At 40.3% G+C, this 144,179-nt stretch overlaps 1 protein-coding gene across 1 annotated transcript; it reads left to right on the top strand.

Annotated features, from left to right (window-relative positions):
• Positions 1–70,956: 70,956 nt before the first annotated feature.
• RARRES1 (retinoic acid receptor responder 1) lies at positions 70,957–132,875 on the top strand. The gene is made up of 6 exons (XM_082687487.1): positions 70,957–71,387; positions 86,223–86,285; positions 88,703–88,886; positions 92,269–92,405; positions 131,446–131,508; positions 132,047–132,875. The coding sequence occupies exons 1-6, from the start codon at positions 71,106–71,108 to the stop codon at positions 132,194–132,196; spliced, it is 879 nt and encodes a 292-aa protein (XP_082543613.1). The 5' UTR covers positions 70,957–71,105; the 3' UTR covers positions 132,197–132,875.
• The last annotated feature ends 11,304 nt before the right edge of the window (positions 132,876–144,179 follow it).

Here is a 144,179-nt window from a genome sequence, read left to right as displayed (position 1 = left end):
AGCCTGTTGGAAGAACAACAACAGAAATGGAAATGTGAGCATCTATGCCAGAAGCAGGGCAGATTTTATAATTTGGGAAGTAATAAATTCTTCTCTACTCTGAGCTTGAAATTTAAGTCAATACACACCTATGTCAAACAGATCTTGTAAAATCTTATTTATTTATTTATTTATTTGACAGAGATCACAAGTAGGCAGAGAGGCAGGCAGAGAAAGAGGGGGAAGTGGGCTCCCTGCTGCACAGAGAGCCCAATGTGGGTCTCTATCCCGGGACTCTGGGATCATGACCTGAGCTGAAGGCAGAGGCTTTAACCCTCTGAGCCACCCAGGCACCCTGCAGATCTCATAAAATCTTGAACACTCTTACTACACTCTTACTACACTTACTACAGCAGGTCCACCTGCTGTTGTCTATTCTAGAATAATTTGTGAATTCTGCAAAATAGCACATTCGGTGTGTGATTCAGTTCATACATCTAAACCTAAACACAATTTACTGTTTCAGATCCATATCTTTATCTATATATCTCTACCTATCTATCTACTGAGAGAAGTGACCTGCCACACACACAGTACATTAGTGAATATGTCAGGAGTGTGGGCCCAGGGAAGGCAAAGACAGATGTACCTGTCTTAAAATGCCTTCTTCAGCCATCTCTACCATTCCCGGTTCATCACAGATTTTAATACTAAAAATTAAAATATTTCCTGGATTAGGTCAAAAACCAGCATTGATACAGATGTCAATTGTTAAAAGTTGTTTCTGTCTGCCTAACAAATCCTAGAAAATCCTCCATATCAGTTCCTACAGATCTTACTTATTCTTTCTTTTAATACTTGCATAATACTATATCATATATATGTACTGTAGTTATTCAACCACTTTCTTATATTGGGACACTTACGAAGCTTTCAGTATTTTGCAATTACAAATCAGGTCACAATGAAGAATCTTTGCATATGTATCTTTATATTGCTGGTAGTTCGTGTTCAGGCTAATGCGCAGTTGCTGAGTCAAGGATAAGTGCATATATGGCTTTCTTAGATATTCCAAATTTCCCCTTAGAGGGATCATAACATTCTGTGTTGTGAGTGTACCTGTTTTCCCAGAGCCTTGCGGAGAGACTGTATTGTCAAGCTTTTGAATTTTTGCCTGTTTGGATTGGCATATGCAGCATAGATTTATCAAAATAACTTGAAGAAATGTATACGATTTTAAAGGCAGAAACCATTTCCTTTTGGATTGGCATATTCACCTATTGAGAGCATCTGTCTCCTGATGCTTGCTTACTCTCAGAGGTAAGCCTCTCTCACACAGCCACTAAAGCTGTTTGGCCAGTAGGTGGCACTCTAGTGCTACTTTAAAGGGTAGATTCTAGTACCGCCCTTTCCATTCACAAAGCTTAGAACAATAACTGTAAAAATCCATGGTCTGTGTTCACTAGAGTTTCTAAGGGATAAGTCTTTAAAAACAAAACAAAAACAAAACCCAAGAGTAATATGCTTAGCAGGAAAGAGCTTTCCGAAGGGCTAAAGAAAAACAATTTAGCATGTTCTGATTTAAACAGCGTGTGGTAGTTCTGATCAGGTAACAAAAATTAGCTAAATTAAGAACAGTAGACAAAGAGAACTAAACCATGATCATGTGGCTCTTTAACATATGTAAGTATTAGCAGATTTGCATTTTTGTCCTTGATGAAATGACCTACATAAGTCCACAACAACTAGAGGGCGGCCTTACCTGCACTCTATAGACACCCCTCTCCCTTATCCCAATCTCCAAACATGAAATGCAAATGTGTTAGTTTAGCTCATGCAGTCCCTTTCCTAACATTACCTTTGTAAAACTGATCTTGACATGAATTCCTAAAGTATTTTTGCGTTAAGAAAAATTGACAAGGATGATCTTAAGAACCAGAGAATCCTTACACTGACTCAAGGAAGACAGAAATCTTAGCAAACCTAGAGTATTAAACTAAAGATCTTGAATATTCATTACTTACTTCAAAAAGCAGGTAATTTTCCTTTTTCTTAAGATTTTATTTATTTGACAGACAGAGATCACAAGTAGGCAGAGAAGCGGGGGCGGGGGAGGTGGAGGCAGATGGCTACCCCCAGAGAGCCTAATGGGGGGCTCGATCCCAGGACCCTGGGATCATGACCTGAACTGACCCACTTTAACAGTGGGTTAAAGTCTGCCACCCAGGCGCCCAAAAAAAGCAAGTAATTTTCAAATCAAAAAGAAAGAAGGTTGAGTTCGCAGATTAGAGCTGTACTGTTTATCTTCAGTATCAGGCATATTCATTATTAAAATTAATTAAATTATCATATAGATTATATTTTAAAATATTTTATCAGTGCTCGCTTTGGCAGCACATATTCTAAAATATTTTATCAGCAGAGTCCTAGCAGAAAAATGAGAGCATAGGAGTAGGGTACATCAAAATAGGGTATAGCAAAAAGAGTTGTAATAAAGACCGCAGAAGATTAGTTGAGAATAGCCAAACTTCCGTTCTAGATTATAGCACAATATTCAGTAAACATTACCATGATGAAACTGACAACATGATATACACTGAGTTCTGATACCAACAGTTAAGTCACTCCTTAAAGCAACCTTTAGCCAAGAGTGGCTAAGAAATCATTTCCATTCTGAATTTCTTTCTGCACTGTGGAAATTCTGCCACACATTTTTACCTGCCGGCCCAGTCCCATTTGGGTCATACAGCCTTTGTACCAGTTGCCTGACAAGTCCTGAGTTCTTGCTTATGCTTTTGTTCCAAGGTCACCTGAAGTGCTATCTTCACAACGGAATTCCCAGGAGTGTCCTCTTCCTTCCACCATGCTTGCTCAATGTCTGTTGCTAATCATGTGTGACCACAGGACTGGCTCATCTCTTTGTGTGTATGTCTGAGGCCCTGTGGCTTCTGTGTCTCTGATTTGAGCATTCTAAGTTTTCTGGCCATAGCCTCTGTTCTCCTCACAAGCAGTTATAGAAAGAGGGGTTTTCAGATCTGCTCTGTAAATATCAAGCTTTTTTTTTTTTTTTTGGAAGATTAAACTATATGGGTAGTAGAAGATGACAGTGAGTTTATAAAAGTTACCATTTTATTACCTTCCATTTCTTGAACAAGAATTTCACTAAGTCTACCTAGCAACCTTGAATTTAGAAGTTGAACCGGTACATCACAACTGTTTGAGAGGAATAATATTTTACCTAGAACTTTTGATATTTTTCAGAAGTTGAAATTTAAAATTATCTAAGTGTTCCTGAAGAATCTATTACCTTTCTAGTCTGCCTATGCATTTCAATGAGCAAGTTGAAGCAATCTGAACATTTCATTTTTTAATCTAATAAACACTCATCTGCCAACTATTTATACATACAAAATAATATCAACTGCTTGCTGTGTTCCAGGCAGTTTTAAGCACTTTCCTGGTATTATCTGACATAATCCTCACAACAACCCTATGAGATAGGTGCTCTGAATAATCCCATCTTAAAAATAATGAATTTCTAGTAATCATCAGGGAAATGCAAACTAAAACACAATGAAAGGGAAAAAATAAAAATAAAACAGTGAAATAACATTTCACACCTGTCAGAATGCCTAAAATTAAAAATACAAGAAGTAACAAATGTTGGTGAAGATGTGGGTAAAAAGGAACCCTCATGCACTGTTGGTGAGAATGCAAACTTGTGCTGTCACCTTATTATATGATCCAGTAAATCAACTACTGGGTATTTATCCAAAGAAAATGAAAACACTAGAATTTAAGTACATTCACTTAATTTAATGTTTTAAATTAAAAAACACAATGCACTTGTATGTTTATTGCAGCATTATTTACAAGAGTCTAATTAAGTAAGCAACCCAAGTGTCCATCTACAAATAAATGGAGAAAGATGTGTTATACATGTACAATAGAATATTACTCAGCCATTAAAAAAAAATGAAATCTTGCCATTTGCAACATGGATGGACCTAGAGAGTACAATGCTAAGTGAAATAAATCAGAAAAAGAAATACCCTATGGTTTCACTTATTTGGGAATATAAAAACAAAACAAATGAACAAAAATTTTTAAAAAGAGAAAAACCAGACTCTTAAATACAGAGAAGCTGGTGGTAACCAGAGGAGACGTATGTGGAGGGATGGATGAAACAGATGAAGGAGTACACTTGAAATAGATTGAGAGTAGACTTCTCTTGATGAACACTGAGAAATATACAGAATTGTTGGAAAATTATACTGTAGGCCTGGAACTAATATAACGGTTAATTATGTTAAATTAATTTAAATAATTAGTGAATTTCTAACTATGTAAGTAGGAAAAGGTAGAATGAGGAAACCATAAGTAAGCCAGAGCAGGCAGGGTAGATCATCCCCAGTGGACCTACACAATACACAGGTAGAGTATCTCTCAGTAATGTAGTCTGATGAAGGAGCCTGTGTTCTGAGGAGAGAGAGAGCCCGAGGCTTAGACTGGGTGCCCATTCTGTGGGAGAGGAAGCTATTCACTCTACTAATTAGACTGGGCTGGTAAAGAGGTAAAACAAAAGAAACAGTAAACCCTGGCAGGCTTCCTGTGACCAGGACTTCCAGGACTTGAGAGCAGAGCGAGAATTAAGACCTTATTTCCATCTTACATGGATAAGGCAAACTCTCCTTTATGCTCTCGCTGCACTGGGCCAGACTGCAGCTTATAAAGGACTCTCCTGGGAGGAAAGGGCTCCCTAGTGGGAATAAGGTACAAGTAATTCATCCTAAGGAAGGCAGAGAGTAGCATGTGAAATGACTGGACGACAGTTCCATGTTCCTGTTTGATTTTATGCCTTGTAGAGGCTGTGGGAGAAGTGCTCCAACCACAAGTATTTATAATTTGCGTACAAGCAAGCCTGACTTCCAACTGAAGCTCTTTGCTCGCAGGCTGGCTGTGACCATCAGAGCCCACTGGGCCTGTGCACAGAGTGGCCTGAAAGTTCCAGACAATTAATACCACCTCTATAGTTGGGTGATAAATATCACATCCTTCTTGCTACTTGAGCAGATAACTCTGAAGTGCATGTTCCCCATGAGAATTTTGCCTCTCTTGTCTACTCTGGTAACTTATTTAAAAATATATCCTTTCAAGGTCCATCATTCCTACCCTTCTTCGTGTCTTCAGCGATCATCTCTTGTGTTGGGGATCTTCAAGACTCCCCTCCACCAGGTTCAGTGATTCACTAGCAGGATTCACACAACTCAGTATATAGTCATACTCATGGTTGTGATTTATTACAGCTAAGAGCAAAAAGAAAAGGCGCATGGGGTAAAGCCCAAAAGAAACCAGAAACAAGCTTCTAAAATGTCTCCTCCAGTAGATCACATAGGATGTGACTTCCCACAGCAACAAGTTGTGATGGCATGTTCAAAAAGCTGTCGCTGGGAAGGCTCAATAGAAACTCAGTGCCCAAAGTCTTTAATTAGAGTTGGTCATCTGTGTGGCATGTGCCCAAACCCCAGACTCCCAAAAGGAAAGTAGGTGCTTAGTACAAACCACATTGTTTACCTGAGGTTTAGACACAGTGAGCCATTCATACAAGGATTTTGGGAACCCTCTCAAAATCCAAGTTCCCTGAATCCAGCTAAGGGCTGATCTTGCAGGCAGTCCCCTGGATAGCACTCTTAGGACTGGTGTGTTAATGCTTTTATCCACATTAAAAATATCCCAAATAAATGTCTTTCCCTCAGATCTTTGTGTCAGGGTTCACTTAATCCAGACCAATCCTGGAGTATGCTCCTTCTCTGAGATTACTGGCTAGTTATCATGTCAGAAACTCAATATATTTGAGTTTGAAACTTACTAATGTTTCACCCTTTTTCAAAATGCTTTGGATTCATATACAATAATATTGCACACACCAAAAAGAACTGAGAATGTGGTATAGCAGCTAGATCTCTGTTCTGGGAGTTAGGAGTCTTCAGTCCTTATATACTTCAAGTAAGGATTGGCTAACATCAGTGGATTTCGGGTTGTTGCTATCAATAATCCCTTGTAAATTATTGTTTTCATTCATTTGGGCTATTTTAACAAAATGCCATAGACTGAATAGCTTAGAAATAACATCAATTTTTTTCTTAAAATTCTGGAAGCTGGGAAGTCTAAGATCAAGATACCACCAGATTCAGTATTTGGTGGGAGTCCACTTCTTGGTTCTTTACACTGTGTCCTTAATACGACAGAAGGGGCAAGGGAGTACTTTTCCCATTATTATTTCCCATTTATGGGGATCGGCCCTCATGACCTGAGCACTTCCTGAAGGCTCTACCTCCTACCATCATCATGTTAGGGATTAGATTTCAACATATGAATTTTAGGGGAAAAGCAAACATTCAATCTATAGCGATTCCCTACCACCATAAGCCCCACATTTCTTTGATTTTTTTTTCTAAAAATTTTAATCAACTTTATTGAGGTATAATTTATGTTCATTAAAATGTGCCCTTTGTCATTGTGCAAATCAATGATTCATGATAAATTTATATGACTATATAATCACCACCCCAATCTAGACACAATAGATGTCACCTCAAAAGTTCCTTCATGGTCCATTACCTTCAATCTTTTCCTCTACTCCTAGCCCAAATAGTAGATATTTATTTATCTTGTTTTTCCTTTTCCTTTTCTAGATTTTCATGTGAGAGGAATCATACAATATGTAGGGGGTTTTTTTCTACCTTCTGTCACTTGGCCTAAGTCACTTGAAATTTATCCATGTTGTTGTGAGCACCAGTAGTTCATCTTTCTGTTGCTGAGCAGTATTCCATTGAGTGAATGATCTATTTATCCATTCACCTGTTAGTGAACACTTGAGTTTCTTCCAGTTTGGGATATTATGAATAAAATTGCTAAGGACATTCATGGGGAAAAAAAACCTTTGTAAACAGGTTTTTATTTTTCTTGAGTAAATACTGATGAGTAGGATTGCTGAGTTGTGTGGTAAGTGTACGTTTAATTTTTTTTTTAATTTCTTTTTGGTGTAACAGAATTCATTGTTTATGCACTACACCCAGTGCTCCATGCAATACGTGCCCTCCGTAATATCCACAACCTGGCCCCCCCAACCGCCCACCCCCCTCCCCTTCAAAACCCTCAGATTGTTTTTCAGAGTCCATAGTCTCTCATGGTTCATCTCCCCTTCCAATTTCCCTCAACTCTCTTCTCCTCTCCATCTCCCACGCTATTTGTTATGCTCCACAAAGAAGTGAAACCATATGATAATTGACCCTCTCTGCTTGACTTAAAAACTCAGCATAATCTCTTCCAGTCCCATCCATGTTGCTACAAAAGTTGGGTATTCATCCTTTCTGATGGAGGCATAATACTCCATAGTGTATATGGACCACATCTTCCTTGTCAATTTGTCCGTTGAAGGGCATCTTTGTTCTTTCCACAGTTTGGTGACCGTGGCCATTGCTGCTATGAACATTGGGGTACAGATGGCCCTTTTTTCACTACATCTGTATCTTTGGGGTAAATACCCAGTAGTGCAATTGCAGGGTCATAGGGAAGCTCGATTTTTAATTTCTTGAGGAATCTCCACACTGTTCTCCAAAGTGGCTGTTGGTGGGAATGCAAGTTGGTACGTTTAATTTTTTAAGAACTGCAGGACTACTAGGCAAACCAGCTATGCTTTTTGCGTTCCCAACAGAAATGTATGAGAAATCCAGTTGTTGCAGATCCTCATGGACTGGATGTTGTCAGATGTTTTTCTTTTAGTTTTAGACATTCTAATGGATATCTACTAATCACTCATGGTAGTGTTACCTTATATCTCCCTCATGACTATCCATGTTGATTGGGCAACTTTTCATGTGTTTATTTGGCATCCATGTAATATAACTTCTTTGGTGAAGTGTCTGTTCAAATCTTTTCCCCATTTTTAAATAGCGAGTTGTGTTCCCAATATTGTAAGAGTTCTTTATTCATTTAAGATACATGTCTTTCATCATACTACATTTTATAAATAATGTTTCCCAATCTGTAGCTTCCATTTTTATTTTCTTAATGAAGCCCTTTTAAAATAGCTTTATTGAAATATAACTCACATATCCTACCATTCACCATTTAAAGTATGCAAGTCAGTGGATTTTAGTATATTCACAGAGTTGTGCAACCATCATTTCAATCTACTTTTAGAACATTTCAACACTCCAAAAATATACCTTGTACTCATTAGCAGTCACTCTCCATATCCCCTTAGTGACCCTTCCTTACCCACCCAGGCTCCTGTAACCACGAAACCATTTTCTGCATCTCTGGATTTGCCTATTTGGAACATTTTATACAAATGGTATCATATAATATGAATATATTGTGGTTAGCTCCTTTCATTTTGTAAAATGTTTTCGAGTTTCATCCATGTTATAGCTTGTATCAGTACTTCATTCCTTTTAGTTGCCAGACAATAGTGCATTGTGTGAACATACTACGTTTTCTTTATCCATTCATCAGTTGATGGACATTTGGATTGTTTCCATTTTTGGCTATTATGAATAAAGCCTGATACAAACTTTTTTTTTTAAGATTTCATTTATTTGAGAGAGAGTGAGTGAGTGAGCGAGCACACAAGAGAGCAGGGTGAGAGGGAGAGGGAGAAGCAGACACCCCACTGAATAGGGAGTCCACTCAGGAACTCAATCTCAGGATCCTGGGATCATGACTCAAGCTGAAGGCACATGCCTAACCAACTGAGCCACCCAGGCGCCCCCCTGCTATGAACATTCTTTGTGGACATATGTTTTGAGTTATCATTAGTAATGTCTAAGGGTTCTAACTTCTCCGCATCCTTGCCAATACTTGTTTATTATCTTGTCTTTTTTATTTTAACCATCTTAGTGGGTTTGAAGTCCTATTCCTTTGCTTTACATTTCCTAATGGCAAATGAAATTGAGCATCTTTTCATGTGTGAATTAGACTCTGTAAATCTTTAGAGAAATGTCTTCTGATTTTTTCCCATTTATTTTTTTTAATTTTTATTTATTTATTTATTTATTTATTTATTTATTGGAGAGTTGGGAGAGGTGGGGGAGGGGTAGAGGATGAGGAAGAGAAAGAGAATTTTTTTTTTTTTTTTTTTTTTTTTTTTGAGAAAGAGAATCTTAAGCAGGCTTCATGCCCAGAACAGAGCTGACAGGGACCTCTGTCTTACAACCCTGAGATCATGACCTGAGCCAAAATTAGGAGTTGGACGCTTAACTGAGCCACTCAGGAGACCCTCCTTTTCCCATTTTTAATGAGATTGTTCTAATATATATTATTATATATGAAAGTTCCTTATCTATTCTGGACATAAAACCCTTATCAGGTATATAATCTGCAAATATTTTCTCCCATCCTGTAGGTTTTACTAATATTGTTTGCAGATCAGAAGTTTCAAATTTTGATAAAATTCAATGTATAAACTTTCTCTGTTTTCACTTTAAGTTTTGTCATTATCTAAGAAACCATTACCTGATGTGAGAACACAAAGATTTACTCCTGTTTTCTTCTATGAGTTATAATTTTATTCCTTACATTTGAGTGTTTGATCTATTTTGAGTTAACTTTTGCATGTGATGCAAGAAAGGAGCATGTGGTTTTTTTTTTTTTTTTTTTTTTTGCATGTGCACATGTCATTTATCTAGTACCATTTGCTGACGCCTATTTTTCTCCCATTGAATTGTCTTGGCACCCCTCTCAGAAATCAATTGATCGTAAATGTAAAGGTTTATTTTTGGACTCTAAATTCTACTCCAGTGATATGCAGTTCTATCCTTATGCTAATACTATACTGTCTTTATAGTAAATTTTGAAATCAAGAGATGTGAGTCTTCCAGTTTGGTTCTTTTTCAAAACTGTTTTAGCTATTCTGGGTCCCTTACATTTCTTTATGAATTTTCATGTCAACTTGTCAGTTTCTCTAAAGAAAAAAAAGTCACCAGCTGGGATTTTTAATAGTGGCTTCACTGAATCTAAATCAATTTGGGGAATATTGCCATCTTAACAACATTGTCTTCTTTGGGGGTGGGAGGTAGGAGATGAATTGTGTTTTATTTACATAGCATATGCCAAATAGAAACAAAGGAAGCAACTCAGAAAGGTCCAAGGTAATCAGCCATGTATTGTCTTCTGATCCATGATTATAGGATGTCTTTCTGTTTATTTAAATTGTATTAAATTTTTTCAACAATGTTTTACACGTTTTAGTATACAAATCTTTTACTCCTGTTAAATGTATTTCTTACTAGTCTATTCTTTTTGATGATTTTGTAAATGGAACTGTTTTCTTAATTTCATTTTCAGATTGCTTGTTTCTAATGTATACAAATATAATTGAGTTTTATATATGAAAATGATCCTTTATTTGCTAGTTTTTGTGTGTTCTACTGGATTCCTTAGGATTCACTATACACAAGATCATGTCATCTGCAAATAGAGATCATTTTATCATTCTACCTCTTCCTTCCTAACCTGAATACCTTTTATTTTTCATGCCTAATTGCCCTGGCTAGAACCTCCAGTAATGTTGAATAGAAGTGGGAAGAACAGACATCCTTGTCTTGTTTTACTATTAAGTATAATGTTAGCTTTAGGATTTTTTTGGTGTATGTACTTTATCATGTTAAGAAATTTCCCTCTTTTCCTAGTTGCTGAGTATTTTTATCATGAAATGATACCAATTTTGTCAAATTTTTCTGTGTGTGTTGAGATGATCATATGTTTTTTCTTTTTATCCTATTTAGTGTATATTACATTTGTCAAATTTCCTAAGTTGAATTAAACTAACCTTGAGTTCCTGGAATAAATCCCACATGTATGTGATGTATAACCATTTGCATATGTTTATGGATTCACATTACTAGCATTTTATTGAGGATTTTTGCCTCTGAATTCATAAAAGATACTGGTCTATATTTTCCCTTCCAGTGATGTCTTTGCCTGTTTTTTTTTAATTAACATATAATGTATTATTTGCCCCAGGGGTACAGGTCTGTGAACCATTAGGCTTACACATTTCACAGTACTCACCATATCTTTGCCTGGTTTTGATATCAGGGTAATCCTGGCCTCATAGAATGAATTGGAAAATATTCTATCCTTTTTTATTTTTGAAAGTTTGTGAAGGTTGGGTATTAACTCTAAATATTTGATATTTAATGTTAATGTTTTAAATGGTTTAAATATTTTAAATGTTAAATGTTTTAAATGTTTAATTCACCAGTCAAGCCATGTGGGCCTGGGCTTTCCTTTGTGGAAGTTTTAAAATTACAAAGCTGGTATTTTAACTTGTTATAAGTCTATTCATATTTTCTCTGTTTTGTTGAGTTAGTTTAGGTAGTTTATGTCTTTTCAGGAATTTTTCCAATTTATCTCTCAAATTTGTTGGTATACAGTTTTATTTAAGTTATCCTTTTATTTTTTTTATTTTTTTTTTTAATTTTTTACAAACATATATTTTTATCCCCAGGGGTACAGGTCTGTGAATCACCAGGTTTACACACTTCACAGCACTCACCAAAGCACATACCCTCCCCAATGTCCATAATCCCACCCCATTCTCCCAAACCCCCTCCCCCCAGCAACCCTCAGTTTGTTTTGTGAGATTAAGAGTCACTTATGGTTTGTCTCCCTCCCAATCCCATCTTGTTTCATTTATTCTTCTCCTACCCACTTAAGCCTCCATGTTGCATCACCGCTTCCTCATATCAGGGAGATCATATGATAGTTGTCTTTCTCTGCTTGACTTATTTCGCTAAGCATGATACGCTCTAGTTCCATCCATGTTGTCGCAAATGGCAAGATTTCATTTCTTTTGATGGCTGCATAGTATTCCATTGTGTATATATACCACATCTTCTTGATCCATTCATCTGTTGATGGACATCTAGGTTCTTTCCATAGTTTGGCTATTGTGGACATTGCTGCTATAAACATTCGGGTGCACGTGCCCCTTTGGATCACTACGTTTGTATCTTTAGGGTAAATACCCAATAGTGCAATTGCTGGGTCATAGGGCAGTTCTATTTTCAACATTTTGAGGAACCTCCATGCTGTTTTCCAGAGTGGTTGCACCAGCTTGCATTCCCACCAATAGTGGAGGAGGGTTCCCCTTTCTCCACATCCTCGCCAGCATCTGTCATTTCCTGACTTGTTGATTTTAGCCATTCTGACTGGTGTGAGGTGATATCGCATTGTGGTTTTGATTTGTATTTCTCTGATGCCGAGTGATATGGAGCACTTTTTCATGTGTCTGTTGGCCATCTGGATGTCTTCTTTGCAGAAATGTCTGTTCATGTCCTCTGCCCATTTCTTGATTGGATTATTTGTTCTTTGGGTGTTGAGTTTGCTAAGTTCTTTATAGATTCTGGACACTAGTCCTTTATCTGATATGTCGTTTGCAAATATCTTCTCCCATTCTGTCAGTTGTCTTTTGATTTTGTTAACTGTTTCCTTTGCTGTGCAAAAGCTTTTGATCTTGATGAAATCCCAAGAGTTCATTTTTGCCTGTGCTTCCCTTGCCTTTGGCGTTGTTCCTAGGAAGATGTTGTTGCGGCTGAGGTCGAAGAGGTTGCTGCCTGTGTTCTCCTCAAGGATTTTGATGGATTCCTTTCTCACATTGAGGTCCTTCATCCATTTTGAGTCTATTTTCATGTGTGGTGTAAGGAAATGGTCCAATTTCATTTTTCTGCATGTGGCTGTCCAATTTTCCCAGCACCATTTATTGAAGAGGCCTTCTTTTTTCCATTGAACATTCTTTCCTGCTTTGTCGAAGATGAGTTGACCATAGAGTTGAGGGTCTATTTCTGGGCTCTCTATTCTGTTCCATTGATCTATGGGTCTGTTTTTGTGCCAGTACCATGCTGTCTTGATGATGACAGCTTTGTAATAGAGCTTGAAGTCCGGGTTTGTGATGCCACCAACGTTGGCTTTCTTTTTCAATATCCCTTTGGCTATTCGAGGTCTTTTCTGGTTCCATATAAATTTTAGAATTATTTGTTCCATTTCTTTGAAAAAGATGGATGGTACTTTGATAGGAATTGCATTAAATGTGTAGATTGCTTTAGGTAGCATAGACATTTTCACAATATTTATTCTTCCAATCCAGGAGCATGGAACATTTTTCCATTTCTTTGTGTCTTCCTCAATTTCTTTCATGAGTACTTTATAGTTTTCTGAGTATAGATACTGTGTCTCTTTGGTTAGGTTTATTCCTAGGTATCTTATGGTTTTGGGTGCAATTGTAAATGGGATTGACTCCTTAATTTCCGTTTCTTCTGTCTTGCTGTTGGTGTAGAGAAATGCAACTGATTTCTGTGCATTGATTTTATATCCTGACACTTTACTGAATTCCTGTATAAGTTCTAGCAGTTTTGGAGTGGAGTCTTTGGGTTTTCCACATATAGTATCATATCATCTGCGAAGAGTGATAATTTGATTTCTTTGCCAATTTGGATGCCTTTAATTTCCTTTTGTTGTCTGATTGCTGAGGCTAGGACCTCTAGTACTATGTTGAATAGCAGTGGTGATAATGGACATCCCTGCCATGTTCCTGACCTTAGCGGAAAAGCTTTCAGTTTTTCTCCATTGGGAATGATATCTGTGGTGGGTTTTTCATAGATGGCTTTGATGATATTGAGGTATGTGCCCTCTATCCCTACACTTTGAAGAGTTTTGATCAGGAAGGGATGCTATACTTTGTCAAATGATTTTTCAGCATCTATTGAGAGTATCATATGATTCTTGTTCTTTCTTTTATTGATGTGTTGTATCACATTGACTGATTTGCGGATGTTGAACCAACCTTGCAGCCCTGGAATAAATCCCACTTGGTCGTGGTGAATAATCTTTTTAATGTACTGTTGGATCCTATTGGCTAGTATTTTGTTGAGTATTTTCGCATCTGTGTTCATCAAGGATATCGGTCTATAGCTCTCTTTTTTGGTGGCATCCTTGTCTGGTTTTGGGATCAAGGTGATGCTGGCCTCATAAAATGAGTTTGGAAGTTTTCCTTCCATTTCTATTTTTTGGAACAGTTTCCGGAGAATAGGAATTAGTTCTTCTTTAAATGTTTGGTAGAATTCTACCGGGAAGCCGTCTGGCCCTGGGATTTTGTTTGTTTGGAGATTTTTAATGACTGTTTCAATCTCCTTACTGGTTATGGGTCTGTTCAGGCTATTTCTTCCTGGTTCAGTTGTGGTAGTTTATATGTTTCTAGGAATGCATCCATTTCTTCCAGATTGTCAAATTTATTGCCGTAGAGTTGCTCATAGTATGTTCTTATAATAGTTTGTATTTCTTTGGTGTTAGTTGTGATCTCTCCTCTTTCATTCATGATTTTATTTATTTGGGTCCTTTCTCTTTTCTTTTTGATAAGTCGGGCCAGGGGTTTATCAATTTTATTAATTCTTTCAAAGAACCAGCTCCTACTTTCGTTGATTTGCTCTATTGTTTTTTTGGTTTCTATTTCATTGATTTCTGCTCTGATCTTTATTATTTCTCTTCTCCTGCTGGGCTTAGGGTTTCTTTCTTGTTCTTTCTCCAGCTCCTTTAGGTGTAGGGTTAGGTTGTGTACCTGAGACCTTTCTTGTTTCTTGAGAAAGGCTTGTACTGCTATATATTTTCCTCTCAGGACTGCCTTTGTTGTGTCCCACAGATTTTGAACCGTTGTATTTTCATTATCATTTGTTTCCATGATTTTTTTCAATTCTTCTTTAATTTCCCGGTTGACCCATTCATTCTTTAGAAGGATACTGTTTAGTCTCCATGTATTTTTGGTTCTTTTCAAACTTCCTTTTGTGGTTGAGTTCTAGCTTTAGAGCATTGTGGTCTGAAAATATGCAGGGAATGATCTCAATCTTTTGATACCGGTTGAGTCCTGATTTAGGACCGAGGATATGATCTATTCTGGAGAATGTTCCATGTGCACTAGAGAAGAATGTGTATTCTGTTGCTTTGGGATGAAATGTTCTGAATATATCTGTGATGTCCATCTGGTCCAGTGTGTCGTTTAAGGCCTTTATTTCCTTGCTGATCTTTTGCTTGGATGATCTGTCCATTTCAGTGAGGGGAGTGTTAAAGTCCCCTACTATTATTGTATTATTGTTGATGTGTTTCTTTGATTTTGTTATTAATTGGTTTATATAGTTGGCTGCTCCCACGTTGGGGGCATAGATATTTAAAATTGTTAAATCTTCTTGTTGGACACACCCTTTGAGTATGATATAGTGTCCTTCCTCATCTCTTATTATAGTCTTTGGCTTAAAATCTAATTGATCTGATATAAGGATTGCCACTCCTGCTTTCTTCTGATGTCCATTAGCATGGTAAATTCTTTTCCACCCCCTCACTTTAAATCTGGAGGTGTCTTTGGGCTTAAAATTAGTTTCTTGGAGGCAACATATAGATGGGTTTTGTTTTTTTATCCATTCTGATACCCTGTGTCCTTTGACAGGGGCATGTAGCCCATTCACATTCAGGGTAACTATTGAGAGATATGAATTTAGGGCCATTGTATTGCCTGTAAGGTGACTGTTACTGTATATGGTCTCTGTTCCTTTCTGATCTACCACTTGTAGGCTCTCTCTTTGCTTAGAGGACCCCTTTCAGGATTTCCGGTAGAGCTGGTTTGGTGTTTGCAAATTCTTTCAGTTGTTGTTTGTCCTGGAAGCTTTTAATCTCTCCTTCTATTTTCAATGATAGCCTAGCTGGATATAGTATTCTTGGCTGCATGTTTTTCTCATTTAGTGCTCTGAAAATATCATGCCAGCTCTTTCTGGCCTGCCAGGTCTCTGTGGATAAGTCAGCTGCCAATCTAATATTTTTACCATTGTATGTTATAGACTTCTTTTCCCGGACTGCTTTCAGGATTTTCTCTTTGTCACTGAGACTTGTAAATTTTACTATTAGGTGACGGGGTGTGGGCCTATTCTTAATTGATTTTGAGGGGTGTTCTCTGAACCTCCTGAAATTTGATGCTCGTTCCCTTTGCCATATTGGGGAAATTCTCCCCAATAATTCTCTCTAGTATACCTTCTGCTCCTCTGTCTCTTTCTTCTTCTTCTGGAATCCCAATTATTCTAATGTTGTTTCGTCTTATGGTGTCACTTATCTCTCGAATTCTCCCCTCGTGGTCCAGTAGCTGTTTGTCCCTCTTTTGCTCAGCTTCTTTATTCTCTGTTATTTGGTCTTCTATATCACTAATTCTTTCTTCTGCCTCATTTATCCTAGCAGTGAGAGCCTCCATTTTTGATTGCACCTCATTAATAGCTTTTTTTATTTCAACTTGGTTAGATTTTAGTTCTTTTATTTCTCCAGAAAGGGCTTTTATATCTCTCGAGAGGGTTTCTCTAATATCTTCCATGCCTTTTTCGAGCCCGGCTAGAACCTTGAGAATTGTCATTCTGAACTCTAGATCTGACATATTACCAATGTCTGTATTGATTAGGTCCCTAGCCTTCGGTACTGCCTCTTGTTCTTTTTTTTGTGTTGAATTTTTCCTTCTTGTCATTTTGTCCAGATAAGAGTATATGAAGGGGCAAGTAAAATACTAAAAGGGTGGCAACAACCCCAGGAAAATATGCTTTAACCAAATTAGAAGAGATCCCAAATCGTGAGGGGGGAGAAAGGGGATAAAAAGAGGTTCAAAAAGGAAGAAAGAAAAAAAAAGAAAAGAAAAGAATTTAAAAAAAGAAAACAAATAAGAAAAATATAAAAAAGAAAAAATATATATATTAGATAAACTAGTAAAAAATCATTTAAAAAGAAAAAGGTAACAGTTAAAAAAAATTTTTTACCCGAAGGCGAGAAAAAAAAAACAAAAACTGAAAAAGAAAAAAAATAAATTAACTGCAAGACTAAAAAAAAAAAAATCACAGGGAAAAAGCCATGAGTTCCGTGCTTGGCTTTCTCCTCCTCCGGAATTCTGCTGCTCTCCTTGGTATTGAAACCGCACTCCTTGGTAGGTGAACTTGGTCTCGTCTGGATTTCTTGTTGATTCTCTGGGGGAGGGGCCTGTTGTAGTGATTCTCAAGTGTCTTTGCCCCAGGCGGAATTGCACCGCCCTTATCAGGGGCCAGGGTGAGTAATCTGCTCGGGTTTGCTTTCAGGAGCTTTTGTTCCCTGAGCGCTTTCTGTAGTGTTCCGGAGGACGGGAATACAAATGGCGGCCTCCTGGTCTCCGGCCCGGAGGAGCCGAGAGCCCAGGGCCCCACTCCTCAGTGCGCCCTCAGAGAACAGCGCCAGTTACTCCCGTCTGCCTGACCTCCAGCCGCGCTCCGAGCTCACCGAGCCTGCGCCCAGTTCAAGGTAACACTGAGCTGTGAGCTTACTGTCGGCTCTGTCTCTGTAGCCGGCTTTCCCGTTCCAATACCCGCAAACTCTGCGACACTCAGACACCCCAGATCCTTCTGTGACCCTGCGGGACCTGAGGCCACGCTGACCCCGTGTGGGCTTTGCCCCAGTTTAGCCTCTGGAGCGATGTCCCTCAGTGGAACAGACTTTTAAAAGTCCTGATTTTGAGTGCCGTTGCTCCGCCGCTTGCCGGGAGCCGGCCCCTCCCCCCGGGGTCTATCTTCCCGTCGCTTTGGATTCACTTCTCCGCCGGTCCTACCTTTCAGAAAGTGGTTGTTTTTCTGTTTCCAGAATTGTTGTTCTTCTTCTCTTCGATCTGCCGATGGATTTTCAGGTGTTTGCAATCTTTAGATAAGCTATCTAGCTGATCTCCGGCTAGCTGAAGTAGTCTCAGCCTGCTACTTCTCCGCCATCTTGACTCCTCCCTGCTTTCTTTTTTTTAATCAAGATAAAGTTGTTATTGAGAAAACAATGTTAACTTATCAACAAAAAAGTGTTTTCTTTGATTGAGTGAAGCAAACTCTATGTTTGAATAGTCTGAAAACCTATAGAGTCAAAGCATGCAAAGCCTAAGAAACTGAGTGACCTATATTGAAAAAATAATCACACCTGGGATTTGTGTTTCTTTGGACAGCAGGTAGTTGAGTCTTATGTTTGGGAGGGGGTTGTTTTGTTTCAGCATTTAAATACACACCAATATCCCTCAGCACATAATTTGCATATGAGCTCTATGGAAGATAATAGAATTGTCAATGTTAAATTTACACAATCTAATAACTGCATTTTATTTATGGAAGTGATACCCTACAGCTTTGTAATATAACTTTGTAATATAAGTCTGTAATTATGATACCTCCAGTTTTGTTTTTCTTTTTCAAGATTGCTTTGGCAATGGATAAGGAAGATGTGGCCCATATATACTATGGTGTATTATGCCTCCATCAGAAAGGACGAATACCCAACTTTTGTAGCAACATGGATGGGACCGGAAGAGATTATGCTGAGTGAAATAAGTCAAGCAGAGAGAGTCAATTATCATATGGTTTCACTTATTTGTGGAGCATAACAAAAAGCATGGAGGACATGAGGAGTTAGAAAGAAGGGGGTTGGGGTAAATTGGAAGGGGAGGTGAATTATGAGAGACTATGGACTCTGAAAAACAATCTAAGAGGTTTGAAGTGGCGGGGGGGGGGGGAGGTCGGGGTACCAGGTGGTGGGTATTATAGAGGGCACGGATTGCATGGAGCACTGGGTGTGGTGCAAAAATAATGAATACTGTTATGCTGAAAATAAATAAATTTTAAAATAAATAAATAAATAAAATTTACTGACAGTTTGTTTATGGCCAACTATATAGTCTATCCTGGGGAATATTCTATATGTACTTGAGAAGAAAGCATATTCTGCCTTTGTTGAGTGGAGTGTTTTAGAGATATCTGTTAGATCTAGTTGATTTATAGTGTTATTCAAGTCTTTTATGTCATTCTTGATTTTCTGCCTAGGTCTTCTATCCATTATTGAAAGTAGGGCATTAAAGTCTCCAACTATAGTTATTGAATTGTTTATTTCTTCTTTCATCACATGGCCTTTCCAGAAGTCTCATCATCTTGTCTTTTGAAAGTATATATACTTTTAATTTTGATAAAGGTCATTTAACCAATTTTTTTCTTTAATGTTTTCTGCATCTTATCTAAGTTATCTTTTCCTTACTAAGATCACAAAAAAACTTGCTCTTGCTCTTTGTTTTTATAAGTGTTACTATTTTAGCCTCTATATTCAGATTGATCTGGTTATTTATAGTTTACTTTTGTATATGGTTTGAGGTAACAGTCAAAGTTTTTTTTTCTTTTATACATCCAGTTTCTCCAGTATTGTTTGTTGGAAATGTAATCCTTTCCCCCACTGAATTACCCTAGTACATTTGTAAAAAAAAAAAAAAAATTAATTAAACATATACATATGGATCTATATCTGGATTCTCTATTGTATCCCACTTATCTGTATGTCTGTTCTTATGCTAAACCCATTCTGTCTTGACTAATGTAGCTCTGTTATACATCTTAAAAATTAAGAATATAAATTCTACAACTTTATTCTCCTTTTCAAAACCATTTTGGCTATTCTGATACTTTGAAATTTCATACTTTTTTATTTTAATTTTTTTATATTCTAAAAGAATTTCTTTTTCACTTTTTTTTAATTTTAAATTTTGGTAGTTAACTACAGTGCAATATTGGTTTCTGGAGTAGAATTCAGGGATTCGTTACTTACATACAACACCTAGTGCTCATCACAACAGTGCCTTTCACCCATCTAGCCATGCCCCCACGCATATCCTCATCAACCTTCATTTTGTTCTCTATCATTAACAATCACTTATGGCTTCCTTCCCTCTCTCCCTTATCCCTCTTCCCATATGTTCATCTGTTTTCTTTCTGACTTAGCATAATACACTTAGCATAATACACTGTAGCTCCATCCACGTCATTGCAAATGGCAAGATTTCATTCTTTTTGATGTCTTCTTATCCATTCATCCGTTGATATAGCGGCATTATCAACAATACCCAAACTATGGAGAAAGCACAAATGCTTATTTTAGAATCAGCTCATTAAATTATACAAAGGAGGCCTATGATGTAAGAATAACATTAACATTAAATTCAAACCAAAATTACAGATAGGAGTGATAGAAAATCATTAATCTGGAATCAATCCTTCACCCTTTCTGTATAAAGTTCTGTATAAAGATGTGACTAAAACTGCAGACTCATAGCATTGTAGTGTAATGGGGCAGTGGGGTAAGGGGAGGGAGTGCGGTTCTGAAGCCCTTGTTTGGGACTCAATTCTGTCACATACATCATTTAAAAATCCCTGAGTCTTGGTTTCTCCTGGACAGAACTAATAATTTTATCCATTCTTTTCTGGTTATATAAACTACCCCAAAATTTAGTTGTTTAAGCAATAACCAATTTATACTATAGGACGAAATACTTTATATCTTGAGAAGCCTTGTGAAAACATAAGAGGTTATTACTGTTGATGTTCCAGGCTAATTTAATTTTTTTCTAATTCTCGCCTATTAAAGTAGAAAGGAGTAAAATAATGTCTTACAATGCACTAATGGCACAGTTCTCAGCTGTTGTATTCCTGGCCAATGTCTAACTGTCAGTATCCCGTGTTCACTCTAAGATGTGAAATCACTCACCAAATAAACAAAAGGACATAAATGTCCTTCCCTCTCTCCAGATAAGGCAAACTATGGCAGGTCATTTCCCCTTGGAAAGAAAAATATGAAAAAGATGTTGAGGCGAGATGATAGAAGGGAAATAGAGATAAGAGGCAATGTAGCCCATTCATTCCTTCCCCACAAAGAACCATGGCTCCCAAGCTTTTCAGATCTTGTCAAATATTCCTACATGGCTCACGGATGATCCAGGTTCTAGCCTCTCCCTCCCATTAACTTTTACTTCATCTTAGACAAGTCAGCTTCACCTCTTTGGGCTTCAATTTCCTTATTTTTTTCCAAGTTTAATTATGGTGTGGCTTACAAATAAAAATTTTAAATATTTAAGGAATATAATGTGATATTTTACATTATGTATAAATTGTGAAATTATTACAATATCAAGGTAATTAATATATACCTGTCCCTTCACATAGTTTTCATTTTGTTTGTGTGTAGTGAGAACATGTGAGATCTACTTTTTTAGCAAATCTCAAGCATACAGTGCATTATATTGTATCTTAGGTCTTCAGAAATTATTCATCTTATAACTGAAAGTTTATACCATTTGGTCAATATCTCACATTTTCTCCCATCCCCACACCAGCCTCTGATTACAACCTTTCTACTCTGTTACTAGGAGTTCCACTTTTCTTAATTCCACATGTAAGTGACATTGTGTGATATTTATATTCCTGTATTTAGCTTATTTTACTTAGTGTAATGTCCTCCAGGCTCATCCATGTAGTTGCAAATGGCAGGATTTTCTTCTTTTTCAAGGCTGAATAATATCCCATTGTATATATTTATATATATTTACCGCATTTTCCTATCCATTCATCTCTCAACAGATACTTAGGTTGTTTCCATATCTCGACTACTGTGAACAATGCTTGAATATAAAAGAGGAAATTTAACTAAGTCTATATGATTCCTTCCAGTTCTAAAATTTTATGACCCAAAGGTAGAAGGGGTAAGTCCCTATTAGTAAAGCAGCTTGCACACCCATCCCTAATATATGCATACTTATTTAGTTTCAAAAGGTACATATGCACACAGTACTAGTATCTTACAGCAATGAACACACATATATGAAAAATTTGAAGGATGAGATTTTAAAATGAAATAATAGTTTAACTGTCTGAATAATTGGATACTTCATGCATCATCAGTATCTCTAGTCACAATATAGACTTTCTCAATAAGGATAATGAATGTGAGGGACACCTCAGTGGCTCAGTCAGTTAAGCATCTGCCTTCAGCTTAGGCCATGATCCCAGGGTCCTAGGATCGTGTCCTGCATTGGGCTCCTTGCTCAGCAGGGAGTCTGCTTCCCCCTCTTCTTGCCTTTCCCTGTGCTGTGTTCTCTCTCTGTCTCTCTCTAACAAATAAATAAATAAAATCTTTTTTTTAAAAAAGGATAATGAATGTGAATCCATTTTTCAGGTAGTATTCTTAATCTTAAAGATTTATATGTTGGTTTTGTTGCGGGGTTTTCTTTTTTCTCATGCTAGGAAAAAGAGGCATGACTGGCTATTTTCATGTTCATTGTCTCGCTATATTACTTAGCTGAGAGTCAACAAATGACACCTGTGTTCTAAGACACAATAGTCAGAGAAGTAGAGATCAGAATAATAAGTAGTACACTAAATGGGCCTATGTACTGAAAATAGTTAATATAACATGCCTAAGCTGCTGTCCTTGAGAACACCTACTTGCAAGGTTGGCTCTTAACTGGTATCTGGGAACGTAGATTTCAGGAGGGTTCCTACCCAAGATAATAAATGTGGCTCACTGTCCCAAATTGTTTATGCAAATAATGTAGTTTATGCTGAACATCTGTTCTCCTTCTGGAAGTCTGGAATTTAGGTATATGCTAGATAAAGAGTGTTATGTGATCAGCCCTCAAGAAAAATTCTGGACATTGACTCTCTAATGTACTTCCTTGGTTGGCCACATTATTAATATATTGTCACACCTCGATGTTGAGGGAATTCAGAGTGTCCTGTGCAACTAAACTGGGAGCAGAGTTTTAGAGCCTATGCCGGGTTTTCTCCAGATTTCACCCAATGTGCCTTTTCCCCTTGCTGATTGTGCTGTATATCCTTTCTCTGTAATAAATCAAAACCTTGACTCTGACACTCTTGAGTCCTGTGTATCCTCCTAGAGAATAATTGAACCTCGGATGGTCTTGGGAACCTCGTGACATGGCCTGCTAACAGTTCTTGACATAAACTTGACATACTGTAGGCCTCCATTTTTTGGGTTATTTGAAAAGAAATAGCCTTTGTCAAATTTCATGTGTGAAAACAAAAATAAGACCACATACTGTATCTTAAGAACAATAGCCAAATAAGGCAATACAAATCTATGCTATTATAATACCCATGCAAGTTTTGTTTTTCCATGACTTGAGCTTACTGTGTACACATTGGATGAACTCAATAAATGCTTGCAAACTAAGTAACATACATTCTACAAATGCAATATGAAAATGGAATATTTTCCAAATTTTTTGCAATTTTTCCAAATGTATAATTAAATCAGCTCTTAAATTAGCATTGGGGAAATTGGATGCTTTTTAATTATGCTGCCAACTATCCTTTAGATGAACTAGATGCATTTTTGTCCAGACTTGCTCTAACACTGTCTAAAAATAAACATCTCTTACTCATTAATATGGACTTAATAATAAATAATGTTCCCTTTTATGAAATTACTTTGTATTTAGACTATCTTAGATTGGCATATATTAAAGTACCTCTTAAATTAATTGAATTGGGGCACCTGGGTGGCTCAGTGGGTTAAGCCTCTGCCTTCGGCTCAGGTCATGATCTCAGGGTTCTGGGATCGAGTCCTGCATCGGGCTCTCTGCTCACTGGGGAGCAAGCTTCCCCCTCTCTCTCTCTGCCTGCCTCTCTGCCTGCCTCTCTGCCTACTTGTGATCTCTCTTTGTGCCAAATAAATAAATAAAATATTCAAAAAAATTAATTGAATGATGCCACCCTATTTGTAACCATGCTGGTGAAATAAGCATGAGACAATCGACATAAGATTAAACAGAACTCACAGGAATTACGTTGAATTTTGTTTTAAAAAGCCAATACCAAAAGATTACAAAGGTATGTTTCCATTTATACAGCATTCTTGAAATAACAAAATTATAGAGATGAAGAAAAGATTAGTGCTTGTCAGAGTTGGGACCTGGGGGAAGGAGTTGGGTGTAAAAGATAAACAGAATATGATTATTAATCAGGAATGTAGAAAGATGAAATCCTATGTGTCACTTATTTTTAAAATATTTATCATTACACATTTGATCTTTTTCATTTCCAACCATATATAGTTTTCACCTTGGTGATGACCTTGCTGGGTGGGAAACATAATATCTTTAATACATGAGTTAAATCTAAGATGATGTTCAAATGGACTGCAGGTAACTGTTTATGTCAATAATAAATACAGTAGATTACTTTTAAAACCCATACTTTGGACTTTTTATTACAGATGCAATTGCTGACTTACCATAAATCAATGTGCTTAAAGTGCCATATGATATCAAATGTTTAGCTTAACAGCATAAAATTGAACCAAAACTGTAAAACATGTTTTATAGGTGCTATAAAATCCGGAGGCTGGAGGTCCCGCTTTTTTGCATTACTCTGATCCATCAAGTCCACTGAAAATTCCAGATAGCCAGTACACTTGGGAATTGCAAATTGGCTTTCAGAGTTTTACTCACTTTGGTTCTTATGACCTCCAGAGACTGCATGTTCTGTTTCCTAATAAGAGAGAAGCATAGGCTAGGATAGGACCCACAGACTTTAAACATTATATCCTTTAAGGTACTCTTCTGTTAGTCCATCTTGCTGATTCTGGCCTCATCCTCATCCCTCCACCCAAGCCCCTTGTGGCACCTCTTTAGCACCAGAAAAGAGGCTAATTTATACAGGGAGAAGATATTCGTTGCTTATCTCAAAATGTTTGTTTCTTTTTAAAAAAAAAATTGTTTCTGCCAGTAGTGGACATTCATTCATTCAGCAAATTGAGTTATTCCTCCACTTTATGCATTGTTCTGTGGTTAAGCAATGGAGAAGAGGTAGAGTCAGTGAGGAAGTGAAGATGGAGAAATGTGAATGGATGTGAGGAACTTTAAAGGTACGGGGCAGTCAGACTTGGTGGTGAAAGTGGGTGAGAAAGAGAGAGAAGTTAGAGATGATGTCCATGTTCTTGGCTTGGCCACTGGGTAGATGGTGGTGCTGTTACCTGAGAGAAGAGTACAGAAAAGGAACCCGGGGCTGTGAAGAAGGGAGGATATATTGGATTTGAGATACTCATAGATAATCTGGTGACAATTTCCAATAGCAATTGGCTATATGATACAGATTAAAAAGCATCACCTGTTGTAAACACCATCGATGGTGTGTTCTGTTGTTGTAAATCCAGTCCCTTCCATTATAAAACTGCGTATCTCATGGATCCCTTCAAAGAATTATCTGATTCATCCCTCCATCTTTATTTATCCATCCAGCCTTTAATTTTTAAGCTTAAACCATCTATTGCTCACCTTTTAGAACTTGGAAGGTCTGCTACTTTTCCTCTTCAATCTATGGACTCCATAACTGAAGGTTAATACCATAGTATGTTATCAGAGATTGAGAACAATCAGTAAATAAGTCTATGACAGGTTAGTAAAGGGGCAAAGTAGAAAAATATAAAAAGTATTAATCCAAAAAATGAAAAGAAAAATTTAAAATGTGACACAAAGTAGGTGGGTTAATTAGAAAAGAGTAAGAGTTTCTATAAACTCAAATAAGTCAATAATTAATGTAAATTGGCTAATCCAAGTAAAAAACTAAAACTGCAATACTGACTAAAAAACAATAGATACTCTTTTTATTGAAGTACAGTTGACACATGAATGTTACATTAGTTTCAGGTATTCAACATAATGATTTGACACTTCTATACGTTATGCTATGCTCAGTGCAAGTGTAGCTCCCCTCTGTTAGCATAAAACATGATTACAGTATCACTGACTGTTTCCTATGCTGTACCTTTCATCCCCATGACTTATTCATTCTATAACTGGAAGCTTGTACCTCTCACTACCCTTTACCCATTTTGCCCACCCCCGCAACTCCCTCTCTCTGGAAGACACCAGTTTGTTTTCTGTATTTATGGGTCTGTTTCTGCTTTGTTTGTTCATTTGTTTTGTTTTTTAGATTCCACATACATCTGAAATCATATGATATTTGTTTTTCTCTGTTTGACTTATTTCACTTAGCATAATAATACTTCTAGGTCCATTTATGTTTTTGCAAATGACAAGATCTCATTCTTTTTGATGTCTGAGTAATATGATTATACGTACTATATGTATATGATTATATATATAATATGTATATATGTACATATAATATGTATATAATATGTATGTGTATATATATATATGTATATATATATATATGTACACATCCCTCTTTTTTTATCCTTTCATCTATCAGTGGACACTTAGGTTGCTTCCATATCTTGACTATTATAAATAATGCTGCAGTGAACATAAGGGTGCATATATCTTCTTGAATTAAAGTTCTCTTTTTCTTTGGGTGAATACCCAGTAGTGGAATTCCTGGATCATACGGTTTTTCTCTTTTTAGTTTTGGGGGGAACCTCCATTCCCTTCTCCACAGTAGCTGTATTTATTTACATTGCCACCATCAAAGCGCCAGAGTTTCTTTTTCTTCACATCCTCACCGACTCTTGTTACATCTTGTCTTTGATTCTAGCCAGTCTGACAGGTGTCAGGTGATATCTCATGTGGTTTTGATGTGCATTTTCCTGATGATGAGTGATGCGGAGCATCTTTTCTTTTGTCTGTTTGCCATCTGCATAATGTCTTCTTTGGAAGAATGTCCATTCAGGTGTTCTGCCCATTTTAAATTGGACTATTTGGGTTTTCCATATAAAGAATCATGTCATCTGCGAAGAGAGAGAGTTTGACTTCTTCGTTGCCAATTTGGATACCTTTTATTTCTCTTTGTTGTCTGATTGCTGTTGCTAGGACTTCCCTATGACCCTGCAATTGCACTCCTGGGTATTTACCCCCAAAGATACAGATGTCGTGAAAAGAAGGGCCATCTGTACCCCAATGTTTATAGCAGGAATGGTCACAGTTGCCAAACTGTGGAAAGAACCAAGATGCCCTTCAGTGGACGAATGGATAAGGAAAATGTGGTCCATATACATTATTATGCCTCCATCAGAAAGGATGAATACCCAACTTTGGTAGCAACATGGACGGGACTGGAAGAGATTATGCTGAGTGAAATAAGTCAAGCAGAAAGAGTCAATTATCATACAGTTTCACTTATTTGTGGAGCATAACAAATAGCATGGAGGATATGGGGAGTTAGAGAGGAGAAGGGAGTTGGGGGAAATTGGAAGGGGAGGTGAGCCATGAGAGACTATGGACTCTGAAAAACAATCTGAGGGGTTTGAAGTGGCGGGTGGCTGGGAGGTTGGGGTACCAGGTGGTGGGTATTATAGAGGGCATGCATTGCATGGAGCACTGGGTGTGGTGAAAAAATAATGAATACTGTTATGCTGAAAAAAAAATTGGACTATTTGGGTTTGGTTTTGTGTGTGTGTTTTGTTTGTGTGTGTGTGTGTGTGTGTGTGTTGAGTTGTGGAAGTTCTTTATATATTTTGGATGTTAACCCCTTTATTGGATATCTCATTTACAAATATCTTCTCCCAGTCAGTAGGCTGGCTTTTTGCTTTGTAGATGGTTTCCTTCTCTAGGCAAAAGCTCAGTTTGACTTAGTCACATTTGTTTATTTTAGCTTTTCTTTCCCTTACCTGAGGAGACATGGCTAGAAAAATGTCCCTAAGGCCAATGTCAGAGAGATTACTATGTTTTGTTCTAGAAATTTTATGGTTTCTGGTATCACATTTAGGTTCTTTTTTACTTATTTATTTATTAAATTTCTTTTCAGTGTTCCATAATTCATTGTTTATGCACCACACTCAGTGCTCCATGCAATACATGCCCTCCATATACCCACCATCAGGCTCACCCAACTTCCCACCCACCCCGCCCCTTCAGAACCCTCAGATTGTTTTTCAGAGTCCATAGTCTCTCATAGTTCACATTTAGGTTCTTAAACCATTTTATCTGCACTTATTTTAGTGTGTGGTGTAAGTTGTGGTCCAGTTTCATTCTTCTGCATGTAGCTGTCCAATTTTGTCAACATCACTAATTGAAGAGATTGTCTTTCCCCTGTTGTATATTCTTGCCTCCTTTGTCATAGATTAACTCACCACGTAAATGTGGGTTTATGTCTGGACTGGCTGTTCTGTTCCTGCATCTATGTGTCTCTGTGTCAGTACCATAACTGCTTTGATTACTGCAGCTTTGTAGTGTATCTTGAAATCTGGGGTTGTGATACCTCCAGTTTTCTTCTTCTTTCTTAAGATCACTTTAACTCTTTGGAGTATTTTGTGATTCCATACAAATTTTAGAATTTTTTTCTAATTCTTGTGGAAAATGCTGTTGATATTTTGACAGAGATTGAATTGAATCTGTAGATTGCTTTGGATCTGGTTGCTCTTTTAAACCATGACTTTTTTTTTTCTGTGCCCCAGGGTGACCAGGGCTAGTATGGGCTGGGGACTTAGGGGTTGCTGAGGTGAAAGACTGGCTATGGCACCTGGACCCTGCTCGCTTCTGCACTGTCAAGGTGGAAAGGGAACATAAACTGTGGTGCTCACCAGCTCCCCTGAACCTGAAAGAGTTCCAGAATCTTCCCTGTCATTTGCCAAGATTCTAGGGATGGTTGCTTTATATTCTAGTTGCAGCATTTTTTTCTGTGCTTCAAAGCAGATGAATTTACTCATGGTCCCTAGGTACTGTCCTTCCTCACTGCAGTTCATGGCATCAGGCATGGGGGTTTCCTTCATTGCTGTCTCCATCTCTCTTGCCATTCTCTATGTGGTCTCTATCTTTGGTTGTGCACAAGCTGTTAGGTCAGTGCCTAGTTCTTTTTCAGGAGGAATAGCTCTATAAATAGAGCATGTGTCCATGGAGGTGTTAAGTTTAGGGCCTTCCTAAGTCACCATGTGGGACCCTCCCACTCAACCATAGAGACATTTTAAATATAAAAACAAAGAAATATTGAAACTGAGAGATTGGAAAAAGAGTCACTATGTAAACATTCACCCCAAGGAGCTAGTATAGCTATCCTAATATCAGACAGAGTAAATTGTGAGGCAAAAAGCATCACCCAAGAGAAAGAGGGACCCTTTATGATGATCAGGGAGTCAGTCCAATAGAAAAATAGCACAATCTCAAATTCTTGCACATCCAATAACTTAGCTTCAAAATACAAAAAGTTAAAAAAAAAAAAGACATATCTGAAATTGATGGAGGGAAATCATTGATCAAGTTCAAAACTGATCTGGAGAGTAAGTTACTACTAATTACACATTTCCCCAACTTTAACCTTCAAAGGATTTGCACCATCATTTTGGGGTATCTCCTCTCCCACTGCTTCCCTGACTTGGGGTTTTGGCTCTGGAGTTCACCCACTTCCTTTCACCCACGGGGGAAAAAAGCCTCCCCTTACTTTTCTGTAATCCCTGGGACCGCCCTTAGGGACTAGTTACTCCTGTCTCCCTAGAATTCTTTGTACTTCAGCTATCTCTGTAGGATGCTGTATAATGTGCCTCTAGTGGTTCAGGAAGTAAACTCAGTCTCTCTTGCTGAGGGTAGGACTGGGGGGATGGGTGAAACAATGGGCAGACTGTCATTAACAAACCTAGAAACTACTATCTTGAGATACTAATTTGTAGAGTTCCCCCCCCCCCACTTCCTTATACAATAAGCAAGTAGTCCCATGGAAGAGTAAAATTAATAGAGAGGGATTAACAGAGCTGAGAACAGTTCATGCTGAGCTTTGGGACTCTGAAATAGCTTTTGGGAATCAAAAAGTGAGGTTTGAGTCAGGAAGCTCTTGAAGAAACATGGAGCAAGGAGAGAGACTAGAGGAATTGCCAGACAACCACATCCCAGTGCCACATTACCACTTCTTCCCCCAGGAGGCCCTCAGCAGACTACGTACCCCTGGAGGCATTTGCCAAGCCCCTTCCATACTCTCCTAGATTGTCATCCTTTCTACTTCAGTGTTTTAGGGTTCTCATGGGCCGCATATATATGTTAGGAATACTTTCAGCTGCAAGCAACAAAAAAATAAAATTAGCAGTACCTTAAACATTAGAGGTTTATTTTTACATGTAATAAAAAGGCTAGGGGTGGGCAGTTGTTCTGTAAAAATACAGATTTCCCCAAGAATCCTGAGAACAGGATTCAATTAGTTCTGGAGTGATCTCCAGGGATATATAATTCTAGACTCTTCCCAACTGATCCTAATTTGCAACCAAATGTGGGAGTCACTCTTTCCTAGTTAACTGCACCTGCTGTGCTACCCCCTTTTCTCAGTTTTCAGAGTCCTTTAGCTTCCAAAGGAGTCAGCAGCACTACCAGTGAACACTTGATTCATTTATTCATTCAAATGGTTAACAAACAGTAATTGTTCACTTTTTATATGACAGACACCAGTTCTATGAGAGGTTGTGAACTGGGCTTAGAAACATGAATATTTATTAACATTCTCAAAGTAGGTAGAATTTCTACAGAATCTATTTTAAGAACTTTTCTTTTCTCGTTGAGGAAAGATGGGGTAATTATCCAAGATAACATGATGTATTAAACACCTTTTTTGTCTCCATTTCCTCTCAAAACCTCTTCCCACAATATAAAGATTTTGTTGAAGGCAACAAGAATGGAAAGAGAGATGTGAACACATCTCCCTTGGCAATTGAAAAACAGATAACTGGTGATGAGTAACTCAGAGACTGTGTGGGGGGTGCAGAGAGGATGCAGGAAGCTAACAGATTGGCCCCATAGAGCTTCTGAAAGGCACAGGATTGGAGGTACAAGGAACTGTTCCAGAGCTGGGGTGTTGGTTAAAAGCCTGTACTAAATGCAGGGAGATCCCTAGATCCCTCCCCGACCTACCCCATGAGGCATGTCCATCGTCCAACAGAAAACATACTGGAGAAGGAGACCGAGAGCCAGTCAGCATTCTGAATGAATGGTGAGAACCACTAGTAACTTTTCCCCCAATGCTTCTGAAAATCCTGGTGGCCTAGCTTAGACACCTGAGGCAGCAGCCTAGGGGAACTGAGTTCTTCAAAGAAAAATTTATAGACAATGATTACTGGGAATCCTAATCAAACATAGAAATTCAGAGAAAACTGAGACAGCACAAAGAGCAGAATAAGTTGTCAGGAAAATCGTATCTTCAGGGAGGTAATAAAAGATAATTCTGTCAACAAAAAAGGAACAGATGGGCTCATAGGAAAAAATGAATTCTCAGTTTTAAAAAAAATAAAAGCAGAAAAAAAATTTCAGTAGAATCCAAGCATGCTTTAAGTGAAACTACCTGCGGGTGTATTCCACCAAAAAGAGGGACTAAATCAGGAAGAAAGAAGACATGGGATTCAAGAAAAAGGAATCCAATTCAAAGAAGTTGGATAACACATCAGAGCAGGAAGCCAGTGGGCTCCAGAGGGAATATGTTAAAAATTTAAAAATCAACAGAATACTTGACATACTTTAGTTATTCCTTTAAAGATTTATTTACTTATTTTAGAGGAGGGGGATGAGGGGCAGGGAGAGAGAATCTTCAAGCAGACTCCCCACTGAGCACAGAGCCTGATGCAGGGCTTAATCCAATGACCCTAAGATCATGACCTAAACCAAAACCAAGACTTGGACCCTTAACCAACTGAGCCATCAAGGCGCCCCAAATTTGAACTATTAAGAGAAGGTTAACAGTTTTGGCAAAGAGTTGAAGGAACATTAGGGATAGGTATAAATCAAAACTTAAGATAATTTTGTATTCAGGGAGGGAAAAAAGTTGCATAACAAAGGAAACATTATTAGTGCATGTTGCACGACTTAACTGGGGAAGATATTTACAATAATCAAAACAGTGTTAACTTTGAATACGGATTTAACCAAATATTATGATATATTTATGTTGGAAGAATGAGGAGAACAAGGGTGCTGAATCTTTGTCTTTTATAGGAGGAAGTCAAGAGTTTAACTCTGAAAAGTCAATAGGGAAGCATATTATTTAGATGCATGGAAGAAAGATCCAGAAGAAAGCAGCTTAGCCAGTTGAAAGTGACACTTCCATGTCTCTGATGAGTAGGGCCATGTGGGAAATGGTAGTCTGTCAGACCACAGGGAATTTTTCCAGTCAACAAATCCCAGACTTTTGTGATTCTTTCCCCCTAGTTCACTGGGTTCAGCCAGAGTCCTCCCTTGAGGTTTGCCAAGTGTAAGCTCTGAGGAACACACAAACACACACAATGAACTTTATCTGAACTTTGTTCATCCTTTTTTTCTGAGCCAAAATTGTCATAACAAATAGGGAAAGGGCCAGAACCCACACAGATAAGTGGGGTGTTAGTGCAGCAGGTCTGTTTTCTGAGCCTCTTGCATCTGTGTTTCCTATCAACATGAACTCTGAGTGGCTTCACTAGGCATCCCAAATACCAGGCACTCAGTACACGTTTGAATGAACGAATGAGTGAACGAATGGACAACAAATGAACCCATTATTTTTCATACATTATGAATGCCTACAAGCCAGGACCAACACTATCTTCCCTCTAATGCTTTTTTCTGATTCACTCAGATTTAATGGCCTATTGTGTGTGTTGTTATATGAAGTAGTCACCTCTAATGTACAAGGAACCTCCTGCCTTCAAAGATTACAGTCTGTTTGGGGAGACAAAATGTGAATAAACAAGTTTAAGCATATAGCCACGGATAGCTGAGCAGAGGGTGCAAAGAAGCTACTATGGGATTTGAGCTCATATGGGATATGGCTCTGGCTCAGGGAGGCGTGACTTTCCCAGTACTGGCTGCAAAATCCCTAGGGTGGTTTCCAAGCATTTTGCTCACAGCGGAGCTGGGAAATGGGAAGATGGGAAGAAAGTGTCATACCAAGTAACACTCTTGTTGACAAAAGTCAGCAAAGCACAGATTTGGTTGATATCCCACAAGCATTCTCATATTTGCTTTAGTACTTTCCCTCTAAAGAAGAAAAATAACAGTTCCTCTGGTGATGAAATCTCACCAGTCTTTCCCTCCCATCATGAGAGAGGTACCACTGTTTGCCTGCTCTGCTCCCTCCATGACTGCAGATGTCAACTGATTTCCCCCATTTGGGTATTTCTTCCCACTGGAACAATGATCAAAGACTTTTTTTTAAAAGATTTTATTTATTTATTTGACATAGATGGGGAGAGCACAAGCAGGGGGGAACAGCAGGCAGAGGGAGAAGGACTCCCCACTGAGCAGGGAGAGTGATGTGGGACTTGATCTCAGGACCTTAGGATCATGACCTGAGCCAAGGCAGATGCTTTGCTGACTGAGCCACCCAAGTGCCCCCAAATGATCAAACCATTATACAGGAGTAGCTAAGAGAACTTTCACTGCTTTGGGCTTCTTTTGGCGTTTTCTAGTTCTGGAACTCTTTGTCTCAACTCCTATGTTCTCCTGTGGCACCACATTCATGGCCAGCCGCACCAATTCACGTGAGAGTAGCCCCTTCCATTTTCTAGGAGGAATATCCTGATAGAGCAGAACTCTTTCTCTTACTCTGCACTTCAGATTTAGAGGTTCAGACCTCAAAACACAAAGGCTTTATTTCTTTAGCTCTGGCTGCTTTACTTTTATTTACTTGTATAGAATATCCAGAGATGCAGTATTCTTTCAGTTTTGTAAATAGTTCTTTTTAGCAAAATGCACACCTTTGGCATTTAAATGTCCCTGCCTTTGGGAAATAAGGTAATTACAAGAGGAGTTGAACCTTTAAAAGTTCCTTAAGCTCTATAGGATGGTTCCTTCTGTGTGTGTAGAGTGCTGAGTTCTAACTATGTGCATCCAGAACAGAGCCTGGCATAGAGAAGTCTCTGGATAAATGTTTTTAGGTGAATGAAAAATCAGAACCTTTCATCTGATGGCCATAAGGTCATCCCACCATACTATGAGAGTGTTAGACAGTTCTATTTTGTGTTCTCTTCAAATCTACGTGGCCATCCTGCAAACCCACATAGATTCTACCTATTTTGTTTGAGGCTGCTCTGGGAACCAGCTTATGATGATTAATCTAGTGCCTATATATCTCAAGTGTAAGGGAAAGGGACTCTGTCCTGGCTCTTTCCAAATAATCTTTTTCATAAGGCCAGCTCTAGGATGACAGGGCTGTAGCTACCACTTTGCATGAACTATACAGGCCATTAGCATGGTTTATCACATAGAAAAATCTCTGTGTAGGAGAAAGCGGCTGGAGGTTTCACCTTAGAATTCACGGGAAGAAGGTCCCAAAAACCTGCCCCAGTCATGCTCCATTTAAGGACTCTGCTGTGGGGGCTAAGCACCTACAGTGGGAAATGACAGACATGATCTGTGCTTTTAAGGAACTTGCAATCTCATAGAAGAGGCCAGAAGTTAGAGTCTGTGAGGCACCTGAGGTGCACTTGTCTCAGACAACCGCAGAGAGTGTCCTCCAAGAACTAAAACCAGGCCAAAGCAGGTGGACAACAAGAGTGTTCCAGCAGGGGAACAGCAGGTGTTAAGGCTCATAGGTGAGAAATGCTGTAATGTATTGGCCTAAGCCTGGAATAGAGAAAGCAACAGGAAGAAGCAGCTGCAGATGAAAAGGGTGAGGGAAACAGTGAGCAGATCACACAGGAATCATGTTAGGAGATTTGAGCTTTATCTTGAGAGTAATGGGAAGTCATTGAAGTATTTCAAGCTGATTAGAAACATAACTATATTTGCTATTTAGAAATATCAGATAGTGATTTAAACCAGCAGAGCAGAAGTAGAGATAAAGAAAAGCAACAGAATTTAACAGTCTTTAAGGAGACAATATATGGGGGGGGGGGGCTGGATAAATTGGATGAGAAGCAGGGGAAGTCAGGATGAAGCTGCAGGCTCCCAGAATTAACAGCTGGGTGAATAGAGATGCCATTCCCTGACCTAGAGCTCACAGAGGAAGAACAGATTTGGAGAATGTAGGAAGATGATTGATTCAGTTTGAACCGGTTGAATTTGAGTTACATGTAGGAAAGCCAAGTATAGATAAATAGATAAATGTCTATTAGATGGTTATGTATTTGTGTGTAGAGTTCATCAGAGAATGTGGGCTGAAGACAGCATCAGCACAAAGATGGCAACAAAAACCATGGAAGTGGATGAGAGTGTGTAAAAGGAGAAGAGAAAACAAGAACAAAACCCTGAGGAGCACTAATATTTAAAGGCAAGATTTAAAAAAGAGAGAGGATGGGGTGCCTGGGTGGCTCAGTGGGTTAAAGCCTCTGCCTTCGGCTCGGGTCGTGGTCCCAGGATCCTGGGATCGAGCCCCACGTTGGGCTCTCTGCTCGGTGGGGAGCCTGCTTTCACCTCTCTCTCTCTCTGTCTGTCTCTCTGCCTACTTGTGATATCTCTGTCAAATAAATAAATAAAATCTTTTTTAAAAAGAGAGAGAGAGAGGAATCTATAGCATAGATTGAGAGGAAAGAGCCAGAGAGTTGGGAGAAAACCCAGGAATGTGGAGTCACAGAAACAAGAGAGCTAGAGTTATAGGTGTGGGTGGACAGCATTGTCCAGTGATGCTGAGAGATTAAGCAGCATAAAGGTGGAAAAGTATGTGTTGGATTTAGCAGCAAAGCTGTTGTTTTGAGTTGAATTCTGTCCCCCAAAATTCATATGTTGTTTAACCCCTAGTACCTCAGAGTGTGACTGTGTTTGGAAATAGGATCTTTAAAGAGATAATTAAGTTAAAAATGAGGTCATATGGGTGGGGTTTAATCCAATATGACTGGTGTCCTTTTAAAAAGATATTAGGTCACAGACACACACAGAAGGAAGACTATGTGAAGACAAAGGGAGAAGGCAGCCATCTTCAAGCAAAGGAGAGGTCTCAGAAGAAACCCACCCCTCCCAACACTTTGATCTTGGACTGCCAACTTGCACAACTATGAGAAACTAAATTTCAGTTGTGTAAGCCACCCAGTCTATGGTATGTTGTGGTGGCAGCCCTTGCAAACAAACATAGCAGTCGTGGTGACTTTGATGAGAGGTGCTGCTTTGAGAATAGCATGATGGGATTTGAGGCAACAGGAATCAAGGAGTGAGCAAGAGAAAATGTCCAGTAATTATAGAAAATATTTAAAAACTCTGTGAAGGGAAAGAGCAGGCATGGGTGATACCTGAGGAGGCTGTAGGTTAATGGAGGGGAATTGACTAGTTAGTTGCTGGATTAGTTAGTTGATTTTAAAGTGATACAACTAGTCATTTGTGCTTTGGTGAGTGCTGTGAAGTGTGTAAACCTGGTGATTTACAGACCTGTACCCCTGGGGATAAAAATATATGTTTATAAAAAATAAAAAATTTAAAAAAAAAGAAAATATACACGATATGATTCAATCTTAAAAAAAAAAAAAATAGGTCTCCAACTGAAAAATCAGAGCACATTTCAAGAAGGTCAGTATACGATTCCAAGGCCAGAATTTAACTAAGACCAAGCCAACACATCCATTCTGGTCAGGTCCCTAGAGCAGCACTCTCGGATTAAGTAGCCACTGGATGCATGTACTTATTAAAATTGAAAATAATTAAAATTGAATAAAATTTACAATTCAGTACCTCAGTCATACTTGCCCCCTTTCAGTTGTTCAATGGCGGCAAATGGATAGTGGCTGCCATATTAGGCAGTATAGATATCATTGGACATTTCCATCATCATAGAAAAGTCAATTGCCAATGCTGCCCCAGAGTTATTTAAATTGTTATTAAGTGAAGGGCTGATGCAAGCTCCATTGTTGTCACATGGTACAGTTTTTTTTTTTTAAGATTTTATTTATTTATTTGACAGGGATCACAAGTAGGCAGAGTCACAGGCAGAGAGGAGGAAGCAGGCCCCCTGCCGAGCAGAGAGCCCGATGTGGGGCTCGATCCCAGGACCCTGAGATCATGACCTGAGCCGAAGGCAGAGGATTAACCCACTGAGCCACCCAGGCGCCCCACATGGTACAGTTTAAATGAATGGGGGAAGGTCAGCAAGAGATTGAATATCGTTCCCAAGTCATGTGTCCTTCAAGAAAGATGTACTTCGGCTAGACACAGATGGACACAGCCATCCTTATGCTCCAGAACAGAGAACCCCTGTGGCTCTTTTTTGCTGTGGACTTTGAGATTGAGAGCAGGTAGTAGAACCTGACTGAGGGTATGGCTGGAGAATTTTGTGGTCAGATAGCCTGGTAGTGGAGATAACCTCCTACCAGCTGACTGGAGTTCCCTCTGCTGGGAGCCAGGAAGGAAATTGAGCCATGAAAGTCCCATGAAACTGCTTCACTGAGTAGCTTGTTGCCAGGAACCAAAAAATACCCTAAAAGGTCATCCAAGGTACAAGCCTACTTGGGTCTCCTCACTAAGTCTCTTTATGTTACACCAGGATTAATTTCCCTGGAATTCCCAAGCCCTGTAACTGTCACTAGAAAGGGTGAACTAGTTTAATTTTCTTTAAGCATTCTACTGGTACCTGTTGTTGTTAAAATTGATTTATTTGTTCCTTTTCTTTTTTTAATTAATTTTTTTTATTTTTTTATAAACATATAATGTTTTTTCATCCCCAGGGGTACAGGTCTGTGAATCACCAGGTTTACACACTTCACAGCACTCACCATAGCACATACCCTCCCCAATGTCTATAACCCCACCCCCTCTCCCGGCCCCCTCCCCCCAGCAACCCTCAGTTTGTTTTGTGAGATAAAGAGTCACTTATGGTTTGTCTCCCTCCTGATCCCATCTTCTTTCATTTATTCATTTCCTACCCCCCAAATCCCCCACATTGCAGCTCCACTTCCTCATATCAGGGAGGTCGTATGATAGTTGTCTTTCTCTGATTGACTTATTTCACTAAGCATGATACGCTCTAGTTCCATCCATGTTGTCGCAAATGGCAAGATTTCATTTCTTTTGATGGCTGCATAGTATTCCATTGTGTATATATACCACATCTTCTTGATCCATTCATCTGTGGATGGACGTCTAGGTTCTTTCCATAGTTTGGCTATTGTGGACATTGCTGCTATAAACATTCGGGTGCATGTGCCCCTTCGGATCACTACATTTGTATCTTTAGGGTAAATACCCAGTAGTGCAACTGCTGGCTTGTAGGGCAGCTCTATTTTCAACTTTATGAGGAACCTCCATGCTGTTTTCCAGAGTGGTTGCACCAGCTTGCATTCCCACCAACAGGGTAGGAGGGTTCCCCTTTCTCCACATCCTTGCCAGCATCTGTCATTTCCAGACTTGTTAATTTTAGCCTTTCTGACTGTTGTGAGGTGGTATCTCATTGTGGTTTTGATTTGTATTTCCCTGATGCCAAGTGATGTGGAGCACTTTTTCATGTGTCTGTTGGCCATCTGGATGTCTTCTTTGCAGAAATGTCTGTTCATGTCCTCTGCCCATTTCTTGATTGGATTATTTGTTCTTTGGGTGTTGAGTTTGCTAAGCTTCTTTATAGATTTTGAATACTAGCCCTTTATCTGATATGTCATTTGCAAATATCTTCTCCCATTCTGTCAGTTGTCTTTTGGTTTTTTTAGCTGTTTCCTTTGCTGTGCAAAACTTTTGATCTTGTGGAAATCCCAATAGTTCATTTTTGCCCTTGCTTCCCTTGCCTTTGGCAATGTTCCGAGGAAGAAGTTGCTGCGGCTGAGGTCAAAGAGGTTGCTGCCTGTGTTCTCCTCAAGGATTTTGATGGATTCCTTTCTCACATTGAGGTCCTTCATCCATTTTGAGTCTATTTTCATGTGTGGTGTAAAGAAATAGTCCAATTTCATTTTTCTGCATGTGGCTGTCCAATTTTCCCAACACCATTATTGAAGAGGCTGTCTTTTTTCCATTGGACATTCTTTCCTGCTTTGTCAAAGATTAGTTGACCTTAGATTTGAGGGTCTATTTCTGGGCTCTCTATTATGTTCCATTGATCTATGTGTCTGTTTTTGTGCCAGTACCATACTGTTTTGATGATGACAGCTTTGTAATAGAGCTTGAAGTCCGGAATTGTGATGCCACCAACATTGGCTTTCTTTTTCAATATTCCTTTGGCTATTCAAGGTCTTTTCTGGTTCCATGTAAATTTTAGGATTATTTGTTCCATTTCTTTGAAAAAATGGATGGGATTTTGATAGGGATTGCATTAAATGTGTAGATTGCTTTAGGTAGCATAGACATTTTCACAATATTTATTCTTCCAATCCAGGAGTATGGAACATTTTTCCATTTCCTTGTGTCTTCCTCAATTTCTTTCATGAGTACTTTATAGTTTTCTGAGTATAGATTCTTTGCCTCTTTGGTTAGGTTTATTCCTAAATATCTTATGGTTTGGGGAGCAATTGTAAATGGGATTGACTCCTTAATTTCTTTTTCTTCTGTCATGTTGTTGGTGTAGAGAAATGCAACTGATTTCTGTGCATTGATTTTATATCCTCACATTTTACTGAATTCCTGTACAAGTTCTAGCAGTTTTGGGGTGGAGCCTTTTGGGTTTTCCACATATAGTATCATATCATCTGCAAAAAGTGATAGTTTGACTTCTCCTTTGCCCATTTGGATGCCTTTAATTTCTTCTTGTTGTCTGATTACTGAGGCTAGGACTTCTAGTACTATGTTGAATAGCAGTGGTGATAATGGACATCCCTGCCGTGTTCCTGACCTTAGTGGAAAAGCTTTCAGTTTTTCTCCATTGAGAAGGATATTTGCAGGGGATTATTCATAGATGGCTTTGATGATATTGAGGTATGTGCTCTCTATCCCTACACTTCGAAGAGTTTTGATCAGGAAGGGATGCTATACTTTGTCAAATGATTTTTCAGCATCTATTGAAAGTATAATGTAGTTCTTATTCTTTCTTTTATTAATGTATTGTATCACATTGATTGATTGATTGATTGATTGATTTGCGGATGTTGAACCAAACTTGCAGCCCTGAATAATCCCACTTGGTCGTGGTGAATACTCTTTTTAATGTACTGTTGGATCCTATTGGCTAATATTTTGGTGAGAATTTTTGCATCTGTGTTCATCAAGGATATTGGTCTCTAATTCTCTTTTTTGATGGAATCCTTGTCTGGTTTTGGGATCAAGGGGATGCTGGACTCCTAAAATGAGTTTGGAAGTTTTCCTTCCATTTCTATTTTTTGGAACAGTTTCAGGAGAATAAGAATTAGTTCTCCTTTAAATGTTTGGTAGAATTCCCCAGGAAGCCATCTGGCCCTGGGCTTTGTTTTTTTGGAGATTTTTGATGACTGTTTCAATCTCCTTACTGGTTAAGGGTTGTTCAGGTTTTCTATTTCTTCCTGGTTCAGTTGTGGTAGTTTATGTGTCTCCAGGAATGCATCCATTTCTTCCAGATTGTCAAATTTGTTGCCATCGAGTTGTTCATAATGTGTTCTTATAATTGTTTGTATTTCTTTAGTGTTGGTTGTGATCTCTCCTCTTTCATTCATGATTTTATTTATTTGGGTCCTTTCTCTTTTCTTTTTGATAAGTCTGGCCAGGGGTTTATCAATCTTATTAATTCTTTCAAAAAACCAGCTCCTAGTTTCATTGATTTGTTCTATTGGTTTTTTGGTTTCTATTTCATTCATTTTTGCTCTGATCTTTATGATTTCTCTTTTCCTACTAGCTTTCTTTGTTGTTCTTTCTCTAGGTCCTTTAGGTGTAGGGTTAGGTTGTGTATTTGAGACCTTTCTTATTTCTTGAGAAAGGCTTGTACCACTATATATTTTCCTCGCAGGACTGCCTTTGCTGTGTCCCACAGATTTTGAACCGTTGTGCTTTCATTATCATTTATTTCCATAAATTTTTTCAATTATTCTTTAATTTCCTGGTTGACCCATTCATTCTTCAGAAGGATGCTGTTTAGCCTCCGTGTATTTGGGTTCTTTCCAACTTTCCTCTTGTGATTGAGTTCTAGCTTCAGAGCATTGTGGTCTGAAAATATGCAGGGAATGATCACAATCTTTTGATACTGGTTGAGACCTGATTTGTGACCCAGGATGTGATCTATTCTGCAGAATGTTCCATGTGCACTAGAGAAGAATGTGTATTCTGTTGCTTTGGGATGAAATGTTCTGAATATATCTGGGATGTCCACCTGGTCCTGTGTGTCATCTAAGGCCTTTGTTTCCTTGTTGATCTTTTGCTTGGATGATCTATCCATTTCAGTGAGGGGAGTGTTAAAGTTCCCTACTATTATTGTATTATTATCGATGTATTTCATTTATTTTTTTATCGATTGGTTTATATAGTTGTTTGCTCCCATGTTAGGGGCATAGATATTTAAAATGGTTAGATCTTCTTGTTGTACAGACCCTTTGAGTATGATATAGTGTCCTTCCTCATCTCTTGTTATAGTCTTTGGCTAAAGTCTAATTGATCTGATATAAGGATTGCCACTCCAGCTTTCTTCTGATGTCCATTAGCATGGTAAATTGTTTTCCATTCCCTCACTTTAAATCTGGAGGTGTCTTCGGGCTTAAAATGAGTTTCTTGGAGGCATCATATTGATGGGTTTTGCTTTTTTATCCATTCTGATACCCTGTGTCTTTTGATTGGGGCATTTAGCCCATTCACATTCAGGGTAACTATTGAGAGATATGAGTTTAGTGCCATCGTATTGCCTGTGAGGTAACTGTTACTGTATATTGTCTCTGTTTCTTTCTGATATACCACTTGTAGGCTCTCTAACCTACTGAGCCACCCAGGCGCCCTCACTTGTAGGCTCTCTCTTTGCTTAGAGGACCCCTTTCAATATTTCCTGTAGAGCTGGTTTGGTGTTTGCAAATTCTTTCAGTTTTTGTTTGTCCTGGAAGCTTTTAATCTCTCCTTCTATTTTCAATGATAGCCTTGATGGATATAGTATTCTTGGCTGCATGTTTTTCTCATTTAGTGCTCTGAATATATCATGCCAGCTCTTTCTGGCCTGCCAGGTCTCTGTGGATAAGTCTGCTGCCAATATAATATTTTTACCATTGTGTGTTACAGACTTCTTTTGCTGGGCTGCTTTCAGGATTTTCTTTTTGTCACTAAGACTTGTGAATTTTACTATTAGGTGACACGGTGTGGACCTATTCTTATTGATTTTGAGGGGGGTTCTCTGCACCTCCTAGATTTTGATGCTTGTTCCCTTTGCCATATTAGGGAAATTCTCTACAATAATTCTCTCCAATATACATTCTGCTCCACTCTCTCTTTCTTCTTCTTCTGGAATCCCAATTATTCTCATGTTGTTTCGTCTTATGGTGTCACTTATCTCTCGAACTCTCCCCTCATGGTCCAGTATTTGTTTGTCTCTCTTTTGCTCAGCTTCCTTATTCTCCGTGTTTTGTCTTCTATATCACTAATTATTTCTTCTGCCTCATTTGTCCTGGCAGTAAGAGCCTCCATTTTTTATTGCACCTCATTAATAGCTTTTTTGATTTCAGCTTGGTTAGATTTTAGTTCTTTTATTTCTCCAGAAAGGACTTTTATCTCTCCCGGGAGGGTTTCTCTAATATCTTCCATGCCTTTTTTGAGTCTGGCTAGAACCTTGAGAATCGTCATTCTGAACTCTGGATCTGACATATTACCAATGTCTGTATTGATTAGGTCCCTAGCCTTTGGTATTGCCTCTTGTTATTTTCTTTGTGGTGAGTTTTTCTGCCTTGTCATTTTGTCCAGATAAGAATATATGAAGGAACAAATAAAGTACTAAAGGGTGGCAAAGACCCCAGGAAAATGCACTTTAGCCAAATCAGAAGAGACCCCAAATCATGGTGGGGAGAAAGGGGATAAAAAGAATTTCAGAAAAAAAGAAAAATAAAACATTTTTTAAAAAATATAAAAAAGAAAAATATATATATATTAGACTGGTGACTAGAACAGGGTCACCCACTTAATTTTGGGAGTATTTTGGTCCCTTAGATGAAACTCCCTCCCAAAATCTTAATGAAAGAAAAACACATAAGGGTAAACACAATGAAGGGATGGAATATGCCTATAAAGATGAAAAAAAATTTTTTTTAATTTCTAAAAAAGGAGTTGATAAAGTAAGTTGGTTGGGAGAATAAAGAAAAAGAAAGTGGAGAGATTTTGCTCAGGCTGGAGACTAGAACAAGCCTGGAGCTAGATTTAGGGCATATTTTGATCTATTAGAAGAAGTTGTACCCCATATTTTTTAGAAGAAAAAACCCTATGTGTATACAAAAAATAAAGTTAGATACAATGAAGGATAAAATATGACTATAATAATAAGGTGCAGAAAAGGTTATTATTTTTTTATGAAAGGTATTGTTAAGATAAACTAGTTAAAAAATGTTAAAAGAGGAAAGGTTAAAAGTTAAAAAAAAATTGGAAGAAGAAAAAAAATTAAATTAAAAAAAATTAATTAACTGCAAGACTAAGGAATCATGGGGAGAAAGCCATGAATTCCATGCTTTGCTTTCTCCTTCTCTGGGATTCTGCTGTTCTCCCTGGTACGTAAACTTGGTCTTGGTTGGATTTCTTGTAGATCTTCTGGGGGAGGGGCCTGTTGTAATGATTCTCAAGTGTCTTTGCCCCAGGCGGAATTGCACTGCCCTTACCAGGGTCCCGGCTAAGTAATTGCTTGGGTTCGCTTTTGAGAGCTTTTGTTCCCTGAACGCTTTCCATAGAGTTCCGGAGGATGGGAATGAAAATGGCGGCCTCCTAGTCTCTGGCCTGGAGGAGCCGAAAGCTTGGGGCCCCACTTCTCAGTGCGCTTTCAGAGACAAGCGCTCAATCACTCCCGTGTCCCTGGCCTCTGGCTGCACTCTGAAATCATCCAGCCTGCGACCGCTTCAAGGTAACCGCGAACTGAGAGTTCACATCAGCTCTGTCTTTGTAGCCAGCTTCCCCACTCTAATACCTGTGAGCTCTGTGACACTCAGACACCCCCAATCCTTCTGTGACCCCATGGGACCTGGGGCCACACTGACCCCGTGTGGGTTTCACCCCAGTTTAGCCTCTGGAGCAATGTCCCTCAGTGGAGCAGACTTTTAGAAGTCCTGATTTTGTGCTCCGTTGATCCTTTGCCATCTTGACCTATTGAAGCTTCCTTTTCATTTTTAAAACATAGCCATGTCTATATTTTTTTGGTTGAAATACACATAACATAAATTTTACCATCTCAACCATTTTTTTAAATTTATATTTAAGTTTATTTTATTTTTTAAAGATTGTATTTATTTATTTGACAGAGAGAGCACAAGCAGGGGGAGCAGGAGAGGAAGAAGCACGTTCCCCATTGAGCAAGGAACCCAATGCAGGATTTGATCCCAGAACTCTGGGATCATGACCTGAGCCAAAGGCAGATGCTTAACCCCCTGAGCTACCCAGGAGCCTTTAAATTGATTTTAGAGAAAGAGGGGGGAGGCAAATCAGAGGGAGGGAGAGAATCCTCAAGTGGACTCCCCCCCCCCCCCCGATGAGGGCCTCAATCCCAGGACCCAGACATCATGACCTGAGCCAAAATCAAGAAAGAGCCACTTAATTGACTGAGCCACCCAGGTGTTACACTCCATTTTTAAGTGTACAGCTCAGTGGTATTAAATTTCACATTGTTGTGCAGCTATCACCATCCTCCATCCCCATAACTCTTTTCATCTTGTGAAACTGAAACTTGGGGTGCCTAGGTGACTCAGTGGGTTAAAGCGTCTGCCCTCAGTTCAGGTCATGATCCCAGGGTCCGGGGATCGAGCCCCACATCCGGGCTCCCTGCTCAGCAGGGAGCCTGCTTCCTCCTCTCTCTCTCTCTACCTGCCTCTCTGCCTGCTTGTGATTTCTGTCTGTCAAATAAATGAATAAAATCTTGGAGGAAAAAAAACTGAAACTCTATATTCATTAAACAATAACTCCCTGTTTCTCCTTCCCCTAGTCCCTGCCAACCACCATTATACTTTCTAGCTCTATGATTTTGACACTCTTAAGTACGTTATATAAGTGAAATCCTGCAATATTTGTCTTTTTGTACTGGCTTATTTTACTTATGGGTTCGTCCATGTTGTAGCATATTTCAGAATTTCCTTCCATTTCAAGACTGAACAGTATTTCGCTGCATGTATACACCATAGTTTGCTTATCCATTCATCCATGGGTGGACACTTTGGTTGTTTCTCTGTTTTAGCTATTAGAAATAATGCTGCTATGAGCATGGGTGCACAAATATCTCTCAGTCCTCTGCTTTTGATTATTTGGGGTCTATATGCCAAGTGAAATTACTGAGTTATATGGCAATTTTATCTTTTTAAGGTTCTTGAGGAACCTCTCTACTGTTTTCCACAGCTGCTTATCATTTTACATTCCCACCAAAGGAGTTCCAATTTCTCCACATCCTTTCCAGACCTTTTTTTTTTTCTTTCTTATCTTATCTTTTCTTTTTTTAAATAGTAGCCATCATAATGAGTGTGTTTTTTGCATATTCTAGTTTAAATGTGTCTACCCAAAACTGACTACAGAGCTGACCAGACCAAGGTCTGTTACCTCAGCTCATGCTATCAGTAGGGCTTGCAGCAGCACATCATACTAAACGGGCTTATTAAACCGTCTGGCTCTTTTCCAGCTGAACATCGGTCTACGTGGACACTTGGACTAGATCTACACTACGAGCTCCCCTGGGTCTCCAGCTTGCAGATGGCAACTCTATTAATGATTCCTCATAAAACTCATTACCTATTCTCACTGTCCTGACCTCAAGCTGCTCAACATTTTCATCTAATTAGTTTTCTCTCCAAGAATGGGTCTTACCTCTGTATGGATCATCACCTTAAAGAGGACACCCCCCGAGCTCCTACAAAGGCCCCCTGGGGAGAGCAGAGCAACCTACCAGTGATCTGCTGGGGATGTAGAGCATGGGTAAGTGAAAGGACATTCCAAACAGATTGCCTTTGTGCTATAAAGGGCAGGTCAGAAAGAAGGACCCTAATGTGTTGCCCTTACCTTAGAGCTCCGTAGTCCATTGTTTGTTCCTCCCTACACATCAAAATTTGACATCTTTTGTTTTTTTCAAGAGAACCAACGCACAATTTTATTTACTTTTTGGTAAATTTAAATCCTTGAGAGGTACAACATTGCAAGGATTCTCTGTGCAGTGGCCTTCGCAGGAAGACTGCTTCATGGTTTGGCAAGAACCATGCCACTATTTCTATGGCATGAGTAGTCTTTCTCCAGATCCTTTTCTTTTTTTTTTTTTATTTATTTTCAGCATAACAGTATTCATTATTTTTTCACCACACCCAGTGCTCCATGCAATCCATGCCCTCTATAATACCCACCACCTGGTACCCCGACCTCCCACCCCCCGCCCCTTTAAAACCCTCAGATTGTTTTTCAGAGTCCATAGTCTCTCATGGTTCACCTCCCCTTCCAATTTCCCCCAACTCCCTTCTCCCCTCTATCTCACCATGTCCTCCATGCTGTTTGTTATGCTCCACAAATAAGTGAAACCATATGATAATTGATTGTCTCTGCTTGACTTATTTCACTCAGCATAATCTCTTCCAGTCCCGTCCATGTTGCTACAAAAGTTGGGTATTCGTTTTTTCTGATGGAGGCATAATACTCCATAGTGTATATGTACCACATCTTCCTTATCCATTCGTCCATTGAAGGGCATCTTGGTTCTTTCCACAGTTTGGCAACCATGGCCATTGCTGCTATAAACATTGGGGTACAGATGGCCCTTCTTTTCACTACATCTGTATCTTTGGGGTAAATACCCAGTAGTGCAATGGCAGGGTCATAGGGAAGTTCTATTCTTAATTTCTTGAGGAATCTCCACACTGTTCTCCAAAGAGGCTATACCAACTTGCATTCCCACCAACAGTGTAAGAGGGTTCCCCTTTCTCCACATCCACTCCAACATATGTTTGTTTCCTGTCTTGCTAATTTTGGCCATTCTAACTGGTGTAAGGTGGTATCTCAATGTGGTTTTAATTCGAATCTCCCTGATGGCTAGGGATGATGAACATTTTTTCATGTGTCTGATAGCCATTTGTATGTCTTCATTGGAGAAGTCTCTGTTCATATCTTCTACTCATTTTTTTAAAGATTTTTATTTATTTACTTGACAGAGATCACAAGTAGGCATAGAGGCAGGCAGAGAGAGAGAGAGAGAAGGAAGCAAGCTCCCTGCTGAGCAGAGCGCCCGATGCTGGACTTGATCCCAGGACCCTGAGATCATGACCTGAGCTGAAGGCAGCGGCTTAACCCACTGAGACACCCAGGCACCCTGTCTTCTACTCATTTTTTGATATGATTGTCTGTTTTGTGTGTGTTGAGTTTGAGGAGTTCTTTATAGATCCTGGATATCAACCTTTTGCCTGTACTGTCATTTGCAAATATCTTCTCCCATTCCGTGGGTTGCCTCTTTGTTTTTTTGACTATTTTCTTTGCTGTGCAGAAGCTTTTGGTTTTGATGAAGTCCCAAAAGTTTATTTTCGCTTTTGTTTCCTTTGCCTTTGGAGACATATCTTAAAAGAAGTTGCTGTGGCTGATATCAAAGAGATTACTGCCTATGTTCTCCTCTAGGATTCTGATGGATTCCTGTCTCACATTGAGGTCTTTTATCCATTTTGAGTTTATGTTTGTGTATGGTGTAAGAGAATGGTCGAGTTTCATTCTTCTACATATAGCTGCCCAGTTTTCCCAGCACCATTTATTGAAGAGACTGTCTTTTTTCCACTGTATATTTTTTCCTGTTTTGTCGAAGATTATTTGACCATAGAGTTTCAGGTCCATATCTGGGCTCTCTACTCTGTTCCACTGGTCTATGTGTCTGTTTTTATGCCAGTACCATGTCTTGGTGATCACAGCTTTGTAGTAAAGCTTGAAATCAGGTAACGTGATGCCCCCTGTTTTATTTTTGTTTTTCAACATTTCCTTAGTGATTTGGGGTCTCTTCTCATTCCATACAAATTTTTGGATTATTTGCTCCAGCTCTTTGAAGAATACCGGTGGAATTTTGATTGGAATGGCATTAAAAGTATAGATTGCTCTAGGCAGTATAGACATTTTAACAATGTTTATTCTTCCGATCCAGATCCTTCTGGTTCTGTTTGGTTTGCCAGCAGGCGTCACTGTGTTTTGCTTTATGCTCATAAGCACATCTCTCACCCAAGTAGAATTTAGTTTAATGTTAGGCATAAGCAAACACCTTCAATTTTAAAGAGAGTTGTGTGCTCTCTCTTGTTCTGGCGACACTGCCAGGAAAAATAGTCCTGGACCACAAGCTCCCTGACATAGTTACCACTTTACAAGTCCTATTCCCAGTGGGCTTTCACAGGCTCCAGGATAATGGACAGAGTAGATTTGATCTCTTCTGATAGCATAAGAATCTCTCACTAATTAGAGAAGAACAAAGTACTTTTTCAATACAGTTTGTCCCTAAATAAACTGTGTTAATTGCCGAATCTAAGATATAGTGTAGCCCTAAATCTTACTCAGTATCTTAAAAAAATAAAATAAAATAAAACTAACTTTAATTTGTAGAAGGTTGATATTGCATTGTTTTGTTGTTACTATTTATCTTGTGGTAAAAATTAACATTACAAAAAAGCAATAGTTCCATTAGTAATCACCAGAGAAAAATAACTTCATTCTCCAGATTATGGTTTGAAAGAGCACATCATTTCACACTGACATTGCCTCAAAATTCATAATTAATCCTGAAATTATGTAAGTAAAAATTCTGTGGGTCAGTAAAGAAAAAAAGAGAAATGATTTTCCTAAAGTATTAAGATTGCTCAAGGCATGGCCATAAGCCATGCCCCCTTGAGTTTTGTGGGATCGTTTTCTTAGGCAAAGTGGACTTAGGATTGGCAAGAACTCAAACAGGACAAAGAGTACACAGGGTACAGCAGGACATGGGAGTTATGATTTAGGAGGGCTCCTGCCCCTTGAGTCAGTAATAACAATATTTAGCACTCCTGGGGTGCTTTTGAACCCTTGGAAGCCCCTCAAAGTCCTACCATGGGCCCCGGGCACTGGGTGCCTGAGAAAGGTTATTGTTACAATTATGATGTAACCTGATGTCCTTCACTAATGGACACACTGGGGGGATGAAGAAACCAATACTGAGCGCCACATGTTACAGTCACACCCTCCTCACTGACACCTTACTGTGCCGGTTTCCCTATGAGCACAGCAAGGAAGTTAGAGTGACTCCTTGCCCACCGAGTCTGATTATGTCATACCTCTGCTTAAACATTCAGACCTCCTGTCAACCTTAGAACAAAGACAAAATCCTAATATGGTCTTCAGGATTTGGCATCGACTCCTGCCCACTTCACCATCATCTTCCACTTTTTGCTCCTGCACACTGGTCTTCTGCAAGCTCCTCAAGCTATCCGTGAGAGCACTTTGATGCCACAGAGCTCTGTCCAGGCTCTTCCCTGCCTCCCACCCCACCCACACTTTGCCTTGGCTCTTGGCTCACGCTAGTACTTGAGATCTCAACTTAAAAGTCTGTTCCTCAATAAACTTCCTGCTCCAAACTACTTTACCTCTTCCAGACCAAGTACCTTTTCCTCAAGAATGTATCACATATATGATTATACACTCATGCATGTGATTATGTGATTAACGTCTTTATCCTCCACTTAAGCTGTCATCTCCATAAGGGCAAGGCCCATGTATGTTTTGCTTACCATGTTTTTTCCTAATGCCTGGCAGAGGTACATCATAGACTCTTAATAAATGTTTGGTGCTTGAACAAATGGCAGAGTGCTGCCCCATCCCTTATAAATGTAATATTTGGGTTCACTCTCCACCATTCCAGCACAAGGTATAATCAGCATACAAACTTTAATCCCAAATACGGTAAAGGTTTATTCACACCCTATTCTCTGGAATTTAAGAGCATATTGATTACTTCAGTTTGTGCCTCTCCATCTTTCAGAAGAAAGAAAATCATCACAGACTCATAGTTAAATGGGACTCACTTGTTTTAACTGGATGTTTTAAACATGAAACAAACGTTGAGAAGTCTAGTCAAGATAACTGAGCTTCCTAATTTCTTTCTACTATTAGAGATTCTCTTCTTGCCCCAGAAGTCTAGTGGAATACCACTTGAATATTTATCACCTTAATAGATAAAGAAATGTCTCCTTGCTTTTCATGTGTTACATCCCTTTGACTGATTGGGAAATGAAGATCAAACACGTGTAGCTCTGGTGCGTTCCTCGTTCTTCAGAGCTCTCTATGTAGCGATGGATACCAAGCCCTCTTTTCCCTGAAATAAACCATTCCCACTTCTAGCTTAATTTCTTTATTTAAAGTGGTTTTTCTTCTCAACTTTTGTAGACTCTCAAGGAAAAGACAACGTTGTTTGAAATGAATAACAAGAATAAACCAGCTCTGCCAGGAATTATATATATTTTAAGACTGTGATAACTGATGGGACAGGTGCCAGGACTTCTGTATCCTCTGGGCACCAGAATAACCAGCATGAATGGGAAACCCATAATGTAAATCCTGCACAGTGCCTGGCCAAGGCTGTAATCCACTGTGGCTCTTGGGAAGTAGTGTTTCACTTGACCCACTCAACGCTGCCTCTAGGCCAAGGCCCCTATTTACAGATCACAATCACAGTTTGAGGGGGCCTGGTTCCCCTGACTTCTGTGGACTTTCTCCTCTCCTGGCCACTACCCCTTTTTATTCTCTGACCCAAAGCCTTTGTCTCTTCCCTTCCCTCAGTTTATCTGTGGCTGGTTTATTATTGGGAAGACTCTGAATTACCCTACCAGTGCCGAACCCCAACTGTTAGCAACTGACATCATCATGTCAGTCCTCAAGGGCTGGGGATGCTCATTCTTCATCAAATCCAATAGTGTAATCTTCCCTCCATGGAGAGAAGAAAGATGTTGCCTCTCATCCCTGGAGAATGTTGCCCTCACACCCAGAATGGACCAAAGAGCTCTTTACCATCCAGAAAGAAAAAGACAATAAAATTCGAGTATTTGGGGTTTTTAAAAAAGATTTTATTTATATATTTGACAGAGAGAGACAGTGAGAGAGAGAGAGAGAACACAAGCAGGGGGAGTGGGAGATGGAGAAGCAGGCCTCCCACTGAGCAGGGAGCCTGATGCAGGGATCATGACCTGAGCTGAAGGCAGCTGCTTAACAACTGAGTCACCCAGGCACCCCTTGAGTATTTGTTTAAAGAGAAAGCTTATATCCTGCTCTTAAGTCATAATTCATTAAATACTCGTAAATATCTCTAACATCCCCACACACAAAAAGAGGCAATCACATTCATTATATTTAAGAAATCTCCATAGAAAGAACACTTGTTATTTTTATTTTATTTAATGCTCAATGTATTAAAGCCTACAAGTTTAATAAACAAAACTTTGAAAATCAAATTTTCTCATACATTTGGGCATTGATTATTTATTTAAATTACCTAAAATTATTTAAGCTATAATGAAATTCTAGCATAACTAATTTCTGAAGAGTTCAGACACAAATGATGACAACCAAACACTTAAAACTATTTTAAAATATCAACCCAACTTATTTCCTAAGTATTTCTATACTTCTTATGCCTTTTCAACTTCAACTTTGTACAAAATGCAGTATTGCTCATTTCAGTTCCTTCCAAGTACTATACAATATTCCAGGCCAAAAAAAGAAAAATAATAATAATGGCAATATCACTTGGTATCCAGCTGGGAAGACCAAACCCACTCATGATATTTCAGACATCAGAAATTTAACACAGAGATTGGCAGCAGCAGCAGGAGCACACCATCACTCTCAAGACCCTGGGAGAACAAGAAGAAAGTGGTGTTACCAAGGTGCACAACATGGTATGTGCAAAGCTCCCAAGCACCCCTGCTGCCACCACTGCCTTTCAGGAACTTTGAAGTCCACTCCCACCAACACACAGAGCCCCCCCCCATCCCATCAATGTTAGAGCTGAATCCAATGGTACTCTTTACCCTCTCTCCTCACCATCAGTAACAAGCACACATCCATATCCAGTATTGCTAAGGAAATGCAGCCAAGAAGAGAAACAGAAAGCTCACATGTGATTACTGTTCTCCTACTTATTACTATCAACACAAAATTAAACATGCATGATTATCTTCACTCTTCTACTATAACTGCCTTTTGTTCACTCTATATTAACTTTTCTCTTTTACATGTCTAACTTTACAAATTCAACAATTCTAATGAACTGTAATCACCATTTTCTCTGTGATATCCATACTGCCAAAGGCAGAGAGGAACCCCTCTAAGATCAACCTCTGTGTTCTTTCAGCACAGCTCCTCAAGTCTTGGAAATCATTCTTGTTTTGCTCCAGACCAGTCCTGAGGATTTGGCAGGCCAAAACATGGAATCAACTACCCCCAGTCTTGGATCCTCAGGGAGACCAATTCTGGGCAGAGGAGTCGTGCAAAAGAATGTGGGGAAAAGTACCCCTACTACTATTCTCCAGCATTAGCAGAAGTGACTTAAAGACTTGTAATCACAATAATGCTCCAGTTGAGCATATCCTACTATTAAAACCTACTTTTCTTAGAGTATGAGATTTCATTCACCATTAAAACTTATTTTATTCTTTTCTACTCTTTGTTTTTGCAAAGCAGCTGAGGTTGCAAAAACATATGTAATGTGTCCAGGATGACAAAATAAGTTAGCAGCACATGCCATTTCAAACCTGGTCTAATCCCAAAGCTCATATTCTCTCCACTACACAGTACTTTATGAAACAGAAGCTACAGTTCTGGTCATTTGTTAATTTACTCTGTGAATCAGTCCTCCCTTTTAGCTTAGGACTTGCCTTTCCTTCTCCATCTTCTGTCATGTGGTTATAGGGTGATTTAAGTATGTCTTGTCCATTCTGGACATGTTGGTAATGACCAAGGGAAGAAAAACTCCTGTAATTGCATCAGAGTGAGGAATAATTATTTTAAGAATTATTTTTATACCTTCAAGAACTATCCTTTCAAGGCAATCAAATTACCTTCTATTTCAAGGTCAAGGTCAGCATAAAGAGTAAAGCACAACAAAAGGAATTCTCTGAACAGTGCAAGCCAGCAGAGCTACAGTAAGTGAGAATTGAAATCTTGCTGAGCTCTAAATTTTAAAATAAAAGGTTTGGTGCTGGGGAAATGGGCTGGGAAAATTGGACAGCCACATATAGAAGAAACTGGGCCATTTTCTTACCCCACACAAAGATAAACTCAAAATGGATGAAAGACCTAAATGTGAGACAGGAATCCATCAAAATCCTAGAGGATAACACAGGCAGCTACGTCTTCGACGTCAGCCTCAGCAACTTCTTGCTAGACACATCTCCAAAGGCAAGGGAAACTAAGGCAAAAATGAACTGTTAGGACTTCATCAAGATATAAAGCTTTTGCAGAGCAAAGGAAAACAGTCAACAAAACTAAAAGGCAACCTACAGAATGGGAGAAGATATTTGCAAATGACATTACAGATAAAGGGCTAGCATCCAAGATCTATAAAGAACTTCTCAAAATCAACACCCTAAAAACAAATAATCCTGTTAAGAAATGAGCAAAAGACATGAACAGACATTTTTCCAAAGAAGACATACAAATGGCCAATGGACATATGAAAAAATGTTCCACAACACATAGCATCAGGGAAATACAAATCAAAACCACAATGAGATACCACCTCACACTAGTCAGAATAACTATAAGACAGGAAACAACAAATGTTGGCAAGAATGCAGAGAAAGGGGAACCCTCTTACACTGTTGGTGAGAATGCAAGCTGGTACAGCCACTCTCGAAAATAGTAAGGAAGTTCCTCAAGAAGTTAAAAATACAGCTACCCTATGACCCAGCAATTGCACTACTAGGTATTTTCCCCAAAGATACAAATGTAGAGATCTGAAGGAGCACATGTACCTCAAAGTTCATAGCAGCAATGTCCACAATAGCCAAACTGTGGAAGAAGCCAGCTAGTATCTTTATAATCATTATTAAGAACTCTAGTTCTAAAATCTCCATTATATCCACGTTGTTTAGGTCTCTGGCAGTCAGTACTGCCTCTTGTTCTCTTTTTTGAGGTGAGTTTTTCTGTCTTCTCATTCTTTCAGGAAGTGGTTGCTTTTCTATTTGTAGAATTGCAGCAACTCTTTTCTTAGATCTCTGGTTGAGTTCACAAGTGTTCAAAGTGATTTTATAGCTATCTAGCTGAATTCCTAAGACCAGACAAAATTAAGGTCTCCTATTCTTCCACCACATTAGACTCTTCTGGCTAGGATTTTTTTTAATTTCGTGAAAGAACAATATGAATGATATGACATTAAATAATTAGATGTAATGGACAATTTTCTGGAAAAATATAAAAACCTAACAACTCAAGGAGAATAAAAAACCTGAAAAGATTTGTACGCATTTAAAGAAAAAAAAAAGTTGAGAGACTATGGACTATGAAAAACAATCTGAGGGTTTTGAATGGGAGGAGGGTGGGAGGTCAGGGTACCAGGTGGTGGGTATTATAGAGGGCACGGATTGCATGGGAGCATTGGGTGTGGTGCAAAAATAATGAATACTGTTATGCTGAAAATAAAAAATAAATTTACAAAAAAAGTTGAGTCAGTAATTTTTTAAAAAATCAGGGATTCCTGGGTGGCTCAGTTGGTGAAGTGTCTGCCTTTGGCTCAGGTCATGATCCTGGGGTCCTGGGATCAAGTCCTGCATCAGGCTCCTTGCTCAGTTGGGAGCCTGCTTCTCCCTCTGCCTGCTGCTCCCCCTGCTTGTACACGCACGTGCTGTTGCTCTCTCTCTCTCTCTCTCTCACACACACACACACAAATAAATAAATAAAATCTTAAAAAATAAAAATTTGGGGCGCCTGGGTGGCTCAGTGGGTTAAGCCGCTGCCTTCAGCTCAGGTCATGATCTCAGGGTCCTGGGGTAGAGTCCCGCATCGGGCTCTCTGCTCAGCAGGGAGCCTGCTTCCTCCTCTCTCTGCCTACTTGTGATCTCTCTCTGTAAAATAAATAAATAAAATCTTTAAAAAAAATTAAAAAAATAAAATAAAAATTTTAAAAACCCATGAAAACAACAATCCTTCAAAATAGCTATGTTGGATGTTAGTTTGGTGGTTACTTACAAAGCTATAAACATACTAATATGATCCATCAGTCATGCTCCTTGGTATTCACCCAAAGGAGCTGAAAACCCTTAGCTACACAAAAATATATTCATGGATGTTTATAGTAGCTTTATTTATTATTACCTAAACTTGGAAGCAATTATTAAAACTTGATAGGCAAATGGATAAATAAAATGGTGCATCCAGACATGAAAAGACATGGAAAAAAGTTAAATGCATATTATTAATGAAAGAAGCCAATCTGAAAGGGCTACATACTGTATAATTCCAAACATATGACATTCTGGAAAGGGCAAAACCAAGGAGACAGTAAAAATATCAATGATTGCCAGGGGCTAGGGATAGGAAGTGTTGAAGAGGCAGATCACAGAGGATTTTTAGAGCAGTGAAACTATTCTGTGTGAGACTAAAATGGTACATACTTGTCATCATACATTTGGCACGACCCATAAAGAAATGTAGGACCTCACAAGTGAATCCTAATGTAAATTAGGGACTTTGGGTGATAACGATGTGTTCATGTAGGTTCATCACTTACAACCAATGTACCATTCTGATGTGGGATGTTGATAGTTGGTGAGTGGGTGCTGGGGGTTTGCAGATAGAGACAAGGAGTATAAGGGAACTTTCCCTTCTTTCTGCTCAGGATCGAAGCTAAATCTTTCCGCTTTAGGTCTGCAGTCGACCTAAAACTGTTCTTTTAAAAATAATGGTCTATTTAAAATTTAAAAAGGGGCACCTGTGTAGCTCAGTGGGTTAAGCCTCTACCTTCAGCTCAGGTCATGATCTCAGGGTCCTAGGATCAAGCCCCACATTGGACTCTCTGCTCAGCAGAGAGCCTGCTTCCCCCTCTCTCTGCCTCCCTCTCTGCCTACTTGTGATCTCTCTCTCTCTATGTCAAATAAATAAAATCTTAAAAAAAAATTTTAAAGCAACAGTATTTGATGGTTTCACAATTGTTTTATCAAACTTTTGAAGAGAGGTAACAAAAATTTAAATAAAACATTAACAAACTAAATCCAGCAATGTATTGAAACTCAAACACACACACACACACACACACACACACACGCATGCGGCTTATTCCCAGGATGAAGCAAAGGTTTAACTAGAGAAAATCTATCAATACAGAACACAGACTAATAAAGAAAAAATAATTTAAAAAGAGAAAACATATAATTATTTGAATAGATCTGGAGAAACTCATTTGACAACTTTGAAGTCCATTAATGATCAAAAAAACTTTTAGCAAAGTAGGATTAGAAGGGAAACTCATGACCCTACAAAAGATGCCCTCCAAAAAATTACAGCAAACATTATACTTAAGAATGAAATATTAGAAGCATTTACTCACAATCAAGAAAAATTCAAGGATTTTCCAATATTATCACTTCTATTTCGTTCAAGGTTTTAATCAGCACAAGAAGACCAGAGGTGAATATAAAATGTATAAGGAATGGAAAAAAGAAACAGCCTTTCCATTAACTGTAGACAATATATTGTTAATGTATGTATTTGTCTTCTGTTTCTAGTTAAGAAATTACCACAAATTTAGCAGCTTCAAACAGCACACATTTATCATCTTACAGTTCTATCAGTCAGAACTCTTGTTTTCTGCTCAGGATGGAAGGAGGCAGAAACCAAAGTGGGGCTCTGATGCTGTTCTCTGCTGGACCGTAGGGTCCTTTTTCAAGATCACATGGTTGTTGGCAGGAGTCAGTTCCTTGTGATTGTAGGACTGAGGTTTCTCTTTCCTTGACAGCTATCATCTGAGAGCTGCTCTCAACCCCCTGAAGCTGGCCACATTCTCTTTCCACATGCTTCCTACTGTGACAGAATACTTATTCAAAGCCACCAGGAGAAACTCTCCTTTCTGTGGACTATGACTGAGTCTTATGTGATATATCGTAATAATGGGAGTGACTATCAGATCACCTTTTTCAAACAAAATAACCCAACCAAGGGAGTGACCATTCTATCAATTCTCAGGTCCTGCCCACACTCAGGGGAGTGTGGGGATTAGATGGGGTTATGTACATCAGATAATAAAAGTCTTGGGGGAGTTCTTAGAGTTTTGCCTACCACAACATGGTACAACTAAGAGATTTTTTTTTAACTATTACAAAAAATGTGACAGTTTAACAGGTTGCTAAATACAGACAAAAAGCCAAAGTATTTAGACAGAACCAATTAATAAAAATGTAATAGAAAACAAGATTTCAGTATTAATACAAAATAAAACCACCAGCACCTAACTAGAAAAAAACATCAAACAAAAACAGTGCAAGGTCTAGGGAAGACGCTCAAACTATAATGAAGGACATGGAAGGAAACCCGAGCACATGGTCCTGTTTACCACAGTCGCCTTTCTTAAGATCTTTAAAAAGTCAGTTTTCTCCAAATTAATAAAAGCAGAGCAATTTAAACAAAACCCCAGCAGTCTTTCTTCATGGAACCTGTCAAGTTCATCCTCAAAGGAATAGGAATAGAGAAGTAGAGCTAAGAAAAAACTGAGGAGGGAGAGGGAGACTCATGTTTCTGGATAATGTGACTTAATATGAAGCTAGAAACTCTGAAATAATGAGTGCCATCGCTTCTTGGCCTTTTGGCTAAGATCAAGTGTGAAATAATGAGTGCCAAGTATTGACCCAGACAAGTAGAGCAAGGAGCACTTTAAAGACACTTTAAAGACTTTATTTATTTGACGCAGAGAGAGAGATCACAAGTAGGCCGAGCAGAAGGCGTCTGGGCGGGAGGGGGAGGCAGACTCCCTGTTGAGCAGAGAGCCTGATGTGGGGCTCAATCCCAGGACCCTGAGATCATGATCTGAGCTGAAGGCAGATGCTTAACCCACTGAGCCACCCAGGTGCCCTAGAAAATTTTGATTACATTAAAATGTAAAACATGGGATGCCTGGGTGGCTCAGTGGGTCAATCATCTGCCTTCATCTCAGGTCATGATCCCAAGGTTCTGGGACCAAGTCCTGCATTGTTCTCCCTGCTCAGCAAAAAACCTGCTTCTCCTCTCTCTGCCTGCTGCTCCCTCGGCTCGTGCATGCTTGCTCTCTCTCTCTCTCTCTCTCTCTCTTTCTAAGGAATAAGTAAATGAAATCTTTTTTTCCTAAATATTTTATTTATTTATCTGATTATACTGAGTGAGCAGTCTGACAGGGAGCTCAATCCCAGAACCTGGGATCATGACCTGAGCTGAAGGCAGATTCTTAACCAGCTGAGCCACCAAGGCACCCAATAAATAAAATCTTTTTTAAAAATGTAAAACATATGTAGAACAAAAGTCAGTAGACATAAAGTGAAAAAAAAAAAAAAACAATGCACAGACTGAGAGAAGATATTTTCTGGGCTTATAATTGACTATATCAACATGGTCCCCAACTCTCTTGCTTCCATTGGGTTTATCAGTGAAGAGCCCAATAGACTAGAGGCAGGCAAATATTATGAAGCCCGAGCACCTGTTCTCCAAGGATCCATGGATGTCCCCATAACAGTCTGTGGCTCTCAACCAAAGACCACAACTCCGAAGAGCCCTCTTCACATAGCCTCACTGTCCCCAGGTTACTTCTCTATCCTATCAGCATCGGAGTACAATGCCCCCATATTAGGAGTCCTCATGGTTTCCCTGAGTCCTGTCCACACTTTTATTATACTCACTTCTAATTGCTCAACTTAAGTTTGCCATCTGATCTCTTCCTGGACACTGGCCTACCTAGTACAAATTCTTCTTTTAACCTATTAGGCAAGTTACTTAACCTGTCTAACTCCAATTACTTCATCTATAAATGGTTCTACTATGGGAATTAATTTAAATGATCTACATAAGCTCCTCAGTGCAGTTTTCAGCATGATGAACAGTCAGTAAATCGTTACTATTATTATCATGATGGTGATGGTTATTACTGTTGTTTCTAATCTTTCTTTTCTGCTACCTAGTGATCTGAGTATCTCATAACCATAGCTGGGCAAAAACACCAAAGTTGAGCCTACACAGGATAGCTAAAACATAATTTGCTATTAGGCTTAGAGAACTTCTCAAGATTTTTCTAAATTCACTGTTGTACTAAGAAGTGGGACACACTCTTTATCAAGTGGAATTACCAAGAGTTGTCTTCTGTCCACCCACGAGGAATGGGCCAGTCCAGTTCATCTCCTGCCTTCATTATCTGCAGACCAGTTGGCACCAATCGCTCACATTCCACAGACACCTGCAGGTGTGTCAGCGACAGAAGTCAGTGACGCTCTTGCCATTGTAGGTCTCCATAAACAGCAGCCAGCCCAAATCAGTGGTGGAGGCAGGCCAGCACCCACTCATGCACCTGTGTGCACCTGTCCCAGCTAGAGACCTCATGAGTCAGTTCTGCCAATCAATTACCATGAAGGTCCTTACGTACCTAATGACATTCATGACCAACCAGGGAGATGGTCTCCATTTCAATTCAATTTGATGTACATATTTGAAAAATACTGCAAGTTAGAACACAGAACACATTATTTAATTGGTATGACATATTGAACTATTTAAAGAAAATTATACAATGGAAATGTGGGAAAACAGTATTGTTAACACTTGGTTACTTCTCATGGAGGGGGATAGGGAATTTTAAACTGTAGGTATTTGTAAATCATGTATATCTGTCTCATTTTATTTTTATAGGATATTTCTTCTCCCCCCACCATTATATTTGCATAGGGTCTAAGGTCTATTAGAGTGTTAGAGCTATAGGACATGTGAGGGATAAGGAAGAAGACCTTTCTAGGGTGATGGACACGATCTGTATTCTGATCAGGATGTATTCTGATTCCGTCTTTATGACGGAATAAAGTCTTGAAGTTTGATAAATAGTTGAAGGTGAGAGGAGGTGACTGAGGGACCTCAGAGTGGCAAAGGGAGTCAACTGAAGATTAGGCCTTTGCTGGGAGTATACCGCCAACATAATTACAGGGTCAATGCCTCAATTATCTGTGCTCATTCAGAGTGGAGCTAACCTGATGACACCCTGGGCTTTCTGGGAAAGGCTTTAACCCCTACAGGATCCCAATTTTTCATGAGCATGTGCTCAAAGCCTCTAGGGTTTACCCCTGAGGGCCCAAACAGAATTCGATGCATTCCTACGTAGCTGGAGAGGAAAACTATAAATTATGGACTGACAGATCCTCAAGGTTCTTAAACACTTTAATCAACAATTTGGATGAGGACACAGAAGATGCATTTACCTAATGTTCAGAAGCCACACAGAGGGGTGGGATCACCAGTAAGTTGGGCCACAAGCTCACAATTCACATCACCTACACAGGAACACTGACTGGGCCCAAGCCAAAAAGTTAAAATAGAATAAATTAAAAAGTAAACTGCCCTTAGCTCCAGAAACAAATTGCCAAATCCAGGGTGGGAGTGGGGAACCGACTTGACAGTGATTTTCACGGATTACATGTGCAGTTCTATGCCAATGATGTGGTGCAGTTGGTGAAAAATTGAACACACATCGACAGATCCACTAAATTCAACGTTGATTATCTCTTTGGTTACAGATGATGCATTTTAAGAGTGACATTGACAAAGTGGAGTGTCTGCCAGAGAGGGGGTCATGTAGAATAGATACCTCGTTCTACCACAAACATTTTAGGAAATGCATTGCTTAGGCTGAAAAAGAGTAAAGAGGTAGAAGGTAGGTGACCAGCCATCTTGGTTTGCCTGGGACTGAGAGGAGTTTTCAGACACAAAACTTTCAGGTTCAAAACAAGTACAGACTCTGCTCAGCTGCAAAAGGCCACCTTCTCACTGCATCCTCACCTTGTGGAGAGAAGGAGCATGCTCTTGTCCATCTTCTGCTTATAAAAATACCCTTCTGTCATGGAGAATGGTGTCACCCTCATAATCTCATCTAAACCTGATTATCTCTCCAAGGCTCCACCTCCAAATATCATCACATTGGGGGTTAAGCCTTCAACATATAATTGGGGGTTAGAGGAGGGACAGAAACATCAGTTCATAAGAGAGAGATACAATCTGTGGGAGTCAGGATCATGAACCTTGACACCCAACTCCAGACACTGAAGGCAGAGAAGTCTTGGATCCAGAGCTGGAGAGGTCAAGAGTCATATGGGGGGCGGGGAGCTCAGAGACGCCCAGGCCAGAATCCCAGCTCCATCACTTGACGACTGTGTGATTTGGGCTCATTACTAAAACCTTCTGAGCCTCAGATTCATCGTCAGGAAAATGACCTATCTAGAGCATGGCATTGTACCCACCAAGAGGAAGTCCTCAGGAAAAGGTGGTTAACACTTGTCTTCATCAGCGTAGCGTCATCAGTACCGGGAGCACTCTCTTGTACTCCCCCAACAGCTCTCTTCTTTCCCAGACCTCATGCTCCCTGGGGCAGGCAGAGCCCTCACAAGTACCAACCTGACAGAGAAAGGCTCTGTCTAGTCAGAGGTTTGTTTTCTCACATAAGAGAGTCTGGAGTCCTGCAGCTGCTCAGGGATGCCGCTGAAGAGGCACCTCCTTCTCTCTCCTGCTCCAGCTTCCTTGGTGCATAGCTTCTGTGGTGGCAGAGAGGCTGCTGTGCCTCCAAGCCTACCATCTGTATTCCAGAAAGAAAAAAAAGAAGGGAGTGAAAAGCAAAGGTCTATAGGAACACCCCGGCTAAGCCAAACCCCCCTTTAAAAAAAATTTTTTTTAATTTATATTCAATCAACATACAATGTGTTATTGGTTTCAGGGGTAGAGTTCAGTGATTCATCAGTCTTATATAATACCTGTAAAACCCCGTGCTCATTACATCACAGGTCCTCCTTAATCCTCATCACCCAGTTACTCCATCCCCTCCACTCCCACCCCCCCCAAAAAACCCTCAGTTTGTTTCCTGTGATTAAGAGTCTTTATGGTCTATCTCCCTCTTGGATTTCATCTTGTTTTGTTTTTTCCTCTCTTCCCCTATGATCTCTGTTTTGTTTCCTAAATTCCACATACAAATGAGATCATATGATAATTGTCTTTCTCTGATAAGCCAAACCCCTTTTAAAAGCCATTCCCAGAAGCCATGTGTGAAAACTCCTTGGATGTCATTGGCCAGAGTCGGGCCACACAGCTACCCCAGCTGCAGGCCACAGGTGCCATATTTAGTGGACACACTGCCACCCTGAACAACACTGGGGTTCAGTTAGTAAGGAAGAAAAGAAGAATGGATATTGGTTTGGCAGAGAGCAGTTTTACCCCCCCACACACACCCACCACAAGCTACCTCCTTTGGGAGGTACATTCATTCATTACCTTCCCACCTCACTTCTCCTTGGGAAACGAAAAACCAGCAGACCTAATGGCATAGCCTGAGTGTGCAACCCCAAACAGGGGGGCACAAGGCCATCAAGAAGAGAGTGAGTGCGGGCCATCATGCTGTGTCCTGACAAGGAGCTCTGTTACTCCCAAAGCATTGGTGGTCACAGTTAAAACCAGGCCCTAGAGATTTTCCTTTAATAAAATAGCACAGTTGGCATGAAAAAAGGATTGGGTAAGTCTTTTTTTTTTTTTCGTCAAAACTCAGGCAGCATTGGCATAGCTATTAGAAAGAATGTTCTACCAGGACCCTCTGTTCTAAAAACAAAAACAAAATGACTGAAGAGTGCGCCAAGAAGAAGCAGGCTTGTGCAGAGTGGATAAAATTACATGGGTTGTGTTGCAATTAAGAAATACAAAAGAAAATATCAAAGAGCTAGACCTGGTTAGATAATTCACAATTCTGAGTCTCTTGCTCACTGTCTGCCCATGTCTAGAAGGTGCCAATTGGTATATGTACATTAACTGAGTTGCCTTCTGGCATCCCCCATGCAGGCACCCAGAGACGAGATGTATATGAAGGTGGTTCTCTATTATGCCAACTGCAGCTTCCTGAACCACTGGTGTTTGACATCTGATCCCTGGGCTGGTACCAGCAGCTTCCACATATCCTGGGAACTGGTCAGAAATGCAAAACCTCAGGCCCATCCCAGACCTTCCATGACTCTGACACATACACATGTTTGAGAACCACTAGCCTGAGCCGTTGTCCAATGGCAGGGACATATTCAATAAGAGCAGTCAGTCTGTGGTTTTCCAACACATTTTGTAAGAGACTTATTAAAACCAGTAAAGCGTTAAATCAGGACTCTGAACTATCTAATCAATTCAGAGAGTTTAGGGTAGAGATGAATGGGGGAAATCATCCATAGGCCTGTAATTAAATTTGTATTTCTTAATTTTTTTTATTCTAATCACAGCATCTCTTTATATCTGTCTCGAAAGTTGTAGGAAAAAAAGATTTATTTACAAAAATTGCTCTCATTAGAGTTTTGGCACCAGGTAGGGATAAAGATGTACTGAAAAGTTTTGCATATTCCTGTCATTGTTATAGTCTTATTTAATGAAACAGTCTCCAGTTTTATAACACGGTCTCTATTATGGCCTGAATCATGTTCCCTTAAATTCATATTGAAGTCCTAACCCCTAGTACTTCTGACTGTATTTGGAGGTAGGACCTTTAAGGAGGTAATGAGATAAAATGAAGTCATTAGTGTAGGCCCTAGTCCAATATGACCAGTGTCCCTATAAAAAGAGGTGGTTAGGACACAGACACACATGGAGAGATGATCATGTGGAGCCACAGAGAAGGCGACCATCAGCAAACCAAGGAGAGAGCCCTCATATGAAACCAAGCCCTCAATGCCTTAATCTCCGACTTTTAGCCTCCAGAACTGTGAGACAATGGACTTCTGTTGCTTAATCCACCCAGTCTGTAGTAGTTTGTTCTGGAAACCCTAGCTGACGAACATGACATACAAAAAGACTTATGACTAAGCGGGGCCTTGCCTGATAATTACTGTTATGGTAGACATTTGTTGCTGTTCCAAATATTTCCAGCTTGCCATCTCCTAGGGAACATAATGTCATTGTACCTCCCCACCCCCTCAGAACTTAGACATGGCCACATGACATGCCTTGGCCAGTGAAATGTGATGGGAACTTTAATAGCCTGAGCACAAGTCCCCCCAGCTCCTTCTTCCCCTCAGGCACAGCAAGGACCCATGCTCCCGAGGAGGCTGTTCCTTCAGCCTGCTCCCTGGAACGAGGGACACAGGCACAGCCCCCAGCCAAACCTCAATGGACTCATAGTGAAAGCAGCACTGTTTTAAGTCCTGAGATGTAAGCCTTGTTCATTACTGCAGCATATCCTAGCCTATCCTGACTGCTACATCAGTTTACTCGCAATCTAAAACACGAGTCATCTCATTAACCAAATCCCAAACATCCGACTACCTCATTTAATCTGGATAACAGGTGTAAAAATTAAACTATGGATCTTTTTTTGGTTTGGATTTTTTTAATAAATTTATTTTTTATTTATTTTCAGCATAACAGTATTCATTATTTTTGCACCACACCCAGTGCTCCATGCAATCCGTGCCCTCTATAATACCCACCACCTGGTACCCCGACCTCCCACCCCCTGCCCCTTCAAAACCCTCAGATTGTTTTTCAGAGTCCATAGTCTCTCAGGGTTCACCTCCCCTTCCAATTTCCCTCAACTCCCTTCTCCTAACTCCCCATGTCCTCCATGCTATTTGTTATGCTTCACAAATAAGTGAAACCATATGATAATTGTCTCTCTCTGCTTGACTTACTTCACTCAGCATAATCTCTTCCAGTCCCATTCATGTTGCTACAAAAGTTGGGTATTCATCCTTTCTGATGGAGGCATAATACTCCATAGTGTATATGGACCACATCTTCCTTTATCCATTCGTCCGTTGATTTTTTAAAATCCAAAAATAGCTGAGAAATACATAAATAAAATGTAAATTAAATTTTAAAAAGTACTGAAAAAATAACAAGATAAAATATCAAGTAAGTCCATCTAGGATACCTGTATGCTGGTGAGAGCGAATGGACTTCTTGAAGAAGGTGGGACAATATCACTGAGACTAGTCCCAAGAAAGGACAATCCAGCAAGCCTCTCTGCCTTGGGTAGGCACAGCTAAAGGAGACTATAACCACTGTGTTACAAACTGGCTCTTCTTTCTGATTATCATCTAATTATCACCCCAAACCCAACACCTTATGCAGAGGAGACTGAAGCCAGTTAGGACAGCTGAACTGGGCTAGAACTCTTTCCTCCTGCCTTTCAGACCAGAGCCCTTTGCACTCTTCTGTACTTGTTAGTCTTTTAAGAATCAAAAGGTAGAATTTCATATTAGCCCACCCTAGTACCTCCTTATTCTAAAGTCTGACCATATTTCTGTTATTTACCAGTGAAGAGAAAATCATTTTTGCACGAGCATTTCTTTCCAAAAAATAATGTTCATATAACTAACTCACCTTGTGCATTATCCATTCTTTTCAGCCTAGGTGTGTGGGAACTTCTGGGGAACCTCTAAGAACATAATGCCTCTTTCTGGACTCAAGTCTCCCACTTTTTTCCTTTCCTTCAGGTAGCCTCTGGCACCATGCCAGCCAGTCTCACTGCTGCCTGTGCTTGGCCCTCCATACAATTCATTCATTCAGGCCACCCTTCAGGCCTGGGACGGTCCCCTACCTTGATGTTCTCACAACTTGGTGATTCTTCTAAACCCACTACAAATGCAGTTTTTCTTGAATAACTGCCCAACCTGAAAATCCACCCATGGCATCATCACAAGAAACTCAACCAACTCTGTAGGTATATAAGTTGTCTAGGTGGTTGCATCATCTATTTATCAGGAAGGTGATTTACTTATCAGTACTTTGTTCTATTAGATGCATGCCTTGTCATGTCTGTGGAAAGAATGGTGAGAAAGAAAAAAAAATACAATGTGGGTTTTATAACATTGTCTTATTATCTAGCCCTCTGTATGTGGGCACATACATTCTTTTTTTTTAAGGATTTTATTTATTTATTTGACAGAGAGAGATCACAAGTAGGCAGAGAGGCAGGCAGAGAGAGAGAGGAGGAAGCAGGCTCCCTGCCAAGCAGAGAGCCCAATGTGGGACTCGATCCCAGGACCCTGAGATCATGACCTGAGCCAAAGGCAGAGGCTTAATCCACTGAGCCACCCAGGCGCCCAGCACATACATTCTTTTGCAGTATGAGGAACTGATTTTAGTTTGCCCTGATAACATACTCTTTGAAGTTTGATTCGTGAACACTAGTGTTCATAACTGGAGTTTCATAAATCAGTCATTCCAGGGAGTTCATGGTATATAAATATTAACAATTACTAGGGATTTTTCTTTGAAGAACATAAAATTCTAAGTATTACTGCCAGGGGGAAAAACTTTAAAAATTTTACTTCACTCTGAATAAACATAGCATCTTTTCAAATAAGAAAGAATAAACCTTACAATTTCAAGCTTTACTTGAATATTCTTTGCTTGGAAAATTAAAGCAACCTGTAATTTACTTTACATCACACTTTGTAAATCAAGTAGAATGTTAATTCATTCTTGGAATGGCAAATATCCTGTCTTAAATGATTGATGGAAGAACAAAATGCCATGCCAGATTTCTCAGGAAATGTATAATTGATCTATAAAGATGTTGCTTTCCTAACGAGCATGACATGCCAAAAATAAGGGTTTAGTTTGGAAAATTGCAAAATCCAATACATTGGGTACTGACCATGTTCATTACATTTTAAAAACATCTGTTGGCAATTATGTGTCAAAACGGACTTCTCAAATCTTTGCAAGAGAAGAAATTTTTGTCAAAGCCACACCATCTAAATTACCTTCAGTTTTAACTGTGAACACATGGTGGATTTTAAAAGAACCGTTTCATGCTCACAGGTAAGTGGACAGAGGATTGGGTAACAGTTTTATTCATCTGTTCAAATGTAGCAATGACTCCGAATCGAGAGTAGTCAAGCAAATAGGTTGTACCCACTCACTATGTACCATAGCTAACTACCAGTGTTGTGATCACCAAAAATTTGAATATAGGAATATAGGAATCGTTTTTTAAAAATTTATTTGTCAGAGAGAGAGAGAGAGAGCACAAGCAGGGTGAGCAGCAGGCAGAGGGAGAAGCAGGCTCCCTGCTGAGCAAGAAGCCTGATGCAGGACTTGATCCCAGGACCTGAAGGCAGACACTCAACCGACTGAGCCACCCAGATGTCCCTATAGGAATCTTGATACTTCTTATCGTCTTTAGAAGCCACCAGTTCTGGTCAGCCCAAATGCTACCCATAAAGGGTCCAAAAGCCCAAGTTGACTTCCTTCTGGGGACCTCAAGTCCAACCAGGCTTACTGTGGTACAAAGAGAGATGCCCACACATCAGAACCAAAGCTATATTAATTCCCATGTCCCCGAGAATAACCCAAATAAAATGAAGCTTTCATTACTGGTAACAGAAACAGCCCACTTACTGTCCTCTAAAAAATCTTTTAATTTAGCACTGAAGATTGAGGGGCTCCTTCAGTATTCTTCTCTTGAAATAAAATAATCCCAACTCTTCTATTAAGTTGTATTTTCACACTCTCCTTTAGCTTTGTTTTTGTGATCTAAACCCCTCCATCTCGAGTCTCTCCTTGTGGAATATACCAAACAGTGCTTGGAGAAAGCTTGGGCACACCTGACTGTGGAGCCCTTTCTTGACCCTTGCTAGTAAGGCAACCTTGGGCAGGTCTTGGAATCTCTCTCTGGCCTCCAGTTTACTCCTCTAGATTGTGGAGACTGAATGAGATAATTCTGTTACAGAAAGCATGTAGCGTCGTATCTTAAACACGGCTCCCCAAAATATTATTTTCCCTCTTTCCCCAAATCACTGTTGAACTGAAAAGTCAGTTGTCTATAATTGTGCTGTCTAACATGGCACAGCCATATCCTCAGCCACAAGTGGCTATGTATATTCAAATCAATTAAGATTAAACATAATTAAAAATTCAGTTCTTCAGTTGCACTAACCACATTTCAAACAGTCAGTAGCTACATGTAGCTAGTTCATTAGATCATGCAAATATAGAAACATTTCATTAAAAAATTGTATTGGGTAGTGCTGGTTACCTTATCCACTTGATTTTGAGGCTTTCCAAACACATCCGTGTCAGTCTCTAAGCTATGTTTTGTGAAATCTTTTCTTGGTGACAGGAATAAATGTAACTACTCTATTTTCTTTTTTTTTTTTCAATTTTATTTTTTCAGTGTTCCAAGATTCATTGTTTATGCACCACACCCAGTGCTCCATGCAATACGTGCCCACCTTAATACCCACCACCAGCCTCACCCATCCCCCGTCCCCTTCTATTTTCTATCCCATCTCTTTTTAGAAAGAACCTGTCTCCAGTTCTGCATCTCAAAGGATTCATTCTCACTGGTTCAATCTAGAAAGATTCCCTTCTTAACCTCACAAATTAAGAAAACTATCATAGGCCCATCACAGCAGAGACCCATATTCTAGAGCCCTGAGCTCTGCAGGTGCCCCCTTGCTCTTTGCCTTGCTGTTGAGAGTCTGGCGGGGTATAGGTGTGATGGTCCAAGCCCTGGGTCTTGTTACCATCTCTGGGGACTTGCTGCAGACAGTGTGAGCATCAGGTAGCTTATGGGTCCAAAGTTGAGGAAAATGAATTCCTCCATGAGTCCTAGGCACCTTCAAGGAATAGATCAGGAAGCCAAATGTTCTAGGAAAACAGCTCCCTCCAACAAACAGGGTTTCTGATCTTTCCATGACCAGCAAAGTGCCTTCCTTCAGAGGCTTTAGGACAAACGTTACAGTCCTGAAGACAAAGCATGGAAAATATGTAGGTCTCCAGGGCTTAACTGAAACAAAAGCTCAAGTCACCTCAGGGCATGCAAGATGCAGACCCAAGGAACTAGGTGAACAGTACTTTGTCCACAGGTGCTCCTGGTTCCAAGTCTCCAAGAGAAAGGATCATCTCAGTCACACCTGAGATTTGGTTAATCGAGTTTCAGTAGTCAAGTGCTGATTATCTACATTCTTCTCTCAATGCCACCTACCTTCACTTTCACATGCCAAGAAGAATAGAAAAGAGGATATAGATTCACATTTTCTGACTTGCTAATAGCTCTGCTAAAAGGGTGGGTTAAGAAGGATTAAGAAGGTTAAGCTTTTATTTGATGGCCCAACATATTGTAGTCCCTGGCATTCCCTTTCATCATTCGTGAAAAGAAATCCAAGCTGACTGCATTAGTTTCAAGATTATATCTGATTTTTCAGATTAATAGCTATAATAATAATAGCAATCACTCACATAGCCATTACCGCACGCTTTGCCTATGTATAGCTATTAGCAGAAGCAAACCATTAGGAGGCATCACCAAAGTGCAGAGCAGTCCAGTAACACTGGTGAAGCTGCTCGCCAGACCCTGCAGTCTGGCTCCAAGTCCACACCCCTCGCTGCTGTTACCACCAGCAAGAGCTGAGAGCAAGGAATCAAAGACTTGCAGTTCCAGTAATCTCCTCCCACTCCAGCTCCTTCTTCAGAGGCAACCGCTGTTCCCAGTTTCTGATTGTCCTTCCAGATGGTCTGTGCAAGCATCAGCATGTACAAAGGGGTTGTGGTCTTACATCCTGTGGTCTCACTAGTGTATAAATAGTTGTTTTTACCAGTTTTCTAATAATTGATATCATCTGTGCTTTCCAAGCCCCATGGGTGGGTGGGGCTTGCACTGGCATGATCAGGTGTGAGAAGAGGGGAGAAACCCAAGTTATCAATAAAGAATACTTAGGCCTTTACAAAATATTCCATCCACCCCAGTGATTCCATCATCCCTGGGTGGAGGTTCAAGTCTCTAAGGGATTCCTTCCTCTCCTGCAGGGTCTTTTTCCCCCTATCCCTCCTCCTGGCCCTGCTTTTCTTAAAGAGCCCGAGAGAGTAGCTTACAGTTGACCGACTTGGCAGCAGTCATTTCTCTAGGCTCCCAGCCTGGCCTGACCCTTAAGGCTGGCTAGATTGCACAGCCCTAGCTGGGAGTGGATGTGGAAGATGTCCCTTCACCAGCTGGTTCAGCCCAGAGCTGGTGGGATCTGCCAATATGGTCTTCTCCAGGTAGGGAGCCGCTGAGGTATTCCCAGACTGTCCCCCAGTGCTGGGGCAAGCAGACTAACACACACACACACACACACACACACACGGGGCAGACTTTTATCTCCGGTTCCTGCTTCAGCAATGCATTAGGAATTTTTCCACTGGTGTAACAAAATCACGCCCAAGTTGGCTTAAACAATAAATGTGGGTTATTGGTTCTTGTAACTGTAAAATCTTGAGATAGGGCAGGTTTCCGGGGGGTCCTGAGCCAGGAGATAATATCCCCAAGGTCTTTCCGTGCCTCATTTCTACCTTCCACGAGCTGGCTTCATCCTGATGCCTACTTTCCGGAGGGTGGCATAAGGGAACCAGCAGCTTCGGGGCCACAGGCTTCCTCTCAAAGACGCGGCAGGTGGAGGCGAGAGCAAGCTCTCTAGAGGAGCAAGGCAGTTTCTCTCCAAGACCTCACCAACAACTCGCGATTCCCTCACCGGAATAGTCCGGAGCCTACACCTGAACCAACCTCCCCCGCAATGATCAAGGGGTGAAGGGCCTTGCTGACCACTACAACCTCCTCTCCAGACTCAGCAATCCAACGACCTGTCCCACTCCCAACTTCATTGTGCCACAGGGGACACCCCCCCCCCCCATCAATGTTGGCTGCGTCCTGCCCCCTTATCCGCGGTCCCCAATTTCATAGTCTGGGAAACCGAAGTTCCAAGCCTTGGAGAACCGAAGCAGGTTCGCTCTAAAACCCAAAGGATTTCGAAATCGAAGCAACGGCAGAGAGCAGCCGGGTCCCCGACTGCGCTGGGGGCGCGGCGCAGGGTGGTGGCGGGCAAGCTGCGCTCCCTCGCAGGAGAGTCTCCGCTGCCCTCCCCCGCTCCCGACCCCGGTCCCTCTGCCAGCGCAGCCTGGGCCAGACGCTCCGGCCCCGCGCCGCAAAGGCGCCGCCGCGTCGGGGCTTCGAGCCCGCGCAGCTGGGGCCCAGGCAGAGTGGGGCGGGGCGGAGGGGCCCCGGGGTCGGAGGAAGCGCTGAGAGGGCGCGGCCGAGCGAGGACCCAGGCTCCGGGCAGCGGGCCGCCCCGGGGGCGGAGGGGAGGAGCCCGTCGCGGCCTTATTTCCTCGAGCGCCGGCACAGCCCGCTGGGAACCCGCTCGGTCGAACGCCGCACCTGCAGCCCGCGTCCATGCCGCCCCGCCGGCAACCGCCGCCCGCGTCTGGGCCCTGGGGCTCGCGCCCCGCCGTCCTGCTGCTCGCGCCGCTGCTGCTGCTGCTCGCCCTGCAAGGGGTAGCGGCGGCACCCGCGGGGGCCGAGGGACCAGAGGACTCCCCCGGGCTCCAGGACGCGGAGTTCCCGAGCGGACTCCTGCAGCAGGCGGCGCGCGCGGCGCTGCACTTCTTCAACTTCCGTGCGGGCTCGCCCAGCGCCCTGCGAGTGCTGGCCGCCGTGCTGGAGGGCCGCGCCACGGTGAGTGCCCGGGTGACACGGCGGCTCAGCGCGTGGGCAGGACACCTGTGTGCGCGCGCGCCCGTCCGCCCCGCGGAGTACGACGCTGGGGGAGATGGGGCGAGGGCCTCGGCGGCTCCGGAGTGGTCAAGCGGTGCAGCGGCCCCTGGTTGCGCAGAGTCCACAGGGAGCCGGCTGGCTCGTTCGCCGTTTCTGAGGCCGTAGATTTTTCACAGGGCAGCTCCCATTGCTGGGAAAGAGGTGCGTGGGGAAACTGAGGAGCGGGCCCCAACGGCGAGGCTTGATCTTGTCTGGGAGTATCCAGAGGTGCTTGCCAAAGGGGTGGTCACTGCGAGACCCACCTGGCTCCAGCAGAGATCCTGGGCGGGATTTTTAAAATCTGTGCCAGTTCCCCTGCAGACCGGGGACGCACTGTCTCTTAACAGCAGGCGACGCTGCTAGGGCTTCCGAGTGGTGTGGTTGGAATTGGTGCGTTGGCAGGGGGCGGGCAGGAACCTTCCTAATGCTGGCTTCTGGTTTAATGGGAGTGAACCAGAGCTGCTTTCCATGTGAATGGAATGAGTGAGAATTTGGCTGCTCCTGGTTTGATTTCCAGGCACTGGCTGTTGGACCCTTACTTCTTTGTGTCTGTGGAGCTACTTTGCTTTCTTCATCAAATAGAAGTTTGCAGAGTTACAGAACTCCACTCAGTCTGTCCCCAAAGTAGCGACGCTCTTTCCAGTAATCCCCAAATACCCCACAAAGCCTGCAGACTCGGTCTCATAAAATCTAGAATTGAGTGTGGAGTGTAAATACATAGAGTTTTAAATAGAGGCAGTAGGATTTTTGTTCTAGACTTGGTGTCAGATACAGGGGTGGGGAAGGCCTTTTGGAAGCAGTGTCTCTTGCTCAAAGACTTAATCCTGTACCTCAGGTGGTTAAATTTATTGATGGATGAAATAAAATTTTTTCTTAGAAAAAGGCATCCTACTCTTCTCCCCTGTTTTAACAATCCTTGCTTTCTCATGGAGAAAAGAAGTTCAGTGTTACTAGTTCATCAGAGAAGTGAAGAAACAGAGCTTGAGAACTTTCTATCAAAGTAGGAGAGTAATTGCCTCCTAGAGCCCAAAGAGAGAGTGCATGAAGATTTGCTCCCTCATTATTCCCTACAGAAAAGTCAGTTTTCAAGTACTGGGAATTCTTTTCTTCCTTTCAAGGCCATAAAAAACTAAATAATAATACTTTGCTTTTTTTTTTATGTGTTTAGTCATCCCCTTGAAAGAAAATTAAGTACTTGGTGTCTTTCACGAGATAACTAAACTCTCTCGAAACCCAAGTGCATTCAGTAAAAATTCTCCGTCTCTTCCACAAGGAGCTCAGTCAGTGTTTTTCATCTGTAATAGTATAGTGTTCCTGAACTCTAAAGTAATTCTCCTTTGACCAAAAAAGGAGTGGGGGGTGCTCGCTTCAGCAGCACATATACAAAAAAGGGGTAGGGCAATAAGTCAATAAATTAGAGGCAGATATGCATGGGTGGGCAGGGATGGGGAGGAGAGTGGTAATTAATACGTAGAAGAATTCAGGGTATTGACTCTAAGAAAAGATAACTTCCTTTTGTCATTTGGTTTACCTTTACATTTCTTCTGAAAATGGTTATAAATGTTTTTAAATCAAGGAGCCAGGAAAGAGAGCTCACTGACTTTCAGGGTCAAGAATCTCTTAAGAGTGAAGGGGTTTCAGTTTTTCTGCAGGTATTCAGTGAACTTTTTTTCTCCATTCCTCTACCATCTTCAAACATCACCACTAAATGAGGACCCACCTTCAGGGATGATCAAGGCGGAAATAATCCATGTTCTGCCAAACACCTAGGTGTTTTTAAGAATTCCGTAAGAGGATGGAAGTACCAATTGTAAAATATAAAAATGTGAGTTACCATTATACTATCTGAGGGGTGATCCATTTATCCATGAGTTATTTCTTGAGCACTTACTATGTGCCTGGCACTGGGCTGGATATTATGGCCCCAGTTCAGATTGGGGTGGGGTTGATGGGAAAGCCTCTTTGAGATTCATTCAGTTTTGAAGAATTCTCTTGGCCACCTGAGTGAGGAGCACAGATATCACCTGTGTGAACCTTGCAATGTAGTGGCTTAAGGAATTTCTGCTCTACTTCCAAGAACAGTCATAGATTGACAAGAAGTGAAAAATGGTACATCCCCCAAATGGGTCTGCATTCTTTATTAAATTGGTGCATTTCCAGAGTGAGTGATCAGTTGCTACACAATGTTTGTCACTCATCCAGGACTGCCCCTAGGGTGAACAGGGGCCTGGGTGTGTGTGTGTGAAAAGTAGCGCTCCTAGGGAGCCCTCTTCACCCTAAGGGTCTGTGCAACCCTTTGTAAGGTGAGAGGCTGAAGCCAAGTCAGGGGTTTTCAAAGTAATGGCCCACTAGTGGGTTAGGAAATCAAGCTGGTCGGTTGCAGACGCTTTGTGGTTTGTTCGTTTATTTTTAACAAAATTTGTTGGAATACAAACTATTAGAATGCTTTGCAAATGTAAGAGTAAATTGTACCTAAAATGCATTTCAAATATATATTTATGAACTAGTTCGCTATGAAGAATGCAGTTCTTGCTGTGGGTTTTAGCCAAAAAGATTTTGAAAACCTACGAACCAAGTGATATTTAAGACCTCTTCCAGCCCTGAGGGATTTGATTTCTTGGTGTGCAAGAATCTCTCGTTTTAGAAACCCTATCGCCCTCTTGTGGTGAAATCCAGTAATAGCTGTGATGGTCAACGTAGCTAAGTTTTGAAAAGAAATCAGTGATACAGCTGCAGAAAGAGCCAAGTGTTTTGCTTTGTTTTGTTCTGTTCTGTTTACTAAATTATAGAGAGATTGCAGACCACAGTTTGTGTTCCCTCACTTTCCTATCTGGTGCCGTCTTTCTTCTGGCTTTGCCCCCCACATAGCATGTGGCACAGCCTCATGACCCACAGTGCGGGGTGGTGAGAGGTGCTGGGTGACGCTGATATCCAGGGTCTCCTAGACTAGCTCCTTCCTCCCTTAAGAGGCTGCTCCTTACACTGAGATGGGTCTTAGCAAGTCCTGAGACCACTGCCCCTAGGAGATGAGAGGCCAGCCCTTACCTTGGCATTTAGAGATCCGTGTGTGCACGTACTTCATGAGGAAAGCAGCCCACTCAGCAATCCGCTGCTGTTTGGGGATTGGTCACTTCAGGTGAATGTCCGCTTCACTCCTTGGCTTCTGTGTCTGGGGAAGGGAGGTTATGCCCATACCTCACAATGCTTCAATTTAAATTAAAAGCAATAAATGTAAATGTATCACCTATTTGGGGTATAGGGCCAAGGCCATTTCATTGTCACCCCTTGCAGTTTTTCTAGAGTAAACTCAGCCTTTATGGATCATCTCATTCCTCTTTTGGTTTACTTACAGTGCAGGGAGCACTTGCAAAGAATACAAAGTACAATCCTCTACTTTTACCCTTTTATCTTCCTGCTCAGCCTTGACTCATCCACACCCAATTCAATAGCAAGAGTTTTAGAGACTTAATCAGATTCTTCTACAAATTTAACTTGGATTTTGTGGACATTATATTTATTTTATTTTAATTTATTTTATTTTATTTTTTGCTCCCAGTCTTCACAGTTTATGTGACAGTTTGCATGCAGTTAGGGAATAGGTACCCCTGGCAGGAGCGGGTTTGGGAGCAGAACAATGTCAGGCCTCAGGCCACCGTCGGGGCAGACAGGCTGGGCTACTGCGGGCACCCACCCATGTGTCTGACAGCTGAACAGAGCCTGTCCACTGAGCCACAGGCTTTTAGGAAAGCACTTACTCTGCTAAGGAAAACCTTCTTCCTCTATCGCTGCCCAATCTTTACTTTCACTCAAGGAAGCCTCCTAGCTGCTTTTATAATCATCACAGAGCAGGGGTGGGATTTGCACGATGAACATGGTGTCTCTCTGTGTGCCCTCCCATAACCCTGGGGATGGAACCTAACCCTAGAGCCCAAAACAGACACTCTCTCCTTGCCTCCCAGGCATTGCTCGTGCTGTAAAGGCACAGGTGCACCCAAGGTCTGTGCCCAGCCTTCCACCCCCGCACCCGTCTGGTCCGCAAAACCCTAACTGCAGAGTCTGGGCCTAGCACGGGATGGGAAAATTCCACCTGTCCCTGACGATAAGCTTAGGCCTTGGCCTCCTTGGCACTTAACACCACTCACCCAAGCCAGCTGCACCCAGATGAGCTAGGAAGTAGGAATGCTTCTGACCTCCTTGTAATAAATTGTTTTGAACCACAAACCTTTTTTTTTTTTTTTTTTTAAACGAGCCCACAACACTTTTCCACTTGTCTTGCCACGTGTGGTGTCCTAGCCAGGGTTGTGTGTGATCACAGATTATGAGCAGTGGCCCCGACTAAAGCTCACTGGTGGAGGAGGGTTGTGAATCTAACCGCCAGGACTCTGGCTTAGTTGCACACTCTTCCTGGAACAGCCTAGGTGGTTCTGTTAGAGATGGACTATTAATACTCAGCCCTGGCATGGAATCAGTGAGGCTGGATGTTAAATGCACACAATAGCTCCCAGTCCAACCTGCCCTTTGATCTCTGTCTCTGGACAATGAGTCACTCGAGAGATTTCTCCTTACATATGCAGCCTTGGCACTTATTTGCCTTTGAGATGGTGCCCCCGTTGGAGAGGTTTTTCAGAGCTTGTCCCACAGGAGTGGCTGGGGATGGTAGCCGTAGCAAGTCTCCACCCGAGGTTACATCTTGAGGTTGGTCAGCACGTCTCTACCCAGTAAAGTCAAGTTGTCAAAGGGGGTCTTGTACCATAGCTGTGTGTGGGATGGACATAAAACCACGGTGGTCCCCAAAGACCTTCCTGCTCGGAGCACAACAGTAAGAATCGCTACCATCTGTAATTAGTTCCACTGCTGTACACAACAAGTTGCCACAAACTTTATAGATTAAAAGACCCTAGAGGTTTATTCTCTTACAAGTCCAGAAGTCAGTAGTCCAAAGGAATCTAAATCAGGGTTTGAAAGGGCTGCCTTTCTTCCAGAGGCTCGAGGGGGGGAATCTGTTTCTCGCCTTCAGGTTTCTGCTTTGGTATCCATCTTCCATGTTCAAAGCCAAGAGCACAACATCTGGATGCAACACTACTATATCCTCCTTAAAAGGACTCTTGTAAACACATTGGTTAAGGCCACTGGGATAATCCAGGCTCTCTGCCAAGTTTGAGGCCCCTCAGTCCTCACGTTGGTGAAGTTCCCTTTGCCATATTAAGTAACGTATTTATAGATCTCAGGGATTAGGACGTGGGCATCGCTGAGGGCTGTTACTCAGCCTACCTCACCCAGTTTCTGGGCTGGCTCTGGGCTCATGCAAGTACTCCCCACAATGCCCAACACGTGACTGGACCCACGAAATAGCACCTCTCACTCACGCTTCTTGTCTGGCCCATCTCCACCACCTTGGTAATGTCCTTGCCTCCAGACACGTCTGTCCTCAACACGCTGTCTTGGTACCTGATTGGGGACTGCCTTGTGCTCGCTCCTCAACAGGACCATGTCTGTTTCTATCCTGCGGAAGACCTCAGACCTCCTTGTTCCTCCATTCCTCTGACATCGGGCCCTGTGAGGAAGAAATACTAAATATTAATGTTTGTTCAGTGAAAATAAAGGTACCTGGAAGGGTGCTGGGGCCATGGGGCATCTGGAACCCAAGCTGGGCCTGGCCCAGCCCTTCTAGAGGGATGAGAGAGACTCAGCTAGGTTACTTACCTAGTAACTAGGTTACTTACCTAGTAACCCTCTCATAACCAGTCTTGTCCAATGAGCCCCACCCTGAGCTAGAGAGGAAGCGGAGGGTAACACGGCCTCTGGCCATTTCCGTCTTAATTTCTTTCCAACGGTCAAGAACTTGGAATCAGAGTTGGCTATACACTCTGTGTCTTTCTGTCTACTGGTACTTAACCTAATAAAGCAGAGTGTCCACGTGCAAAGGTCTCTTTGGACCGCATGGGATGGAGCCTGAGAAGGTCACGAACTTTCATTCAGTAGACTGTTTACTTTATCTGGCATTGCCCAAGAGAAGAAAATGTAGTATGATAATTCCCAGGTATAATGGAACACACTGGAGCTCTGTCCAGAACATAAGAACAGCACAGCAATTTTCATCCACAAATGATTCATTTACTTCTCTGCCACTGAGCCTGACTCATAAAGTCAACCTTCCAGAATGAAAATGTTTGATTTTACTGAAATGGCAGGACATTTATGTTTTCTTACTAAATGTGAAGGCTGGAGGGGACATTTAAAAGCTGAGTCTGTCAGGCCAGCGGGGCCCAGTGTGTGTGGGAAGGGAGATGAGAATCACCCCGGAACTCGATGCCCGCGGGAGTTGTCCCCGCCACCCACCCCCTCAACCTGAAAGCATGAAGCTGGAAGTTGTCACCACGAGTTCTCAGGCAAGATGAAGGGACTGTGCTGAGCAACCATCCACGAAGACAGGAAAAGCAAGGACCGTGTTTCCCCCTGAGCACAGGGTTTTCTTTCTGTAGATTAGCTTTTGGCAAAATCGTGTCTTTGGAAACTCTCAAAGTCACAGCATTTCCATGGTCTCCCTGTGGCAGCCGACAGCAAGCCTTCTTGGGGACGCCATTTCTGCTCTTTCATCGGCTCCAGGTTTTTGAGTGAGTGTAAAGGAGATGTTAGGTTTCTAAAATGAAATAAACATCTATTCTCTATCCCTCATTAAGGTCCTCAGGTTTATTTCCAATATTCACACCGATATTTCCGTGACTTGACTTTAAACAAACACTGTATTGTATCTAATGTAAGTATAGTCCAGACATTTGCTGGGAGAAGAATCTTTGATCCGTTGACATGAAAACAAACCTTTATGTTTTATAGTAAATGGGTTTGTACTAAAAGTAAGCCATGACTTTGCAGAGTTTTAACTTCTTTTTTAAAATTACATTTAATTTTTAGAAGATTTTATTCATTTATTTTAGAGTGTGCATGAGCAGGGGCAGAGGGAGAGAGAGAGAGACAGAGTGAGAGAATCCTCAAGCAGACTCCCCACTGAGCCTAGAGCCCGAATCGGGGCTTGATTCCATGACCCTGAGATCACGATATGAGGTGAAATCAAGAGTTGATTGCTCAACTGACTGAGCACCCAGGCGCCCCCGTTTTAACTTCTTTATAACTTCTATATAAAATGTCTTCTTTAACTTCTATATAAAATGTCTTTACCTGGCAAAGTAGTTCCCCATGTAATAGGAAGCAAGGAGTGAATTTTCGTCAGCATTTTCTGTATTTGAACGGTTTTGGTCCAGAGTGCTGCCTTCAGGTGCCCCGGCTTGCGCAAGAGCCTGTCCTGTGCTGTCATGGAGTTTACTGGTTGGGCTCCCTGAAGCAGAGGGTACCTTAACCTTCTGAGGCCCCATGACCTAATGGCCAGGGACACCATTTCAACCAGACTTTGAGCTACATTCCTCCATTTCGTCCTCAAGAAAGACTTGGGCCCTCAGAATTGTTGTGTCCTCCGTCTCTCGGTCATCTATATGCTGGTGACTGTCACGGTCACTGGAGCTACTTGTCACCTCTGCCCCTCCCTCAGAACTTCAACGGTTCCACTCAGCACCTCGAGAGAAGGTCTCAAATGGTAATCCCCAGACCAGCGGCAGCAGAGCCACCTGGCACACCTTAAAATGCTGATCCCCTGGGCCGTCCCCTGGTGCTGACCCCACACTCCGGAGGGGCGCCCCATCACACTGGGTTTTAGCTGGCTCTCCAGGAGATACTGTTGCCGCTTAAGTTGGAGAGTCACCACTCTAGAATAAAGTCTCTGTAAGAGGCCTTCTCTAATCTGGCCCCAATCCACCATCTTAACCTTCACTCCAAGTATATCCGTCCATTAACTTGCCGACTTCCCAGCCTGGCTGCTCACCTCCATGCTGGGGCTCACACTCCCTCCCTTGTGCCAGGCTCCTTGCCCTTTCTCTCGACTTCTCCCAGTCCCAGGTCTCCCCAGAGATTTCCTCACCTGCGCCGGCTCCTATTCCCCTATATACCTTACCTGAAATGGCGCATCCTGGGCTTCTTATAAAAGCTCAGATCATCTTCACTTACGCACTGGTTGGGGGTTGTTGTGTCCTCAGAGAAGATGCACTGAAGTCCTAACCCATGCACCTGTGCACCTGACCTTCCCTGGAAATACAGTCTCTGTGGGTATAATCAGATTAAGATGAGGCCATGCTGAATTAGGGCACCGAATCCAAGGACGGATGTCCTTAGAGGAAGACCACATGAGAGAAAGATACTGTTTAGAGACAGAGCCGAGGGGTGCCTGGGTGGCTCAGTGGGTTAGGCCTCTGCCTTTGGCTCAGGTCAGGATCTCTGCTTTCTGGGATCGAGCCCCGCATTGGGCTTTCTTTTCTGCTCAGTAGGGAGCCTGCTTCCCCGCCTCTCTCTGCCTGCTTTTCTGCCTGCTAAGTGATCTCTCTCTCTGCCAAATAAATAAAATCCTAAAAATAAATAAATATATAAATACAGAGCTGAGACTGAAATGCTGCAGCTGTGAGCTGAGGAGAAGTCAAGGACTTCTGGCTGCCACCGGGAACCAGGGAGAGGCAAGGAGGGATTCTGCCCAGACCCCAGAGGGGGCACAGCCCTGACAACACCTTGATTTTGAGCTGTGGCCTTCAAAGCTTTGAGAGTATCCATTTCTGTGGAGGCAGCCAATTTGTGGTACTTTGCTATGGCTGCCCTAGGAAAATGACACACATGCCCGGCCCTGTCCTTCCAGAAGGTTCTGGTGGTCTTGTCTGTAGGAACCATGGTTGTAAACACCGTCTGTCTCCCTCCCTTTCCTCTAGCCCCTCAGGCACACATTCAAGAGCTTTCTTTCCACCCTCTCTTAGAGGTTGCTGGCCCGGTTCAGCTTCTGTGCCATGTGGGGGCAGAGCAGCGGTCAGAAGCTGGACGTTATTGCTTACTAGCTCTTGACTGTGGGTGGTTGACTCCATTTCTTCATCCTTAAAATGGAGAAATGACTGTATCTACCCGAAATGGCTCTTGGGATGTGTGAACACACAGGTGGTGTAGAACCCCAAGGAGCATGTAGTGAGAGCCTGTTATATGCAACCTGCCTTTATCATTTTTTCTTTCCCCATGGCTAGCAGGATGCCCTACGTACAAGCATGCAGTCAGTGCTCGAGACCGATTGGCTAAGGATTTGAGGAGCATGTCTCTTACCCTCTCCCCCAGAATGTAGTCTACCGAGTCCAGTCCTCCTTCGTACACTTTCCTTTGAACACTTTCTCAAACAGGACTTTAAGATTTTTGTTTTTTAATTTTGCACAGAGAGAGAGAGATCACAAATAGGCAGAGAGGCAGCAGAGAGAGAGGGGAAAGCTGGCTCCCTGCTGAGCAGAGAGCCCAGTGTGGGACTCGATCCCAGGACCCTGAGATCATGACCTGAGCCAAAGGCAGAGTCCTTAACCCACTGAGCCACCCAGGCGCCCCTCAAACAGGACTTTAAAAGCAGTCTGTTTGCCTCCCTACTGCAAGGGAAGCCCAAAATCTAAGTGCTGCTCCTTCCCCTAAGAGCAAGTTGTGAGGCTCGGCATGTGAAAAGTGCACATGGGAGGGGGCTGTCTTTCCTCGTGGCCAGTGGGGGCAAAACCAAGAAACCTGGAAAACAAGACAGATTAGATTATAATCCACATCATTAGTGGTCCCTGATTGTAAAGCAGTTTTTTCTAGGCTACAGCCCATAAATCCTCTTTTATACATAATTAAAAAGAAATCTGTAGCAAAGAACTGCTAATTCATCCCTTCAGGTTATGCATTCACACAGTCATTTGCTTTGTTCGTGGACTTTCCCTTTATACAAAGGGCCAATATTCTGGAAAATATTAGAACAGCAGGTAGTGTCTCTTGCTGTGTTTGAAGAAACAGGTAAGACTCCTAAATCTGTCTCCCACTTGGACAGTTTAGCAGTGGGGGAGGGGATGGTGGGGGGGAAGGAAGGGCATAAGCACCATGACCAGCTATATTCCAGGAACGCTCCTTCCCTCAGGGAAGCCGGAACTGTTGTCATCTTTCCCAGAAGTAAACTCTTTAAAAAAAAAAAAATACCTATTTAGCTTTTTTTTCTTTATAATAGCTATGAATGGACAGATTAGCTTTGCCCCGTGCAGCTGAGGCAAGCCAAGAGCCAGCTGTGGAGGGAGGATCACCCGATGGGGAGAGTTGGGCTCCTTCCGATGGGGTGAGGACATCCATGCTCAGCTACTTCGGACTTAGCATTTTTAAATGACTTTCTATCTTTTTTAAAGGCCTGTTCATGGGCTCTCCGTCTTGGGTCCAAAGCTGAGGGAGAACCACACCTCATTTCGGGAGCCGTTTTTGTCTTTGGTCCACGGAGGCTCCTTCTACAATTTGTTCTTGTATCCCCGTTCCCCCACCTTCCATGGGCCACCATCAAAAAAGTCAGATGTGAATTCATCTGTTTGTCTGTATTCTTACAAAAGATATTGTTGGGTTTGTGTGTAAATTTTTATTTAGACAATTTTTTGTAACTGGTTTTATGCTGTACATACGTTTCTGTTTTCACTCTCAGAATTTCGGATCCATGTACATTGCTGTATGTCAGCTAGTTTGCTCCCTGTGGCCCCGAAATGGCACTCTGTGGCCGGTACCCCCATTTTACTGCCCACCCTCCGGGGATGGACACCAGAGTGCCTCCAGCTCCCCCTTACACATATGGTGCCTCGAGGAACCTCCTGCTGTGAGACCCCAGGAACCAGCGTCCCAGTTCCTGTGGGCTGTGAACCAGAGGTGGGTTAGCTAGCTTGCAGGGCATGTGTAAGCATGATGTGGCCAGGCCAGCCAGACTGTCCCCGAGCCAGTCTACATCAGACTTCTCTCGGTCAGCCCCCACACCCGTCCCTCAGGTAGCCCTAGCCACTTTCTAATGTATTGCCAGTGATGTTACGGAGATACCTCAAGGCTTGTTTAATTTGCATTTCTCTGATTACTCATGAGTTTGAACTGGCCTCCAGAGCTCTGTTAGCATAGTTAGGACATGTGGGGTGCTCAGAGCAGTCCCCTGCACAGACCCACTAGGGTAGCTGTTGTTCTCTAAATACAAGCATTGTTGAAATGATGGTTGGTGTACTAATGTCCTAATATAAAGCTTACATTCTAGTGGTTATTTCTGCTCTTGAATTACATTCAGTGTTTGCCTTCTACTGTGGCCCTCCTATCTGCCCACCGTGTATTTCTCTCCATTTCCACCATCCCCACCTTGGTTCATCCACGACCCTCTGCTCTCCTCCTGTAGTCTCTGTGCCCCGTGCTCACTCTGGACACCTCCTTGCTCCAGCTCCAGCTCGCCACACTCCAGGACAAGGATCTTTTAAAATCTCTTCTGTCTCTCCTGGCTTCCTGTTTCTCTGCCGATAAAATCCTCACCATAGCCTGTGGGGTGGCCCCTCCTCATCCTGGCTCCCTGCCCTCTGGCCCCAGTGGCAGCTCCTCGGGGAACTTCCGCCCCACCGTTGCTTCCCCCGTGGGATGACTGGCCTGGACTGCTTCCTCTGCCCTAGTCAATTCCCTCTTAATCTTCACAGTTCCATGTAGAGGTCACTTCCCCAATCCTGAGACTAGATCAGTCCTCCAGGTATCCTTTCATAGCTCTTAAGTCATCTATAATCACATGGTCAGTTCCAAAGGGATCTCTTTGAAGTCCTTCTCCTGCTACACCCCCGCACCGCCGCACTGCGCTGAGGGCCCAGGGTACCACTGCGTTGTCGCCCCATGTTCTAGCACCTAGCACTGCACTCCGAGCTCCTGCGGTGGGTGTCCAACAGAGGCCTCTTTACTGCAGAACAGTTGTAATCAAAGAGAGCCAGAGGGCAACACAGCCCTGCAACGGCCAGGGGGCACGAGACACTCACTCTGTCCCCGATGGAGCCCAGGCTGGCTAGAGACACTCACTCTGTCCCCGATGGAGCCCAGGCTGGCTACCGGGCTTATCTCCGGAGGAGCAGCAAAGTGGCCCCCCAGGAGCTGTGACTCACGCCAGGAAGGAGGAAGAGGCCCTTGTGGGAGATAAAAGCTCTGCTCTTGGTAACTGATAAAGTGCAACCAAAAATACAAAAATCTTATTTTGGACCAAATGTAGATGCTTTTAAGAGTGCCTGATTAAAATAAGGAAATCAAATCAGCAAGGCAGATAACTCTTCAGAAGGCCAGACTCCATTCTGACTCAGCTCACAGCCTTTGTTAATCGAGTTCTGTTTGTTTCCCTACACAGAGTACTGTACTGATACCTCCTTTTTCCTCTGTGTGTTTTCAAAAAACTGTTTTCAAATACTATCTTAAGTAGGTCATTTAAAATATGCACAGTTTTATCAAGGATGAGGAAGACTTTTGTTAATCCTTTCCTGTGGCAAATAATCACCACCCCCCATGCATTACTGATAACGAAGTTTGATGGTCCCTGAGCCTCCAATTGAAGGCCCACTTGGTGGGGGTGGGGGAGCTGGAAGTGGGTGTAAGTGAAGGTCCCGCATGTAGCAGGTGAAGAGGGCCCAGGGCTGGCACGATCAGCGTTTCAAGGTTTAGAACCTGCTGGCAAGCGGAGGGGCTGCCTTCTCCGAGTTCTAGTTCGTGGTGGGTCCCACCGTGGTGTGAGAGTCAAGGGCAGCAAGCCCACCATTCCTCACGTTCCTTTAACTTGGGAAGTGAAGACCCCAAAGTAGAGAAGTCTTGGAGAGAGGGGCCATGGACCGCCTTATCCTGTGACTTCCATACAGATCTCAGACCCATCCACCACTCACCAGGAGCTTCAGGTGCAAGTAAACCAAACAAAGCAACCTTGAGTCCATGTTACCATTCTTCCCTAGCCTGGAACTTGAGCCAAACTCTAATTTCCAGCATGGTTTTTTCTCGCCCTCAGGTCTCTAGATTTTCCTAATGATAAAAATAGTGAAGTATATTGATCTTTTACCCTGTCCCTGTCTAAGCCCTTTTAATGCCCTATCTTATTCTTGACAACACCCTAAGTACTGTAGTTATGTTTGCTGGGAACTTCCTCCCTGAGTTCAGGATGAAGTTCAAAGTCCTCTTCATTTGGGGGGGGGGGGAGGCTTTCCAGGACCTTGTGCCCGTCTCCCCATACAGCCTTTTTTCTGGCTTCATTGCCTCCCCTGGAATGGCATTCCCTACTATTCCCACACCCTTGGCCAGCCAGTACCTGCTCCTCAAAGAACCAGTTCAGGCCTCCCTACGCTTAGCGCCCTGCACACACACAGCTTTCCGCCACACTCATGAGCACGCTATGTCTCCAGTGACTTGCCTGTTGCCACAGTAGCAGTGGGTTTCTGGTAAGGCTGGACTGCATGTTCTGTTTCTCTTCATCCCATACCTCACGCTGTGCTTGGCAGGGTAGGTGGCAAACACGGAATGAGGAAGAAGTCAGACTTGTGTGTGTGAATTCTGTACATTGAAGTCTGTGTTTCAACTTACACCAGAACTTTTTCTTTTTTTTTTTCTTTTCTTTTATTTTTTTTTTTAATTATTTATTTATTTGACAGTCACAAGTAGGCAGAGAGGCAGGCAGAGAGAGAGGAGGAAGCAGGCTCCCTGCTGAGCAGAGAGCCCAATGGGGGGCTCTATCCCAGGACCCTGGGATCATGACCTGAGCCTAAGGCAGAGGCTTTAAGCCAATGAGCCACCCAGGTGCCCCCAGAACTTTTTCAAAATTGAAAATGAGTCCGAAGCAGATTGCCCCTGCGCTCTGCTCTGGGGGCTTCCCCACCCCTAACACAGTGACATCTGTATGTTCACATGTTTCAATAGTCTTTATGTAAATAATTGCCAGAGCATCCTATGCCTCCGTTCTCTAGCTTTCCAGGATTATTTAGGGATCTAAAATAGGAATGGATGATATCTGGCATATTTAAAATAACTATCCTGTTTGATGGTTGTGTTTCCGGGCTGAGATTCAAAGGAAATCGGTATTTCCAGCGTCTTACTTGATGGCAAATGGGATGAAGTCCTTCTAAACAGTTAAAATTGCCTCAGTGATATGACTTTGTCAAGTCTAAAACCGTGCCTCGGAGTCGATGACAAGTTGAAAAGGCTGCATGTGCATTTCCGGAGTTCAGAAATATACCCGCTGATGAAGCCACCTGGGAGGGAGAGGCATACGGTCTTCAGTGTCTGTACTCCATCCTATCCCAGACCTCCAGCCTCAGGGGAAGGTCCCCTCTGCCTGCAGGGTCTGGGGTTGCGTTGGAGCTGAGGCATCCTCCTGGGGCACCTTAGTGAAAGTAGCCACTTCTGCCCACACCCCCTTCTTCATTTACCACCATCTAAAAACCCATTATCCATAATGGGGTGCACCATTGTGCCATCTTCCCTGTTGACCATAGCCGCAAGGAGCATGAGGGCTCCCCCTGGCTGGCATCTGAATGCATGAATGCATATCCCTCCCTCTGCCGCACCCCACCCCCACCCCCGTGTTAGGGCAGAGAGAGGCACTCCCTCCCAGCCTGACCTTTACACATCCTGTCTCACAAAGCCAACCAGCCCCCACTATACAACCATTTTCCCTCCTCAACCCCCTTTTGTGAGTAGATGTCACACTAGCAAGCAGAGTATCATGACTGGAGCAAAATTTGAACTCTTTTCCCCTTGTAAAACATGATTTTATTCTGGTATAAATGCTAGGGCTACTGTTTGCATGCCCTGCTATCCCAGGGCATGCAATTGATTCTTCAATAGCTTCTACTAGGCTAAGATTCCATTCCTCTGTTTCAGGTTAATCCAAAGAAGGGATGTCAGGTGGACCTGGTGTTTACCACAGATCACTATAACCCAGAGGTAAGCTGCCACATTGTTGAAGAATCCAGTTAGCAGCTCCTGTGGATTTATTTTTTTAAAAAGGTGAAAGTCTGAATGTATAGTGACCTGGAGGTTAGCTTCTGGTTTGGGTTTTTTTTTTAATGCTTTGTTTTGTGTTCTCAAGAATTAAAGAGCAGAGCTAACAGGAACCCACGATCAAACGCCTTCAACTCCATGGCCTTATGCAAGACTGCATTTAAAACAGTCCCAGAGCCACCATCCCCTCCTTCCTTTGCCCCTGGGAGGGAATTTCACAGTTCCTTTGGTACCCCCTTCTCACACCTCTAAATGCTTAGAATGACTCACTCCCAAATGTCAACCTGTTCCTCTCCCTGTCAGCTCTTGACATTTTCTTAGCAGGCCAGCTTCGCATGAGGCCAATTCCACGAGCTCCCATACAGAAGTATTCTCTAAAACACAGAGCAATGTATGCCGCAGGCATTATTAATGTCTCTAGAATCCTGACCAAGTCAGGCCATGGTTTGCCAAGTTTCCTTTACCTGATCTTAAGAAGAGAGTAAACAGAAGACTCATACCCAAATTAGAAACAGATGAGCGGCCATGTGCTGGGCTGAGCTGGGAGTCAGCAGTGGGAACTTGGGTGGACAGACCAGCCCAGATGCTGTCTGCATGGTGCTGATTCAAAGCAGGCAGCATCCCATTCAAGTGTCTCAGGGGGCAGAGCTTCCAAAGGGAAGGCATGACCCCAGGCCCCCAGCCCACAGGGAGGCTTCTGGAAGAATGCCTACCAGTACATAGAAATAAATTCTAACCACATAGCTGTGTATTCTGACTTTGCTGCTCTGCTTAAGAGCTAAACATCTTCTTAAAGCATGAGGAAGACCGCTTTGATTTCTAGGTTTGCAAACTGTAAGTGTTAGATTAAAGGTAAAGGGAAAACAGATTTTGTTGACCAACAATGTTTCTGGGAAGAGCGCAGCTAGCTAGTTGAAATGCTCCGTTTCAGGGGATGAGGAGAGTGCTTTGCTTTGATTCTGTGGAGCTGTTTCGGGGTGGGAGGGGAGGAAAAGGAAGGAAAATGAAAGGAGACAATACCCGGTTTCTTTTTTCTTTCCTGGAAACAGCTTAGACATCAAAAGAGATTATGTGCCAGCTCTCTCTTCTGCCTTTGATAAGCCTCTTCCGGGATGCCCCCTTCACCTTTCTTCCATGTTGTGGCCGATAATTAGGATTTTAAGGCACTACTGAAATCTCCTCTCATTCCAAGTAGCACTCACGGAAGGCTCTCCCATTGTAAAGCATAGTTCAGTTTTTTTGAGTTAGTGCTAGAAATGGACTTACTAAGCAGATCTAATTTTCATTAAAATTTGTCTCCTTGTGAGCTTTTTTTATTTAAAGTTTCTTTTTGGTTGTTGTCATCCAGTTTCAATGACTGTAAAAGTGAAAAGAACTGAACTGCTCAACCCACCACTCTGTAACAGGAGTTCTTAACGAGGGGCCCATGGATGGGTTTGGGTGGGGCCATGACTAGTGGCCCATGAACTTCCTCAAATTCTAGGCTTAGTGATGATGGTCTGAGCATATGTGCATTTTTCTGGGAATATATTCTGGGTTTTTTTGTTGTTGGGGTAAGGAGTTTGTGACTGATGAGGATGAAGAAGCACTGTCCTGTGGTTGAGTCATACATTTAATGTTTATTTGAAGCATCTAACTGTCCACCTCCAAGTGTCTCTGGACTGGAAGAAAAGTGAGGGGATGATCCCAGAGTACTCAGTATGTCTGTGTTTAAATATAAATGCAAACAGACACCCCTTGGATTGGTCCAATTTGGGTGCCATTTGTCTCCATTCCTTCCAAATTAGATCTTGGAGTAGAGAGATGGAGTTAGTATAGAGCCAGGGTTTTGGCATCAGATAGACATGAACTCAACTCCTGGCTTAGCATTTACTAGCTGGGAGACCTTGGAGTAAGTTCCTCCTTGGACTTCAGTATCTTCATCTGTAAAGTTGGCATCAGAGAGCCAAATTCATAAGGCAGTATGAGGATGTTGTCACTTTTTTAAATGGGGATCAATTTTATCTTTTGGTTCAAGTTAGCAAGCTTGAGGTCCAGCTAAGCATTATGTTGGTGCACAGTAGAAAAACTACCTACTGTCCTTGAAGTTGGAACCAAGCAGTACTCAAGAGGCACCAACAATCTTTCTTTCAGATAGGCCCAGCATTATTGTATAAGGGCATTGTCGGAAAGCAGGAGTTTAAATGACAGCAAAGAGGAAGGACCATTGTGTTCAGAAATCACTTTCCACAAAGCCAAGACCACTGCATCTATATTGATGCCAATACGAGGACCTTCTCGATCCTGTGTGTAGCTGTGTATTGGGGTCAGTGGGCAGTGATAAGTAGCCATTCTGTTTAATCCCAAAATCTTTATTTCAGGTTGGTGAGGAGCATTTGGGAAAATGTTCTGCTCGAGTATTTTTCAGGAACCAGAAACCCAGACCAGCTATTAATGTGACTTGTACACGGCTCATTGAGAAGAACAAAAGACAAGAAGAGGATTACCTGCTTTATAAGCACATGAAGCAACTTAAAACCCCCCTGGATGTCACCAGCATACCTGGTATGAACCAGTGTCTGGAATTTCTGTATTAGGGAATGTATGTAATGACTAAATCCTAAATAGTATGATCATGTACATTTTTATCCCCAAAGTGGCACTTTAATTCATCTATAGAATGTGGTACACCTCTTTATTTAAAAAAAAAAAAAAAAGAAAGAAAAAACTCAGAATTATCATTTTCCTGTTGTTCATCTCCAGGACAATATGGTAACTCCATCAAGAGCTCTTGGTGCCCTTTTAATCTCCCCACTGTGCATCCCAGACAAGGGTCAGGGTGAGAGCTCAACCTTCAAAGAAGAGGTAGAGTTGCTACAAGAGAGGCACATAGCATGGAAGTTTTCAGGGCTGAACCCAGAGTGAGGCGACATTTCTAAAGATTTTTCAGTGTTGGCCTTGGAAACGTACGTGATGAGGCACCATCGCCAGACCCCCACGATGCCCACCGCAGACGTCCACGCAGAGCTGGGCGAGCCAGCTGTCTCGGGGCCTTGCTGGGAGGCTGCAGCAGAATCAAGTTTGTCTCACTTAGGTCAAGAGCTAATGGGCAGTGGTGCCGTCTTTAATAAGAAATGAGCCCGGCCCTCCGAAGTGACTCAGCTGAAGTGAAGCAGAACTCCTGCTTTCTGACCTCAGCACTATTGAGTGCATGTGTGGGCAGTAGCTGAGACTCAGCACTTACTGGCAAATCCAATTTGCAAAACCACAAAAGTCATCTCTGGACTTGTGTTCGGGTATTAAGCTTGACATCTGACCAGTGTAGCACTCTGCATCCCGTGCTCTCTCCCAGCTCCCTCATTCGCCCAGAGACGGTAATGGACCCACGTCCACATGGCAGGACCTGTGGTCTCCACTCCTGAGCACATCTGTGCCCCCCTCCATTTGTCAAGACTAAGTGTTCTTAAAAACCTGCATGTAGAATACTGCTCCTTGCCTTTCTAAAATTCAGAAACTTGGGTGTTTCCCATAGTCATTTTCTAACAACTCAGCTTGAATCCTGTCCCAGAGAATTATGAGAGACGATTCAAAATCTTGAAATTTCCTTACGTTTAGTACTGTCTGAAATAAATGAGCTCATGACTGATGCTTACAATCTACATTTATTTAGGGATTTCCTCCCTTTTGCATTAGCTGGGGAAATAAGATTTTATATAGTCTCCTTAAAGCACAAATTTTAGAAACTGTAATAGGACCTTTTCTTCAAATATTTGCTACAGGATCACTACATTTTGGATACTTTTTAATCATGAAGTAAACTGAATTTTGTTCAATTAATATGTCCTACATGCCCACAAGGATCATTCTGTAACAATCTAACTTGTGTGGCCTAAAGCTCCAAAAACTTACTTTAATAGAGGGCACCTTTTTGTTAACAATTTACAAGTTCAGTGGAGGCATAGAATGGTACTATTTATAGCCTATCTCTGTATACAAAATTATTAAAACTGTAAGGGTTTGGTTTTAGACAAGAGTGAGTCAGAACTGTGGCGCAGTCCTCAGATTGGCCAGTTCGGATCTCAGCAGCCTCTGTTCCGTACGCAGTCAGTCTGGGGTGCTAGGCTTCTGGAGGGCAGTATTCTCTACAACTGATGGGTGAGACCATCTAATCCGTTTCAGGATATCCTCACTCCACACTATTTTTCCCCTAAAGAGGTGGTCGTTTAGTTTTTGTGACAAGTACAACTTTCACTTTTCTAATGAATTTACAAACTTCCTTTAGTTGAGCCCAAGTATGGTACAGAGGAAAATCCTGAAGACCTGAGAACAACCAGCCCAGGGTCCGGCCACCTAAATGAGTCTGCAGCAGGGTTGTCAGCCATCCTTGTTATTCCCAGCGTTCAGTGTAACTAACTTGCCTACTAGCAATGGCTTTGTTGAGCCCACAGGAGCACTCTGAGATGAGTCCTGTGATGGGTGGCTGGATGAAGGAAGCTTTCACTCTCTCTCGCTCCCACCCCCGCATGCACCACAGGAGTCGGAGGCTCAGCTCAAACCTCTTCTCGGTGAAGCTTTCCCCAGATTCCTCCCACCCAAAGAAACCTCTCCCTTCCCTATGCTCTGTCAGCATTTTGATCTTCCTCCTCTTGAGGCAGGTATCAGCTGTGTTTCTGCAGTATCAGCGAGCGGAGGGTAGGGACCCATCTTTGGGTCTCTCACAGCACCCACACAATCCATGAATGCTCCTTGAATTGACTGGCATTATAAACCAGCCAAGTCAAGTTCTACCTGTACAGAGAAGAATTTATGCTAAAGATTATTCTTCCAAGAAGGATTAGTTTCCCGATAAGTTTGTTATTTGTTATTCCTCACATATTATATTATTTAAAAAAAATTTTTATTTTTTGTTTTCAGCATAACAATATTCATTATTTTTGCACCACACCCGGTGCTCCATGCCCTCTATAATACCCACCACCTGCCTCCCCCACCCCCCGCCACTTCAAACACCTCAGATTGTTTTTCAGAGTCCTTAGTCTCTCATGGTTCACCTCCCCTTCCAATTTCCCCCAACTCCCTTCTCCTCTCTAACCCCCCTTGTCCTCCATGCTATTTGTTATGCTCCACAAATAAGTGAACCATATGATGATTGACTCTCTCTGCTTGACTGATTTCACTCAGCATAGTCTCATATTATTACTGAGCCTTTATTTAAACTGAGAATAGCTCCACCAAATTGCATAAAAGGATGGTCTATGAACAGTTATCTTATAAATTAATTACATGCTGAAATTTGAGTTCCTAAAAGTCACAAAAGGTGGTTTATTAATCATTGTATCCCCACCTCTAGCAGCATCTGATATAAAGTAGGTTTTTATAAATAAGTGTTGTAATGAAAAGATAGCAGTTCCAAAAACAGTACCACAGAGGAAAACCCACTTGATTTCTTCATGTGGTCAAAATCAGTGACAGAGATACTTACTGGCAATTCACTGGTTAGCTTTAAAGCCGATGATTAGTGAAGGACAAACATATTGAGCAATCGGCAAAAAACATTGCATGGACTTGTAAACCCAGTCCAGAAGGTAATGTGGAGAAGATACTTGATAAACTTTTCAATCTAATTTTAAAATGCTTCTCAACTAATAAGACTTTAACTTTGAATATCATTCTAGCTCTTACTTTGCATTAATATGGTACAACAAATAGCCCTTCATTTTTTTAGAGTAGCTTTACCCAGTAGGTTGTACGTACTGAAGCAGGGGAATCTCTGTATGATGTAGAAATAGATAAGAACAATCATGTGTCCAGCACAAGGTCTTGCTGTAAGAGAGGTCTGATGTGGCTGAGTTTACACTCCTATTCATTCCTAAACATGTGAAATTGTGTCTCCAAAATGCCATAACGAAAAGGTGCTTTTTTTTTTTCCTTTTTTCTTCCCTCTCAGATAGTCACGGACATATTGATCCCTCTCTGAGACCCATTTGGGATTTGGCTTTTCTTGGCAGCTCTTACGTGATGTGGGAAAAGACAACCCAGTCTTTACACTACTACATGGCACAGATCAGCAGTGTTAACCAATGGGTAAGGAAAAAAAAACCCTGAAAATTAATTTTATGTCATAAGAGATACAAGCAGAGCAGATTTCTAAGACTAAGTTATTCTGAATGTCTAGTTTTACGGAAACAGTTTTACTTGCTGTCATTTACTTGAATGTCATTCATTCAGTAAATATGTCCATGCCTGCAATGGACCAGGTATAGTTTTAAAGAGTGTGGATTTAGCAGTGAACAAAAAAACACGGTATAGCTGCCCTCACTGAAATTAATTTTGGTGAGGGAAGAGAAAGATAGTGAACTAATAAACAGTTATTATGTATCAAAGGGTGCTATTAAGCACAATGGGAAAAATCAAGGAGAAGGGAATACAAGGGAGTGATAGAATTGCTACTTATATCTTCTCGAGTAAGCCCCCTCTCATTTGAGCGGGGGTAACAGTGAAGCAGAGGCCTAGAGGCAGTGAGTGAGCCATGCCTCCATAAAGGAAGAGGATTTCAGGCAGGAGGAACTGAGGGCAGCAATGTGGCTGATGGGCTGGAGAAGTAGCCGTGGGGCTACTGTGACTGCAACAGAGTCAGCAAGGGAGTGTGCCAGGAGATGAAATCAAATGGAGACGACCAGTTCCTGTAAGGCCTCCTGGGCCAGTAGAAGAACCTTGTCTTTTACTCATTAGAGCATTTTTAGCCTAGGAGTGACATGATCTGACTTACAATACCATCATTCTGGCTGCTGTGTTGAGAACAGACCAGAGAGAGTCAGCAGTGGAAGCAGGGAGACCACCGAAGTGTTGGCAATAATCTAGGCAAAGCCTGGGATGACTGGGACCAGTGGCCGCAGTTGAGGTCCTGAGAAGTGTTTGCGTTCTTCATGTAGTTTGAAGTTAGGCCATCAGTTTGTTATATGGGCAGGATGGAGATCTAGCTAAGGAGAAAAGTCAAGGATGAGTCTTGGGATTTTGGCCTGAGTAACTGGAAGGATAGAGTTTTCATTCACTGATTGGGGAAGACTGCAGGGGGAACAGATCTGGGAAGAAATGAGCTTGATCCTGGGCATATAGACTAAATTCTAAATTACCATATAGATGGTATTTAAAGGTACAAGAGTGGATGACATCACAGAGAATGCGTAGATAGAGAAAAGTTCTATATGGAGTCCTGTGACACTTGTAACATCAGAGGTTTCAGATAAGAGGAAAGATGTTTCAGGGATGAAGCTTGACTCTATCCAGTGCTGCCAGAGAATCCCGCCTAAAGAGACCTGAGATTGACTATTTGACTTAGGCGGTTGGAAGTCACTGGAGAGCTCATCAAGAGCTAGTTCACTGGCACAGTGTGGGTAAAGACCTAAGTGAAGTATGTTGGGAATGACTGGGAGAAGGGAAGTGGACACTCCATGTCTCTCAAGGAACTGAGCTCTAAAGGGGACTAACAAGAAAGCAACAGGCTGTAGCTGCAGGATGGATAAGCACAAGGTTGAAAGAGAGTTTGTTTTCTGTTGTATTTTTAGGTTGGAAAGTTTAACGGCATATTTATACGTTGGTAAGAAAAATCCAGTAGCAAGGGGCAAAGGTGGACTTGTAGGAAAGGAAAGGAAGAACTGCTGGAGCTCATATCTTTGAGTAGGCAAGAGGATAAGATCTGTCCAAGAGATGCTCTTAGAACATGGAGAGTTCACCTGGGGGGAGGGCGGAGGTGCAGTATCACAGTTGCTGATAGAAGGCTGGCTATCGTGGTGGGAGGCGTGGAAGTTCTCACTGCTTCTGTGTTCTCAGTGAAGACTGAGACAAACTCATCTTGTGGGAGCGAGGATAAGAGTGGAGGTGTTGGAATTGTGGGGGGGGACTTGGCGTTCTGCAGCCCTACGGGCTCCCGGAAGGAGCTGTGCTCATGAATATAGAGGGGGGCCAGTCATGCTGAGCTGTCAGCCTGGATAGAGTCAGGTGGGCTTAGCCCAAGCTCGAGTTATTGTCAGGAAAATAGGACATAGAGAGTGTGACATTTCCAGTCAACCAGGTCAGTTGCTTTTAAGAGAGGCAAGATGAACTACCCTTAAGGACAAATTTCTAAAATCCATTTTCTTCATGGATCGGTGAAACAGTGGATTCACCCATGGATGGATCATTAGTGAATATCTTCTGAGTACAAAGATTTGCCCATCATCAAGTAAGCACTTTTAAAAAAAATTATTTCTTTAAGAACGTTATATTAGTTGTTATATTAGTTTCAGAGGCACAACATAGCGATCGGACACTTCTGTACGTTAGTCAGTGCTCACTGGAAAACTGCCATTACCATCCATCACAGTGTTACTGACTGTATGCCATGTGCTGTACATTTCATCTCCATGGTTTTTTTATTTTATAACTGGAAGTTTGTACCTCTTGATTCCCTTCACCTGATACACCCATTTCCCCTATTCCTTGCCTTTGATAAACATCAGCTATCTGGCTTTATAATAATTTTATAATTGTTAAAGTATAAGTAATTTACTTATAATTATATAAGTAATATGTTGCTTATATAATTATTAAATAATTTATATTAAAAATAGAAAATATTTTTCTAGCTTTTTGTAGCTGAATAATATAGCATACTATATATGCTATAATATTTTATAGATCTGGGAAGAAATAGCTATATATGCTATAATATTTTATAGCATATATGGATATGCCACTCCATACCATATCTTCCTTATCCATTCATCTACTGATAGACACTTACATTGCTTGCATATCTTGGTTAATTGTTAAAAGATGCTGCAGTGAACAAAAGGTGTGGATATCTTTTCCAGTTAGTATTGTCATTTTCTTTGGGTGAATACCAAATAATGGGAATCCTGGGTTCTGTGGTATTTCTATTTTGAATTTTTTGAAGAACCTCCATGCTGTTTTCCACAGTGGTTACACCAGTTGACATTCCCACCAGCAGTGTGTGAGGGTTCCCTTTTCTCCACATCCTTGCTAGCCCATGGTATTTCCTGTCTTTTTTATTTTAGCCATTCTGAGTGCTCTAAGATAATATTTCATTGTGGTTTTGATTTGCTCTTCCCTGATTATTAGTGTTGTTGAGTGTTTTTTTGGCCACCTGTTATGTCTTCTTTGAAGAAATGTCTATTTGGGTCCTCTGCTCAATTTTAATCAGATTGTGTGTGTGTGTGTGTGTGAGAGAGAGAGAATGTGTGTGTTTTGGGTTGACTGAGTCCTTTATATATTTTTGGATATTAACTCCTTATCTGAGAAATCATTCTTAAATATCTTTTCCCATTCATAGGTTGACTTTATGTCCTGTTGATGTTTTCCTTTGCTGTGTAAAATGTTTTTATACTGGTGTAGTACCAATAGTTTGTTTTTGCCTTTGTTTCCCTTGCCTCAGGCGACATATCCATAAATATGTTGCTAAAAGCAGTGTGCAAAACATACCGTCTATGGGGATTTTTAAGAGTTTTATGGTTTCAGGTCTCACTTTAGGTGTTCAACCTATTCTGAATTTTTGTGTGTGGTTTAAGAAAGTGGTCCAGTTCCTTTCTTGTATGTCACTGTCCCATTTTCCCAACACCATTTGTTGAAAAGACTGCCTTTCCCCATTGCATATTCTTGACTCCTTTGTCATACATTAATTGACCATATAGGTGTGGTTTTATTTCTGGGCTATTTTGTTGCATTGATTTTTGTGTCTGTATTTCTGTGTCAGTATCATACTGTTTTGATTACTTTGGCTTTGTAGTAGTATATCTTGAGATCTGGAATTGTGATACTTCCAGTTTTGTTTTTGTCAAGATTGCTTTGGCTATTTGAGGTCTTTTGTCATTCCATACAAATTTAGGATGTATATTCTAGTTCTGAGAAAAAATACTGTTGGTATTTTGATAGAGCTTGTATTAAATCTGTAGATTGCTTTGGGCAGTATGGACAGTTTAATAATATTCTTCTAATTCATGAGCATCGTATACCTTTCCATTTGTGTTGTCTTTAGTTTCTTTCATCAGTGTCTTATAGATTTCAGTATATGGATCTTTCACGTCCTTGGTTAAATATATTCATAGGAATTTTATTCTTTTTGACACAATTGTCAGTTATGTTTTTTTTTTAAATTTCTCTTTCTGCTACTTCATTACAAGTGTATAGAAATGTAACAGATTTATGTCTGTTAATTTTGTATTCTGGAAGTTTACTGTTTATTCTAATCATTTAGAATTCTAATCATTTAGAATTAGTTTATTCTAATTATTTTTTGGTGGAGTCTTTAGGGTTTTCTCTATATCGTATCATGCCATCTACAAATAGAAAGTTTCACTTCTTCCTTACAAATTTGGATGATTTTATTTCTTATCTGATTGCTACAAGTAAGGCTTCCAGTACTATGTGAATAAAAGTGGTGAGAGTGGACATCCTTGTCTTTGTCTTGATCTTACAGGAAACACTTCTGTTTTTCACCATTAAGTATGATGTTAGCTGTGGATTTTTCTGAGGGATATTTCCTTTAAACCCACTTTGTTGAGAGTTTTTATCATGAATGGATGTTCATGAAGGATGTATCATGTAGAATGCTTTTTCTATATCTACAGGGATGATCATGTGGTTTTTATCCTTTCCCTTGTTGATATGATGTATCACGTTGGTTGATTTGCAAATGTTGAACTACTGTTGCATCCCTGGAATAAATCCCACTTGATTGTGTTGAATGATCCTTTTAATATATAGCTGATATGGTTTGCTAATATCTGGTTAAATATTTTTACAATATTCACAAGAATATTGTATATTCACAAGAAATATTAGCCTTTGGTTTTCTTTTTTTCTAGTGTCTTTATCTGGTTTTGGTATCAGAATAATGCCGGCCTGATTCTGACTTTTATAAGGAATTTTTATTACTGCTGATTCAATTTTATTACTAGTTATCGGTCTATTCAAATTTTCTGTTTCTTCCTGGTTCAGTTTTGGAGAATTGTATGTTTCTAAAATTTTATCTGTTTTTTCTAGGTTGTATAATGTTTGATACATACTTTTTCATAATATTCTTTTCTAATCCTTTGTGTTTTTGTGGTGTTCGTGGTTTTTTTGCTTCATTTCTGGTTTTATTTATTTGAATCCTCTTTTTTATTGATGACTCTATCTAAAGAGTTACAAGTTTTGTTTATCTTTTCAAAGAACCAGACCTTGGTTTTATTGATCTTTTCTGTTGTTTCTTTGGTCACTATTTCATTTCTTTCTGCTCTAATCTTCTTATATTAGCTTTGGCTTTGTTCTTCTTTTTCTAGCTCCCATAGGGGTAATCCTGTTGTTTGTGATTTTTCTTTTTTTTTTTTTATCATTGTTTTAAAAATTATTTTCTATATGAATTTCTTTTTTTAATTTTTTTTTCATCAAAAATGATGGTCTGGGAATGCCTGGGAGGCTCAGTCAGTGAAACATCTATCTTCGGCTCAGGTTATGGTCCCAGGGTCTGGGGATTGAGTCCCCCATCAGGCTCCCTACTCAGCAGGGAGCCTGCTTTTCCCTCTGCCTGCCACTGCCCTTGCTTGTGCTCTTTCTTGCTGACAAATAAATAAATAAAATCTTTTTTTAAAAAAAAGGATCATCAGTTATTTTATTGACAGTAGTAAATTGACTAATAAAACTTAAAACTTTTTATTTTTTTTTCAAAAATTTAGTCTTTTATTTTTGGTGATGGTGACTGGTGAGAAGGCAATAGTGAAGATAAATTGTTAACAAAACTTTTTAAATAACAAAACTTTAAAAACAAAGCAAGACATTCCCTTATACAGTCATTTTCTTAATTCCTTTATGTCATTTAGTAACTCTAAACAAATTTCTTTATTAACCCCCAGAATAAATCATTTCTTTCGGGAAAGTTTATTCAAGAGATACCAATTGAATTTATCTCAGATATTTGTTTATGCAGCTATTCTTTCTAGTTAGCTTACTGCGAAAGTTCTTTTTACTTTTTAAATTATAATTTTAGTATAGTTAACAGTGTAATATGAGTTTCAGGTATAAAATGTAGTGATTCAGCAATTCTATACATTAGTCAGTGCTTATCATGATAAGTGCACTCTTAATCCCCATCACCTATTTCACCCATCCCTGTACCCACCTCCCCTCTGGTAACTGTCACTTGGTTCTCTAGAGTTAAGAGCCTTGTTTTATTTTTTGCTCCTTTGTTTTTTGTCTCTCAAATTCTACAAGTGAGTGAAATCATATGGTATTTGTCTTTCTCTGACTGACTTATTTCACTTCGCGTTATACCCCCCCCCCCGGTCTAACCATGTTGTTACAAATGGTGATTTCATTTATTTGTGTGGCTGAATAATATTCCACTGTGTATATATACCATTCATCTATCTATGGACAGTTGTATTGCTTCTATAATTTGGCTATTGTAAATAATGCTTCAGTTAACATAATGGTGCATATATCTTTTCGAATTAGTGTTTTTGTATTCCTCCAGTAAATCCCCAGTAGTGGAATTACTGGATCATATGGTAATTCTATTTTTAATTTTTTGAGGAACCTCCATACTGTTTTCCATAGTGGCTGCACCAGTTTGCATTCCCACAAATAGTGCACAAGGGTTCCTCTTCTCCACATGCTTGCCAACACTTGTTGCTTCTTGAGGTTTTGATTTTAACCATTCTGAGAGATGTTGGGTGATATTTCATTGTGGTTTTGATTAGCATTTCCCTGTTAATTACCAACGGTGAACAACTTTTCATGTGTCTGTGGGCCATCTGGATGTCTTTTTTGGAGAAATATCTGTTTATGTTTCTGCCCATTTTTAATGGGATTATTTGGGAGTTTTTTGTGTTGAGTTGTAGAAGTTCTTTATATATATATTTTTAAAGATTTTATTTATTTATTTGACAGACAGAGATCTCAAGTAGTCAGAGAAGCAGGCAGAGAGAGGAGGAAGCAGGCTCCCTGCTGAGCAGAGATCCTGATGTGGAACTCGATCCCAGGACCCTGGGATCGTGACCTGAGCTGAAGGCAGAGGCTTTAACCCCCTGAGCCACCCAGGCACCTCTATATATTTTTGATACAACCCTCTATTTGATACGTCATTTGAAAATACCTTCTCCCATTCATTAGCTTAGCTTTTAGTTTTATTGATTCCCTTACTGTGCAGAGGCTCTTTATTTGAAGTAGTCCCAGTAGTTTATTGTTGCTTTTGTTTCTGTTGCCTCAAGAGACACACCTGTAAATATGTTGCTATGACCAACATCAGAGAAATTACTACCTATGTTCTCTTCTAGGATTTTTACAGTTTCAGGTCTCACATTTATATTTTTAATCCACTTTTAGTTTACTTTTGTGTATAATGTGATAAAATGGTCCAGTTTCTTTCTTATATATAGCTGTCCAGTTTTCCCAACACAATTTATTGAAGAAACTGCCTTTTTTCTATTGTATATTCTTTCTCCTTTTATAAAAGATTAATTGACCATATAATTATGGGTATATTTCTGGGCTCTGTGTTCCATCGATCTGGATGTCTATTTTTGTGTCAATACCGTACTATTTTGATTACTACAGCTTTGTAGTATATCTTGAAATCTGGGAGTGTGATCTCTCCAGTTTTGTTCTTTCTCCCCCCCCCCCCCACCAATATTGCTTTGGCTCTCCAGGGTCTTTTTTGTTGCTGTTGTTCCATATGAATTTTAGGACTATTTGTTCTAGTTTTGTGAAAAATGCTGTTGGTATTTTGATAAGGCTTGCATTGAGTGTGTAGGTTGCTGTGTGTAGTAAAGACATTTTAACAGTATTGTTTCTTCCAATCTGTGAGCATGGAATATTTTTACTTTTGTATCTGTCATCCTCAATTTCATTCACTTATTCTTTATAGTTTTCAGAGAGTAGTACTTTTACCTTTCTTAATTAACTTTATTCTTAGGTATTTTATACTTTTTGGTACAATTATAAATGGGATTGTTTTCTTAATTTATCTTTCTGCTACTTCATTATTAGTGTATAGAAATGCAACAAATTTCTGTACATTGATTTTGTATCCTGTGACCTTATGGAATTAATTTATCAGTTCTGGTAGTTTTCTTGGTGGAGTCTTTAAGGTTTTATATATATATATATATATATATATATATATATATATATATGTGTGTGTGTGTGTGTGTGTGTGTGTGTGTGTGTGTGTGTGTATAGAAATCCAAATTGGTAAAGAAGAAGTACAACTTCACTATGTGCAGATGACATGATATTCTATATATATATTCTATAATAATAATATTCTATATATATAAAATATCATGTCATCTGCACATAGTGAAGTTGTACTTCTTTACCAATTTGGATAGCTTTTTCTTGTCTGATTGCTGCAGCTAGGGCTTCCAGTACTATGTTGAAGAAAGTGGTTATAGTGGGCATCTGTCTTGTTCCTGTCTACAGGAGGAAAGTTCTCAGGTTTTCACCATTGAGTAAGATGTTAACTGTGAAGTTTTCATTTATGGCCTTTATTACATTGCAGTGTATTCCCTGTAAACCTACTTTGTTTTTCTGTACCTATTGAAATGATCATATAGTGTTTGTCCTTTCTGTTGTTGACATAATGAATCAGTTTGATTGACTTGCAAATATTGAATGGCCTTTGCGTCCCAGGAATAAATCCCACTTGATCATGATGAATGCTTTTTAAAAGGTATTATTGTGGTTCTCTTTCTTTGTAGTGTCTTTATCTAGTTGTGGTATCAAGGTAATGCTTGTAAAACGAATTTGTAAGCTTTCTTTCCTCTTCTGTGTTTTGGACTAGTTGGAGAAGAATAGGTGTAAACTCTTCTAAAGATTTGGTAGAATTGACCTGTGAAGCCTTCTGGTCCTGAACTTTTGTTTGTTGGGAGTTTTTTGACCACTGATTGGATTTCATTGCTGGTGATCAGTCTGTTCAAATTTTCTTTTTTTTCCTGATTCAGTTTTGGGAGGTTCTGCTTCTAGGAATTGATTTCTTTTAGATTGTCCAATTTGTTGGCATATAATTTTTCATAATATTCTTTTATAATCCTTTGTATTTTTGTGGTGTCAGTTGTTACTCCTTTTTCAGTTCTCATTTTGTTTGAGTTCTCTCTCAATCTCTCTCTCTCTCTCAATGAGTCTGACTAAAGACTTATTAATTTTGTTGATCTTTTAAAAGAACAGCTCTGGTTTCATTGGTATGTTCTATTGTTTTTTTAGTTTCTACTTTGCTTATTTCTGCTCTAATCTTTATATTTCTTTCCTTCTACTGTTTTGGGGTTTTGTTCTTTTTCTTGCTCTTTAGATGTAAGGTTAGGTTGTTCATTTGAGATTTTTATTGCTTCTTGAGGTGGGCCTGTATAGCAATAGACTCCCTCTTAGAACAGTTTTTGCTACATCCCTAAAATGTTTTCATTTTCATTTGTCTCCATGTATTTTTTTATTTCCTCTTTGGTTTCTTGGTTGACCCATTCATTGTTTAGGAACATGTTCTTTAACCTCCATGTATTAGTGCTCTTTCCAGATTTTTCTTATTGTTGATTTCCAGTTTCATAGCATTGTGGTCAGAAGAGATGTATGGTATGGCCTTGATCTTTTTGAATTTGTTGAGACTTGTTTTGTAGCCTACTATGGGACCTATTCTAGAGAATGTTTCATGTGTACTTAAAAAGAATGTGTATTCTGCTGCGTTTTTTAATTTAATATTTTCAGTGTTCCAAGATTCGTTGTTTATGCACTACACCCAGTGCTCCATGCAATATGTGCCCTCCTTAATACCGACCACCATCCCTGTCTCCTCCAAAACCCTCAGTTTGTTTCTCAGAGTCCACATCTCTCATGTGTTGTGTCCTCCTCCAATTTTCCCCACTTCACTTTTCCTTTCCTTCTCTTAATATCCTCCAATTTATTCCTTATGCTCCACAAGTAAGTGATACTGTATGATAATCAACTCTCTCTGCTTGACTTATTTCATTCAGCATAATCTCCTCCAGTCCCATCCATGTTGATACAAAAGTTGGGTATTCATCTTTTCTGATGGAGGCATAATATTCCATTGTATATTTGGTCCATATCTTCTTTATCCATTCGTCTGTTGGGGGGCATGTTGGCTCTTTCCACAGTTTGGTGATTGTGGCCATTGCTGCTATGAACGTTGGGGTACAGATGCCCTTTTTTTCCCTACATCTGTATCTTTGGGGTAAATACCAAGTAGTGCAATTGCAGAGTCATAGTGTAGCTCTATTTTTAATTTCTTAAGGAATTTCCACACTGTTTTCCAAAGTGGCTACACTAACTTGCGTTCCCACCAACATTGTAAGAGGGTTCCCCTTTCTCCACATCCTCTCCAACACTTGTTGTTTACTGTTTTGGTAATTTTGGCCATTCTAACTGGTGTAAGGTGGTATCTCAATGTGTATCTCAATTGAATCTCCCTGATGGCTAATGATGATGTACATTTTTTCATATGTCTGTTAGCCATTTGTATGTATTTGGAGAAGTGTCTATTCATGTCTTCTGCCCATTTTTTGACATGATTATCTGGGTTTTTTTGAGTGCTGAGTTTGAGGAGTTCTTAATAGATCTTAGATATCAGCCCTTTGTCTGTAGTGTCATTTGTGAATATCCTCTCCCATTCTGTGAGTTGCCTCTTTGTTTTGTTGACTGTTTCCTTTGCTGTGCAGAAGCTTTTTATCTTGACAAAGTCCCATAAGTTCATTTTCACTTTATTCTACTGTTTTTGATGAAATACTCTGAATGTATGTGTTAGATCCATATGGTCCAATGAATCATTCAAAGCCACTGTTTCCTTGCTGGTTATTTGTCTAGATAACCTATCCATTTATGTAAGTTAGGTGTTAAAGTACCCTACTGTTACTGTATTACTATCTATTACTTCCTTTATGTTCGTTATTGGCTGGTTTATGTATTTTGGTGCATAAATATTTACAATTTTTATAACTTCCTATTGGACTGTTCCTTCAATGATTAAATACTGTCCTTGGTGGTCTTTGTTAGTCTTTGCTTTCAAATCTACTTTGTCTGATATAAGTATTGCTATCCTGCTTTCTTTTCCTCTCCATCTGCATGATAAATACTTTTTTATATCTTCACTTTCAGTCTACATGTGTCTAGGACTGAAACTAGTCCCTTGTAGGCAGCATAGAGATGGATCTTGCTTTTTTTTTGTTAGAAGATTTATTATTTATTTGACAGGGGGGGACGAAAGAGAGAGAGAGAGAGAGAGAGAGAGAAAACAGCAGGGGAAATAGGGGAGGGAGAAGCAGGCTTCCTGCCAAGCAGGGAGCCGGATGTGTGCTTTTATTGGAAGATCTTGGGATCAAGACCCAAGCCGAAGGCTGGTGCCTAATGAGTGAGCCACATAGGTGCCCTGGGTCTTGCTTTTTTATTCATCCCATCACCCTATGTCTTTTGATTAGAGCATTTGCTCCATTTACATTTATAGTACCATTGATTATTGAGGTATGTACTTATTGTTTTGTTACTTGCTCTGTGGTTTTTATATTTTGTCTCTGTTCCTTTTTTTTCTCTTGGTCTCTTCTCTCATTGCTCTTTGGTGATGTACTTGGATTCCTTTCTCATTTTTTGCATACCTCTTACTGATTATTGATTTGTGGTTACCATTTTTATATAGAATATCTTATTCATATAGCAGAGTATATTAAGTTGATGGTCACTTAAGTTTGAACCCATTCTTTTCTCCTCTTCTCCCCACATTTTAGGTATATGGTGTCCCATTTTACATTCTTTTATTTTGTGAATCCTTGATTGATTTTTATAGATCTACTTAATTTTACCACTTTTGTATTTCCTACTTTTCTTATTCCTACTTATGGTCTTTCCTTTCTACATGAAGTGTCCCTTTCAACATTTTCTATAGGGCTGGTTTAATGGTGATGGATTTCTTTGATTTTCATTTGTCTGGGAAACTCTTTATCTCTCCTTCATTTCTGAATGAAAACTTGCTGGATAGAGTATATATAGTTTTTAAAAGATTTATTTATTTGAGAGAGGGAGAGGGTGAGTACACACAGTGGGAAGAGGCAGAGGAAGAGAGAATCCCAAGCAGACTCTGTGCTGAGTGTGGAGCCAGAGGTGGGTCTCGATTTCACTACCCTGAGATCATGAACTGAGCCAAAACCAAGACTCAGGTGCTCAACCAATTATACCACTTAGGCGCCCATGGATAGAATAGTTTTGGCTGCAGGTTTCTTTTCTTCAGCATTTGGAATATATCATGCCACTCTGTTTTGGCCTACAGAGTTTCTCCTGAAAACTCAGTTGATACCCTTATGGAGTTTCCTTTGTATATAACTTTTTTTTCTTTAATTGATGCTTTTTAAATTCTCATTATTGCCATCTTAATTACTATGTGGCTTGGCATGGACCTCCTTGGGTTATTATTGGAGGCTCTGTGTGACTCCTAGATCAGGATTTCTTTTTCCTTCCACAGATTAGAGAAGTTTTCAGCTATTATTTCTTGAAATACATTTTCTGCTCCCTTTTCTCTCTTCTTCTAGGATCTCTATAAAGCAAATTGTACTATGCTGGATGGTGTCGCTAAGTTCCCTAAGTCTATTTTCATTTTTTTTTCCCCCTCTCTCCTTTTAGGCTTGATTGCTTTCCATTTTCCATCCTCCGGGGCTGATCCATTCTTCTGCCTCCTCTCGTCTACTATTTATTCCATCTTGTGTATTCTCAGTATCAGTTATTGAGTTCTTCATCTGTGATTCTTTTTTATGTTTCCTATCTTTTTGTTGAAGGTCTTACTGAGGTCCTCCACTCTTTTCTCAAGTCCAGTGAGTATCTATATGACCATTACTTTAAATTCTCTATGAGACATATTACTTATCCCCATTTCATTTAGCTCTTTTGATGTTATTTTGTACTGTTCTTTTATTTGGGACCTATTCCTCTTTATTTTGTCTACTCTCTGTGTCTGTTTTTACGTTAGGAAGGTCAGCTACATCCTGCCAATCAGTGACATCATGTAACAGCTCTCTCTGCCTTTTGTGGGCAGGTTTTGTCCCTGTGTTGTTAGTGGGCTTGAGTTGAGGCTGACCAGGCATTTGCCAAAGATGCAGCAGCACTGAACTGCAGGGAAGTCCCTGTATTGTCCCCTGAAGCTTTCATTGGTGGGTGAGGTCTGCAGTCAGACCATATGTCTGTCCCCAGCCTGCTGGTGGGGCTGCAGTTGGACTGGTATGTGTGGTTATCTTCCCCCTCAGGGCAGGAGCCACTTTGGAGTGGTGCTGGTCCCTGTAAGGGCTGCTTGCACACTGCCAGACCTGTGGCACCGATTTGGATGGGCTCTGGCCAAGGGTGCATTGGATGGTGCCTTGGATGGGCTAGGTCTGCAAGAAAACACGGGTGCAGGGTATTCAGAGCCAGCAAGGTCTGTGTGTTTCCATGGGAGGGGTCTTACAGCCACCTGTAAAAGCCCCTACTGAGCCTGGCCTTGTTGGAGACACGGAAATATGTGGTGGTGGGGTGTGCTATTACCAAACTAGATGGAGAGTGTTGGCACTATGCTGGTTCCCACAGGTGTCTGTGTATCTTGGCTAGGAGGCAGGGGAGGGATATGGTGCCTGCTAGCTCTTTTATTCTTGGAGAAGTCTCCCGTGATCCCTGCCCCTCCGGGACATGGTTCTGAGATTAGTAAATACTTCTTCCCATAAACCCCAGGCATTTTTCAAACTGTTGTTTCCATGCTGTATCTCAGTGGGGCTGTTGTGGTATCTCTTTAAGGGTGGGGACTCCACCCTCCTGGATCTCCCAGATATGAGCCTGTTTTAAAGTTCCAGGCGTTAAGCCCTACTTATTTTTAGGCCCCTCTGGTTTTCAAAGCCAAATGTTATGGGAATCTATCTTCCTTGTGAGGGTCCCCCATGCCTGGGGGGCCTGCTCTTCACTCCTCCATGTCCTCTGCATACCTCCCCATGGATGTCCCATGAGTCTGTTTGACTCCCCACTTCATCTCTACTTTTTGCACCCTCTTCAGTTAGCCTGTTCTCTACATTTAGCTGTGGAAAGCCTCTACTGCCAGTCTTTGGGCCTGGCTTATTTACACTAATGTGGCTGTTATTTAGTTATATCCGTGGGGTGAGATGAGCTAAGGATCCTTCTGCTCTGCCATCTTTTCCAGAAGTTCCAAGATTTTTTCTTATTTTTCTTATGTTTTTCCTAGGTCCCAAAGATTTTGGACTATTGTGTTTTCGTTTTCATTTGTCTCCATATATTTTTTAATTTCCTTTTGATTTCTTTATTGACTCTGGTATTTTAGTAGCATGTTGTTTAGCCTCTCTATGTTTGTGGGTTTTTTTCCAGTTTTTTTTTCTTATAATTGATTTCTAATTTCATACCTTTTGGTTAGAAAAGATAATTAATATGATTTCAGTCTTCTTAAACTTATTGACACTTGTTTTATGGCCCAATATATGTTCTGATCTGGACAATAATTCCATGTTCACCTGAAAAGAATGTGTTTTCTGCTCTTTTTGGATGGAATGCTCTGTACATATCTTTTAGATCCATCTGGTCTAATGTGTTGTTTGAAGCCTCTCTTTCCTTGTTGGTTTTCTGTTTTTATGAAATATTCTTTGATATAGGTGAGCTGTTAAAGTACTCTACTACTATTTTATTGCTATCCATTTCTCCCTTTATGTCTGTTAATATTTGCTTTATGTATTTAGTTACTCCTGTGTTGGGTCCAGAGATGTTTACAATTTTTATCTATTCTTATGGGGTCAATCTCTCTATCATTTTGTAGTGCCCTTCTTTGTCTTACTATAGGCTTTTTTTTTTTTTAAGATTTTATTTGACAGAGAGAGATCACAAGTAGGCAGAGAGGCAGGCAGAGAGAGAGGAGGAAGCAGGCTCCCCGCCAAGCAGAGAGCCCGATGTGGGGCTTTATCCCAAGACCCTGGGATCATGACCTGAGCCGAAGGCAGAGGCTTTAACCCACTGATCCACCCAGGCGCCCTACAGACATTGTTTTAAAGTCTTTTTTGTCTGGCATAAGTATTGCTGTTGTTATTTCATTTTTTTTTCTTTGTTTCCATTTGAATTGGAAATGTTTTTCCAGGCCTTCACATTCAGTTTGTGTGTGTCTTTCGTTCCAAAGTGAGTCATTTTTAGGATATATATGGTCTTTTGTTTTTTTTAACCCATTCACTCCACCAGAGTCTTGAGTGAACCATTTAGACCATTTACATTTAAGGTAATTAGTAAGAAGTATGTACTTATTGTTAATTGTTATTTTTGTTTTGTTTTTCTAGTTCCTCTCTGTTGCTTTATTCTGTGCTTGTTCTCTTACTTTCTGGTTTGATGGCTTTCTTTAGTATTTGCTTGGAGTCCCTTCTGTTTATTTTTTGTGTATCCATGATAGGTTATTATTGGGTTCATATATAATATCCTATGTTTCTCAGTCTATATTAAATTGATGGTCACTTAAGTTCAAACACATTCTAAAAACATTAATTTTTTTCTCCCCTCTCCACATTTTATATACTTAAGGTCATATTTTACATATTTCTGTGTATCCCTCAACTAACTTTTGCAGATACAATGGATTTTATTTTATGTTTTAACCTCCATACTGACTTTTTAAGTAATCTACTACCTTTACTCTGTCTATTTCTACCTGTAACTTTTTTTCCTTTCATAATTTTTTACCTCTAGTTAGGGTATTTTCTTTCTCTTTAACTTTTTTTTTTTTTTTTTTTAAGGATAGTTTAGTGGTCATGAACTTTGGCTTTTGCTTGGGAAATTCCCTTTCTCCTAGTCTGAACAATAACATTGCTGGGTAGAGTATTCTTGATAGCAGCTTTTTTTTTTTTTTCTTTTAGCACTTTGAATATATCATGCCACTGCCTTCTGGCCCACAAAGTTTGTGTTGGAAAAATCAGCAGAGAGCCTTATGAGGTTTCCCTTGTAACTGTTTTCTTTCCTCTTGTTGTTTTTAAAATTATCTCTTTATCACTACTTTTTGCTACTGTAATTGTGTGTCTTGGTGGGGGTCTCCTTAGATTCATCTTATTAAGTGTTCTCCCTGCTTCCTCTACCTAGATGTAGTTCCTTCTCTAGGGTTAGAAAATTTTCAGCTATTATTTCTTCAAATAAATTTTTTGCCTTTTTCATCCTGTCTTCTCCTTCTGGGATCCCTGTAATGCAAGTGGTAAGCTCAGTTTGTCGCTTAGTTCCTTTGATCTATTCTCATTCTTCACTGTTAGTTTTCCTTTTGTTGTTTTGCTTGTTTGCTTTCCATTAGCCTGTCCTCCAGAATGCTGATCCATTCTTCTATATTCTCTAATCTGCTGCTGATTCCTGCTAGTCTATTTTTTGTCATTGAATTCTTCATCCCTGACTGGTTCTTTTTTAATATATTCTCTTTGTTGAAGTTTTCACTGAATTCATCCAGTCTTTTTTCAAGAACAGTGAGTATCTTATGACCATTACTTTAAATTCTTTTACAGGCATATTACTTACCTCTGTTTTATTTAGCTTTTTTCCCTTGATTGTGTTGTTCTTTCCTTTGGGACATAGTTTTCTGTTCCCTCATTGTCTCTGCTTGTTTCTGTGTAGAAGGTTGGTGAGCTATATCTCCTAGCTTTGAAAGTTGTGTTCTTGTGTAGAAGGTGTTTGGTGCCCTGTAGTGCAGTTCCCTCTGGTCACCAGAATCAGGCAATCCAGGAGTGTCCCCTATGAGGGCTGTGTGTCACGGCTGAGCTCCATTTGCCTTCAGTCCAATCAGCTACAATGTTCTACCTTGCCTGCTATGGACAGAGTTTGGTTCCAGTACTGTTGAGAGGCTTCTCGGAGGCCGTCACAGGCATATTGATGAATTGGGCCAGCAGTCAGACTAGGTGTCTGCAATCTGCTTCTCTGTTGCACCTGCAGGTGCACCCAGCATGGCAAGATTTGATCCCTGGACAGGTAACAAAAAGGATTGGCTGCGGGAACTTTAGGCTTACAGTTGTGTGGGGTTTTCTCATCACCCCTCCAAGGCAGGAGTCACTTTGGAGTGGTACCAGTCCCTGCGCAGAGTTGCTTGCAGGGTTTGTTAGGGCAGCCACCTGCATGAGCAGGTGGGTTGGATGGGGCAGAGCTTTTAATATAGCAAGAAAGATGGGGAGTGCAGCACTGCCTCCCACAAATGTCCAACTGTCTAGACTGGAGGAGGAGTGGAGAAATGGCACCCACTACACTTTTGTTTCTGAGGAAATCTCCTGAAGATCCCTATTTCTCCGGGACATGTTCTTGGATTAGTAAATAAATGTTTTTTACATATGCCCTTAGAACTTTTCAAACTGCAGATTCTGTGTTATGTCTCAGGCCCACTATTACTGTATTTCCATCCTTGTATCTTAGTATTTGTCAGTTTCTCCCTTTCTCTGTTAGTATTTGTTTAATGTATTTAACTGGTCCTGTGTTGGTTGCATGGGTATTTATAATTGTTTTCTCCTCTTATAAGATTGATCCCTTTATCATTATGTCATGCCCTTCTTTGTCTCTTGCTATACAGCCTTGTTTTAAAATCTATTTTGTCTAATAAAAGAATTATTATTCTGGCTTTTTTGTTACTTCCATTTGTATGGAATATCTTTATTTGATCCCTTCACTCTTGGTCTATATGTGTCTGTAGATCTGAAATGAGTCTCTTGTAGGCATCATATTGATGGGTCTTGTTGTTGTTTCTATCCATTTATTCACCCTATGTCTTTTGCTTGGAGTGATTAGACCATTTACATTTAAAGCTACTATTGATTGGCATGTACTCACTGCAATTTTGTTAATTGCTTACTCATTATTTTATATTTGTTCTCTGTTCCTTCCTCTTATCCTCTTCCTTTGCGTGACTTTCTTCACTGTTATGCTTTGCTTTCCTTTTTCTTTCTTCATGTATGGTTATCATGTAGCTCATATATAATATTCTGAATATATAACAATCTAGTTATAGTTAGTTAGTTATCTTTATAGTTAGCTGATGGTCACTTAAGTTCTCACACAGTCTGAAAGTACTATATGTTTACTCCCTCCCCCACACTTTATGTATATATTGCCATAATTTACATCTTTTTATTTTACGAGTCCCTTAACAAATTTTTTTATGTAATTGATTTTACTACTTTTCTTTTAATCTTCATACTATTATTACATGTGATTGGTCTTCTAACTTTATTCTAAGTTTGCTTTTGATCATGAAATATTTCCTTTCATATTTTACTTATGACATTTTCTCTTTTTTTCTTCTTTTCTTTTTTTTACGTGTGACCTTTTCTTTTCCACTTAAGGAAGTCCCTTTAGCATTTCTTTTAAGGCCAGTTTAATGGTGGAAAACTCCTTTAACTTTTGTTTGGAAAACTATTTATTTCTCCTTTAATTCTGATTGATGACCTTACCAGATAGAGTATTTTTGGTTGTATGTATTTTTTTCTGGTACTTTAAATATATCATCCCACTCCCTTCTGGCTGCAAATTATCTGCTGAAGCCTTATGGAATTTTCTTTGAACATAAGTAGTTCCTTTTCTCCTGCTGCTTCTAAGATTCTCTGTCTTTATTTTTTTTATAAGATTTTATTTATTTATTTGACACAGAAAGAGAGATCACAAGTAGACAGAGAGGTAGGCAGAGAGAGAGGGGGGAAGCAGGCTCCCTGCAAGACCAGAGAGCCTGATTCGGGGCTCAATCCCAGGACCCTGGGATCCTGATCTGAGCCGAAGGCAGAGGCTTAACCCACTGAGCCACCCAGGCGTGCCCCCCCCCCCCCCGCCTCCATTCTCTCTCTTTAATCTTTGATATTTTAATTGTTTTGGTGTACCTCCTTGGCTTTATCCTGTTTGGGTCTTTGTGCTTCCTGGAACTAGGTGTCTGTTTCCTTCCCCAGATTAGCGAAGTTTTCACCTGTTATTTCTTCAGATAAGTTTTCTGCCCCATTCTCTCCTTTTTCTGGAATCTTTATAATGCTAATGTTAGTATGCTTGATGTTGTCCCAGAAATCCTTTAACCTATCCTGATTTTATTTTCATTCTTTCTTTTTTTTAGCATCTTAATTTTATTTTTCTCATGTTCCAAGATTATTGTTTATGCACCACACCCAGTGCTCCAGGCAATATGTGCACTCTTTAATACCCACCACCAGGCTCACCCATCCCCCGACCTACCTACCCTCCATAACCCTCAGTTTGTTTCTCAGAGTTCACAGTCTCTCATCTTTTGCCTTCCCCTCCAATTTCCTCCAATTAACTTTTCCTTTCCTTCTCCTAATGTCCTCCATGTTATTCCTTATCTCCACAAGTAAGCAAAACCATATAATCATTGACTTTCTCTGCTTGACTTATTTCACTCAGTATAATCTCCTCCAGTCCCATCCATGTTGATAAAATAGTTGGGTATTCATCCTTTCCGATTGCCTGCCTCATATTCCATTGTATATATGGACCACATCTTCTTTATCCATTCATCTGTTGAAGGGGATCTCGGCTCTTTCCACAGTTTGGCAAATGTGGCCATTGCTGCTATGAATATTGGGGTACAGATGGTCCTTCTTCTCACTACATCTGTACCTTTGGGGTAAATACCCAGTAATGCAATCACAGAGTCATAGGGTAGCTCTATTTTTAATTTCTTAAGGAATCACCACACTGTTTTCCAAAGTGGCTACACCAACTTGCATTCCCACCAACAGTGTAAGAGGGTTCCCCTTTCTCCACATCCTCTTCAACACTTGTTGTTTCCTGTCCTGTTGATTTGGGCCATTCGGACTGGTGTAAGGAGGTATCTCAGTGTGGTTTTGATTTGAATTTCCCTGATGGCTAGTGATGATGAACATTTTTTCATATGTCTGTTAGCCATTTTTATGTCTTCTTTGGAGAAGTGTCTGTTAATGTCTTCTGCACATTTTTTGACATGATTATCTGTGTTTTGGGTGTTGAGTTTGAGGAGTTCTTTATAGATCTTAGATATCAACCCTTTGTCTGTAATGTCATTTGCAAATATCTTCTCCCATTCTGTGGGTTGCCTCTTTGTTTTGTTGACTGTTTCCTCTGCTATGCAGAAGCTTTTGATCTTGATGAAGTCCCAAAAGTTCATTTTCACTTTTGTTTCCTTTTTCTTTGGAGATATGTCTTGAAAGAAGTTGCTGTGGCGGATATTGAAGAGTTTACTGCCTATCTTCTCCACTAGGATTTTGATAGATTCCTGCCTCATGTTGAGGTCTTTTATCCATTTCAATTTTATCTTTGTGTATGGTATAAGAGAATGGTCGAGTTTCATTCTTCTATACATAGTGTCCAATTTTCCCAGCACCATTTATTGAAGAGATTGTTTTATTTCCCACTGGATATTTTCTTCTGTTTTGTCGAAGATTATTTGACCATAGAGTAGAAGACCCATATCTGGACTCTCTACTCTGTTCCATTCGTCTATGTGTCTGTTTTTGTGCCAGTACCATGCTGTCTTGATGATCACAGCTTTGTAGTAAAACTTGAAATCAGGCAACGTGATACCCCCAGCTTTTTCTTTCTCAAAATTTCCTTAGTGATTCAGGGTCTCTTCTGGTTCCATAGAATTTTAGGATTGTTTGTTGCAGCACTTTGAAGAATGCCAGAGGAATTTTGATTAGGATGGCATTGAAAGTATAGATTGCTCTGGGGAGTATAGATGTTTTAATAATGTTTATTATTCCAATCCATGAGCATGGAATGCTTTTCCATCTTTCTGTGTCTTCTTCAATTTCTTTCATGAGTGTTCTATAGTTCTCCAAGTACAGATCCTTTACCTCTTTGGTTAAGTTTATGCCAAAGTATTTTTTTTTTAATTTTTTTATTTTTTATAAACATATATTTTTATCCCCAGGGGTACAGGTCTGTGAATCACCAGGTTTACACACTTCACAGCACTCACCAAAGCACATACCCTCCCCAATGTCCATAATCCCACCCTCTTCTCCCAAACCCCCTCCCCCCAGCAACCCTCAGTTTGTTTTGTGAGATTAAGAGTCACTTATGGTTTGTCTCCCTCCCAATCCCATCTTGTTTCTTTTATTCTTCTCCTACCCACTTAAGCCTCCATGTTGGATCACCACTTCCTCATATCAGGGAGATCATATGATAGTTGTCTTTCTCTGCTTGACTTATTTCGCTAAGCATGATTCGCTCTAGTTCCATCCATGTTGTCGCAAATGGCAAGATTTCATTTCTTTTGATGGCTGCATAGTATTCCATTGTGTATATATACCACATCTTCTTGATCCATTCATCTGTTGATGGACATCTAGGTTCTTTCCATAGTTTGGCTATTGTGGACATTGCTGCTATAAACATTCGGGTGCACGTGCCCCTTTGGATCACTACGTTTGTATCTTTAGGGTAAATACCCAATAGTGCAATTGCTGGGTCATAGGGCAGTTCTATTTTCAACATTTTGAGGAACCTCCATGCTGTTTTCCAGAGTGGCTGCACCAGCTTGCATTCCCACCAACAATGTAGGAGGGTTCCCTTTCTCCACATCCTCGCCAGCATCTGTCATTTCCTGACTTATTGATTTTAGCCATTCTGACTGGTGTGAGGTGATATCTCATTGTGGTTTTGATTTGTATTTCCCTGATGCCGAGTGATATGGAGCACTTTTTCATGTGTCTGTTGGCCATCTGGATGTCTTCTTTGCAGAAATGTCTGTTCATGTCCTCTGCCCATTTCTTGATTGGATTATTTGTTCTTTGGGTGTTGAGTTTGCTAAGTTCTTTATAGATTCTGGACACTAGTCCTTTATCTGATATGTCGTTTGCAAATATCTTCTCCCATTCTGTCAGTTGTCTTTTGATTTTGTTAACTGTTTCCTTTGCTGTGCAAAAGCTTTTGATCTTGATGAAATCCCAATAGTTCATTTTTTCCCTTGCTTCCCTTGCCTTTTGCCTTTTCCTAGGAAGATGTTGCTGCGGCAGAGGTCGAAGAGGTTGCTGCCTGTGTTCTCCTCAAGGATTTTGATGGATTCCTTTCGCACATTGAGGTCCTTCATCCATTTTGAGTCTATTTTTGTGTGTGGTGTAAGGAAATGGTCCAATTTCATTTTTCTGCATGTGGCTGTCCAATTTTCCCAACACCATTTATTGAAGAGGCTGTCTTTTTTCCATTGGACATTCTTTCCTGCTTTGTCGAAGATGAGTTGACCATAGATTTGAGGGTCTATTTCTGGGCTCTCTATTCTGTTCCATTGATCTATGTGTCTGTTTTTGTGCCAGTACCATGCTGTCTTGATGATGACAGCTTTGTAATAGAGCTTGAAGTCCGGAATTGTGATGCCACAAACTTTGGCTTTCTTTTTCAATATCCCTTTGGCTATTCGAGGTCTTTTCTGGTTCCATATAAATTTTAGCATTATTTGTTCCATTTCTTTGAAAAAGATGGATGGTACTTTGATAGGAATTGCATTAAATGTGTAGATTGCTTTAGGTAGCATAGACATTTTCACAATATTTATTCTTCCAATCCAGGAGCATGGAACATTTTTCCATTTCTTTGTGTCTTCCTCAATTTCTTTCATGAGTACTTTATAGTTTTCTGAGTATAGATTCTGTGTCTCTTTGGTTAGGTTTATTCCTAGGTATCTTGTGGTTTTGGATGCAATTGTAAATGGGATTGACTCCTTAATATCTCTTTCTTCTGTCTTGCTGTTGGTGTAGAGAAATGCAACTGATTTCTGTGCATTGATTTTATATCCTGACACTTTACTGAATTCCTGTATAAGTTCTAGCAGTTTTGGAGTGGAGTCTTTTGGGTTTTCCACATATAGTATCATATCATCTGCGAAGAGTGATAATTTGACTTCTTCTTTGCCGATTTGGATGCCTTTAATTTCCTTTTGTTGTCGATTGCTGAGGCTAGGACCTCTAGTACTATGTTGAATAGCAGTGGTGATAATGGACATCCCTGCCGTGTTCCTGACCTTAGTGGAAAAGCTTTCAGTTTTTCTCCATTGAGAAGGATATTTGCGGTGGGTTTTTCATAGATGGCTTTGATGATATTGAGGTATGTGCCCTCTATCCCTACACTTTGAAGAGTTTTGATCAGGAAGGGATGCTGTACTTTGTCAAATGCTTTTTCAGCATCTATTCAGAGTATCATATGGTTCTTGTTCTTTCTTTTATTGATGTGTTGTATCACATTGACTGATTTGCGGATGTTGAACCAACCTTGCAGCCCTGGAATAAATCCCACTTGGTCGTGGTGAATAATCTTTTTAATGTACTGTTGAATCCTATTGGCTAGTATTTTGTTGAGTATTTTCGCATCTGTGTTCATCAAGGATATCGGTCTATAGCTCTCTTTTTTGGTGGGATCCTTGTCTGGTTTTGGGATCAAGGTGATGCTGGCCTCATAAAATGAGTTTGGAAGTTTTCCTTCCATTTCTATTTTTTGGAACAGTTTCCGGAGAATAGGAATTAGTTCTTCTTTAAATGTTTGGTAGAATTCCCCCGGGAAGCCGTCTGGCCCTGGGCTTTTGTTTGTTTGGAGATTTTTAATGACTGTTTCAATCTCCTTACTGGTTATGGGTCTGTTCAGGCTTTCTATTTCTTCCTGGTTCAATTGTGGTAGTTTATATGTTTCTAGGAATGCATCCATTTCTTCCAGATTGCCAAATTTATTGCCGTAGAGTTGCTCATAGTATGTTCTTATAATAGTTTGTATTTCTTTGGTGTTAGTTGTGATCTCTCCTCTTTCATTCATGATTTTATTTATTTGGGTCCTTTCTCTTTTCTTTTTGATAAGTCTGGCCAGGGGTTTATCAATTTTATTAATTCTTTCAAAGAACCAGCTCCTAGTTTTGTTGATTTGTTCTATTGTTTTTTTGGTTTCTATTTCATTGATTTCTGCTCTGATCTTTATTATTTCTCTTCTCCTGCTGGGCTTAGGGTTTCTTTCTTGTTCTTTCTGCAGCTCCTTTAGGTGTAGGGTTAGGTTGTGTACCTGAGACCTTTCTTGTTTCTTGAGAAAGGCTTGTACCGCTATATATTTTCCTCTCAGGACTGCCTTTGTTGTGTCCCACAGATTTTGAACCGTTGTATTTTCATTATCATTTGTTTCCATGATTTTTTTCAATTCTTCTTTAATTTCCCGGTTGACCCATTCATTCTTTAGAAGGATACTGTTTAATCTCCATGTATTTGGGTTCTTTCCAAACTTCCTTTTGTGGTTGAGTTCTAGCTTTAGAGCATTGTGGTCTGAAAATATGCAGGGAATGATCCCAATCTTTTGATACCGGTTGAGTCCTGATTTAGGACCGAGGATGTGATCTATTCTGGAGAATGTTCCATGTGCACTAGAGAAGAATGTGTATTCTGTTGCTTTGGGATGAAATGTTCTGAATATATCTGTGATGTCCATCTGGTCCAGTGTGTCGTTTAAGGCCTTTATTTCCTTGCTGATCTTTTGCTTGGATGACCTGTCCATTTCAGTGAGGGGAGTGTTAAAGTCCCCTACTATTATTGTATTATTGTTGATGTGTTTCTTTGATTTTGTTATTAATTGGTTTATATAGTTGGCTGCTCCCACGTTGGGGGCATAGATATTTAAAATTGTTAAGTCTTCTTGTTGGACAGACCCTTTGAGTATATATAGTGTCCTTCCTCATCTCTTATTATAGTCTTTGGCTTAAAATCTAATTGATCTGATATAAGGATTGCCACTCCTGCTTTCTTCTGATGTCCATTAGCATGGTAAATTCTTTTCCACCCCCTCACTTTAAATCTGGAGGTGTCTTCGGGCTTAAAATGAGTTTCTTGGAGGCAACATATAGATGGGTTTTGTTTTTTTATCCATTCTGATACCCTGTGTCTTTTGACAGGGGCATTTAGCCCATTCACATTCAGGGTAACTATTGGAATTTAGGGCCATTGTATTGCCTGTAAGGTGACTGTTACTGTATATGGTCTCTGTTCCTTTCTGATCTACCACTTGTAGGCTCTCTCTTTGCTTAGAGGACCCCTTTCAATATTTCCTGTAGAGCTGGTTTGGTATTTGCAAATTCTTTCAGTTGTTGTTTGTCCTGGAAGCTTTTAATCTCTCCTTCTATTTTCAATGATAGCCTAGCTGGATATAGTATTCTGGGCTGCATGTTTTTCTCGTTTAGTGCTCTAAAAATATCATGCCAGCTCTTTCTGGCCTGCCAGGTCTCTGTGGATAAGTCAGCTGCCAATCTAATATTTTTACCATTGTATGTTACAGACTTCTTTTCCCGGGCTGCTTTCAGGATTTTCTCTTTGTCACTGAGACTTGTAAATTTTACTATTAGGTGACGGGGTGTGGGCCTATTCTTATTGATTTTGAGGGGCATTCTCTGAACCTCCTGAATTTTGATGCTCGTTCCCTTTGCCATATTGGGGAAATTCTCCCCAATAATTCTCTCCAGTATACCTTCTGCTCCCCTCTCTCTTTCTTCTTCTTCTGGAATCCCAATTATTCTAATGTTGTTTCGTCTTATGGTGTCACTTATCTGTCGAATTCTCCCCTCGTGGTCCAGTAGCTGTTTGTCCCTCTTTTGCTCAGCTTCTTTATTCTCTGTCATTTGGTCTTCTATATCACTAATTCTTTCTTCTGCCTCATTTATCCTAGCAGTTAGAGCCTCCATTTTTGATTGCACCTCATTAATAGCTTTTTTGATTTCAACTTGGTTAGATTTTAGTTCTTTTATTTCTCCAGAAAGGGCTTTTATATCTCTCGAGAGGGTTTCTCTAATATCTTCCATGCCTTTTTCGAGCCTATGCCAAAGTATTTTATGGGGTTTTTTTTTGTGTATAGTTAATGGAATCTATCCCCTAATTTCCCTTTTTATATTTTCATTGGAAGTGTATAAGAAAGCAACTGATTTCTGTGCATTGATTTAATATCCTGCAACATTACTGAGTTGCTGTATGAATTCTAATAGTTTGGGTGTGGAGTCTTCTGGGTTTTCCATAAAAAGTATCATGTCATCTGTGAGGATAGAGAGTTTGACTTCTTTGCCAATTTGAATACCTTTTATTTCTAATTGTTATCTGATTGCTTTTGCTATTTCCATTCTTTCTTTTTTATCTTTGTTGTTTCTTTTGCTTAGTTGCTTTCCACTTCTGTGTCTTCCAGATCACCAATCCATTCTTCTGCATCTGCTAATCTTTTTTTTTTAATTTACTTTTTTTTTTAAAGATTTTATTTATTTATTTGACAGAGAGAAATCACAAGTAGGCAGAGAGGCAGGCAGAGAGAGAGAGAGGAGGAAGCAGGCTCCCTGCTGAGCAGAGAGTCCAATGCAGGACTCGATCCCAGGACCCTGAGATCATGACCCGAGCCGAAGGCAGCGGCTTAACCACTGAGCCACCCAGGCGCCCTGCATCTGCTAATCTAATGTTGCTTCTCTCTAGTGTATTTTTCATTTCAGATATTATATTCTTTAATGATTGGTTCTATTTTTTTAAAGATTTTATTTATTTGATAGACAGAGCTTACAAGTAGGCAGGCAGAGAGAGGGGAGGAAGCAGGTTCTCCACTGAGCAGAGAGCCCAATGTGGGGCTCAATCCCAGGACCCTGGGATCATGACCTGAGCCGAAGGCAGAAGCCTTAACCCACTGAGCCACCCAGGAGTCCCATGATTGGTTCTATTTTTATATTTTTTACTTGTTGACAATCTCACTAAGTTCATCCACTCTTCTCTTCAGTCTGGCGAGCATCTTTATGATCACTACTTTGAACTCTTTATCAGATAGAATGCCTATCTCCATTTCATTTAGTCCTTTTTCTGAGGTTTTATCTTGTTCTTTCATTTGGAGTATATGCCTTTGTCTTCCCATTTTGCTTGACTTTCTGTGTTAGCCTCTGTGAATTCGAACTTACTTCTCCTAAACTTGAAGGAATAGTTTTATATATGGTCACCCCCCTTATAGACTGTGTACCTGGTGACTTTGGCTGGCCAGCTAGAACGGTGGCTGGTGGGCATGACGCACTTTGTGCTTAGGCTGTCCTGGTGGGATGGCTAGGAGAGAGGACAGTACCTTTCTGCACTGAAGGCATCCTGGTGGGAGAGCTGTAGCTGAAGTTGGTACAAGCCAGGGGTGGTCCCAGGGTACTCAGCATAGGGCACTCAGGCAGGGCAGTTGAAGTTTGGTAGGTGTGGGCCAGGGTGTCCCAGGGTGCTACATGCAGGGAGTTCTCTGGCTGGGTGGCTAGAGCCAAGATGGGGCACATGTCAGGGTATCCTATGGGTATTCCACGCAAGGAGTGTCCTGGTAAGTCATCTGAAGCCAAAGCAGGTACAGGCATGGCATGTTTTGCATCTCTGTCACCTTGGTGATATAGCTGGAGCTGTAGTGGGTGCTGTCCCGGGGTGTCTGTGAGTGTGTGCTATACTGGGGCCACCACAATGGGGTGGCTGGAGCTCAGGCTGTTGAGGGGACCCTTTTGGGAGGTACAGCTGGGGCTGGTGTGGCTAGGAGCCCTGGGGTCAGTAAGGCAGCCACTCAGCCGTCAATTCGGCCAAGGTTCCTGTACCCTGCTCCTATCCTCACGGTCAAGGTAGAAGTGTGGGGATGTATACATTGGTGTGTGCCAGCCCCTCTGACCCTGGAGAGCAGTCCTGCAGCTCCTCTAGGGCTGTCTCCTTTATACTCTAGGTTTTTTTTTTTTTTTTTTTTTTAATCAATGGCTTTTTTTCTGTCTACTAGGCAGCTGGGATGGAATGGTGCAGCCAGTTAGGGTGCTAGATGGTACTCCCATCTGCACTAGCTGCTCTCTCACCAACCTCTCCAACCCCAGAGAATGTTCCATGGGTTCTCTGGTGTTTAGAAGACACTCAGGGGCTAATTTCTTTAAATTCCAGTTGCCTTTTAAACCATGGTTTTTTCCCTGTGACCCAGGGCATGTGAATTTGTTCCCACTCCCTTAGTACCATCCCTCCTCACTACTTGGCAGCCTTGAGGTTCCCAAGGTTACTGTTTCTCCATCTTTCCTGCCATTCTTTATGTGACCCCTTTATTCTTTGCTGTTCTGAAGCTGTTCAGTCAGCTCTCAAAGTTCGTGAAGAGGAACTCTTCTCTATGTAGGTGTTGACTCAGTGCATCTTGGGGAGAGGAGTTCAGGGTCTCCCCATATTGCCATAATGGACCTTCATATCATGTCAAGTAAGCATTATTAATGCCAGTAAGATTGGTGTGTTGTTCAAAAGCCACTTGTAAAACAGGTGAGAGATACAGTTTTTTATTAATTATCAAAAATGAACACATTTCTTTCTCTTTATAGAATGCTTTTAATAGAAACTACCATTTAATTGATTATTGCTATATTTCAAGTCAGGATGCTACATAAAAGTTCCTCTATCTCTTTCTGGCTCTTTCTTTTATCTACCAAGATGATTATATCCACAAAAGACTTTTACCTTAACTGGAAGTTTAGGTGAAACTTGGTTTACAGTGTAGGAAATGATGTTAAGATAATTTAGAACTAATTGTAATGAATGTGAGAGAAAAACACAAAAAGAATACAGCAATACATATACAACAGAGGAAAAAAATTGATTTTTTCCCAAACACTTTAATTATTTTATTGGTTTATTTTTCATATTATCCAAGTATAGTTGACATACCATGTTGCATTAGTTTCAGGTAAACAGTATGGTGATTCCACGAGTCTGTACATTAGTGCTCATCGTAGTAAGTACAGTCACCACTTCACATTATTTAATATTATTGACTGTATTGCCTGTGCTCTACTTTCCATTTCTGTGACTTACTTATTTTATAACGAAGTTTGAACTTTTTTTTTTAAGGTCTTTTTAACTGTATTAAAACATAGTCATGGGGCGCCTGGGTGGCTCAGTGTTAGGTTAAAGCCTCTGCCTTCAGCTCAGATCATTATCCCAGGGTTGTGGGATCGAGGCCCCCCCCCCCCCGTCGGACTCTCTGCCCAGCAGGGAGCCTGCTTCCTCCTCTCTCTCTGCCTGCCTCTCTGCCTATTTGTGATCTCTCTCTGTCAAATAAATAAATAAAATCTTAAAAAAAAAAACCATAGTCATGGTGAAAATTTCTATTCACATTTATGGAATACATTTAACAGTATTACTGATAGTTATATTTATAGTGGTGAACATCATGTCTAGCTCTTAAATTATACAATATGACTTTGACTATGTGGCTTGAAAAAAGTTTAAAATATAGAAATGTTTTTGTGAAGGGTCTTGAAATGTAAAAAAAAAAAAAAAAAAAAAAAAAAAAGTCTAAGTATTACCATGGGCATTTCTTTTCTTTTCTTTTCTTTTTCTTGGTAATTTTTTTTTATTATGTTAGTCTTAAGGAGGACATACATTGCACGGAAGTCTGTACGTTTTTTTAAAACACTTTTTGGGTTGTTGTTTTTTTTTTAAGATTTTATTTATTTATTTATTTGACAGAGAGACACCACAAGCATGGGGAGCAGAAGCAGAGGGAGAGGGAGAAGCAGGCTCCACGATGAACAAGGAGCCTGATGTGGGATTTGATCCTAGCACCCTGTGATCATGACCTGAGCCAAAGGCAGATGCTTAACTGTCTGAGCCACCGGTGCCTCAGAATTTTGACTTCTTAATTCTCTTCACCTATTTCCCCACCCCCCCACCTCCCTCCCCTCTAGCAATGAGCAGTATGTTCTCTGTTTTTATGAATCTTTTTTGTTGTTTGTCTTTTACATTCCGTATATGAGTGAAATCATATGGTATGTGTCCTTCTTTGCCTGACTTACTTGCAGTAGTACTCTTCTAGATTCATCCATGTTGTTACAAATGGCAATTGCATTCTTTTTTATGGCTGAGTAAAACTCCCTGGTATATGTATATATACCATATCTTTATTATCCATTCACCTATAGATGGATACTTAGTTTGAATCCATATCTTTGCTATTGTAAATAATACTGTAATGAATATAGGGGTACATTTATCTTTTCAAATTAATGTTTTCATATTCTTTTTTTTAAAGATTTTATTTATTTATTTGACAGAGAGATATTACAAGCAGATGGAAAGGCAGGCAGAGAGAGAGAGAGGAGGAAGCAGGCTCCCTGCTGAGCAGAGAGCCCGATGCGGGACTTGATCCCAGGACCCTGAGATCATGACCTGAGCTGAAGACAGCGGCTTAACCCACTGAGCCACCCAGGCGCCAAATTAATGTTTTCATATTCTTTGGGTAAATACCTAGTAGTGGAATTATTGGATCTTATGGTATTTCTATTTTTAATTTTTGCGGAATTTCCGTACTGTTTTCCACAGTGGTTGTACCAGCTTACATTCCCACCAACAGTGGGCAAGTGTTCCCTTTTCTCTACATATTCGCCAACATTTGTTGGCATTTTAGTATTAGCCATTCTGATAGGTGCGAGGTTATATCTCATTGTGGTTTTGATTTGCATTACCCTGATGATTAGTGATATTGACCATCTTTTCATGTGTTTATTGGCCATCTGTAGGTCTTATTTGCAATACATCTATTCATGTCTTCTGCCCATTTTTTTAATTGGAATGTTGGAGGTTTCTTTGGTTTTGTTGTTTTTATTGTTGTTTTGGTGTTGCATGAGTCCTTTATATATTTTAGATATTAACCCCCATTGAATAAATCATTTAGAAATACCTTCTCCCATTCAGTAAGTTGCCTTTTCATTTTGTTGATGGTTATGTTTTCTTTATGGTTTCACATCTCACATTTTTGGCTCTTTGATCCATTTTGAGTTTATTTTTATTTATGGTATTTAAAAAGTCCCGGTTTCATTTTTCTGCATGTAGCTCTTCAGTTTTCCCATCATCATTTTTTTGAGAAGAATGCCTTTTCCCCATTGTGTATTCATCCTTTGTTGTAGATTAACCATATAAGCATGGGTTTATTCCTGGGCTCCTTATCCTGTTCCACCGATGTAGGTGTCTATATTTGTGCTAGTATCGTACTGTTTTCATTACTATGGCTTTGCAGTATATCTTGAAATCTGGAAGTGGGATACTTCCAGCTTTGTTTATTCTCACAACTGCTTTAGCTATTTGGGGTCCTTTGTGGTTCCAAACAAAATTTAAGATTATTTGTTCTACATCTGTGAAAAATACTGTTGGTATTTTGAATAGTGATTGCATAAATTGGTAGGTTACTTTTCGTAGTAGGGACATTTTAATAATACTCATTCTTCCAATATTCATGAGGATGGTATGCCTTTCCATTCATGTTGTCTCTAACTTCTTTATCAATGTCTTGTAGATTTAAGAGTATACATCTTTAACCTACTTGTTTAAATCAATTCCTAGGTACTTTATTCCTTTAGTGCAATTGTCAATGGAATTGTTTTAATTTTGCTTTCTGCTAATTCATTAGTATAGAGAAATGCAACAGATTTCTATATATTAATTTTGTATCCTACAAATTCACTGAGGTTGTAATTATAAGTTCTAATAGTTTTTTGGTGGAGTCTTTGGGGTTTTTTACAGAGTATCATGTCATCTGAAAATATTGAAAGTTTTATTTCCTCTTTACCAAGTTGGATGCCTTTTATTCTTTTTTCTTTTCTCATTGCTGTAGCAACGGCTTCATATGACTTTTGTTGAATTAAAGTGGTGAAACTTCACATCCTCATCTTGTTCCTGATCTTAAAGAAAAACTTGTCCTTTTTTCGATATTCAGTGTGACATTAGCTGTGGATTTTTCATATGCCTTTATTATGTTGAGGTATGTTCCCTCTAACTCTACTTTGTTGAGTTTTTGTCATGACCAGATGTTGAATTTGCTAAATATCTTCTCTGCGTCTATTGAAATGATTGTATGGTTTTTATCCTTCTTCTTGGTAATGTATCATGTTGGTTGATTTGCAAATATTGAATCATCCTTGCATTCCTGGAATAAATCTAACTTGATTGTGATGAATGATCCTTTTAATGTATTGTTGAACTCAGCTGGCTAATATTTTGTTGAGTATTTTTATATCTATATTCATCAGGAATATTGGCCTATAGTTCTTATTTTTTATAGTGTCTTTTGTGGTTTTGGCATCAGGAGGATTCTGGACTCAGATGAACTTGCTAGTTTTCATTCCCTTTCTATTTTTTTTCTAATAGTTTGAGAAAAATTCTTATTAATTCTTCTTTCAATGTTTGGTACAATTGATCCATGAAGACTTCTGGTCCTGGACTTTTGCTCGTGAGATTTTTTTTTTTTAACTTATTCAATTTTGTTACCAGTAATCAGTCTCTTCTGATTTTTCTGACTCAGTTTTGGAATTTTTTTTTTTTTTAAGGAATTTACGGTTTCTTTTAGGTTGTCCAACTCATTGGCATCTCATTTTTCTTAGTATTCTCTTAGTATACCTTCAATTTTCTGTGGTGTTATATTATTTCTCCTCTTTCATTTCTAATTCTGAGTCTTCTCTCCTTGTTAATGAGTCTGGCTAATGGTTTATGAGTTTTACCTTTTCAAAGGTCCTGGTCTTGGTATCACTGATCTTTTCTTTTCTTTTTGGTCTCATTTCTATCTAATCTTTTTATTCTTATAATGACAGCAAGCTTTGTCTGTTCTGTATACACAGAATATTTCATCCAAAAACAGAAGAATACACATTTTTCAAGCATACATGAAACATTTTCCAGGATAGACCCCATTTTAGGCCACAGAACAAGTCTCAACAAATTTAAGTCCCATCTGGTCTAGTATGTCTAATATGTTGATCAAAACATTTGTTTCCTTAATTGATTTTCTGTCTGAATGATTCACTGATGTAAATGGGGTGTTCCCTACAATTATAGTGTTTCTCCCTTTATGTCTGCTAATATTAGATTCGTGTATTTACATGCTCTTATATTAGTTGCATGGATGTTCACAATGTCCTATACTCTTGTGGACTTGATTTCAGATTATGCAATGCCCTTGTCTCTTGCTACAGTTTTGTTTTAAAGTCTATTTTGTCTTAAGTTTTGCTGCCCTGATGTTTTTATTACTTCCATTTGCATCCAATGTCTTTTTCCATTCCTTCAGTTTCAGTCTGCTTGTGTCTTTAGGTGTGAAGTGAGACTCTTGTAGGCAGCATGTAGATGGGTCTTGTTTTTTTAAACATTCAGTCACCCTCTGTCCTCTGACTGAAGCCTTTAGAGCATTTATATTTAAAGTAATTGTTGATAGGCAGAGGCTTGTTGCTATTTTGTTAATTATTTTCTGGTTATTTTTGTAGTTCTCTGAGTTCTTTTCTTCTCTTGCTCCCTTCCCCTATGGCTTATGAGTTCCTTAGTGTTATTTTTGAATTGCTTTATCTTTAAATCTTGTGTATCTATTTTAGGTTTTTGATTTATGGTTGTCATGGTATTCATGTATAATATCCTATGTGTATAGCAATCTATATTAAGTTGATGGTCACTTAAGTTTGAACATATACGAAAGGCACTAAATTTTTACTCTTATTTTGCATATTTTTGAGGATCTCTTGACTAGCTCTTGTAGATAACATTGAATTTACTGCTTTTACATTTTAGCTTCCAGATTGGCTTTACTACTGACTAATCTATTACCTTTACTATTTGTCTGTTTTTACCAGTGAATAATCCCCTTTAACATTTTTTGTAAGGCTGGCTAGTGGTAATGAAATCCTTTGATTTTTGTTTGTCTGGAAAACTCTTTATCTCTCCTTCAGTTCTGAATGATGACGTTGTCAAGTATTCTTGGTTATAGGCTTTTTTCCTTTCAGCACTTGGATGCATCATACCATCTTCTAGTTTGTGAAGTTTCTGCTGAAATATTAGCTGGCAGCCTAATGGGTTTTCCTTGTATGTAACTATTTTTCTTCTCTTGCTGCATTAAAAATTATCTTTATCATTATTTTGTCATCATAATTATTATGTGTCTTGGTGTGGACATTCTTTGTTCATCTTGTTTGGGGCTATCTGTGATTTCTGAATTTGGATGTCTGTTTCCTCAGATTAGGGAGGTTTTCAGCTATTTTTATAAGTTTTCTACCCCCTTTTCCCTGTCTTATCCTTCTGGGATCCCTGTGGTGCTAATGTTATTATGCCTGATGTAGTCACAGAGTTCCCTTAACCTACTCTCATTTTTTTTGTTCTTTTCTTTCTTTGCTGTTCAGCTTCCTATTACCCTGTCTTCCAGATCACTGATCTGTTCTTCCGCTGCCTCTAGTCTGCCGTTTCCCTTTAGTGTATTTTTCATTTCAGGTATTGACTTCTTCATCTCTGACTGGTTCTTTTTTATATTTTTTGTCACTTTTGTTGAAGTTCTGAGTTCATCAGCTTTTTCTCAAGTACAGTGAATTTCTGTACAGTCATTATTTTTATTTTATTTTATTTTTTTGTGATTTTGTCTTATTCTTACATTTGATATATTCCTCTGTCTCCTCATTCTGTTTATGTCTTCTGGTCTTGAAATTAGTGGCCTTGTGTAGAAGCAGCCCTGTGGTGTCCCGTACACAGCCCCCCAACCCGAGTCTTCAGAACTGGGTGCTCCAGGGATGTCCTCTCTGTGGGCTGCATGTACCCTCCTGTTTTTGTTTTGTTTTATTTTTATTCTTTTTTTTTTAGCATAACAGTATTCATTATTTTTGCACCACACCCAGCGCTCCATGCAATCCATGCCCTCTATAATACCCACCACCAGGTACCCCCACCCTGCCACTTCAAACCCCTCAGATTGTTTTTCAGAGTCCATAGTCTCTCATGGTTCACCTCCCCTTCCAATTTCCCCCAACTCCCTTCTCCTCTCTAACTCCCCTTGTCCTCCATGCTATTTGTTATGCTCTACAAATAAGTGAAACCATGTGATAATTGACTCTCTCTGCTTGACTTATTTCACTCAGCATAATCTCTTCCAGTCCCATCCATGTTGCTACAAAAGTTGGGTATTCGTCCTTTCTGATGGAGGCATAATACTCCATAGTGTATATGGACCACATCTTCCTTATCCATTTGTCCATTGAAGGGCATCTTGGTTCTTTCCACAGTTTGGCGACCATGGCCATTGCTGCTATAAACATTGGGGTACAGATGGCCCTTCTTTTCACAACATCTGTATCTTTGGGGTAAATACCCAGTAGTGCAATGGCAGGGTCATAGGGAAGTTCTATTCTTAATTTCTTGAGGAATCTCCACACTGTTCTCCAAAGAGGCTATACCAACTTGCATTCCCATCAACAGTGTAAAAGGGGTCTCCTTTCTCCACATCCCCTCCAACACATGTTGTTTTCTGTATTGTTAATTTTGGCCATTCTAACTGGTGTAAGGTGATATCTCAATGTGGCTTTAATTTGAATCTCCCTGATGACTAGTGATGATGAACATTTTTTCATGTGTCTGATAGCCATTTGTATGTCTTCATTGGAGAAGTGTCTGTTCATATCTTCTGCCCATTTTTTTATATGATTGTCTGTTTTGTGTGTGTTGAGTTTCAGGAGTTCTTTATAGATCCTGGATATCAACCTTTTGTCTGTACTGTCATTTGCAAATATCTTCTCCCATTCCGTGGGTTGCCTCTCTCTTTTCTTGACTGTTTCCTTTGCTGTGCAGAAGCTTTTGATTTTGATGAAGTCCCAGAAGTTTATTTTGGCTTTTGTTTCCTTTGGCTTTGGAGACATATCTTGAAAGAAGTTGCTGTGGCTGATACCCTCCTGTTTTTGATGAACAGTGATTTGCTGTGGCTTTGCCACTAGGGGCTGGCCCTCAGTGCACCTGTTGCAGACACACAGGGCAGGGTTTGTTCTCCATGCTGTTGAGGGTCCTGTCTAGAGCAGCTGTGGGATCACTGGTGGGCAGGGCTGGCCCTCAGCATGGCTGGATGCAGTTCACCCCTGCAAAAACTGTGGGCACCCGCAAAGTACAGGGCCTGCACAGCCAGTGAAGAGGCCTAGCCCAAGAACTGTGGGCTGCTGGTTTGTAGGGTTATCTCTGCCTCCTGTAGCCAGAGCAGGAGTCGCACCAGACCTTTCCAGTGTCGCCTGCTGGGTTTGGTGGGTCTGTAGGGGACACAGGGTCCTAGCAAGGTAGATGGAAAGTATTAGATCTTGCTCCATAAGCATCTGTCTATCAAGGCTGGGGAGAGCAAGAAAATGGCATCCACCACTTTTGTTCCTGGAGAAATCTCCTGTAGATCCCTGTCACTTTGGCACATGTCCTAAAATTAGTCACTAAATCCCCTTCATATATATCCTAGGTGTTTTGCCACTGTGCTGTGCTGCCTTCTGCGTTGTCTTGGGCCTTATTATTTAGCGTCCTGCCTCTTGAAGGCCTTCACTTCCTGTAGCCCTCCCTCTCTCCCAGAGCTAAGCCCCACAGACCTCATATCTAAATATGATGGGGTCTCATCTTTCCAGGGTGGATTCCTAGGGCCAGGAGTTCTGGTATGGAATCTGATCCTCTCACTGTTCTGTGGTTGTGATATTCCTCCCATGTGTGGTTGGTCATGTCAGGGGTCTGGTTCCCCACCATATCTCCACCTCTTTCTGTTGTGGCCTTCTCTCTATAACCAGCTGTGGGAGATCTCTGCCAGTCTTTGGGTTGTTTCCAGAGTTAGCTGCAATCCATGCCATTCTTGCTTCAGTGTGTCCATGGAATGAGATGAACTTGGGATCTTCCTGTTGCGCCTTCTTCCTACTCCTTAGGATCTCTCTTTTTTTTTTTTATTTTAATTTTATTTATTTATTTGTCAGAGACAGAAGGAGAGAGAGTGAGCGAGCACAGGCAGACAGGCAGGCAGAGAGGCAGGCAGAAGCAGAGGGAGAAGCAGGCTCCCCGCTGAGCAAGGAACCCGATGCGGGACTCGATCCCAGGACCCTGGGATCATGACCCGAGCCGAAGGCAGCCGCTTAACCAACTGAGCCACGCAGGCGTCCCTCCTTAGGATCTCTTAACATCCGTGCTTTTCATTTGCAATTGTACATGACCCATTGACAAACCAACAACCACCAGTACACAGTATGGTCCAAATCCAGCAGTTCCATTCCTGTCTTGTTCTAGCCAGTCTTTGATGCCTCTCATCTGTCCATTAATATCACTCACTTAGCCTGCAAGTGGGAAAATTGGTATAAAAGTAATTGTAGAATTAAGAAAACAAAAATGCAGAGGGAGTATGGTCACGTAGTAGAAGCTTTAGCTTTTATTTTTATCCTGTAAGATTTGGGTTTTAGATAAATAATAATTGAATATGCATCTGGCTTGCTAGGTCACCCAAGGCAAATCACTTCCATCTCTTAGGGCCTATTAAATGAGGATTAACAAACTTACTAAAGTCATTGAAATTAACATAACTGAAGCAACTGGTAAATTTGGTTTCAAAGTTCATACACATTTAGACTCTCCTTAAAGAAAAGTTTGCCCTTATCCACACAGATTTCCAGATTCTGCTATTGTGTAGCCACTAAGGACTGCATGATCTCTCAGCAAAAGAAGCAACCCAGCAACAAGCAAAACAAGAAACTATATTTAAAAAGTCACAAAGATCAGATCTATATACTGTTCTAGAAGACTAGATACAGGATGGTGGGGCTAGGTGTTCTGTGGCTCACCGTGGCTCAGGGAAGTAGAGAAATTATAGTTTTTCCAGAAGCTTTTTGGGTGGAATTGCTTTCTTTACACTTGGGGTTAAAGTCCCCCTTTAATGCAATAGTGTAAGGACGGGCAGGCTTACAAACTCATAGCTCCAAATGAACAAGACCTGAGAGAAACAAGGCTAAAATACAGATATAAAGTAAGACCCACCTAACCGGCACAATTGTCACTTTAGAACTGAGGCCAGATTCCATTCCTAATGCCATGAGGACTGTACCAGGCACAAAGGAGAGATATTTGCTGGCTAGAGGGGAAAAAAAAAAAAAAGACGAGGTCTTTCCTCACACCCTTAGCCCTTAATATGAATTGAGAAAAGTAAAAGCGAGCATTGTTTCAACTCTTAGAGTCCGTAAAAGACACTGTCAGTGCCCCAATCATCCCGTGGTGATCAGCCCTCCTACCTGGAGGGCCCACTGGCCGAGGAAGCCTTCTTACAGACCTTATTATTTATTCAACTAACAGTCTACTTTGGATAGTATATATTAATAATTCAAGCCTACTTACTCTGTACTAAAACCACATGGGTTCTGGTGGGGATCATGAGTAATAAAAGGGAGCAAACAAAACGCTCTAGTCTGTCTCTAGAAAGATTAAAGTGCTGAATTACTGGGAAATGTAACAGTAAATCATCAATTTGGATTATAAGGATTTGGCATTTGTGATAACTTGAACAGAAGCCAAAGCGATTATTTCTGAATAACATTAAAAATAACTACTTCTTGGCAAGCTTGCGTTGATGAGGGCAGCCCAACCCTGGGGTACTTTGCCAGGCCAGGCTGTGCAGTGGCCCCTTCTGCAGTTTTTGAATAAGCTCTGTTTTTGGGTTGGTGTAAGGATGCTTCTTCCTGGAGGGGGAAGAATCTATAAAAACAAAAATGGAAAGGTTTAATAATGTTACTGAGGAAGGTCTTAATTAAATGGGACAGGGTTTACAAACATTATAATTACCCCAATTTTTTTTATTAAAAACTATGTAACACTCAGTGTATTTAGCAAAGTAGCTTATCAAATGGAGTTGGAAACCCACCATTTGTTTCAGACTTTCCAATTTTATGCCTAAAATCTAGAGACCACTATGATTTCCTCCAGAAACGCTGTTTTCAAAAACAGAATAAGAAGGCATTGTCCTGAAAAAATACTTCAAGCTTATAAGTTAAGCCAATTTATATATCAGGGCTAATACATCAAATGGAGGTGCAAGGGCAGTATCTAGATTCCAAAGGTTGACAAAAAGATTCTCCCTCTTCCCGTAGCACTTAGCCTCTACCAAAGCCATACTTATTAGCAAAAGTGAGAGAAAGATATTCAACTAGATTTTCATCTAACTCGGTGACAAAACAGTGAGAATCCATGACTTTTGTGTCTCAATGCAGGCTGCTACCAGAGGAACTGGGACTCGAATTAAAGAGGCAGCAGGAGATTCAAGGGGCTCATCCAAACGGGAATTTGATAGAAGCCTTCCAAACTCTAAGCTAATATAAATCTACCATTTTTTAGACTCATTCTTTTTTTCCTTCCTCTAGAAAACCAATGACGACACAATTGATTTTGATTATACCGTTCTGCTCCATGAATTCTCGACACAGGTAAAACAACTGTATGTATGTGACAAGGTGGGGGAGGGGCAACAAAGTATTGTCCAGACTGAGAAGGCACCTTGAGACTAAAAAGCGAAGCAGGCAGCTCCACCACACAGTTTACACAGAGTCTGATTCAGGGTAACTTATTGCCAAGGGGGGTCAGCAGGCAGGGATCAAGGCACCATGCAGCTCTTCTGTGCAAAGTCCCGATAGTTCCACAGATTTGCTAAAACAAGGGGATGTGCCAGGGCCATCGTGGTGAGTTCAGGGGTCTGATATTTTAACGGACCTTATGGCACCATCTGTGTGGGGTTGGCAGGGGCGGTTCTTTACTAGTGATCCAAACAAGTCTTCCAGCATTAGGGTCAGGGCTCATATTACCTTCGTGGGGCCGGGAACATGTTTCCAGGGGAGGTCAGTGCATGGACAGGAACAAGACGGAGGGCCAGAGGCGGAGTCAGTACGGCCAGCTCTCCTGCAATACACAACTGCGTTCACCAGAAATTCCTGCAGCTCATAATATTTTAGAACTCTTATTTTCTAGGAAATCATTCCCTGTCGTATTCACTTGGTCTGGTACCCTGGTAAACCACTTAAAGTGAAGTACCACTGTCAAGAGCTACAGACGCCTGAAGAAGCCTCTGGAACCGAAGAAGGTTCAGCTGTGGCACCAACAGAGCTTAATAATTTCTGAAAAGAAAAAAGGATCTGCTTATACCAAATTCTAAAGTGAGGATATTTAAATAGCCTAAATAATTACTATGGTAAAATAGGTAGTGTAGTCTAATAATTGAGAAAGCCTGAAAATACAATACTCAAAAATTAAAAATTAATGAAAAGATGGGGTTTTGTTGTTCGATTAGTTTGGTTTATTTAATTCTGGGAAATGGGCATACAGTGAACTGTGTTCAGTGCTTAACAGTTTCCTCCATGGGTTTCTCAGGGTTTTAGCCCTAAAATGTAAAAAACACTCAGTATATGCTATAATTAGATCAATCAGTACTTAACAAAACAGAACAAAACCATTGATGGTCTCACCTCTGTATTTCTCATTACTTTGAACAAAGTGTAGCCAACTATTTTCTAATGCTGAATTCCTTCTACCTAGGATGTAAAAAGGATAATATAGCTCAAAGAAAGCAAATTATGGGGAAAATGTTATCAATTTAGAAGGAATTTTACTATTTTTTATCACTTCAAGCAAGTATTCTTTTTTGATATCTACTTTTAGATAAATGTTTACATTTCTATATAAAATGTGTTCAGTATGTGGAGATTTATATACATATGCAAAATTTGTGCTAAACTCTTGTGAATTAACTCTTAATATTGCTTAATTCAAATATTATAAATAAAAGTGTTTCACAGATAAAGCCAAGTGTCTGCAAATGGAATTGTGATGTAACTGAAATTCTATCAAATATGTACAGTTTTCATTTCTAACAATTTATACCCAGTGTTGGCCTAAATTAATTTATAAAAGTAAACGCACTATGTACCAAAATCAAATTCAGTAGAGTCTCTCCCCAAGTCAGGAAGAAGGGATCCAGGAAACATGGCCATATCATTTGTAGGGGAGGAATTCAAATTTTCTTCTACCTGTCAAGATTCTTCCGTCTGGCCTAATTGATATGAGATAGATTGACAGGAATAAAAAACAGAGAGGCCCAGTAATGCAGTTGAGACCTAAAGAAATGACCAAGGCAGGAAGTTTTTAGACATTATAAACAGAGTATAAATCTATAAGGAACTGGCAGGACAAAGAAAACTTTGGGAGCCTCAATTAGTAAGGAATGCTAAACAGAACCTGGACTAAGGTAGTAAATTAATAATAAGTAACCAGGATTGTAGACTTTTTTTTTTTTTAAGATTTTTATTCATCTATTTGACAGATGGAGATCACAAGTAGTCAGAGTGGTAGGCAAAGAGAGAGAGGAGGAAGCAGGCTCCCTGCTGAGCAGAGAGCCTGATGCGGGGCTCGATCCCAGGACCCTGAGATCATGACCTGAGCCGAAGGCAGAGGCTTTAACCCACTGAGCCACCCAGGCACCCCAGGTTGTAGACTTCTTAGCTCTAAATTTCTCTTTAACCTTGTGGTATAGAAAGGGTACCTTTTCACATGGGAGACTTGTATCCTACTTTCAGGAAGACAGAAAGGGATCTGAATGTCTCTCTTGTATAGTCTGTCTCTTAAATAACTTTTACTTAAAAGAATCAATATGCCAAAGGGGACATTTTGGGGTGAACTACCTTTGGCCTCTGTAGTTCCCACCACTGGAGCTTTCCTGGAAGTTTCACACATTACAAACAGCTGGTAGATTGTTCCTTCTTGTTGAATCTCTTAGTTCTGAAAATACATCAGTTGAGTCAAACTCATTTCAGGACACAGTGATCTAGATGTCTTCTCAAAGTTAAGCCTATGGTTCAGATAATCAGATAATAAGAGGCATTTCTATGGAAATAAAAACAGTGGTTAAGGATTGGATCAAAATATAAATCAGTTTCTGAGTACTGAGAGTAGCTAGTCAAGAGGAGTTCTAAATGCGGGCTTAGAGCAACTTCAGATAGGTACTTTTTAGGGGTGGTGGTGGTGATCTGATTTTCTTTGTAGTTTGAGTATTTCTGGTGATTGCTCTGAGTGGCCTATTGAACAACAGGCATGAAGAATGTCTATATATGAGCTGTTGTGGTGATTTCTCTGAATTTTACACCAAGTTGTTCATATTCAGTTTGCAGGGCTTCAGGGAAAAGGACAGCTTTAGTTCTCAAATGATTCCAAGTCAAAAGGATGGCAAAAAATTTGAAGAGTTGTAGCCAGGCACTGGAGGAAACTAAAAGAAATCAGTATCTAGTCCAGTTTAATGTGTTAGAATCTAATATCCACAAAGGTGTGTCAGTGAATCAAAATTTTTCTCTTTATACTCACCCTTTTCTTTCTTTTCTTTTAACCAAAGATTGCCAGACTAAGAGCTAATTTGTTTGCAAAATAAATCTAATTTCAGTAAACTTGGTCTGATTATTTATATAAGTACAGCAAGAATAGTGATTGACCACAAAGGCTCTTTTAAATCTGCTTTGTGTGAACTTTTTTTTTTTTTAAGATTTTTATTTATTTATTTGACAGAGATCACAAGTAGGCAGAGAGACAGGCAGTGAGAGGGGAAGGGAAGCAGGCTCCCCGCCAAGCAAAGAGCCTGATGCGGGGCTTGATCTTAGGACCTGAGCTGAAGGCAGGCAGAGGCTTTAACCACCCACAGAGCCACCCAGGCGCTCCTGCTTGAACATTTTTAAGGAATCTACTGACTGAAATTTTAACAGCCTCTGGAGGCTATAAGCCAAGCCAAATACTTGCGATGAGACTTGGCCCATAATACCTATTGTTTTGGGTTAATTTCTCTCTTCTTGAGGTCCCCAGAATATCCTGAAGTTCTTGCACCCACAATGAAGTTCTTGCACCCTCACCTAGTAAGGTTGCTTGGATCCCTGTAAGCAAGACTTTCCATAAAGTCAACTTTAAAGTTCTGTGGGCATGTCTGAGTCTACCCATGTCTCCCTCAAATACAACATTCCAGTGAAAATTGTGGTAATATAACCAGTGTTTCCAATTATGTCCTGTTATAAGGAGAACAAATTTTTACTAAACTTACACAAATAAAAATTGTTATGAAAATGTAAGAATACTCACTGAAAGTTGAGGAATTCTGGAAAGATCAGGTAGCTCTGGAGAAAAAGATAAAATACACCTTTGGGAACAAATGAAAATATTTATCAAATTGCTGTAAGTCATAGTATAAGAGAAGAACTTTCCCTTAAATCTGAAAAAACATATTTAAGAAAATCGTTAATAGTTCCAATAGAAATGTCATAGAAATTACAATCATCCTCTTCAATTCACTCAGTCCCATTTTATTAAGTCTTGTTCTGCTTGAATCTAGTTTTTCCACTGGTTCCAGAAATTCTTACCCAGTTCAGTTTTATAATCAAGGTCATCAGAATAAATTCTGTACTCAGAATTCCTCCCACAAGTCTCACCGAAGATGAAACATATCTACAGGGAAGCTTTTGGGAAAGCATCTAAGTAAAAGTATATGTGTCTGTAAATGATAAAAGACTTAAAAATGGCCATGGTGAAATAGCTGATTAGAATGAATTATAAATTTGGTTATTTCTGTGACACATAACACATTGAGATAACAACATACTAGGACATACCAGGTTTCATAGAATTTTCCAGGTTTCATAGAATTTTCTAAACACTTTTTTTAATAACCTAACTACACAAATATAATTTAAGAGCATTTAGTATCACTTACTGACAGTGCTTCCCATGTAATCGAATGTACAAGCCTAATTAGTGTAACATACCTCCCTTTGTATAAGAAGAACAAATCTTTAAATGTTCCGTCAGGCCTCTGGAATATTTCAGTTAGAGTGTGGTTAAAAGATTTCATTTTAGACTTTGATTTTGGCAGGTTTCTCAAAAAATATCAGAAGGTTTAGACATTTGATTAAATAGGCTCACAGATCAATCTGAAACAATACTTAACAAAAGTGGTAAAAGATTTCAAAAGCAAGTACAGAAGGTTATATAGTTGTGAGCAATAAGGCTCAGGTGTTGTTGTTGTTTTTTTTTTATAAAGACTCAACAGAGACAAAACATAGCATCTTTGTGTTTCTAGGCAGATTACATGAAAGGTAAAGGAAAACTTTGTTTACAAACTCTTATAAAAAGCAAATCATTAGCCTAAGAAAATGTGTTCCTTTTAACAGAGAGAAAAAAACAAATTCTAATTTTGTACCACTGTACTTTTGATAGAAAAATTTTTTTTAAGATTTTATTTATTCATTTGACAGAGAAAAATCACAATTAGGCAGAGAGGCAGGCAGAGAGAGAGGAGTAAACAGGCTCCCCGCCAAGCAGAGAGCCCGATGCAGGACCTGATCCCAGGACCCTGAGATCATGACCTGAGCCGAAGGCAGAGGCCCAACTCACTGAGCCACCCAGGCACCCAGAACTCATTCTTAAATATTAATCTTAGCCAGTAATGACCATAAATAAAATTCCTTTCCAAAGGCTCCTTTGCTATGAACCTTCTACAACTTTTTGACTTTCAGAATTTCTCCTAAGTTTTCCCTCTGCAAATAATTAGACTCACTTTAGGACAAAATTGTTTTCTCCCTCAACAAAAATGTATTTTTTATATCTCACACTTTTTCTTACCAAAAACATGTACTTTACTTTCCTTGCATACAGAACTGTTTCTCTTATTTCTAGTACATTTAATACCATATACTTAGAATTCCTCAACCTTAGGAAATTTAATTTCTAGTAAAAACTAAGTAGTAAGCAATTATGAATTGCCTGTTACACCACCAATTTTTACAATGGCAAATTTATGAATGCATTATATAATTTCTAGGAACATGAGTTTTGTCATAATATAATATTTTAATAAAGCACAAAACATGTTTACTAACAGACCCAAATTGATTTTTAGTTTCCCTGTAATAAGGAAACCAAAAGTAGAAAACCTTATGTTTAGTAATTATTTCTTATTTTGTCTTATTTGGAAATGACCTAGATATTCAATGAATCCAACATAGTTCATCTCTTAAACTTAGTAAAACTTCAAGGTTCTAGAATTACCAAAAAGATCTGGGGAGAAACAATTTTAAAAGTTCACCTAAAAACTTTTTTCTTATTTACCTCTATTCAATTTACTTGTTCTTAACAAGTATGCTTAAGTTACCCATAAAAACTTGAAGAGATAGCAAAGTCAGTCATCCTCTCAAGCTATGGTAATTATTTTTTAAACATTTTTTTAAACATATTTTTAAACATTTAAACAGAAATAACACCAACTTATTTGACTCTAAGTAAACACAAGCAGAATGAAAGTTTTAATTTTAATGCTGGTCATCTTAAAAATATGTCTCTTTTAAACCAACAACCTTAAATTAGCTTCAGTACAGAATATTTTTTCAGATCATGTGAACTTGAAAAACAATTGGGTTAGTTTCTGTCTTTCTAAGAGTTTTACAATGCCCGGTCCTTAGAAGTGCTTGCCTTCAAACCAACTAAATAGAGATCTTTCACAAACTAATTTTAGCAAGACAGACAGATGATAGATAGGTTGACAGACACACAAACAGATACAAACAAAAATCTTATAGCTTTTATTTTTACTAGTATTTGTAGTGAGGACATTATAGGCCTGATTTCTAACCTATTTTGTTTTTCTGCTGAGAAACTTCTTTAAGTTTGTGTTTCTAAGGATGGCTCTTGGGTCCCAGAGAAGATGGGGGTAGAAAATTTACATCACAAAGACAGAGAAAGAACCCAACTTTTCTCCAAGATGGACTTTTTGGGACATACTGGCTTCTCAGAGGTGCTAGTCTGGGCATATCAGCCCTTTTAGCAATGTGTGTTTCAAAAAAGCATCTTTTCCCTTTTTAAAATCCCATCGCATGTGAAATAAAACCAAAAATAAACTACTTGGACTATATCAAAATAAAAAGCTTCTGCAGAGCAAAGGAAACAATAAAACATAAAAGACAACCTATGGAATGGGAGAAGATATTTGCAAATGACATATCTGGTAAAGGGTTAGTATCCAAAATAAATAAAGAACTGCTACAACTCAACACCCCAAAGCCAAATAATCCAATTAAAAATGGACAGAAGACATGAACAGACATTTCTCCAAAAAAGACAACCAGATGGCCAACAGACATAGGAAAAGGTACTCAACACCACTTATCATCAGAGAAATGTAACTGAAAACTACAATGAGCTATCACCTCACACTGTCAGAGTGGTTAAAATCAATAACACAAGAAACAACACGTGTAGAAAAGGTTGTGGCGGGACGCCTGGGTGACTCAGTTGGTTGGGCAGCTGCCTTCGGCTCCGGTCATGATCCCAGCGTCCTGGGATCGAGTCCCACATCGGGCTCCTTGCTCCGCAGGGAGCCTGCTTCTCCCTCTGACTCTGCCTTCCACTCTGTCTGCCTGTGCTCGCTCCCGCTCGCTCTCTCTCTGACAAATAAATAAATAAAATCTTTAAAAAAAAAAAAAGAAAGAAAAAAAGAAAAGGTTGTGGCAAAAAAAGAACTCCCAGGCACTGTTGGTAGGAATGCAAACTGGTGCAGCTGCTGTGGAAAACACAATGGTGATTCCTCAAAAAGTTAATATTAGAGCTATCCTCTGATCTAGTAATTGCACTATTGGGTACTTACCCAAAAAATACAAAAGCACTAATTCAAAAGGATACATGTACCCCATGTTTATTGCAGCACTATTTATAATAGCCAATTATGGAAGCACCCAAATGTCCACTGATAGATGGATAAAGATGTGGGGTGTGTGTATACACACACACACACATACACACACACACACACACACACACACATATATATATACACACACAAATTATGGAAGCACCCAAATGTCCACTGATAGATGGATAAAGATGTGGGGTGTGTGTGTGTGTATGTGTGTGTGTGTATACACACACACACACACATATATATATATACACACACACCCCACATCTTTATCCATCTATCAGATATATATATATCTGATATCCATATATCAGATATATATATATATACACACATACACAACCATATATATATATATATACACATTGTTTAGTATATATTATGTTAGTATATATACACTATTATATTAATATATACTAATAGTAGACATGCTATTTATACATACTATTTATACTTTTTAAAAAAGATTTTATTTATTTATTTGACAAACAGAGATCACAAGTAGGCAGAGAGGCAGGCAGAGAGAGAGGGGAAAGCAGGCTCCTTGCTGAGCAGAGAGTCCGATGCAGGGCTCCATCCCAGGACCCTGAGCCACCCAGGCGACCCAAGATTTTATTATTTGACAGGCAGAGATCACAAGTAGGCAAAGAGGCAGGCAGGGCCAGGGGGAGGGGAGCGGGGGCGGGAAGCAGGCTCCCCACTGAGCAGAGAGCCCGATGAGGGGCTCAATCCCATGACCCTGAGATCATGATCTGAGCCAAAGGCAGAGGCTTTAACCCACCGAGCCACCCAGGTGCCCCCATACTATATATATAGAGAGAGAGATATAGAGATAGAGATAGATATAGATATCTATATATCTATCTAAATGGATAAATAGATATGGAATATTACTTAGGCACAAAAGTGGAATGAAATCTGCCATTTGCAACAATAACGGATGGAACTAGAGTGTATTATGCAAAGTGAAACCAGAAAGACAAATACCATATAATTTCACTCATACATGGAACCAAAACAAAGGAAAAAAAATAGACAAACCAAAAGAGACTATAGTGAAAAAAACCAACAAAATAACAACAACAACAAAACCCCAGGTGGTTACCAGAGGGACATGGTGAGAAGATGGGTGAAATATGTTAAGGGAATTACACTTACAGGGCCCCCCGGGTGGCTCAGTCTATTAAATGGCTGACTTTTTTTTTTTTTTAAGATTTTATTTATTTATTTGACACAGAGAGAGAGAGAGAGCACAAGTAGACAGAGAGGTAGGCAGAGAGAGAGGGGGAAGGAGGCTCCCCGCAGAGTAGGTAGCCTGATGTGGGACTCGATCCAAGGACCCTGAGATCATGACATGAACTGAAGGCAGAAACTTAACCCACTGAGCCACCCAGGCACCCCTAAATGACTGACTCTTGATTTCAGCTCTGTTCACGACCTCTGGGTTGTGAGATCAAGCCCTTTGTCAGGCTCCACGCTCAGTGGGGAGTCTGCTTCTCTCTCTTTCTGTCTCTCCCTCTTCCCCTCCCCCCGAATCATGCTCTCTAAAATAAATAATCTATTAAAAAAAAAAGAAGAGTCTACTTACCATATAATGAGCAATAAGTAATGTATGGAATTGTTGAATCACTATATTCAGTTTTACACCTGAAATTAATATAACCCTGTGTATTAACTATGTTGGAATCAAAATTTAAAACAATTTAAAAAAAAGGTAAGAAACAAGATGGGATTGGGAAGGAGAAAAACTATAAGAGACTCTTAATCTCACAAAACAAACTGAGGGTGGCAGGGGGCGGGGAGGTAGGGAGAGGGTGGTTGGGTTATGGACGTTGGGGAGGGTATGTGCTATGGTGAGTGCTGTGAAGTGTGTAAACCTGGCGATTCACAGACCTGTACCCCTGGGGCTAATAATACATTATATGTTTATTAAAAACATTTACAAAATTATTTAAAAAAAAAAAAAGGTGAGCTTGAAAAGATTTCTAGAGTTGCATTTCTGGTTTTGTAGCAATTTGTAAGACAAAGACAGTTGTTTCCAAAACCCAAAGAAATGGATTATAGACTGAATATCTATGGATTGACCTGCCTTTTTAATTAAACTTTTACCTTTTTTAAAGATTTCTTTATTTTAGAGAGAGTGTGTAGGAAGGGGGAGGGGCAGAGGGAGAGACAGAGAAGCAGAATCTCCGCTGAGGGTGAAGCCTCGCGATGCAAGGGCTCAACATGGGGCTCGATCCCACAAAGCTGAGATCATGACCTGAGCCACAACCGAGAGTCGGACACTCAGCACACTGAGCCACTCAGGTGCCCCAGAAACTTTTAGTTTTTCTAATATCTGGGAGGTTTTCAACTAAAAAAGGGAATCTAAAGATTTTTGCCTTTGTAAAATCTGTGTCAAACATTTTAACAGAAGTCTTTTTTTCCGAGTACAGAATTTAACCTTAGCTGCCATTAGTGTCTCAATATTGGCCTTCCCCGATTCATTTGTAGAAGTAGGAGAAATTTTGGCCTTCTGTTTTCCCTCTGTGAAGGGCTTCTCCACGGGCCTATGTGCACGAATAACCATAGTATAATCATAGGGGAAGAATTCACCTTAGCAGCCAGTCAAGTTCTCTGGGAGTAGACTTGGGAATAGCCATTAACCTAATTCTTCTCTGAATTTGGTTGGATCTTCTGATAAGTGGAGGAAAAGAGGCTTTTTATTTCAAAAGATTGCTGCTCTTCAGGAGACATGGGTTTTGCAGTGGTGGGGTTTTAGATACATCACGATAGTACTGCCCAGAAATTCCTGAAGCTGAAAGGGCCTGATTATAGCGAAGCAAGCCCTACTGCCTGTCCGGGGTACTTCTGCTAAACTCACCTTCTGGCTTTCAGCATGTACATGACTAGCCTGAATAGCCCGTCTCCTTTAAACCTAGAGATTAGACCAACATGTTCACTGTGGATCTTCCAGGGAAAGTTAAAATAAGCAGATAGGGTTGGATTTTAAGATGAATTTATGTTAGATGTGGACATTAATATCTTAGGTCTAATTTTTTTTTTTTTTCATCTCATTCAGGGAGTCCCTGGGTATAGTGATTATACTAATCAGACAACTGAAAGCTCTCCATAAATAATTTTTTCCTTGCAAATACAGCCAATTTAAAGGAACCCTCTTCCGGCCACTGACAAGTAGGATCTTATTAATTCCAATAGCAACTCAAACCACTAAGCCCTTTTATGGTGTGATCAAATATGTAAGAGGTGTCCCTCTCTAGGGCAGATAAAGCAGGTCCTATCATACAAAAGTTTACTCCCAAGATTGTCTAAGAAAGCAAAGGGCTTTGTTGCACAGGCAAAACGGTGTCAGCTCTCTCCCACGAAAATGAGTAGATCCGCTGATGTGTGACGGCAGCCACTACTACTGGAATGGGACTTCCAACACTAACAAGCAACAAAGGATGACATGACAGAGGCCCTCGTGGGCTAGGACATTTTATGACAAACTCCCTTGAGGATGGGCATGCCCGGACAAAGCGTGCTGCTGGTAACTGCAGGTCTTGGAACCCCAGTCTATTTGGCCACCAAGGTACACACCAGTAAGTGCACATCTGGACAGTGAAGACGAGAAGATTCTTACTGATCACAAAGCTAGGCTCTTAGTACATGTAACAAGATGAAAGAAAAAATCTCACGTGCATGTTGACAGCTTTAGCTAAGTGCTGGGTCTCTCAGATACGGTTCTCTCTCATATCTAGGAGGATGTGCTGTGGGTTGAGATTGTGCGGTGTTAGGCAGGTAACCTCTTGTTAATCTAACCTGTTGTGACCAACTGATCCTAACACGGGAGTCCCTGAGTTAGGCAGTAAGCACTCTAAAAGCTTTTAAGTGCTCAACCCATGCCTACCAATTTTTAGGCTCTGGCTTCCAAGATTGCCCACGGCAACATCCTTTACCTCATGTGCACATTAATCCACAGGGGAGTTTGTCTCAGCAGACACCAGTCTGCTGAGAGCCATCACTTCATGAGTCTGTGGGGCTGGCTCCAAAAGTACGCTTCTAGAGCACAGGCCTGCTTTCTGCCCCCTGGAAATTCCTTTTTATGACAACACAAAACACAGAGACAAAGGAAAAGAAAAGACCATCTATGGAAGGAAATGGATCAATATTAGTACTCAACCACATTTTTACCAAGACTTGTTAAGTCCAGTGTAGTAGTACCACAATATTTTCTCTTGCTAATCTAAATTTAAAGACAAAGGGCGCCTGGGTGGCTCAGTGGGTTAAGCCTTTGCCTTCAGCTCGGGTTGTGATCTTGGGGTCCTGAGATCGAGCCCCACATCGGGCTCTCTGCTCAGCGGGGAGCCTGCTTCCCCTTCTCGCTCTCTGCCTGCTTCCCTGCTTACTTGTGATCTCTCTCTGTCAAATAAATAAAATCTTAAAAAAAAAATAAATTTAAAGCCCAAAGATTCTCATTACTCTCACTCCACCAGATTCTGCAGAGATTCTGGGAGGCAGACATGGAAAGAAATCTTACCTTCTGCTGGTTTTATGTCAGATGTCCCAATACCTTAAAACTGCAGAATCTTCGGAGCAACTACTCCATGGAAACCAACTATAGGGGAGGAATTTAAATTTCAGTCTACCCATCAAGATTCTTTTCAGCTAGTCTAGGAATTGAATTGGTAGGTGACAGGATTGGTAGGTGACAGATTAACAGGAGAAAAGTTTTATTATATGTGTAGAGAGACCCAACAGTGCAATTGAGACATAAAAAACTGGGTAGTTTATAGATAGATAATCTGTGAATAATAGATAGGACAAAGAAAACTTAACTTTGATTAACCCATTAAAGAATTCTAAACTGAATTAGGGCTGAGGCAGCAAATTAGTAACAAGTTATATAAGCGGTGCTTATACAGATTTCTTGGCTCTAAATTTCCTATCTCTGATAACAAGGATGTTTCTTTACCTTGTGGTACAGAGATGGTGCCTTTTCACATCAGAGATTCATTTCCTGCTGTTCGGGGGAGAGGGTGTGGTCTGAGTGTCCTTGGGCACAGTCTTGTCTCTTATGCAACTTTTATTTAGAATAATCAATATTCCAAAGTGGGACATTTTGAGGGTAGTCTGTCCTTGGCTGCTACACATTTAATGGAATGCTTATATGAGTGTCTCAAAACCATTAACCAGGTTCCTTGGCCAGTAACTGATTAGGAAGCATCAGCCTTAAAATATACCAAATTACTACTTTTAAGTCTATACTGTAAGAAAATTAGAAAAGTTTACACTGAAAAGAAAAATTTTATAGACTACAACAAAATAAAAATGAACAGAAACTTTTTAGATTTAATTTATGTATTTTTCTATTTAAACCCCTGTGTTTCATCTTCCCAATATCCACCT

Source organism: Mustela nivalis (genome assembly GCF_964662115.1).
Source record: "Mustela nivalis genome assembly, chromosome: 1".
NCBI classification, from domain to species: domain Eukaryota; kingdom Metazoa; phylum Chordata; class Mammalia; order Carnivora; family Mustelidae; genus Mustela; species Mustela nivalis.
Note: the sequence above shows the minus strand (reverse complement) of the source record. Positions and strands in the feature narration are given on the sequence as shown.

Bases quoted from the DNA above. Each gene is read 5' to 3' on its own strand.
- RARRES1 (XM_082687487.1), top strand. From the start codon at position 71,106: ATGCCGCCCCGCCGGCAACCGCCGCCCGCGTCTGGGCCCTGGGGCTCG. The intron at 92,406-131,445 runs GTAAGGAAAAAA...TCCTTCCTCTAG, and splicing joins TCAGCAGTGTTAACCAATGG to AAAACCAATGACGACACAAT. The intron at 131,509-132,046 runs GTAAAACAACTG...CTTATTTTCTAG, and splicing joins TCCATGAATTCTCGACACAG to GAAATCATTCCCTGTCGTAT.